The following is a 120,311-nucleotide window of genomic DNA, read 5'->3' as shown; positions in this document are numbered from 1 at the left end:
ACCCTACCCCAGACAGTTTCTTCCTCCGCCACGTTACGTCGACATCTCCTTGGAGCATCTGCGGGAACTGTCTACATCTGCCTCAGTGGCAGGAACATAGATACAATCCCTCATCCTGCTCCGAGTCTGTGTTCCCGCACGGACCTTCCACCTCCGGGCAGCGGATGGAATTGGGGCTTTGGTCACACGGGGGCGGGGGGCGAAGAGGGGGGAAGGGGAAGAGAGGGGGAGTGTGTGTGTGTAGGAAAGAAACCGAGACATCTGTCACCCAATGTGTGTGTGTGTTCTCTGTTGCTGAGGGAGAGAGGGAGGTGGTGGGGAGGGGGTAGCAGGAGCAATGGAAATGGGGGGCACAGAAAGGGGGAGGGCGAGGGAAGGGAGGGGGAGGGTGAAGGGAGGGAGGGAAGAAGGGGTGAGGAAGAGGGGAGGGAGAAGGGAGGGTGAGGGAAGGGAAGGAGGTGGGAGGGGGAGGGAAAGGAAGGAGAGGGGAGGACAAGGGAAGGGAGGGAGAGGGCAAGGAAAGGAGGGTGAGGGAAGGAGAGGGGGAGGGAAGGAGGGGTGAGGAAGAGGGGAGGGTGAGGGAAGGGAAGGAGGTGGGAGGGGGAGGGTAGGGAGGGAGAGGGGGAGGGCGAGGGAAGGGAAGGAGGGGGAAAGGGAAGGGAAGGAGGGGTGAGGAAGAGGGAAGGGGAGGGGGTGGGAAGGGAAGGAGGGGGAGGGGAAAGGGAAGGGAAGGAGGGGTGAGGAAGAGGGAAGGGAGGGAGGGGGAGGGCGAGGGAAGGGAAGGAGGGGAGGGAAGGAGGGAGAGAGGGGAAGGCAAGGGGGAGGGAAGGAGGGAGAGAGGAGAAGGGAAGGAGGGGGGAGGGGGAGGGAAGGAGGGAGAGAGGGGAAGGGAAGGGGGGAGGGGGAGATGTCCTTCTGTAAGGGTGTGTACTGTATCCCCTAGTCTCTGGCCTCGGTTCTGTCCACTTGATTAACTGTTTTCACCACCCTACACCCCATTGCACGTGTGCCCATCGGTGAGTGCCCAGCCCCTGCTGTAGGCCTGCTCCCCCCCCACCCCCACCCACCATCTGTGTCTGATACACAGCAAACCCCAGAGCTCGCCGCACCTCCGCAGCCTCATGTCGTCTGGCGGTTTGGGTGATGCAACGCGCACCAGGGAGAAGTCACTTCTTCGGCTCTGTGTCACTGAGAGGGTGACAGCAGCAAATGCAGAGCAGCTCTTGCACGCACAGTCAACCCTCCGCGGCCGGGACTTGTCGTTGTGGTTCAGAGTTTGACGGCTCCAGGGCCTGTACTCACCGGAGTTTAGAAAAATGAGGGGGAGGGCCAATCTCACTGAAACCGTTCGAATGTTGAAAGACCAAGATAGACTGGATGTGGAGAGGATGTTTCCTATGGTGGGGGAGTCTAGGACCAGAGGACACAGATAGAGTGGATGTGGAGAGGGTGTTTCCTATAGTGGGGGAGTCTAGGACCAGAGGACACAGATAGAGTGGATGTGGAGAGGATGTTTCATATAGTGGGGGAGTCTAGGACCAGAGGGCACAGATAGAATGGATGTGGAGAGGATGTTTCATATAGTGGGGAGTCTAGGAACAGAGGACACAGATAGATGGATGTGGAGAGGATGTTTCCTATAGTGGGGGGAGTCTAGGGACAGAGGGCACAGATAGAGTGGATGTGGAGAGGATGTTTCCTGTGATGTGGGAGTCTAGGACCAGAGGGCACAGATAGAGTGGATGTGGAGAGGATGTTTCCTGTAGTGGGGGAGTCTAGGACCAGAGGACACAGATAGAGTGGGTGTGGAGAGGATGTTTCCTATAATGAGGGAGTCTAGGAACAGAGGACACCAGATAGAGTGGATGTGGAGAAGATGTTTCCTATGGTGGGGGAGTCTAGGAACAGAGGACACAGATAGAGTGGATGTGGAGAGGATGTTTCCTATGGTGGGGGAGTCTAGGACCAGAGGACACAGATAGAGTGGATGTGGAGAGGATGTTTCCTATGGTGGGGGAGTCTAGGACCAGAGGGCACAGACGACACTTAGAAAGGTTCAAAGGTTCATTTTACTATATAAGTAGGTATGCAGAATACAACTCTGAGATCTGCCTTCTTCAGAGAGCCATAAAACCATAGAAGTAGTTGAAAAAAACCACCCCCACACTAAAAGAAAGAAGAACTTGCAAAACCCCAAACCCCCAAAAACCCCTCCCTTGCACAGAAACCAACATCTCAGCCACATGGAGAGACATGGAAACTTACATGGAGAAGGCAGGAGAATGGGGGTTGAAAGGGATAATAAATCAGCCATGATGGAATGGCAGAGCAGACTCGATGGGCTGAATGGCCTCATTCTGCTCCTGTGCATTGTGGAACTCAAGTCACCAAAACAATATGGACAGGAAGGCTGGCTTCCTGTTGTTACTTTTTAGAAGAGAGAGACAGAGATAGAGAGACAGATCAATATGTGTTAAACACAAGAGATTCTGCAGATGCTGCAAATCCAGAACAACACATACAAAATGCTGGAGGAACTCAGCAGGCCAGGCAGTTCAACCAGAGACAACAAACCATGCAAATACGGAAAGAAGAAATAAATAAATAAACAATAAATATCAAGAACATGAGATGAAGAGTCCTTGAAGGTAAGTCTGTAGGTTGTGGGACAAGTGAAGTAGAATGAAGTTATCCCCTCTGGTTCAGGAGCCTGATGGTTGAGGGGTAATAACTGCTCCTGACCCTGGTGGTGCGAGCCCTGAGGCTCCTGTACCTTCTACCTGATGGCAGCAGTGAGAAGAGAGCATGTCGTGGTTGGTGGGGGCCGCTGACGATGGATGCTGCTTTCCCGCGACAACGTTTCATGTAGATGTGCCCAGTGGTGGGGAGGGCTTCACCTGTGATATTGTGAGGAAGAAACAGTCGGCGTTTTGGGCCGAGACCCTTCTACAGTCCTGAGGTGATGTCTCGGCTTGAAACATAGAACCATAGAAAACAGGTGCAGGAGTAGGCCATTCGGCCCTTTGAGCCTGCACCGCCATTCAGTATGATCATGGCTGATCATCCAACTCAGAACCTGCCTTCTCTCCGTACCCCCTGATCCCTTTAGCCACAAGGGCCATATCTAACTCCCTCTTAAATATAGCCAATGAACTGGCCTCAACTGTTTCCTGTGGCAGAGAATTCCACAGATTCACCACTCTCTGTGTGAAGAAGTTTTTCCTAATCTCGGTCCTATACATCTCCATGGACGCTGCCTGACCTGTTGTGCCTTTTTCTAAAAAAAACAAAATAAACATTATTGATGATAAGAAATTATTTACAACAATAAACCATTTAATACATTTTCACTCTTTACATTCATAATCATTGTTCTCCACACCAACACGTCAATAGCTCTGTTACTACCCGGGGTGGTATGCACTACAATAACTGAGGGGCTTCCTCACCCAACATGGCCCCTCACTCTCCAGTAGCGGAAGGACCCTACGCTGTGGTTCTCCTGCGCTGAGCCGCGGTGCCTCCCTCAGCACGGCCTCCTGCGGCCCGGACCGTACCCGTCGTCTGCGTTCCTCTGCGGACACTTCCTTTCCGCTGGCGGACCAACAAGTTTGGGGCGGAACAAAGGGCGTCCTTCACCGAGCTGACGATCTGCCAGCAGCCCCTTGACGCCCGTAGATCAGAAAGCCGCCCGGCACTGCAGCAGCTCAGGATGAGGTTCCTTGGGTGTCGGTATCTCTGAGCCCAAACATATTGATGCGGTGACAAAGAGGGCAAGACAGCGGCCACATTTCATTAGGAGCGTGAGGAGATCTGGAATCACACGGAGCAACCACTCTCCGCTGAACATCGACGACTCCTCCGTAGGGATCGTTAAGAGCCCCAAATTTCTTGGTGTTCACCTGGCGGAGAATCTCACCCGGTCCCTCGACACCAGCTCCATAGCAAAGAAAGCCCAGCAGCGTCTCTACTTTCTGTGAAGGCTGAGAAAAGTCCATCTCCCGCCCCCCATCCTCACCACATTGTACAGAGGTTGTATTGAGAGCATCCTGAGCAGCTGCATCACGGCCTGGTTCGGAAATTGCACCGTCTCGGATCGCAAGACCCTGCAGCGGATAGTGAGGTCAGCTGAGAAGACCATCGGGGTCTCTCTTCCCGCCGTTACAGACATTTACACCACACACTGCATCCACAAAGCAAACAGCATTGTGAAGGACCCCACACACCCCTCATATAAACTCTTCTCCCTCCTGCCATCTGGAAAAAGGCACCAAAGCATTCGGGATCTCACGACCAGACTATGGAACAGTTTCTTCCCCCAAGCCATCAGACTCCTCAATCCCCAGAGCCTGGACTGACACCAACCTACCGCCCTCTACTGTGCCTACTGTCCTGTTTATTATTTATTGTAGTGCCTGCAGTGTTTTGTGCACTTTATGCAGTCCTGGGTAGGTCTGTAGTCTAGCGTAGTTTTTGTGTTTTTTTCTTACATAGTTGAGTGTAGTTTTTGTATTGTTTCACGTAGCACCATGGTCCTGGAAAATGTTGTCTCATTTTTACTATGTTCTGTACCAGCAGTTATGGTTGAAATGACAATAAAGGGTGACTTGAGGACTTGTCACCAAAGACACTGGCAAGTTTCTGCAGATGTATGGCGGGGAGCATTCTGACTGGCTGCATCACCGTCTGGTATCGGGGGGTGGGGGCTACTGCACAGGATCGAAACAAGCTGCAGGGAGTTGTAAACTCAGTCAGCCCCATCATGGGCACCAGCCTCCGTAGTACCCAGGATATCCCCGAGGAGGGATGCCTCAGAAAGGTGGCGTCCATCATTAAGATCATAAGACATAGGAGCAGAATTAGGCCATTCGGCCCATCGAGTCTGCTGCACCATTTCACCATAGCTGGTCCATTTTCCCTCTCAGCCCGAATCTCCCGCCTTCTCCCCATATCCCTTCATGCCCTGACCTATCAAGAACCTATCAACCTCTGCCTTAGATATACCCGATGACTTGGCCTGTGGGGAGAAAATTCCACAGATTCACCCCTCTCTGGCTATAGAGGTCCCCGACACCAGAGAACACAACCTCAAAACAAAGGGGCATCTATCCCCCAGGTCATGCCCTCCCCTCATTGCTACCCTCAGGGAGGAGGTACAGGAGCCTGAAGGCACACACACTCAACGATCCAGGAACAGCTTCAACACTGTAGGTGTCGAATAGACATTGAACCCATGAACACTAACTCATTCACTCACACAACAGGAATTCTGCAGATGCTGGAATTTCAAGCAACACACATCAAAGTTGCTGGTGAACGCAGCAGGCCAGGCAGCATCTCTAGGAAGAGGTACAGTCGACGTTTCGGGCCGGGACCCTTCGTCAGGGCAACACTAACTCACTACTTCGCTTTTATTTTTAGTTTTGGCACTAGTTATTTAACTATTTAATATATATATTTACTGTAATTCAGTTTATTCTCTGTTGCTATGTATTACACGGTACTGCTGCCGCTAACACAGAATATTTCACGACCCGCGCCGGTGAAAGTTGAACCCGGTTCTGAACCGTAACCCAGGCCCCGACCCGCCGAGCTCCGCGAGTATTTCGTGTGCGAGAGAGTGAAAGTGCGGCTCACACTCCGAGTACGAACTCGGAGCTGACGAAGCGCTAGCTGGCAGCTAACCAGTGCGGGCTTCAAAAGCACAGCTGATTAGTTGTGTTTTTGGTGTGTGTGTGTGTGTGTGTGTGTGTGTGTGTTTTAAAAGAGAGAGAGTCAGCGTTGTGAAGCCGTGGGGAGCCCAGGAACCAATTTGCTGCGAGGGAAAACTGCCAGAAACGACACTCCACAGTGCCTGCGGGTTTATTTATAAACTCCCATTCCCCTTCCAGCGTTTCGAGCCACTTGCGCCAGGATGAGGCCGCCCTCACGGCGGAGGAGCAACACCTTATATTCCATCTGGGTAGCCTCCGACCTGATGGTATGAATTTCAATTTTTCCTCCCAGTAAAAAAAAACTCCGTCCCCCTTTCCCCTCTTCTTCTACCCCCCACTCTGACCTCTCACCTCCCCCCCCCCCCCCGCTGCCCCACCTCCTTCCTCACAATGTCTGTGCCGGGCGTGGTATTGAATTAAAGCAAATATCTTCCGACTCTACATGACCCATATCTCCCCTCCCCCCGTTCACAGAATCTGAACACCGAATTAGGCCATTCAGCCCATCCAGAGTCTGCTCCGCCATTCGCTCATGGCCGATTTATTATCCCTCTCAACCCCACTCTCCTGTAACTTTTCACCTGTCAAACTCGGCTTTAAATGCACCCAATGACTCGGCTTCCTGTGCCAATAAGTTCCACAGATTCACCACCCCCTGGCTAAAGAAATTCCTAAATGGACGTCCCTCTAGTCTCTGCTCTCTGGTCCTAGACTCCCCCACCACGGGAAGCACCCTTACCACATCCGCTCAATATTCGATCGGTTTCAATGAGATCCTCTCTCTCATTCTTCTAAACTCCAGGGTGCACAGGCCCAGAGTCACTAAACTCTCCCTCACAGCTTCATCCATTCATCTCTGGAATAATTCTCGCGAACTTCCTCCGGAGCCTCTCCACCGCCTGCAATCTCGCAGGTAAACACATCTGCCCCGGGTGCATTGAGCTACAGGTGCTGAGGGAATGTATTAAGGAACTGGAGCTGCAGCTCGATGACCTCCGACTCATGGGGGAAGACTGAGGAGGAGGTGATAGACAGGAGCTACAGGAAGGTAGTCACCCCTAGGTTGCAGGAGACAGGTAACTGGGTGACTGTCAGGCGAAGGAGGGGATAGGCACAGCGAGTGCTGAGTTCACCTGTGGCCGTTCCCCTCAATAATAATTATACAACTTTAGATACTATTGAGGGGGTCGACCTACTGTGAGGGAAGCCATGGTGACCGGGTCTCTGGCACCGCATCTGGTGCTGTGGCTCAGAAGAGGAGAGGGGTGACAAGGACTGCAGTGTCGATAGCGGATTCTTTAGTCTGAGGAACAGAGACACAGTTCTGTGGGCACCATAGAGACACCCGGATGGCATGTTGCCTCCCTGGTGCCAGGATCAGGGATGTCTCGGATCGGGTCCGTGGCATTTTCAAGGGTGAGGGTGAGCAACCAGAAGTCTTGGTGCATATCTATATCACTCTGGAGGATCATTGTATCATTTCTTAATGACAATAGATGAGGACTGAGTGTCCTCATAGTCTAATACAATACTGACACCAGTGACAGTGTAGACAAGGTGAGCAGATCCTGTAGAGAGATTTAAGGGAGCTAGGTAGAAAGCTGAGAAACAGGACGCCCAGGGTAGTAATCTCGGGTTTGCTGCCCGTGCCACGCGCCAGTGAGTGAGAATAGAATGATTTGGCAGGCGAATGAATGGCTGAGGAGTTTGTGTGGGGGTGGGGGGGCAGGGGTTCAGATTTATGGATCATTGGGATCTCTTCTGGAATGGTTCTGGAAGCCTGGAAGATTGCGAATGTTACTCCATTCTGCAAGAAAGGAAATCACAAGCCAATTAGGTCTGACCTTAGTGATGGGAAGATGTTGGAATCGATTGTTAAGGATGTGGTTTCGGGGTACCTGGAGGCACATGATAAAATAGGCTGTAGTCAGCATGGTTTCCTCAAGGGAAAATCTTGCCTGACAGATCTGAATTCTTTGAAGAAATAGCAAGCAGGATAGACAAGAGAGAATTGGTTGATGTGTACTTGGATTTTCAGAAGGCCTTTGACAAGGTGCCACACATGCACACGAGGCTGCTTAACAAGCTACGAGCCCGTGGTATTACAGGAAAGATTCTAGCATTGATAAAGCAGTGGCAGGAGGCAAAGAGTGGGAATAAAGGGAGCCTTTTCCAGTTGGCTGCCGGTGACTAGTGGTGTTAGGCCGATTCTTTTTACGTTATATATCAATGATTTGGATGATGGAATTGATGGCTTGGTTGCAAAGTTTACAGATATGAAGATAGGTGGAGGGGCTGGTAGTTTTAAGGAAACAGAGCGGTTACAGAAGGACTTAAGACAGATTAGAAGAATGGGCACTTTAGCAGAGGAAATGAAACCGTTGACTATTTTCCAAATGGAGAGAAAATACAAGCCTCAGCACTGTCTTCATCTGTGGCTGCACTACCACGTGATTAGGACTGCTATATGTTCTTGTAGGTACTGTGTTTCGCATCTTGGTCCCGAAGGAACGCTGTTATTGTTTGGCTGGTGTTATTGTATCTGGTTTAATGATAATTGAACTCTGCTGATCTGTGTAGTCCACAGACTCACTAACCCATACACCTACAAAGTAAATTATTAAAGCACGTATACCTCACCATATACTACCCCGAGATTTACAGGCAAATAAAGAAACACAACAGAACTTTATTTATTTATCGAGATGCAGCATGGAATAGGTCTTTCTGTCTCTTGAACATGCACTGCCCGGCAATCCCCCAATCTAACCCAAGCCTAATCACAGGACAATTTAGTGACCAATTCACCTACTGACCAGTACGTCTTTGCACTGTGGGAGGAAACCCACACAGTCACGGGGAGAACGTACAAACTTCTTACAGGCAGCGGCGGGAATTGAACCCGGGTCGATCATACTGTAAAGCGTTACTACTATGCTACCGTGCTATACATATATAAAAACTATACATGAAGACTAACAACCAGCACCCAAAAGGCAAATTTTGAAAGTAATTAAGGAAGTGCATAAATCATACTGAGAACACGAGTTGTAGAGTCCTTAAAAGGGAATCCATGGGTTGTGGAATCAGTCCAGTGTTGGGATGAGTGAAGTTATCCCCTCTGGTTCAGGAGCCTGATGGTTGAGGGGTAATAACCATTCCAGAACCTGCTGGTGTGGGACCCAAGGCTTCTGTACCTCCTTCCCGATGGTAGATATAGACACTTTATTGAATCCCAAAGGAAATTTCAGTGTCACAGCAGCATTACAAGCACATAAATATTAGAAGAGAAGTGGAAAGAATCAAAAAATAAGTTACCACAGTCTAACAGGCGGGAGTCATCAATTCCCTGGCTACAGGTTGACTCATTACAGAGCAGAACGACCTCATATAGTGCTCTTTGGAGAAGTGCGGTTGTCTCGGTCTATTACTGAAAGTGCTCCTCCGTTCAGCCGAGGTGGCATGCAGAGGGTGAGAAACATTGTCCAGAATTGTCGGGATTTTCCCCGGGTCCTTTATTCTACCACAGCCCCCAGTGTGTCCATTGACTCCTATAACAGAGCCAGCCTTTCTGATCAGTTTACTGAGCTTGTTGGCATCACCCATGTTGATGCCATTGCCCAGCACACCACCGCATAGAAGATTGTACTGGCAACAACAGACTTGTAGAACATGTGAAGGAGAGGCCTGCATACTGCAAAGGATCTCAGTCTCCTCAGGAAGTAGAGGTGACTCTGGTCCTTCTTGTACACAGCCTCTGTGTTGGTGCTCCAGTCGTCTGTCACCCCCAGGTACTTGTAAGTCCTCACCATCAATGATAACAGAGTGGCCTGCCTGTTTGGTAGGAGTGTTTGCTGATAGATTGGATCTGCAGCGTATTTGATTTTCATTTCAAAGTACACTTATTATCAAAGTATGTAAACATTATTCACCTTGTTAATTTGTCTCCTTTCACACAGCCACAAAACGAATCTTGATTAAGGGTCTTGGCCCGAGACGCCCACTGTTTACTCTTTTCCATAGACGCTGCCTGGCCTGCTGAGTTCCTCCAGCATTTTGTGTGTGTTGCTCTGGATTTCCAGTGTCTGCAGATTTTCGCTTGTTTGCCATAAGGCACCTGTCACTTTATCCCCTCGAACAGCACGGCGCTACGCTGGGTCCAAGTGTTGGAGGAACTTACCCACTCTGTAGGAGCTTTCCCTGACATCTCAGGCACTGGACATTCTCCGTAACCACAACACTACATTCTGCATTGGTTCCCCTTCAGTACCACTGCGATGTACTTACGTATAGAATGACGCGGATGGGCATGTGGATAAAAGCTTTCCGCTGTATCTCGGTACACGAACCAGTTACCGGTCTCTGGTTAATGTCCAGTTTGAAGGAAGCCCTGTGCGTCTCTCGCTCGCCACCTCCCTCACCCCCATCACCGTCGCTCAGCGCGCATCTAACGCGGCTACACTGGCAGCCCTCTGGCACACGTTGCTCTTTCACTGCCGCTGCTGTCTCTACCTCAACGCTGGGTTCTCATACACACACGCCTCACTCAAAATAAAACCCACCGTCCCTCAGCATGTACCTACCTCTCCCTCGCCTGGACTAGTACCCATCCTGAATATGTTCCTCCCTCACCCACGTTGCCAGCCCTCAGCACGTATCTAACGTCCTAACCCCACATGCTCTCCCTCGCCTACGCCACCACCCCTCCTTCGCCGACACTGGCATCTCTATCTCAGCTACACGGGAATCCACCTTCCACCCATTCCTCCTTCAGCCACATCGCCATCCCTCAGTATGGACGTACCTTGCCAACACTGGTGCCCATCCCACATACAGCTCTGCCTGGATTACACCAACGTCCCAATTCCACACGTTCTCCCTCGCCTGCACAGCCCCCCCCCTCCCTTTGCATGTCACTTATCACCCTCAGCGGGTCTTTTCCTCGCCTACACCGCTGTCCCTCAGTCCCTCACCCACACCGCCGACCCTCACTTGGCACGAGAACAGAACTCAGACCACCGTGCAGCGCACGGGCAATGCTGGCAGGGACGGATCTCGTGCCAACGCTCTCCCCCGGGGCCTCGAGGACAGAAGACAAGCAGACACTGAATTGTTAGAAAACAAAAAGAACGGTCACAACTTTAATACAAGTGGGGCAGGGAACGGCAGAGGGGGCGAATGAACGTGGCAGCCGGGCCCCCGACTAGAATTTGAACTCTTTGTACTTCTTCGTTCCGCGACTGCTGTCGGCTGGCTGAGCTTTCCTCTTCTTTTGCTGCGGAACAGACAGGCACAGGTTAGGGGGATCTGCCTTAGACGCAGGACACAGCCACGGCTACGAAAGGGTGTGCTGGTGTTGGACAGGGGTCCTGAGGATGGTTATGAGAATGAAAGGGTTAATGTTAGGAGGAGGGCTTGAAGGCTCTGGGCCTGAACTTGCTGGGGGGAGGGAGGGGTATTTCATTGAAATCTGTCGAATATTGAAAGAGGGGACGTGGAAAGTATGCTTCTAATGGTGGGGGAGTCTAGGACCAGAGGGCAGTCACAGAATAGAGGGACGTCCCTTTAGAACAGAGACGAGGAGGAATTTCTTTAGCCAGAGGGTGGTGAAGCAGTGAAATTCATTGCCATGGAGGGCCAAGTTATTTGAAGCGGAGGTTGATAGGTTGATTTGTGAGGGCAAAGGTTACGGGGAGAAGGCCGGAGACTCGGCGTTGAGAGGGAAAGTCACGATGGAACGGCGGGGCGGACTTGGTGGGTGAACGGCCCAATTCTGTTCCCACGTCACAGCGGTAGAAGTCACCGGTGAGGCCGCACGGTGCACGGTTCCGGCCGCCCTGTTAGGGGAGAGACGCGCGACACGTCAGCGTTTGACACTTGGGCCACAACGGGAGCAGGTCTGAAGGCAGAGTGACAGGGGTCGGGGGGAGGGAGGCGTGGGAGAGACGGCAGCGTCCGCTCTAGAAGGGCTGCAGGTCCCCCGTACAGAGGCCGCTCGGACTGCACAGCGGCAGAGGAGTGTTGGCTGTCATGCGGAGGAGGAGGTGGTGGGGAATCCAGGCTGTAGGAGCCAGGGCCCCCCGAAGGGAGAAAGGCACCACTTCCGATCGGACACGTCAGCCCGATCTGTCCCAGAAAAACCTCTCCACCCCACTCCCTCTTGCCAAGTCTCTCACCGGGTGGGGGCTGCTGACAGAGACCCCCTCCCTCTATAGAGGCTGGCATTCCTTCCCCCTCCCCCCCCCCCCCACCACCCCGAGCGATTTGCAAATTCCGTAAGGGTGGATTCCTGGTCAACGCGGGTGCACCTGTTTTATCAACACTGCCTGTCAGACAGGAACAGGCCAAGGCCATTCAGTCCATCAGATTTGCTCCCCGTGGAACATCTGTGATGAATAGTCACATCACGGTCCGACACGGCAATCCAAACTTGCAGGAACGCGCGAAGCTGCAGAGTTATGGACTCAGCCCCGGGCACATCCCTCCCCTGCCATCAGGGGTATCAGGAGGGATGTTGCCTCCTCTAGATCAAAAAATCCCCACCACCTGAACCACGCCGTCTTCTCGCGGCTCCCATCGAGCAGGAGGCACGGGAGCCTGAAGCCCCACACCACCGGGTTCACCGACAGCTACTTCCCTTCAGCCATCCGGTTCTCGAACCGGCCGGCACAACCCTAATCACTGCCTCAGGATAGCAACACTGTGACTGCTTTGTAATCGGATGGACATCTTTTGGCTCTGATTGTGCTCTTTCTCGTAAAAATTGCGTGTAATTCATGCTTTTCTCATGAAAGCTGCTTACCTGATGCTAGGTGCCTGTGATGCTGCTGCAAGCTTTCCACAACACTATTCCCCCACCCGCTCCCCTAACCCCTTACAAATCAAGAATCTATCACCCTCGGCCTTAAACGACTTGACCTCCACACTCACCTATGGCAAAGCGTTCCACAGATTCACCGCCATCTGGCTAAAGAAATTCCTCCTCATCTTCACTCTAAATGGACGCCCCTTTATTCTGAGGCTGTACCCTCTGGACCGAGGAGACATTCTCTCCACGTCCATTCTGTCTCGGCCTGGGAGGCTTCAATGAGATCCCTCTCTCGTCCTTCTAAACTCCAGCAAGCACAGGCCCAGAGACTTCTACCGTCATCGAGAATGTTCTCCTCACTGGACCAGGGTTTCACAAGCTTCTTTATGCCACGGACCAATATCATTAAGCCAGGGCTCTGTGGACCCCAGTTTGGGAACCCCTTCACTGGGACACAAGAAGATACGAGGTATCTGAATTAGGTTTAATATAATTGGTGTATGTAGTGATTTTTTTTATTAAAAAAGGTAGGTAGGTTAATTATCCTTCTGTTCTTGCTACACAACCCAGAGCAATGTTCTGTCTTGCTAATACATTCCACCCCCTCCCGGTGGCGTTTGACATTTTTCTTTGGCATCTAACTTCTCTACTTTGTTAAAAGTATTCACTGACTTGGCCTCTGGGCCACGGAATTCCACAGGTCTGCCTGTCTCTGACAAACTGCTACAGATGTCCAGTGGAGAGTGTATTCACTGGCTGCATCACGGCCTGGTATGGAAACGCCAAAGCCTTTGAATGAAAAATCCTTCACAAGGTAGTGGATTTGGCCAGTACATCACGGGTAAAGCCCTCCTAACCACTGAGCACGTCTACATGAAACGCTGCTGTAGGAAAGCAGCATCCATCATCAGAGATCCCCACTACCCATGCTCTCTTCTCGCTGCTGCCGTCAGGTAGAAGGTACAGGAGCCTCAGGACTCGCACCACCGGGTTCAGGAACAGTTACTACCCCTCAACCATCAGACTCTTGAACAAAAGGGAATTAACTTCATTCATCCATTGAGATGTTCCCACAGCCAATGATCTCACTTTAAGGACTCTTTATCTCATGTTCTCGTTATTTATTGCTATTTATTTATATTTGCATTTGCACAGTTTGTTGTCTTCTGCACTCTGGTTGATCTTTCATTGATCCTGTTATAGTTACTATTCTATAAATTTGCTGAGTATGCTCACAGGAAAATGAATCTTACTCCTTAGGACTGTATGTGATGACATACATGGACTCTGATAATAAAATTTACTTTGGACTCTATTTTTTTTCCCCTCATCTCAGTTCTAAATGTATAACCCCTCAAGGTCAAATTGAAGTCACTGTCACGTGCACCAGTCCGTGTGAGAACAGGTGCAGTGGAAAACTTACTTGTAGCAGCGTCACAGGCTCAGGAGCTTCAGATAAGCAGCGTTCACAAGAAAGCCAAATTAAACATAAAATTGTACACTTCTTTATTAAGGAAGAAAGAACACAATTAGAACAAAAGAATAAAATAAATAAATAAAGGCATCTATTAGTCTTGCGAGACCACGGATCTGCGCCTGGAAAGTCTTCACTCTCCAGGGCGCAGGCCTGGGCAAGGTTGTATGGAAGACCGGCAGTTGCCCATGCTGCAAGTCTCCCCTCTCCACAACACCGATGTTGTCCAAGGGAAGGGCATTAGGACCCATACAGCTTGGCACCAGTGTCGTCGCAGAGCAATGTGTGGTTAAGTGCCTTGCTCAAGGACACAACACGTTCCCTGGCTGGGGCTCGAACTCACAACCTTCAGGTCGCTAGTCTAATGCCTTAACCACTTGGCCACGTGCGCCCTTTTTAGTGTCACCCCAGTGTTGCTATTACTGAGATAGTGATTAGGGTTCTGCCAGTTGGTCCAAGAATGGAATTGAAGGGAAGTAGATGTTCCCGAGCCTGGTGGTGTGGGACTTCAGGCTTCTGCACCTCCTGCCCGATGAGGGCCGTGAGATGGCGTGGCCCAGGCGGTGGGAATCCACAGGGAGGGATCTGCCCGCCAAGCGTCCCGACACCCCGCCGCCCCCTACGCCTCTGCGCATTCCAATTGCCGTACCAGACCAGGAGGCCAACGGTCAGGAAACCCTCAACGGCACACCCCCAGTCCAGTGACAAGCCAAGCCTCCCGAGAAAGAAAGAACATGCTGAAGTGCCTTCCTTGCGATTACATCCACGTGCTGGGCCCGAGACAGACGAGTCATACTCATCGGACACTACAGCACAAGAAAGAGGCCCTTTGGCCCCATCAAGGTTGTGCCAAACTACTCCGCCTAGTCCCATCATCCACACCTTGACCACAGCTACACACCCCGCCCATCCAAATGCTTATCCAAACTTCTCTCAGATGTCGCAATCGAACCTGCATCCACCTCTTCCACTGGCAGCTCGATCCACGCTCTGAGCGAAGATTTTCCCCTCAATTTCCTCTTAAATTTACTGTAAACCTCTGGCCTGAGTGGAAAAAGCCTGCTTGCATTTACCCTATCTACACCCCTCATAATTCTGTACACCTCTATCAAATCTCCCCTCATTCTCCTGTGCTCCAGGGAATAAACTCCTATCCTATTCAACCTTTCCCTATAACTCAGGTCCTCAAGACTCGGCAGCATCCTTGTAAATTTTCTCTGCACTCTTTCAATCTTATTTACATCTTTCCTGTAGGTAGGTGACCAAAACTGCACACAGTACTCCAAACTAGACATCACTAAGGTCTTGTACAGCTTCAACTGTACTCAATAATTTGATTTATAAAGGCCAAATGTGCCAAAAGCTTTGTTTACAACCCTATCTACCTGTGACGCCACTTTCAACAAATTACGGACCTGCATTCCCAGATCCCTTTGTTCTGCCACACTCCTCAGTACCTTCTGTGCAAGACCAACCCTGGTTGGTCCTACCAAAGTGCAAAACCTCACACTTGTCTACATTAAATTCCATCTGCCATTTTTCAGCCTGTTTTGCAAGCTAGTCTAGATCCCACTAACTTTAATAGCCTTCCTTGCTGTCCACTATGCCCTCAAACTTTGGGTCATCTGCAAACTTACTGATCCAGTTAACCACATTATCGCCCAGCTCGTTGAAACAGATGACAAACAGCAATAGACCCAGCACCAATCTCTATGGCTGTCTACTAGTCACAGGCCCCCAGTCAGAGAGGCAACCAGCTACTACCACTCCCTTGGTTTCTCCCACAAAGCCAATGTCTAATCCAATTCACTACCTCATTCTGAACGCCAAGAGAGTGAGCACTCTTATCCAGCCTCACATGCAGGACTTCGTCAAAGTCCTCGCTAAAGTCACTGTAGATGTCTACTGTCTTGCCTTCATCAACTTTCTTGGTAACCTTCTCAAAAAAACTAAGATTGGCTAAACATGACCTACCATGCATGAAGCCATGAATAAACTTTGGTATGTGTAAGTATACTCAGTGGCCACTTTATTAGGCACGCCTACTCGTTAATGCAAAATCACGTGGCAGCAACTCAATGCATACAAGACACTGTCAAGTTCAGTTGTTGCTTAGACCAAACATCAGACTGGGAAGAAATGTGATCCAAGTGACCTTGACTGTGGAATGATTATTGGTGCCAGATGGGGTGGTTCGAGTATCTCAGCTGATCTCCTGGGATTTTCATGCACAACAGTCTCTAGAGTTTACAGAGAATGGTGCGAGAAACAAAACAGCCAGCGACTGGCAGTTCTGCGGGTGAGAACGGCTGGTTAACGAGAGAGGTCAGAGGAGAATGGCCAGACTGGTTCAAGCTGACAGGAAGGTGACACCACACGTTACAACAGTGGCGTACGGAAGAGCATCTCTGAACACACAACATGTTGAACCGTGAAGTGAACAGGATACAGCAGCTGTAGACCTTAAACATTAGGTACCCCCTAATAACGTAAAAGGGAGTGTGACGGGCTTACCTTCTGCTTGGCTGCATGCTCGGCCACCATGTCGCTGAAGTCCTCCTTCTCGACCTGTGCCTGCTGCTCCCTGACCCGCTCCTCGTACTTCTGGGTCATGGCCATGGGGTCGAGCTCCAACTCCTCTGGAGCCAGGGCAACCTCGATGCCCTGGGTCTCCGGGGCAGGTCCTTTCCGACTCATCACCTGGAGAGGGGAAACAGATGCACACACAGTGAGCAGCGCAGTGAGAGGCTGGGATGGGCCAGAGTGGAACGGGGGAGGACGGAGGGGAAGATTATTGGAAGATTATTGGCAGTAGTGTGGAGAAACAGTGGGATTCTGGGACTTTGACAATGTCCACATCCACATCCACGTCCACCCTCAAAGTTGCCAAGCAAGTTGATGGGGCAGTTAAGAAGGCGTACGATGAGTTGGCCTTCTTTACTGGGGGACTGAGTTCAAGAGCAACTCCGTATAAAACTCTGGTTCGATCACACGCCTTCAGTTCTGGTCACATCATTTTAGAACAGACGTGGAAGCTTTAGAGTGCACAAAGGAGGTTCTTCAGCCAGAGGGTGGTGAATCTGTGGAATTTATTGCTACAGGCAGCTGAGGCAGAGGTTGATAGATTCTTGATTAGCCAGGGTATGAAGGGATACGGGGAGAAGACAGGAGACTGGGGCTGAAAGAGAAATTGGATGAGTTGTGATGAAATGGCAGAGCAGACTCGATGGGCCAAATGGCCTAATCCTATAGTTTATGGCCTTACTTACCAGGATGCTGCCTGGATTAGAGGGCATGTCTCACGAGGAAAGGTTGAGCGAGCTGGCACTCTTCTCTTTGGAGCAAAGGAGGACAGAGGCGCATAAGATGATAAGACGCAGAGAGACTTTCCCCAGGGCGGATGTAGCTCATGTTACGCCCTCGTTAAGATTTTTACTGCTATGCTGTAGGTATTTCATTTTAGTAGTTCTGTAAGATCAGTCTGTTCTGCTTTCAGCCTGTTTGGGTTTGAGCTAAAGGGGCTACGTTGTTCAACTTAGGGATGTCGTGTCAGCCGATCAGGATGGTGGAATTGGGAGATGGTTCGAGGGAACTCTGGGCATGGACACTGGTGTGTGGGGGGGTGGGGGCTGGAGCTGGGAGAAGACAGAAGGGAAGATGGCTGAGAATGGCATCCCTGTTGTGCAGATAAATGGCTTCTAGAAGGACGGACCAATACCCCCTCAGGAAAGCTCCTTTGTTCGTTGGATTCTGAGCGACCTTCAGGTGGTGCGTGCTTTAATGCAGACCGAGGGTTCAGCATGCAAGTTACAGACAACTTCACAATGAGCTCCAACTTGCGTGCACATTTGATTGTTTAATTATAATGGGCCCTTTTCTCCCCGTCTTTTCTTGAACAACTCTTTGGTTGAGTTAACGTTCATAAATATACTGTCTTTATAATTGTATGCAGTGTGTGATCTGTTATTTGTTACCGACAGGCAATTGCGGGGGGGGGAAGAGAAGTAAATCACATATCGTTCACACAAACTGGGAGTTGGGTGGGCGAGACATACCAACCTCACAGGTTTGGTGGGGGCCCAAGAAAGGCAGGTTCCTCACCACCGAGTCCAGCGGCTGTAGCGAGGCACCAACAAGCCGCACTTCCAGAGACGCCCAGTAAAAAAAAAAGGGGGCTCTCTTCTCTTAAGGTAATTGCAGGGAAGTATATGGGAGATGCCAGAGGGAGGGGTTTTATACAGAGCGGTGGGTGTGCGGGGAACACCGCCAGAGGTGGTGGTAACGGACTTTAAGAGACTCTGAGAGGTAGGCACGTGGATGACAGAAAAATGGAGGGCTATGTTCAGGGGATCATAGGTTGGGAAGCCATGGGTTAGACTGATCTTGGAGTAGGTAAAAAGATCAGTACAGCATCGTGGGCTAAAGGGCCTGTACTGTTCTACGTTCTCTATTCCAAACCAGGGCGAGAGAATACTGCTCCACAAAGTGTGGCCACACGCAGCGTCTCAAAGGACACGGCTGGTGTTTGCCCTGTGTGTGACCTACTAAAGAGAACAAAAATAGCGTGCGGCCAAGCCAGAACAAAAGGTGCAGCGAACGCACGCTGGCCTCAGATGAAACACACACAGGGCAAGATGAACAAACGCTTGGAAGGCAAGATCAGAGACGTCTTAATGGCAAAAGTTACTGAAGGGGGAGGGAGGGCAGGAAAGGCGTACAGCAGGTAGAAGCAACCACAACAGAGCCAATCTCTTGCAGAATCATAGCGCTTTTAAGACAGAAAAATAAAAGTTGCCATGAAATATCCCTGGCAGTGAAGAATGAGTACCCCAAATAATCATATTGGGAACACGAGAAGAGGGGATGAGGGAAATATTAGAATCAGGTTTAACATCAGTGACATAAGTTGCAAAATTTATTGTTTTGCAGTTCATTGAAATACATTTTAAAAGTTACAGTAAGAAATATCTTAAAAATAAGCCCAAAAAGAGCAAAATACTGAGGTAGTGTTCATGGAGCAAACCAGGGCTTCTCTTCAGAGTGAAGGAGGATGAGAGGTGCACAAAAGCACAAGAGACACACAGTCATAGAGAAGTACAGCACAGAAACAGGCCATTCAGCCCATCTACTCTGTGCTCAGCCATTCCATTTAAGCTGCCTACTCCCATCAACCTGCACTGGGACCACAGTCCTCCACATTCCTCCCGTCCATGTACCTGTCCAAACCCCTCTTTGGTGTTGAAATCGAGCTCGCATCCAACACTTGTGCCGGCAGCTCCCTCTACACTCTCACCACCCTCCGAGATAAGAAGTTTCCCCTCATGTTCCCCTTAAACTTTTCACCTTCCACCCTCAAACCGCGACCCCTGTGTGTAGACCAACCCACCTTCCAGTGGAAGACGCCTGTTTGCATTTACCCTATAGTTCTGTAAACCTCTATCAAATCTCCTCTCAATCTCTATGTTACAAGGAATAAAGTTCCAACCCATTCAATCTTTTCTTATAACTCAGGTCCTCCAGACCTGGCAACAGCCTTGTAGTCATAGTCATACTCATACTTCACTGATCCCAGGGGAAATTGGTTTTCTTTGCAATTACACCATAAGTAATAAATAGTAATAAAACCATAAATAAATAGTAATATGTAAATTATGCCAGGAAATAAGTCCAGGACCAGCCTATTGGCTCAGGGTGTCTGACCCTCCAAGGGAGGAGTTGTAGTTTGATGGCCACAGGCAGGAATGACTTCCTATGACGCTCTGTGTTGCATCTCGGTGGAATGAGTCTCTGGCTGAATGGACTCCTGTGTCCAACCAGTACATTATGTAGTGGATGGGAGACATTGTCCAAGATGGCATGCAACTTGGACAGCATCCTCTTTTCAGACACCACCGTCAGAGAGTCCAGTTCCATCCCCACAACATCACTGGCCTTACGGATGAGTTTGTTGATTCTGTTGGTGTCTGCTACCCTCAGCCTGCTGCCCCAGCGCACAACAGCAAACATGATCGCACTGGCCACCACAGACTGTAAAAATGTAAATTTTCTCTGTAATCTTTCAACCTCGTTTCCATAGTGAATGGATACACATTTTTTCCCCAGGGTAAAGTTTGGGGGGGGGGGGAGGTGCTGGAATGTCAGAGGTAGTCGTGTTTAAAACAAACAACGGAGGGTGCGTGAAACACGACGCTAAAGGGTGGTGGTAGAGACAGATACATTGAGAACGTTTACCAGGCTCTTAGATCGGCACACGGATGACAGAAAAATGGAGTTATGCGGAATGAAGGCATTGAGGTAGTGTTGCTGCAGGGATCTTAGGAAGGCGTTCGACAAGGTTATGAATTGGCAGCCTGCTCTGGAAAGTAAAGCAGGGCAGGTGGGAGGACTTGCACGGTCTCCCTTCGATTGCGTGATTCCTCTGGATGCTCCTGTTCCCTCTCACAACCCAACGACGTGAGTTAGATGCCCGCTGTGATTGGTCCCCTCCTCCTGTGTGGGTGATGGGCTAAAGGATGCTGATAGGACTATGACGAATGGAAACGGATTAGGCGAGATGTGTAAGTGGGCAGCAGGTAGCGGTGGGTCGACACCTCTCCCCTCCCCGCCACGGAAACTCACCGCCGACATGTCGTAGATGTGCGTGGACCCCATCATCGCCCCACCGATTGTTGCCGTCCGCTTCTCCGGCACCGGAATGTACAGCTGAGGGGTCTCGCCGCTGTGGGGTGGGGGAAGCAGGCACACAGTCAGACGTGGAGAGGCTGGTCACCCTTACTGCAGATCCCCCCCCCCCCCACCATGACCCCGTCCCGTCCTCCTCCTGACAGCCTCAACTCCTCACGCCCCCCCCAGACTCCAATGTTTCTGGCCTGGAGTTACCAAACTCCCAGCTCCACCCCATCAACTATTACCCTGAAGCACACCCCCTTGCTGTCAGCTCCAGGAGACACAGCAGCAGAATTAGGCCATCCAGGCAATTTGATGCCCTCACTAATCAGGAACCCATCAACCTCTGCTTGAAATGTACCCAATGACTTGGCCTCCACGGCCGAGTGCAGCGATAAATTCCACAGATTCACCACCCCCGGCTACAGAAATTCCTCACCTCTGTCCTTGTATTCGGCGGGTGAACCCTCTGGTCCTAGACACCCCACTATAGCAAAGTGCTCTCCATGCCCACTCTATCTAGGCCTTTCGACGTTTGGCAGGTTTCAATGAGATCCCTCCCATCACCTCAGATTCATGACCACTCTCTCCCCCCACCCCCACACTCGCGCTCTCGCCCACCGGAGAGTGAGCGCAGGCTGAGGGTACACCAGGCACGGTGCAGGGACCCCGGACACCGCCGTTCCTCACCCATCCATGGCTTCCTCGATCTTCTTCTTCCGCAGCTCAATGAGTTCCGGGGTCTCCATTCCTGCCGGGACAGACGAGAAGCCCCCTGGTGTGATCAGACCACTGCCGAGACAAAAAGGGAGAGGGGGCACATGATCAGTCAGGGTTAGTGCTTTCCCCACAGCTTCGGGCACTCGAACCTCTCAGACCTGGCCGATGCCCATCGAACAGAGCAGCGGCACAGTAGGTAGAGCTCTGGGGACCCGGGTTCGATCCCAGTTTCCGGCTCCGTGGGTCTGGCGGAGACAGAGACCTCGTGCTTTCTTCCATATCAATCACCTCCCCAACCGACCCCCAATGTGTGGGCGAGGGACTGATTCTGCTGGGGTTAGTGTAAACCGGTGGTCAGTCAGCTGAAGGTCCCGTTCCTGAGGGCAGGACGCCAGACCCCACCCACCCCTCCCGGGAGGCACCAGACCCCTCCCCCCCACCCCCCCACCCCATCTGCACTTGGAGACCGACGACAGCAACTTGTACCTGTGGGGCACCATTTGCAAACGGCAGACGCATATTAGTCCGGCTCACTTAGTGTAGTGGGAACAACTTGCAAGTACCAAGTACCAAGGAGGCGGAGGTGTTCGGGGGAGGGAGTGGGGCAAAATATTCCGGAGTTTAGCCACCCCCCCACCCAAAAAGAAAGAATGAGCATCAGAATAAGATCAGGCCCATCAAATCTACTCCGCCACTCAATAAGATTGTGATTAACCTGGCCGTGCACTCGGCCACACCCGCCTGCCCAGCACACTATTGATCGTGGTTTAATTCCCATCTGAAAGGAGCCTGTTCATTCCCTCCGCAGCTGCGCAGATTTCCTCCGGGCGCTCCGGTTTCCTCCCACATCCCAGAGACGTACCGGTTAGGGCTAGTGAGCTGTGGGCGGCACGGCAGCGTAGCGGTCAGCCCAACCCTTTACGATACAGGCGACCCGGGTTCAATTCCCGCCGCTGCCCGTGAGGATTTTGTACGTTCTCCCTGGTGACCGCCCGGGTTTCCTCTGGGAGCTCCGCTTTCCTCCCACAGTCCAAAGACCGGCTGGTAGGGTAACTGGTCACTGATCAGGCCAGCGCTAAATCATGGGATGGCTGGGTGGCGTGGCTCAGAGGGCCGGAAGGGGCTATTCTGCGCTGTATCTCACCCAAAGTGTGGGCACATGGCCAAGTGGTTAAGGCATTGGACTAGCGACCTGAAGGTCGTGAGTTCGAGCCCCAGCCGAGGGAACATGTTGTGTCCCTGAGCAAGGCACTTAATCACACATTGCTCTGCGATGACACCGGTGCCAAGCTGTATGGGTCCTAATGCCCTTCCCTTGGACAACATCGGTGTCGTAGAGAGGGGAGACTTGCAGCATGGGCAACTGCTGGTCTTCCATACAACCTTGCCCAGGCCTGCGCCCTGGAGAGTCAAGACTTTTCAGGCGCAGATCCATGGTCTCGCAAGATTAACGGATGCCTTTATCTCACCAAAATAAATAGGTTGGCGTCAGTGTGGTGACTCTTGCGGGCTGCCCCCAGCACATCCTCGGACTGTGTTGGCCACTGACTTAAGTGGTGCATTTCACTGCGTGTTTTCATGTCCGTGTGACAAATAAAGCTAATCTTTTGAACTCCGCAACCATTAAAACCAAAAATCTATCTGTGCAAAATTTCAGCTGGCAGCCAAAGGCATGACTGAGGGGACCGGACCGAGAGAACTCAGACTTGGAATCGAAGTTTAAGTAACGATATCCAGACAGCTGGATGGACGGTGTTTCCACTTGGCAGTGGCCGCACACGCTGTTAATATCCTGCTCCAAACCATGCTAAGATACAAGGAAATTGATTACACCTTAATTGAAAGCACAAATCTCCAGGTAGCGGTCGATCGCATCACAAAATCATGAATCAGGGAATGCTTTGGGAAGCCAGCGGCCATGTCACTGAAATATTCATGAAGAGATCTTTGCGAGATAGAAGCACTCTGCTGTTAAGTAACATTTTTATCCAGGAGCTGCCTGGGGCTCAAGGTCCCAAGAGGTCGAACACATCGAAAAGCAAGTTGCAGCTACCAGGTTTCAGGCCGGGGGTAGGCTTCTTCACGTAGAGGGCGGTGTGTATTGGGGATGGGCTGCCAGGGAGCAGAGCTGAGGCTGGCGCGTTAGCCACCACGGATGTGAGTAGGAGAGGTTAAGGCAGCGATGGGACAGACGTAGGCAGGAGAGAACCAGCTCACTGGGCTGCACAGTTAGGGCCAAAGAGCCTGCATCCACACTGTATAAAATCAACGTGTGCTCTGAAGCATCCCCCGCGGCAATGCAAGGCCCCAAGAGCACACAGAAGAATTAAGAGCATAAGACGTAGGAGCAGAATCAGGCCATTCAGCCCATCGAGTCTGCTCCACCCTTCAATCACGCCTGATCCCTCTCACCACCCTCCGGCTGAAGAAAACTCTCCCGCATCTCTGTTCTGAACGGATGTCCTTTCATGCTGATGCTGTACTCTCTGGTCCCAGATAAGACATATGCACGGTCGAGGCGGGCACGGCAGTTGGCACTCTGTCGATAAAGTGATTACTAGAGGCTCAGATAAAGACCATTGTGATGGAAGATGGCTGTGACCAGAAAAATAGGGCAGGATAACAGCATTCAGCCCAGAATATTTGGCTGACTTATTATCCTGCTCACCCCCGTTTGTACTGCACTGCAACCTCACCAGTACAGTGTCAGACCTGTCCCCACCGGTACCGTACCCCGGTGTCACACAGTGACAGACCCGTCCCCACCTGGGAAAGTGACAATATTTTCCCCCTCTTTCCCAGGCTGCAAAAGCTAGGACGTACATACTCTGTTAGTGTGACACTATTACGGCTCAGGGGCAGAGTTCAAGAGTTCAGAGTTCAATTCTGGCGCTGCCTGCAAGAAGTGTGTTTTTGTTCTTGGCACGAGCGTGTGGGGGTTCATTGGTCATTGTAAATCGTCCCGTGATTAGGCTCGGGCTATATAGGTATGTCGCTGGTGCACGCGGCTTGCTGGGCCGGATGCGCCTGCTCCGCGCTAAATCTCTAAATAAAAAAAAATTAAATTAAAAAAATCGAAGATGCAGTGGGTCAAGAAGGGTTGAAGATCCAACAGGTACTGGGGAAATATTTTCTGTTGCGGGTGGGGGGGGAGAGGGATGTCAGTACTACTGCTGGCACAAAAGCGGGGGGGGGTGGATGCTTTGCTCTTGCTTAATACAACGGGAGGGGGGCCTTTGAGGGTTCTTGCGTTTTTATCATTCAGCCTCTGGGGTTTGTCTCATGGATGTCTGAGAGGAGTAAGAATTTCAGGTACACAATCCCAGCATCAGAACCTGACATGGATCCCTTCAATGGAGCTATCCTGATGAAGCTGTGGACAACAGTAAGCTGACTGCGAGAATAAGGCCAGAGCCTTCCGGTAGACTGTGGCGCAAATCGACTGGGCCACCTGCACCGCGCCAGGCCCCTTCCTGCGTGGGCTTTCGAGGGCGCACATTTTCGCAGAGTATCGCTCCTGTACCGCAAGCTGCCGGCGTGCGCCACGGCTAATGCCACTCAGTAGAAACGGTTAATCCCACCGCTCAGCCACCATCCTTCCCTCCCTGTGCGTTTGCAACCACTTCCTCTTCGGCCGCTGGGACGTTTAATTGCAAAGATCACCTTTCGCTGGTTGGCAGAGGCATCCCCACAGTGTTAGTGCAAGCTCAGCACAAGGAAAGTGATTTGATTAATAATGGAAGATATCTGGACCTTTGAGGAGATCGAACTCGAAAGCAGAGTACAAGGTTAATGGAAGGATATTCAGCAGCATGGGGGAGCAGAGCGACCTTAGGTTCCACTTCCCACAGCGTTGAAACGTAAAGTTGATAGAACAATTAAGGAGGTTTAACATTTTTTTAAAGAAATCTGTCACGTACGAACTGAAGCACACAGCGAAACGTGACGTTTGCATCAAGTCAAATCAAATCAGTGAGGATTGTGCTGGGCAGTCTGCAAGTGGCGCCAACACAGCAGGCCCAGGGCTAACCAACCTGTGCGTCTTTGGAATGTGGGAGGAAATCAGAGCACATGGAGGATACCCGCACATTACGCTAACTGCTTGGCCAACATCCTGCCCCTACGTGGGGCAAAAAGTTCAGTGATTAAATTAGCCAATAGGATTTGCCTGATTAACTTTTTTTTGGGAGAGAACGCAGGAGAGGAACGGGGTCCCATTCTCCAGAGGGTGCGGGATCGGAGGAGGAGAAAGGAAACTGAGATGAACACGGTGAAATGCTCACAGAACCCAATTGGAGGGACACGGGTTCTTGTAGACAATGGAGAGCGTACGGATAACTTAGTTAGCTAGTTAGCGCACGGCATTGAAGAAAGTTCAATGGATCTGGGCCGTACCCTCCAAATATCCCGACCTGCTTCTCGGTTTTTTTGCGCTACCTTGCTTTCCCTTTTCTATTTATGGTTTATAATTTAAATTTTTACTCTTTACTATCGATTTGTACTCCAGGGAGCACAAAACACAGAATCAAACATTGCCGCGATGATTATATGCTCCAGTGTCAATTGTTTGGTGATAATAAAGTATAAAGCCCTTTCCTTGAACGTTGCGCGAAAATTCCTCCCCCCCGCCTCAGCTCTTCAGCGTAAAACCATTTCAGCACCATGAGTAAACAAAGTGAAGCAAACTGGATTGATTACGCAACAATGAGCGCCAACGATCATGTGCACAAAGATATACACACGTACACATAAATAAAAACAAATAACAGGGCCCTTTATTTTGTATTGTATCGTATTATTGTGTTCATTATTGTTTAAAATATCTTGTCAATACAATTTCAAGTTTATACTGGTGTAAGTTATCGTTTCCTGGTGAATGATAAATTGGCATCATTTGCATTCCTTCATTTCCCTTAGAAGGAACATTCAGACTTTTACGTTTATGCTTACCTGAATCATATCTACCCTAGACATGTTTAGAAAAGGCGTTATTCCCCCGCACTGTCGAGTCATGTTGCTGTTCGGTTGCAGTCACAGTGACTCATCACAAGCCTATGGCGTGAGGGCTGCACTGGGTATGTGGCTACTAACCAGAAGGGTAGGGCAAATCAAAATATGGATTGCTAAATTACTCTGTTACCCAGGTACTGTGAAAAACTTGTTTCACGTGCCATCCATACAGTTTCATCACATCAGTACGTGGAGGGAGGGCAAGGGAAAAGTAGCAACAGAACGGAGAATAGTGTTACAGTCACGGAGAAAGTGCAGCACGGGCCAACAATAAGATGCAAGGGCACCACAAGTTAGAATGGGAGGTCAAGACTCCCATCTTATCGTACTGGTGAGCCAGTCAAGTGGGTGGCAGAGTATAGATACGCGTCTACCGAAGGAGGTGCAAGGTGCCCCCTTGGGCAAGGTGTAGCACCTGCTTAGCTGCCCCCCCCCCCCCCCACAGGATCAGGGTCACATGAAGCATGGGAGGTGGTGGTGGACGGTCGTATGAGCACTGGTGCACATCACAAGTCCTGGTTATGCGGCCGCTGACTCCAGGGTAGGACTTCCTCTGAAGAGTGTTGATAATGGCCAGGGGTCACCCCTCCTGTAAGGACACGGCCCAGAAGAAGCCAACGGCAAATCACTTGTGAGGTAAAATTTGCCAAGAGCAATCATGGTCACGTGACCAAGACTGCCCAGGTCAATACAACATGGCACGTCATGATGATGTCATAAGACATGGCATGTCATGATGATGTCATAAGACATGGCACGTCATGATGATGTCATAAGACATGGCACATCATGCTGATGCACCATTCGAGTCTTAAGACAAGGGTGTAGAAGCCACCCTTGAGCCTGGTGGGACACGCTTTCGGGTTTCTGTGTCACCCAGCTGACGGGAGAGGGGACAAGAGAATGTCTGGGGTGTGTGTGGGTCTTTGAGGTACAAAGTACGTGAAGGGCAGCTTGGTTTCTGTGGCAGAGTGAGCCATGTCCACAACTCTCGGCAGTTTCACGCAGTCTCGGGTAGAGCAGTTGCCTGCCAAGTGCTTCCACTTGAGTAACATCACGGTCAGCGAGGGGGAAATTGCACGCTCTCTGGCTGGAACCAGACTCGAATGGAAGCAAATGAGGGAGGCCCCAGCCTGCCGGAGGGAAAGAGGTTTCAAAAGAGTCACGGGCAAAGACACCCCTTCCCGACCCACACTGCCAACCCCCTCCCCGCTCCCCGGCTGGGTACCTGTCCGCCGGTGTGATGAATCCAGTGTCGTCTGGTTTATCTTCATCGCTTTCGTCCTCCTCCTCCTCGTCCTCTGAGGATTCCTCATCAGAAGGCTCCAGCTCGCCCCAGGGTGTCCGATCCAGGACCTCCTCCTCTGTCTTTGCCTGGAGAGGGAAGGAGAGTGAAACCCTCTTACCCTGTGGTCATTATACAGCGAGGGCGGGGAAGAAGAGGACCCTCAGCCCCTCCAGCATTCCTCTGATCAATCAGATGCCAGAATGTTGAGCAGCACAAGGGGATCTCAGCAGGTCAGGCAGCATCTGTGGGGGAGGAATCAGACCAAGACCCTTCATCCAGACTGAGGAACAAGAGCTGCCATCCAGATGAAAGTTCTCAGCCCAAAATGTCTGTTCATTTCCCTCCACAGACGTTGCTCAAACCCCTCCTCGAGCGTGCCCTCTTCTTGTCACTACCATTGCCAGCCTAACCCTGCCGTGGAATCAGTTCAGAGTAGTGGTGCGTGAAGTTATCCATGCTGGTTCAGGAGCCTGGTGGTTGAAGGGTAATAACTGTTCCTGAACATAGTGCTGTGAGGCCCGAGGCTCCCGTACCTCCTTTCCGATGGTACAAAGTTCAGAGTAAATTTATTGTCAAAGTATGTATACGGCACCACATTCAACCCCGAGATCCATTTTCTTGGGGGCATTCACAGTAAATACAAACACAACAGGAGGAGGAAACAAATGACCAGAGTGCAGAAGACAACAAACTGTGCAAATACAAGAAGAAGAAAGAAAGAAAAAAATCAATCAAGAACATGAGACGAAGAGCCCTTGAAAGCGAATCCACAGGGTTGTGGGAACAGTTCAGGGATGGGGCGAGTGAAGTTGAGGGAAGTTATCCCCTCTGGTTCTGGCGGTGTGGGATCCGAGGCTCCTGTAGCTCTTTCCTGATGGTAGTAGTGAGAAGAGGGCACGGGCTGGGTGGTTGTATGTCACAGACACAATGCTCCCCACCGTCAACCGGATCTATAGAAGGCAATATTTTTTGAAGGTTTTCAGAGCTCCCGACAGGCAGGAGGTGCACAAGCCTGAAAACCCCACACCGGCAGCTTCGAACACTTCAACTTTTCGGTTCCTGAACCAGCCAGCACATTGTGTAGAGGCTCTGCAACCACTTCGCACTGAAATGGACCTCACCTCACCTGGCAGCTTGCATTCCTTCCCCTCCCGGACCAAAACCGACTGTTCATCCCTCTCCACAGACGCCTCCCGACCTGCCCAGTTCCTCCCGGGGGAGGGGTGTGTGTGTCTCCCTCCCTCCCTCCCTCCAGCGTCTGCCAAATCCTGTGTGTTTTTGGGTCGAACTTGATACTTGTCGTGTGAACGCTGTTTATCTGACGCTCTGCACCTGTGATGCCTGTGCATACGACAGTAGAGTTGACCTTGACAACGTACTCTCGCTTTTGAAAGAGCTTTGCAGGTTTATTCTGAGGTGTTCGACCACATTCCTATCCAGACTTGCTCCCGCAGCCACTTGTCCTTCCTCAGTCAGCCTCTCCCTCTGGCGCCCTCCTCCGTTTCCAGTTAGGATCTCGGGTTCATACCTCTCCCTTGACATCTGATGGCCCAATGTTTTCAGCCACGTGTCAGTACCTTCTGGCACTTCCTTCTGCCCCCACACAGCTCCAGCCCTCTCTTTCTGAGACCACTGTCAGTACGGATGTCAATCATCCAGTTCAGCTCCCTTGACGTCCCGAAGCCCAGCCTCGGGTCTGTCTGGAAAATTCCGGTCAACTTTATGTAGGGGGTCAGGGTTTCAGATTTCCCCTTTACTGTCTGGAGAAATCCCCGAGATTAGAGATGAAAGAGATGAGCTTTATATGTCTCGCGTACATCGAAACGTACAGCGAAACGCAGGGTTTGTGTCAGGGGCCAGCACAGCCCGAGTGCACTGGGGGCAGTCCGCCAGTGTCGGCACCAGCACGGCACGCCCACAAGTTAATACCCTATCCCGGTGGGAGGGAACCCACACGGGTCACAGGAAGAAGAGACAAGCGTCCTACAGACCCTGATCGGTGATGCCGGTGTGGTGAAGTATCACGCTGTTACACGACTCCGCCGGCCCAACTGCCCGTGAACAGTGCACCTTCAGCTCAACCCCCTTGCTCTCGCCTCTCCTGCAACCACTCCCGTCCAAGAAGAGTGGAAATGACCTCCCCTCGATCCACGCTGCGAACAGACACTTCCACCACAAGACACAGGAGCAGAATGAGGCCATTGGGCCCCTCGAGTCTGCTCCGCCATTTCATCATGGCTGATCCAATTTCCCTCTCAGCCCCCCGATCTCCCTGTACCCCTCCATGCCACGAATCGATCAACCTCTGCCTTAAATACACGGAAAGACTTGGCCTCCACAGCTGCCTGTGGCAAAGAATTCCACAGATTCACCACCCTCTGGCTAAAGAAATTCCCCATCATCTCCATTCTAAAAGGACGCCCCTCTATTCTGAGGCTGTTCCCTCTGGTCTTCAGACTCCCCCACCACAGGGAAGATCCTCTGCACGTCCACTCTATCGAGGCCTTTCAACCTTCGACAGGGGTGACCTCGTTGAAACCTCATTCTTCTGAATTCCAGTGGTTAGAGGCTCAGAGTCATCAAACCCTCTTCATATGACAAGCCTCTCAACTCTGGAATCATTTTCATGAACCTTTGAACTCTCTCCAACGTCAGCACATACTTTCTAAGAAAAGGGGCCAAGAAAAGGGGCCTCACCAGAGCTTCATAAAGCCTCAACGTTACATCCTTGCTTGGAGGAGACTCTGAGCAATGTAGTTTAACCCTACAAGCAGAAAGCCAGATTTCCTTGAAGTCAGGAACCTACGAAGCAGATGTCAATTATAATTTCCCACTCTCTCCCAGAATAAAATCATAGAAATCTGCTGGGGAAATGCTGGAGTTGTTGCCGCACTAGTCAGTGTGTGTGCCTGCCACTTACAGTAGTGTTCTGGCCGGCTCTGCAGCCTGGCCTGAGGCAGAGCGTGAAGTGATTAGGGAGGTGGAAAGCTGGCTTTACATACCTGAAATTCCAGGGAATTTGTTCCAAACACATCCCCGTACAGCGGTTTTCCAGTCTCGTCGACAGGCGGCTTCCCCCAGCCTCCAGCGTGGTATCCAAAGGAGCAGCTCTGCCAAGGGACAACAACACGTTATTGGACAGAAGCAGCCGCAAGTGAACCAATGTGGGACCTCATTCACAGCCACGCAGACTCACACGCATCGGAAGATCCTTGCCCCCTCCAGTAAATGAAACAGACCTATACTCGCCTCACCCATTCAAATACAAACGACCACTGACTTGGTACAGCAATTGAAAGTCAAGTAGCAAGTTAGCAATGGACTCAGCCCAACACATCACAGGCACATCCCTCCCCACCATCAGCAGTATTGTTGGAAACAGGATATTTTAGATAATACTTTTTAATAAGATTTTTACTTTTTAACAAATTCATGTACTTTTCACACTCACAGGCAGAAAGCGGTATAGCAGCTAAACTAACGGTTTATCACCTTTCTTATTTTTCATTGGCTAAGTATTAGCAAATTACTCACATGACATATTTGTTTTAATTATAGCCTACTAACCAGTTTAATCCCATCTAAAGAATTTCCTTATCTATAAAATTGATGGGATTTTTCAGGAGGAGCAACTTTGCATCTTCATTCCTTTTGCCTTCACATCCATTCACCTCTCAACATCGTTTTTCAGCTTTTTTATGTGTTTGCTTGTACTTTCAAACTGAACTCTTATAATTAAGACGACTCGTCATTCCGGAATACCAGAAGAACCCCAAGGATCAGAAAATAAATAGAGATCCAACAGTATCTGTATTGTGTTGAGCACGTGGCCAAGTGGTTAAGGCGCTCGTCTAGTGATCTGAAGGTCGCTAGTTCGAGCCTCAGCTGTAGCAGCATGTTTGTGTCCTTGAGCAAGGCACTTAACCACACATTGCTCTAGTGTCTGTGTGAGGAGTGGCACCCCACACAGACCTCCAACCTGCGCCTTGTAAGGCATGAAAATGCCCGACGCAGGCCTCTCATGGTCTGAGTCGACGTTCCCTCCCCCAACAGTATCTACAGGAGGCCTTGCCTCCAGGAGGTAATACCCAAAGATCCCCACCATCTGGCCCAAGGTATCTTCTCACAGTTCTCATCGGGCAGGAGGTACAGAAGCCTGAAGTCCCACACCACCTGGTTCAGGAACAGCTACTTCCCTTCAACCATTTGGTTCTTGTACCGACCCTAGTCACTTCCTCAGTATAAGCAGCACTGCGACCAATCTGCACTACATATACACACAAAATGCTGGAGGAACTCAGCAGGCCAGGCAGTATCTACAGAAAAAAGAGGACAGTCGACATTTCGGGCCGAAACCCTTGGGCAGGATTTCCACAGATGCTGCCTGGCCTGCTGAGTTCCTCCAGCATTACGTGCGTTGAGCGGATTTCCAGCACCTGCAGGTTTTCTCTTGTTTGTGACCACACCACAATAGGATGTTTTTGTTCTAATCGTGTTCCTTCCTGTTTAAAAAAAGAGACAATTCATGCAACGCACACAAAATGCTGGAGGAACTCAGCAAGTTAGGCAGCATCTATGGAGGGGAATAAACAACCAAAAGTTTTGAACCAAAATGTCGACTCATTTCTGTATCTGACTGGAGTTCCTCCAGCATTTTGTATGCTGTTCAAGTCTTCCAGCATCGGCAGAATATCATGCATATTATTAGTTTTTGTTGTGAATGTTGCTTATCTGGTGCTGTGTTACTGCTGTAAGACTTTCAGTGCACCTGTCCATACATGGATCTGTGTGTATGACAGTAAACCCCACGTAAGACTTTCAAATTGAATTCCAGCAGCCACATTCTCCATCTCATCTTGCCAACTCCTACCAGCCTCCACGTGTCCCAGAGGAGACGGCGAGTACAGGCAGGCCCAGATAACAGGTCACCGTATGCTCAAATCTACTCAATAATCCCATCTCTACCCAAGCTCATCCACAATTCCACAAAGGAGGGATCTCCTGGAGGCCCCCCCCGACTGCAATTCAACTTCCCATTCTGACATGGTGGTCCACAGCTTCCTCGACAATCGCGACGAGGCCACACTCAGGTTGGAGGAGCAACACCTCATATTCCATCTGGTAGCTTCCAACCTGATGACACGAATGTCGATTTCTCTAACTTTCTGTAATTTCTCCCCCTTTCTTGCTTTTCCCACTCCCCATTCTGGTTCCTCCCTCACCCCTTTTGTCTTCACCTCCCTCTGGTTCCCCCCTTCCCTTTCTCCCTGGTCTACTCTCCTCTCCTATCAGATTCCTCCTTTTTCAGCCCTTTACCCCTTCCACCTGTCACCTCGCAGCTTCTTATTTCATCCCATCTCACCACCAGCTTCCCCTCGCCCGGTCTCTCCCATCACCCACCATCTTGTCCTCCTACCACTCCTCCCACCATCTCATTCAGGCTCTGCTCCTTCCTTTCCGATCCCAAGGGGCCCTCGGCCCAAAACGTTGTCTGCTTATTCCACTCCCGAGCAGGGACATCCAACCTGGAGTCCACAGACCCATGCTTAATGGCACTGGGTCATGGCATAAAAAAGGTTGGTTTGCAATTGACACCGCCTGACCCTCTATGAGTTCCTCCGGTGTCCTGTGCGTTGAAGGTCCAACATATCCCCACGAACCCAACATGTCAGGTCCCGTGTAGTCTGCCAGCTACCCTGGGGAGTCTTCATTTCCTTACGCCCGTGAGCACCCTGCGCACCACCACCCCTTGCCCATCCACTCGAGCTTCCCGTGATCCCGTGACTTACCTCCGGGATCGGCGAGTTCAGGCCAGGAATCTTGAGGTTGGGGTACGAGGGCGGCGGGCCATAGCGCTGCATGGCGATCAACCACGGCGGAGGGACCTTGTGTGAGTTCTGGGGTAAAGTGAACCAGAGAGTTAGAACGATTCATGGACAGTCAGCACCTTCCCCCCCCCCCCCACCCCCCACACCGACAATGGCTATAGCGGACATCCCACCTGTCCTGGAAGTTCTGGGAGTCTCCCGCATATTAATAGTGGCTTCCTGATGCCCGCAAGTTATATACAATGTCCCGGAAATCATTTTTTTTGAGAGGGCGAGAGAGAGCGAACGCGCGCCATGGCAGAGTGTTCCAAAAAAAGAAAATATAAAACGTACGTCACCCCAGACTACACTAAAGTGTACCCCTGCCTAATAGGGGTCAAAAATAATGACAGTGTTGCTCGCTGCAGTGTTTGCAACAGTGACTTTTCTGTTGCCCATGGAGGGTTAAGACTGTAAAAGACATGTTGAGGTGAGTTTAACAGGTGTCATTCATTCATTAGCATAACTAACGTTATTTAAACTAGCTGGCCAGCTGCTAAGGAGCTACTCTATTGCAGACATCCCACCTCTCCCGGAAGTTCCGGGAGTCTCCCACAAATTGACAGTGCTACCTCCCTGAAATGAGATTTTGCAGGGTGGGATGTCTGCTATAGTGGGGGATATCAGAGGTAGGTTTTTTTTTAAAAATATAGAGTGGTGGGAGTGTAGAATGCCCTGCCAGGGGTGGCGATAGACACATTAGGCTCATTTAAGAGACTCTTAGATAGGCATAGGGAAGGACTAGGTTGATCTTGGAGTAGGTTAACCACAATATTGTGGGCTGAAGGGCTTACACTGTACTATGCTCTATTAAATGCTTATTACACCACACTTGCAGTGTTGTGTTCGGTTCTGGTTGCCTCATCATAGGAAGGATGTGGAAGCTTTAGAGAGGGTGCAGAGGTTTACCAGGACGCTGCCTGGACTGGGGAGCATGCCTTATGAGGATAGGCTGAGCGAGCTGGGGCTTTTCTCTCTGGAGTGAAGAACGAGAGGCGACTTGATGGAAGGCTGTCGATCGGCGGAATGGGAATCAAAGCACAGGGGCAAGATGGGATGGCGTGGGACGGGATGCTGGAGAGCAGAGATGTGATTACGGAGGGCAGGTAGGGGCCCAGTGACGTGGGAGGGAAGGGTTAGATTGATCTCGGAGAAGGCTAAAAGGTCGGTACAACCTCGTGGGCCGAAGGGCTTGCGCTGTACAGTTCTCTTTTATGATTCAACTGCCGCTGCTTGTTATTGTATCAGAATCAGGTTTAATATCACTGGCACGCATCGTGAAATATGCAAATACATATGCAATACATAATAAAACAACTACAAATTGCAATAAGTGCGTTTGTGTAGAGAGACAGCAAAAAAGAAAAAAAGTAGTGAGGTAGTGTACGTGGATTAATTGTCCATTCAGAAATCTGCTGCCGGAGGGGAGGAAGTTGTTCTGAATCGTCGAGTGTGCGCCTTCAGGGTCCTGTGCCTCCTCCCTGATGGTAGCAGTAAGAGGGAATGTCCTGGGTGACGGGGGTCCCTAACAATCGGTGCCACCTTTCTGAGTTAACGCCTTTTGAAGATGACCTGGATGCTGGGGAGGCCAGTGCCCATGATGGAGCTGACTGAGTTTGCAACTTTTTCCAATCCTGAATCATTCTCCAAACCAGACAATGATGCAATCGGTACATCTGCAGAAATTTGTGGGCGTCTCTGGTGACGTACAAATCTCCTCAAACTCCTAATGAAATACAGACTCTGTCGTGCCTTCTTTGTAATTCCATCAATATGTCGGACCCACGACAGACCTTCAGAGACGTGGACACCCAGGAACTGGGACTTCAGCGCAACGAAAAGTCCCGTAAAGAGACTGGCTGCGTATGACAGTGACAGGAGAAAATACTGTGGCAGACTGCCGTGCGTCAGAGTGGGCAGCGTGCAGAGATGCTGTCTCGCGGCTCCAGCGATCCAGGTTCGATTCCGGCCTTCGGGCGCCGTGCGTCAGACTTGCGCGCTCTGCCCGGGTTTCCTCCGGGTGCTTCACTTCCTTCCCCACGTCCCAAAGTCGCGAGGTGTTGCTGGGTGAACTGCCCAGAGCACGCCGGTGATAAAAGACCAAAGACTCTTGCGAATTCCCAAATCTGTCCCGTGGAGCGCATTCCGACTGGTTGCATCACCGTCTGGTACGGAGGGGCCGCCGCACCGGATCAGAAAAAGCCTCAATAATTGTGGACTCCAACACGGGCGGCAAGCCTCCCCACCATCATCTCAAACGGTGGTGTCTCAAGAAAGCAGCGCCCATCATTCAGGACCCTCGCCGTGGGGGACGCGCCCTCTTCATCACTACCGTCGGGGAGGTACAGGAGCTTGGAGGCCCTACGTTTAATCGCTTAACATCATCCGCCCTTCCGCCATCACATCTCACGGACAGTTTGTGGCACTACCTCGTGGTTCGCCCTTCAAACCGTTTTGTAACTTCGTTACGTTTAGCGGTAACAGGCCCAACGAGCTCGCACTGGACGGACCGTGTGACCAATTAACCTACCAACCGGTACGCCTTTGGAATGTGGGAGGAAACCAGACCACCTGGAGGAAACGCACGCGATCACGGGGAGAACGTACAAACTCCTCACGGACCAGATTGCTGGCACTGTAATGGCGTTGTGCCGACCGCCACGCGACCATAACTTATAGTAATTTAAACGCCTTGCACTGCCGCAACACGGCAAGTTTCACATGTCAGCGGCAGCAAAGCCGATTCTGATTTAGGATCTGGACGGCGGACACTTCTGGAGCCAGCCCTCTGATCTCCCGGGTTCGCACTGCAGACACCCTGAACGATGAAACAGCCCACCCCAAAAAGCTAGGCAGCGAGGGAATCTACGTACAGCTCCCACCGGCATTCCGAGGGCCAGGCGCAGTTCGTCCGACAGGTCTCCGGGCTTCTTCTCCTTCAGCCGGGTCTCGAACTCTTTACCCTGTTGGGACGAGCAGAGAAGACGCATTCAACACACCAGAGGTTGGACAAACACCCTCAACGGCTTAATACATCCAAGTAAAATGAGATCAACGCAAAAAGAAAAATGGAGTGTTATAGGGGAGGGGAGGGTTAGGCTGAGCTTTGAGGTGGTTAAAAGTTTGGCACAATATCCATACTGTGCTCTACGTTCTACATACGGGAGGCGCAGATAAGTTCAGGGGAAGGACTGAGATCAGGATGGATACAGATGGAGGCGGAGATGCTAAAGATGGAGTACTGGGAGATCAGAGGAGATGCAATGCCAGGGAAGGCGCCTGCAACAACCTTGCCGCTGATTCCGCCGGACCCCGCCTACACTACCCTCAAAGGAGATCCACAAGCCCGTCCAACACAGGGCAGGGATGGAGCCGAGGCACGCTGGGCGCCGTGGCCGACCCACCTCGTAATACAGGTCTCCGTGGATGGTGAGCTTGGGCTTGGTCTGCCACTTGAAGAAGGCGTCGTGCAGCTTCTGGTAGTCGATGTCGATCTTGCCCATCTTCGGCCGCACCTTCTCCCTCATCTTGGTCTTCATGGTCTTCTGCTCCTCCTGTGGGCAGGCAGCAAAACCCAGTTAAGAAACAAGACACTCCGCACCCCACCAAAAACGCTGAGGTCTGCAGTGGGCACCCTCACCCAGTGAAAATCTCAGCACCCACCACGTACAAACTACACCCAGGTCCCACCCTGCTAAACGATGTGGGCTGTATTGGAAGATGATGTTTGCCCAGTCATTGGAAGCATCAGTGCGGATTGAATACACAAGATCCTCAGATTCAGGTTTATTTATCGTGTGCCCAGAAACAGCTACAGGTGTGCTGTTGAAAGTATCAAGAGGCCACAGAGCAGCCAACCCCATAAGACCAGAATTGGGCCACTTGGCCCATCGAGTCTGCTCTGCCATTCCATCATGGCTGATTTATCATCCCTCTCAACCCCATTCGCCTCGCCCCGAAGCCTTCGACTCAGTGCAACACATCACTGGCACCTCCCTGCCCACCGTCGGTAGAATCTACAGGAGGCACCGTCTTAAGACGACAACGTCCGTCAAAGATTCCTGCCCCCCCACCACCACCCAAGCTGTGCCACGATCTTGCAGCTCCCTTCAGGCACAGAATCCTGAAGTCCCACACCACCAGGTTCAGGAACAGCTACTTCCCTTCAACCATTCGGTTCTTGAACCAACCTAACCAGTACCCTGGTACAGAAACACGGCGATCGTCTTGCACTAAAATTGACTTATTTTTGTTCTAATCGTGTCCTTTCTTGTGCAATTTACGTTTTTCTTGTGAACATTGTGGACCTGACGCTCTGCGACACTGCTGCAGGTGAGCTCGTTGACTTGTGCAAATCTTCAGACTTGAGAGAGAAGGCACAAGCAAGCACCAAGTGTGCCGGGTGGTGGGAAAAAAAGACGTTTGCATGCTGGCCTTCGTCAGAGAATGGGCTAAGTGGGTTGTACAAGTTGTTGGTGAGGTGAGGCCGCACTTGGAATACTATTTACAGTTTTGGGCACCCTGTCATAGAAAAAAATAGTTAAACTGGAAAGAGGGCACAGAAGATTTACACGACAGCGCCTCTATTTCCTTAGGAGTCTGCGGAGATTCGCATGACATCTAAAACTTCGATCAACTTCTATAGATGTGTAGTGGAGAGTGTATTGACTGGCCACATCATGGCCTGGTATGGGAACACCAATGCCTTTGAATGGAAAATCCTACAATAAGGTAGTGGATTTGGCCCAGTACATCATGGGTAAAGCCCTCCCAACCATAGAGCACGTCTATATGAAACGCTCTCGTAGGAAAGTAGCATCCATCATCCAAGCACTGCTCTTTCCTCGCTGGTTCCAATCAGGTAGAAGGTACAAGAGCTTCAGGACTCGCACCACCAGGTTCAAGAACAGTTACTACCCCTCAACCATGAGGCTCTTGAACAAAAGGGGAGAACCACACTCACTTGCCCATCCTTTGAGACGTTCACACAACCAATGATCTCACTTTAAGGGCTCCTTATCTCCTGTTCTCGTTACTTATTGCCATTTATTGCATTTGCACAGTTTGTTGTCTTCTGCACTCTGGTTGATCTTTCACTGATCCTGTCATAGTCACTATTCTATAGATTTGCTGAGTATGCCCACAGGAACATGAATCTCAGGGTTGTATATGGTGACATATTTGAACTTTTTTTGAAATAAGAGACAGAGGTGCGGACAGACACTTTACCTTCTCTTGCAAAGCTTCCCTCATCTCCTGGATGCCAGTGCGCCGGATGAATTCGGGCAGCTCGAACGGGGGCTTCTCGATGCCCCGCTTGCCCTGCAGGTACTTTCGCTTGAAGCACCAGTGCCGGGGCACGGGCACCGAGTTGCGGGTCGCCTTCAGGTGGACCAGCAGCTTCGGGTCATGCGCCGTCACATCGTGCATCTCCACCACGTCCGGTCTGGCCACCAGCTGCAGGGCAAACGGCCGGGTTAAACAAGCGGGAAGATTAGCTTTTACTTGTCACACGTACAGCGCATCAACGACCAACACGGTCCAAGAATGTGCTGGGGGCAGCTCGCAAGTGTTGCCACACTTCCAGCTCCAACATAGCACATCCACAACTTATTAAACCTAACCCATATGCCTTTGGAATGTGAGACCCCTGATCAGGACTGGAAAGGAATTGAAGCTGGAAGGTGATAGGTGAGGGGGAAGGAGGAATCGGAGAGGAGAAGACAGTTGCTTCTCCCTCCCCCTTTCCTTTCCAGTCCAGTCCCGACGAAGGGTCTCAGCCCGAAACGACAGCTCTTTATTCCTCTCTGTAGATGCTGCCTGACCTGCCGAACTTCTGCAGCGTTTTGTGCCTGTTGCTCCAGACTCCCAGCAGCTGCAGAACCTCGCATTTACGACCTGTCAGTCACTGCGTTGTTTTTTTTGTTCAGCCTCTCGAGCTCGTTATGTATCAAATAAGGCCCACTGAATTAACCAGGCCTGCTTGTATCATCAAATTGGCCCAAAGACAAATGACGCAGCTGGGAAGATTTTACTCTCCCCGCTACTCTGATTGTTTGAGACCACAAAACATGGAAAGAATTAGGCCATTCAGCCACTGGGCCCACTCCACCATCTGGTTATTTACTGAGAGAAACAGTGCGAACAGGCCCTTCTATTCACGCCACAGAACCCCCACCCCCCACCAAACCCTGATTTAACTCCAGCCTAACCACAGGACAGTGTACAATGAGCAATTAACCTATTAACCACTAAGTCTTTGGACTGTGGGAGGAAACCAGAGCACCCGGAGGAAACTCACACAGTCACAGAGAGGGCGTACAGACTCCTTAGAGATGTCAGAATTGAACTCTGAACTCCGATGCTCCCTAGCTGTAGCAGCGTTGGGCTAACCCCTACACTGCTGTGGGGCTGTTCAAATGCATAGTGTTGAGGTTGGGTAGTGGTGTCAGTCAGCCTTAGGGCAGGCTGAGACAGAGAGCGAGAGAGCAAGCAATCCCACCCACTGGAGTAGATTGAGGCTATTCAGCCCATCGAGCCTGCTCTGCCATTCCATCATGGCTGATAGCACAATTATCAAAGCGGATGGCAGTTCAGATGTATAGCATTGACGCTGGGCAGCAGGATCACCCAGCCAAGAGAGGACAGAGCGCGAGCGAGAGGTGGCAAATCGCAGAGACCCCATCCACCCACTCAACACGGATCCACGCCCCTCTCGCACACACTCCAGGAAATGCCGCGTACCTGCTTTAGCTCAGCCACGCTCAAACGATTCAGCCGTCTCAGCTTCTTCTTCGACAGCTTGGGGAGCTCGTCTTTCTTCACCTAACGGACAGAAGGGGCAGAGTCAGTTCACTGTTCCCGCTTCAACGAGTCTGAGGACCGAGACGTGGAATTTATCGCTACAGACAGCTGTGAAGCTCAAGTCTATCGACTATGGAGAGGCCGAGATGGATGGAGGAAGATGAGTTCTGTGGGAGGGTGAATTTCTCACTCTCTCTCACACACACACACACACACACACACACACAACTTACCACATCATCGTCGCTGTCCCCCTCTTCCTCCTCGTCGCTGCTTCCTTTCTGCTCTGTCTCGAAGCCCTTTTTCTTCATCACCACTGTCGACTCCTGCTTATCAGTTCGGTCCGGTTCCTTATCTTTGTCTTTCTTCACATCGTCAGTCAGCTGGAAGAGGGGGAAAATGAAGGTCACAAGGCATTACATCACAGCTGCACATGCCACTGGCAAAGAGTACGTGCATAGTTTTGGTCACCCTCTTATAGAAAAGATATGATTTTGGATTACGGTGTAGAATTATTTTTTCTTATAGATTCCCTAGTTTTCTTTAAATATATAACAACCCATTTGGATGTAACTGTTTAGATGTTCTACTAATTGCATGACAGCTTCATTTTCTGGCAGATTCTAAGTTTTTCTGCAGGTTGATAGGAATGTGCTTTACCTCGAGCCTCGGTACGAGACCCTCCAAGAGGACCACAGTCTTGTCGTAGGGTTTGGAGGCTTGCGGGCCTCAGTGACCCGGAGAGCTACGTTGGCTGGAGTCAGGGCTTTGTGCTTTGACTCTTGGTCAGGTCACCCATGCCAGACAGGGTCAAAGGGTAGAGGTCAGACTAAGAGGGGTCCACCAGTCATCCAGGTTCGGGGGTAACAACCCTGACTGGTCAAACAAGTCTGTTACGGATACAGCAATGAAGAATCCTTCTTCATCTGGGTGTAATGGTATCTTAAGAGTCTCCACCTGGGACTTGCATGACTGACAGCAGTGAAACAGAGAGAAAGCTACTGACACGATGAAGGAAGCCCTGAACACCGACAGAGAACAACCACATTGCTGCCCTCAACACCAGCAGTGTAGCAGGGAGTAAGTACAAAACGACCACCACTTCTTTTCCCTTGCCTTGCTTTATTTGTTTCTTGTTCTTTATTCTTGTAGCACTGAATAAAAGAGCCATAACTACCAAGTTTCTTTTGCCCCATTCGTGATGTCTGAATAGCCCCTGGACCATTATCACTGGATCCAGCCGTGATTAAACAGGAAAGAGGGGAGAGAAGATTTATAAGATGTTGCCAGGACTAGAAGCCATAAGTTATAGCGAGAGGTTGGCTAGACGGGTTATGGAGTGTAAAAGTATGAGGCGTGATCTTGTCGAAGTGTTTAAAATTACGAGGGGTGGATGGTAAAAGTCACTTCCCTGCGGTAGGAGAGTCCAGAACAGTGAGCACAGGGCGAGGGTGAGCAGGGAACACTTTAAAATCTTTGCAACTCAAGTTCTCAGTGTTAGTTGTTCTTGCTCAATCGACACATCAGCTGTTTGTCAAGTCATTATGTACAGTCAGTGCAAAAGACTCAGAAATGTATACATCCACATTTGCACAGTAACACTTAACACTCCTGAGCTAATGCAAAGCCAGGTGCTCTGATTTCTGTTTCGCAACCACCTTCCTATTTTAACCAAAAGCAAAAGTTTTAGGCACCTGAGCGCTACAGATGTGCCCAAGACTTTTGCTCAGTACTATATAGTCATAGTAAAGTACAGAAACAGGCCCTTCAGCCCATCTAGTCCGTGCCAAGCAATGAAACTGTCTATTCCAATATAGTACTTTTTCCTGTATATACAGTATCTGTAAGAAAACGAATCTCAATATATAGTATTCGTATTTTGAGAATAAATTTACTTTTAAATTTGAACTTTGAAGTGCACTGTAACAAAAAAGATCATTTCGGAAAGGACAGGACGTTTTCATTCCATCTGGGACAGGACACGTGCAGAGACTTTCAATATCGCAATCACACATCACCTGCGCCAATGGAGCATCACCAAAGGATTAGTCCATGCTTCCCGATGGAGGGTAATGGGCCGGAACGTGGACTCTTTATTCCCTTACATAGACGCTGCCTGACCCGCCGAGTTCCTCCAGTGAATGCCGTGCGTTTCATTCTTAAGCCCCTAGTGCAGGGCCCCCCCCACCCCACCTGGGATCTACTGACCCCTTGGTTAATGGTAGGGGTCCATTGCATTAAAAAAAGGACGGGATCCCCTGCCCTGCTCCAGTGGGATTTGAACTGACCCGTGAAGGTACTGCTGACTGAGTGACAGTGAAGTCCAGGTGGGTTCAGGAACATGTAACACGCTGTAATGTTTCATGCTAGTGCAATGGTTTCTCTGCAGCAGCAGTGGCTGGGTTATGACTAGAGATAACTAGAGATAATGGCCAGTGAGGGAAGACATTTCCTTTCTTGTGGGCCCGAGCAAAGGTTTCGCGGGCCTTTGCTCGGCGGAAGGTGGAGAGAGAAGATGCCAGAAGGGGGAATCCGTAGTCTGCAGGACAGAGTGGACGTGGACTGGGGTCGGGAGTCGACGGCCGAGGGGAAAATCGATGGGAGAACGAACAGACAGGAAAAACGTGAGCTCCAACGTTGCACATTAGACTGTTTCACAAGAATGGGCCCTTTTTTCTTTCTTGTTTCTTTACTAACCTATAGTCAAATTAAGAATTATAAAGCTCAATCGTTTAATCGCATATTGTGTACCGTTTGTTGTTTCGGTGTACTGATTTGTAACAGGGGAACAAATCATGCAGCATCCACCCAAACAAGATTGGCCAGGCTGGAGACTGTCTTCCCCTAGATTACGCTGCTAGCTGAACCTGGGGGTTACAAGCACATACATCAAGAGTAAATGCACTTTGAGCAGAGCCCCATGTGCAGCTCGTAGAGAAACACGGCTGAAGGACGAGCAGGACTAGAACCTCAATGCTCGACTGCTCAAGGGTTCCTGGATGTCCGCGTCTCTGAGGACCAATCTGGGCCAAAACATACCGGTGCAATTACAAGGGAGCCACGACAGCGGCTAGGTTTCACTAGGAGCTTGAGGAGGTTCAGTATCAAAGACACTCGCCAATTTATACAGGTAGACCGCGGAGAGCATTCTAACAGCCTGCGTCACCCATCCGGTATGGGGGGGCCATGACATAGGATCGGAAAAAGCTGCAGAAAGTTGCACGAGCCTCCCCAGCATCAGGAACACCTTCAAAAGGCATTGCCTCAAAAAAAAAAGAAGCAAGTGATTAAGGACCCCTGACACCCAGAATGCTGGGGCCTGAAGACATACACCCAATGTTTTAGGAACGGCTCCTTCCCCTCTGTCATCAGTTTTCTGAATGGGCAATGAACCCATAAACACTATCCCACTATTTACATTTTATACATCTCACTGAATCTTTACGTGCTTGCTATCTTGTGTGTGTTGTGTATGCTTTGTGCTGTGTGTGACTGTTAGTATTGTGTTTTGTATCTTGGCCCTAGAGGAACACTGTCTCGTTTGGCCGTATTAATGGGTATTCATATGCGGTTGAATGACAATTACATTTGAACTGAATTGATTATGTTACGAGGAGGATCACTGGACTAAACACTAACATAAACATTCAGGCAGTGACGATTTCCAATGAGAAAATACAGCTCTCACCCCCTGACATTTATGGCATTTCCATCAGTGAATGCCCCACTCTCAATATCCTGGAGAATTACCAGCGATCAGAGACCCAACTGGAATAACCATATAAAGATTGGCTTTGTTTGTAATGTCCACATCGAAACTTCGTGAAATGTGTCGTTTGCGTCACCGGCCACCAACCGGAGGATGAGCCGGAGACAGCCCGCTGTGTCGCCATGCTTCCGGCATGGACTCAGAGGTGGATGCGTGGAATGCGCTGTCCAGTACGATGGTAGCGGCATGCCCACAACCCAGTAACAGCAGGTCAGAGGCGGGGAATCCTACGGTGAGCAACTCACCTCCTAATCCCCAAAGCCTGTCCACCATCCACAAGGCTCAAGTCCACGGTCCACTCCACCTCGTCCACCTATCCCCCTTCCCAGCTTCTTCCTTCATCCACCCTCCCTCACCTACCCACCTTCCCCCTCACCTATCACCTGCCATGTGGCACGGCTCCGCCTCACCCTCCCACCACCTTATTCTGGCTTCTTCTCCCTTCCTTTGCGGTCCTGATGAAGGGTCTCGGCCCGAACGTCGACCGTTTATTCCCCTCCACGGACGCTGCCTGACCTGCTGAGTCCTTCCAGCATTTTGCGCATGTCGCACAGAAACCTGCCCTTGGCCAATTAAGTCTGCTCCGCCATCTCATCATGGCTGATCTACCTTCCCACTCAACCTCATCAACCCGCCTTCTCCCTGTAACTTTCGATGCCCCTTATCAACCTCCACTTTAAATATTCTCAGTCGCCATGAGGTCACACTCAGGTTGGAGGAACAACACCTTACATTCCGTCCAGGTAGCCTCCAACCTGATGGCATGAACATCGATTTCTCAAACTTCCAGTAATGGCGACCCCCTTCCCCCAAATCTCCTTCCCCATTCCCTTTTACCCTCATCTCCTTGCCCACCCACCGCCTCCGACAGGCACTCCTCCACCCTGCCCCTTCTTCCATGGCCTTCTGTACCCTCCCATCAGATTCCTCCTTCTCCAGCCCCGTATCTCTCTCATCTTTCATCAACTTCACAGCTCTTTAATTCATATCCCCCCCCAGCCCCGTTTCACCTGTCGCCTTGTTTCGCTCCCCCCTCCCCCACCTTTTAAACCTACTCAACTATTTCTCCTCCAGTCCTGCCGAAGGGTCTCGGCCCGAAACGTCGACTGTACTTTCTTTCCCCCGCAGATGCTGCCTGGCCTGCTGAGTTCCTCCAGCATTGTGTGTGTGTGTGTGTGTGTGTGTGTGTGTGTGTGTGTGTGTTGTTTGAAGCTCCCCAATGACCTGGCCTGCACAGCTGTTTGTGGCAACGAATTCACTACCCTCTGGCTAAAGAAACTCCTCATCTTTGTTCGAAAAGGATGCCTGTCCATTGAGGATGTGCCCCTCTGATACTAGACTCCCCCCCCCCCCCCCCACTATAAGAAACGTCCTTTCACATCCTGGGCCTTTCAATATTTGACAGGTTTCAATGAGAACTACCCCCTGCCCACCATTCTTCTAAACTCCAGCAAGTATAGACTCAACAGCTAGCAAACCCTCCTCATGGTAACTTGCCATTCCCAGTTTCTTTGCATACACTTTTGGCTGCCCCACTCTAGGAAGGCTGTTGAGGCTTTGGGGGAGGGTGTAGAAGAGGCTTAACCAGGATGCTGCCTGGTTTAGAGGGCGTGTGCTACCACGAGAGGCTGGATAAACTTGGGTTCTTTTTTCTGGAGCGGCAGAAGCGGAGGGGAGATCTGATAAGAGGTTTGATATTATGAGAGGCACAGATAAGAGTGGACAGGGAGTACCTGTTGCACTGGCTTGGAATGTCTAATACCAGAGGGTATGCACTGAAGGTGAGAGGGGGTAGGTTCAAGGGGGATGTGAGGGGTAAGCTTTTTTCTCTCAGAGAGTGGTGGGTGCCTGTAATGCACTAGTACGGTGGTAGCGGCTTTTAAGAAACATTTGGATAGGCATGCAGATGTGAGGAAGATGGAGGGACATGGCGTAGGAAGGAGGGATTAGTATTTGGGCGTTTTCGATTTGCCCTTTAGCTGGTTCGACACAACACTGCAGACTCTCACTAACGCTGGCACATCCCTTCTTAGGCAAGGAGCCCAAAGCCACTCACAATACTCCAAATGTGGTCAGTCCAATGCTCATAAGCCCTCGGTATTACCCCATCCTTGCTTTTATATTCCAGTCCACTTGAAACAAAGGCTCCGGTTGCCCAAAAAAAAAAAAAAAAAAATATACGCCAAGCCTTCAAAAACGGAAGCAGGAAATTGTGAAAAGTCTCAACTGTAATTTGTCAGTCCTCCCCATGCTCAGAACTCCCTGCCGGAGAACGAGATTGCTAACATTGCCCCACAGTTTAACCAGAAAGAGAAGGATACACAAAGTAATTGCAGGCTAATTAACTGAAGTTCAGTGATGAGAAAATCACTGGAATCTGCTCTAAGGGGCAGTGTAAACTTTCACTCAAAAAAAGCAAAGATCAATCAAGGATAGCAGGCTTGGGTTTGTAAGGTTAAGGGGCGGCACGAGAGTAGAGCAGTTAGCAGAACACTTTAAAGCGTCTGTGACCCGGGTTCAATTCTCACCACTGTCTGTACGTTCAAAGTATATTTATAATCAAAATATCCATACTTTATACAACCTTCAGATTCGTCTCCTTACAGGCAGCCACGAAACAAAGGAACCCAAAAAGACCCCATTAAAAAAAAACACCAAACACCCAATGGGCAGAGGGAGAGGAAAAAAAACCACACAAACAATAAAAGCAAGGAAGCAGCATTCAGAATGAAAGAATGGACACGAAGCCCAGAACAGCCAGCGCAGGCTACAACCTCAGTTCAGTGCGGAGCCGAGTAAACGTCACAGATCCCTCAGACACGGGGCCCAGAGCAGTCCACAGTTCAGTGCAGAGCCAAGTAAACGTCACAGATCCCTCAGACACGGGGCCCAGAGCAGGCTACAGCCTCAGTTCAGTGTAGAGCCAAGTAAACGCCGTGGCGTCCTCAGACACGGAGCCCCGGAGCAGGCTGTAGCCTCTTTGCGGAGCCGAGGGAAACATCGTGGAGCAGAACAGGGCTGCCCCTCGCTGCTTGTCTTGACACCCTGCCTTTTCAATCCATCTAGCCAGGCATTTAAATCGTCCAAACATTCTCCTCGAGGCAACGTGGGTCTGCTCCGGGAGCTCCGGTTTCCTTCCAAACGCGGACAGGTTAAAGTTCGGAGGTTGAAGGCATGCCACGCTGGCGGCGGAGGTGCCCCCAGCACAGCCCCAGGTTGCGTTGATCATTGACGCAAAGGACCATTTCACTGCGTGTCTTGATGTACATGCGACAAACAGAGATAATCTCCTTTCATCATTATGTTTGGACGAGTCCATTACTTACCCTGAAGGTCTCAAATATCCTCTTGAAATAGATGAAGTTGGCGTCGAAGACTTCAGGCTCCTCGGTCACGTACTCCACCTCCACCTCCGTGTCAGTGTCCACAACCTCTGCTTTCTCTGGCTTCTTCTGCACGCCATTCTCCACGCTGCGTCCTGCCTTCTTCTTCTTCTTCCTGTTCCTGCGTTTCCGATTTTTCTGGGGAAAAAAAAACAAAATCTGTATTCGCCGCCCCCAAAATTGAATGTTCAACCTCGGAAAGATGTAGCGGATAGAGTAAGCACACTGGATCGCAAAGTAACACACAGACAAAATATTAGAGGAACTCAGATCAGGCAGCACCTAAGGAGAAGAATGAACAGTCGGAGTTGAAGGGTCTCGGCCTGAAACGCTGACTGTTTATTCCTTTCCGTAAATGCTGCCTGACCTGCTGAGTTCCTCCAGCATTTTCCCTGTGTCTGTCTGGATTTCCAGCATCTGCAGAATCTCCTGTTTATACTTACACTCATCTTAAGACCTCACTTCAGAGATGAAGCCAGGCAGATTTTTTTTCAGTGTGAGGATGTGACGGGTGGTGATATAAATGTGGATATTTTTAGTTGTTGTTAAAAGCTGCGTCTCTGTCTGGCTCCCCGACCGCGATAGCTAATCAAAGGTTTTAGATGATGCGTGTACCAAACTGTGTGGCCAGCTGTAACCTGGGGTCCCTGTGTAATTCTAGCAACGTCTCCAGGGCTTTTTTTCCCCCCTGCAGCTGTTCAATCCACTCAAAACTAGTGAGCATTTTGAACAGGGCCACCATGAGCCTAAACCCCACATTCCTCTTCCGGCCTTCGGAAGATTTGAAATTCTTCACCCTCCTGAAGGTATAACTGGGAGCATCACCGTCATTAAGGACCCCCATCACCCAAGGGCACGCCTTCTTCTCATTGTTACCATCAAGGAAAGGGCACAGGAGCCTGAAAGCACACACTCAACGTTTCAGGCACAGATTTATCCCCACTGCAATCAGATTTACGAGTGGCCAACCAACCCATGTACACTGCCTCGCTATTCTTTTTTTTGCTCTTTTTGCATTACTTAAATTATGTCTTATTGTAATTTATAGTGCTTTCTTAAAATCATATATTGCAATGTACTGCTGCCACAAAATAACATATTTCATGACATATGCCAGTGATGCTTAATCCGATTCCCTTGCGATTTGAAGGGATGCAGGCTTGGGTTTAGATCCCGAAGTAGTTCGCTGGCTGTTAAGTACCATCAGAAATCCGGTTACTTTTGCAGTAGGGGACACAAGGCACCCTCAGTGCACAGGGAGATTCCACCAGCTATCTCATTAACGCATGTTGATGGTGCGGCACTCTCTTGGAATTAAACGCGACCCCTGGGACGGTTGCTTGTCAGGTCTCTGGAGGGATGCCAGCCCACACCCCCTTGCAGCTCTCTGGCGCTGGCTCGGTGCTGCCCTCTAGTGTTCGCTCCGCACCGCCCTCTGGTGTTCGCTCCACACCGCCCTCTGGTGTTCGCTCGGTGGAAGAACAAGCTGGACCAGTTCAACTTGCCATGTCACACCATTCATGCCACTCAGGGACTTGGGCTATATATTTTATTTTCTTCGTGACTTTTTTCTATGCTTGTCTGAAATTATAACCGTATGTGCGCTATGTCCTGTTGGTAATGTGCCCTGGCCCCCGAGGAACACTGTTTCTTTTGGCTATGATCACGCAAGGTTGAATGGTAATTAAATTTGAAGATAAAGGATTGGGTATTGGCGGAGCGCTGGATGGGAAGAGGAGCAGGAAATTCCCATGGGTGAAAAGTGCTTGTGACACAGTGCAATCTATGGATCGGCGAAAAGGGCAGCGGTGAGCAGGGAACTAGCTCGGCATCCTAGAGCCGTGACAGACCTCTTTTTTCGATAGCGACGATGCAAGCTCCTCATCTTCCGTTTCGGCCGGGGTTAGGGTGGCTCCGACGGCTGTCTCCACCTCTTCTGTAAAGACACAAGCAGCAACACTAGACCACAGGTCATAGAAGAATTGGCCATTTAGCCCATTGAATATGGCCTGCCATTCCATCATGGGCAAATTATTAACCCTCTCAACCCCATTCTCCTGTCTTCTCCCCATAACCTTTGACACACTTACTAACCAAGTTTCAATATACCTAATGATTTGGCCCCCACTGTTGTCTGTGGCAATTAACTCCACAAATTCACCATGCTCTGACTGAAGAAATTCCTCTTCATCTGGATTCTAAATGAACGTCCCTCTCTTCTGAGGCTGGGCCCACTTCTGGTATTCCCACCATAGGAAACATCCTTTCCACGTACACTCTCTATGCCTTTCAATATTCCACAGATTTCAATGGGCTTCCCACCACATTCTTCTAAACTCCAGGCTTAGAGCCAGCAATTAGCTTGCTTAAGAACGAAACAGAGCTATCAAAGACCAAAGAATTGATTGCGGACTTCAGGAAAGGGTAAGACGAGGGAACACAAACCAACCCTCATCGAGGAATCAGAAGTGGAGAAGGTGAGCAATTTCAAGTTCCTGGGTGTCAACAAGTCTGGGGATCTATCCTGGGCCCAACATACCGACGCAGCTACAAAGGCTGTATTTCATTCGGAGTTCGAGGAGATTTGTCTGTCACCAAGGACACTCACAAATTTCTACAGATGTCCTGCAGGGAGCATTCTAAGTGGCTGTATCACCAATCGGAATGGCTGGGGGGGTGGGGGAGTGGGGGGTGGCCACGGGCAGGAGAAAGACACCGCACAGGATCGATACAAGCTGCAGGAAGTTGTAAGCTTAACTCAGCCACATCATGGGCACATCTTCAAGAAGCGACGCCTCATAAAGGCACCACCTGTCACTGAGGACCCCCACCAGCAAGGACATGCCTCGTTCTCATTTCTACCATCAGGGAGGAGGCACAGGAGCCTGAAGACACACACATCCAACTATTCAGGAACAGCGTTTCCCCATCTGCCATCAAATTTCTGAATGGACAATGAACCCATGAACACTACCTCACTATTTCTTTTCTCCACTTATTTAACATTTTAATTTGTATACTTCTTACAGTTTTTAAATACATATTGCATTGTACTACTCCCTCATGACGACAAATTTTACGACAGATGCTAGTGATATTAAACCTGAATCTGGACACTTCTCATGTGTTAACCCTTTTGTTCCGGGGATCATTCGCGTGAGCCTCCTCCGCACCCTCTCTTATGCCAGCACATTCTCACTTAGATGAGGAGCCACGAACAACAACCTCGCCCTCCAGCAAGACCCACGAATCAGCTGAGGACTTCAGGAGGAGGAATTTGGGAGGACACACAACAGTCCTCATCCTGGGTGTCAATGTCTCAGAGGATCGACTGCATCCAACATATTGATGCAATCACGATTGAGGCATGCCAACCACTATACTTCTTCAGGAGTTTCGGGAGATCGGGTCCATCAAAGACGCTCGCAAATTTCTACAGATGTACAGTGGAGAGCATTCCTTTCTTCAGCCCTTTACCTCTTCCATCCATCATCTCCCAGCTTCATTCCCTCTCCCCCACCCACCCACCTTCCCCCTCACCTGGTCTCACCCATCACCTCCCAGTGTCTCACTTCAACCCCCACCTCTCCCCCACCCACTCACCTGGTCTCACCTATCACCTCCCAGTGTCTCACTTCATTCCCCCTCACCTGGTCTCACCCATCACCTCCCAGTGTCTCACTTCATCCCCCCTCTCCCCCACCTACCCACCTTCCCCCTCACCTGGTCTCGCCCATCACCTCCCAGTGTCTCACTTCATCCCCCCTCTCCCCCACCCACCCACCTTCCCCCTCACCTGGTCTCACCTATCACCTCCCAGTGTCTCACTTCACCCCCCCCCTCCCCCACCCACCCACCTTCCCCCTCACCTGGTCTCATCTATCACCTGTCAGCTTGTACTTCTCCCCCCCCCTTTTTATTCTAGCTTCTGCTCCCTTCCTTTCTAATCCTGATGAAAGATCTCAGCCTCAAAGGCCAACTATTTATTCCCTCATAGACGAGTGTGAGCACGTTGCTCTGGATTTCCAGTGCCGCAGAATCTCACGTTGATGACAATAAACTTGACTTTCAAAGGAGCTCCCCTCTCCATCTCATCTCACCAACTTCCACATGTCCGATAGCGAGCACAGGCAGGCCCAGCTAACGGATCCTACGCGGATCAGCCCCAACCCGTGCTCAGATCTGCCCAGCGTGCGGACTGCAGGGAAGCAGACTCGGGTTCGGCTCACCCAATGCCTCAGAGTTTGCTGTCAGCTCCACCTGGCGCTGCTCCTTCAGCTGAAGAATCTTCTCCAGGACCTGGGGAATCTTTGGTCCAGGGCCCGTGTCGTCGCCCTGCAAGTGAGTAAGATATAGGAGCGGAATTAGGCCATTTGCCCCATCAGAGTTTGCCCCGCCATTTCATCGCGGCTGATCCATTTTCCTTCTCAGCCCCAATCTCCTGCCTTCTCCCCGAATCCTTTCATGCCCTGACCTATCAAGAATCTATCAGCTCCTGGCTTAAGTATACCCAGTGACTTGGCCTCCAGATTCACCACTCACTAGCTGAAGAAATTCCTCCTCATCTCCATTCTGAAAGGACGATCCTCTACTCTGAGGCTGTGAAGGAACCTTCAGTTACCCAATTCCACAGAGTCCACCTCCTCACATAATAACCAGTGTGTGCAATTAGACAATTACACCTACAGGGTAAGCAGCACGGTAGTGCAGCACGAATCTACTGCAGGGCCCGCGACATCCTCTGTGTCCTCGTGGGTCTCCGACAAGAAACGCTTGGTGGAGGATATTACCTTTCATGGAGGTTCTACCAGTTATTAAATACAAGAGCTCGCATACTTTTTCGCAGACACGAAAAGTACAATCGTTTGTGTGTCATTAGTTTAGGCAGATCGAGTTTGTCAAAGGATGAAGATCAGACTGTATTTTATGAATAATTAATGCAGAAAGCCAGGTTGATTGCAAAGGGTTTCTCACACTTTTTCTTGCAACTGTAGGGTTAGGGTTAGTGGATTGTGGCACCGGACACTCGTGGGCTGCCCCCAGCGCATCCTCACATTGCGTTGGTTGTTGACGCAGAATGACGCATTTCTCTGCACTTGTGACAAATAAAGCTAATCTCGCCCATCTTCCGTCAGAGCCGAGCAGTGTCAAAAATCAGTGATATTTTAAGTTGCAGGGGTGTGGGATGGGCTGAGAACAAGAGGGGAGATCAGAGTCAGCGATAGGGGTTCCAATCCCCGCGGCTGTTTCTGGGGAGCTTGCACCTTCTCCCTGTGACCATGTGGGTTTCCTCTGGGTGCTCAGGTTTCCTACTACATCCCAAAGCCACACAGGCAGGTTAGCGGGTTAATTTATTTACTGAGCTACAGCGCAGAATTGGCCCTTCGAGCCACGCCTCCCAGTGAACCCGGTTTAATTCTAGCCTAGTCACGGGGCAATTTACACTGACCAGCTAACCTACCAACCTCACACGGTCACAAGGAGAACGTACAAACTCCTCGTGGGCAGCATGGCCTCGTCGGGTTGGAAGGGCTTGTTACCATGTTGTATCTCCAAAATAAAATGCGTTACATTGATAAACCTAATAGATCACCCCTGTTGCTGGCCAGCAAGGAGCTTCCTCCCTTTGGCCTGGAGGCCATTCTGGCCAGCCAACACCAACTACTAACCCTATAACAGTCCATGTTATCTTTAAAATTTACCCCGCATTCTCATTAACTCTACACCCACCCCGCAAACCACAACACACTAGGGGGCAAGTTACCTATCAATCCACACGGCTTCGAGATAGGGAAGAAACAGTACCATAAGTCACAGGGGCAGAATTGGACCAGGGTCTGCTCCGCCATGCCTCATTTAACCCCATTTTCCTGCCTTCTCCCCTAACCTTCAGCACCCTTACTAACCAAGGGGGCCGAGCGTGGATGCTGCATCCTAGCTGTCTACGCGATACCCAGGGCCGCACGATGTGGACAGCAAGCTGGCCACCCCCCTCCACGCAGCTGCTGAACCCAAGGGAACGGCAGAGACCGATAGAGTTTGGCACCAGACGCGGTGCAGGTATTGACAGCCAACGTCGAACTCAATGTAGGGCCGGCTTTGGGGACTCCAGCTTTGGATTCACTGCTGAAGCCTTCCCCTTGAGTGGGTTTAACCGCAAGGCAGTGGGTGGGGGGTTTGAGAACAGAACCTTCCTGCTCCTAGATGAGCTGCCAACCACGGCTGATGAGTCCCATTGGCCGAAAACTAATCAAGACCTTATCAAGAAATGCACCAAGCAACAGGTACAACATGTAAGCTACACAGACAGCACCAAGGGTTCAGGATCGAACCCAGGTTGTGGCGCTGTGAGGCAGAGGCTCCGGATGCCTCCCTGGACTCTTACACTTGGTCCACTCAACAGCTCAACTGCGACATCGAGGGAAAGATCTGGCTCAAATGGAGGGAAACAGTTTCTGCTGGTGGGGGAGTTTGGGACTGAGGGCAGGGTTGACATATTAGAAACGGCGTTCCAGAAATGAATAGTTAAGAAGAAACAGGAAGAGATGTGGAACGTAAAAGGGATTTGATTTTAGCAAACCATTTGAATCAAGAGGCAGGGGTTAAGGCGAATGAGCCCGGTCGCAGGGCAAGATGGTGATGCAGGCACGGAGCAGTGCGGAGTCCGCACGCTCTGCGCGGCAGCTGTCTGCGAGGTGTTCGGAAGCTCTCCCTGTGACCGCACAGGCTTCCTCCCACAGTCCAAAGGTGTGCGGGTTAGGGTTAGCTAGTGAGCTGTGGGCATGCTAGGTTGGCACCCCAAGTGTGGTGACACTTGTGGGCTGCTCCCAGCACATCATTGGACTGTGTAGGTCGTCGATGCAAACATTTCATTGAGTTTTGCTATTTCAATGGACTGTACCTGGGGCAAGTAAAACTAATCCATTAAATCCCTTTTCTCCCTATGACTTCGTGGGTTTCTAAGGGAGCTCCACCTTCCTCTCACATCCCCAAGATGAGTGGGTACGTTAATTATGTAGGCATCCGTTAGCCTCGTGAGACCATGGATTTGCGCCTTGGAAGGTTTCCAGGGCACAGTCCTGGGCAAGGATGCATGGAAGACCGGCAGTTGCCCATGTTACAAGTATAGACAGGTATATGGAGAAATTTAAGGTGGGGGGCTCATATGGGAGGCAGGGTTTGAGGGTCAGCACAACATTGTGGGCCGAAGGGCCTGTACTGTGCTGTACTATTCTATGTTCTATCCCCACTCCACGCCACCGATGTTGTCCAAGGGAAGGGCACTAGGGCCGATACAGCTTGGCACCGGTGTCGTCGCAGAGCAATGTGTGGTTAAGTGCCTTGCTCAAGGACACAACACGTTGCCTCAGCCGAGGCTCGAACTCATGACCTTCAGATCACTAGACCGACGCCTTAACCACTTGGCCACGCGCCAACACAATGGGTACATTAACAGTTGCTGTAAACAACTTCACGGTATGAAACAAGACATAGGAAAAGAATTAGGCCATTCAGCCCAACGTGTCTGCTCTGCCATTAGATCATGGCTGACTCATTTTCCCTTTCAACCCTAATCTTCTGCCTTCTCACAATTTTTGACACTCTTACTAATGACATCCACTTTAAACATAACCATTGGCCTGGCTTCCACAGCCACCTGGAGCAATAAATGCCAGAGATTCATTAGGAGGGGTGTCGAGGCTTTGGAGAGGGTGCAGAAGAGGTTTACCAGGCTGCTGCCTGGTTTAGAGGGTGTGTGCTATCACGAGAGGCTGGGTAAGCTTGGGTTATTTTCTCTGGAGCGCTGGAGGCTGAGGGGAGATCTGATAGAGGTTTATAAGATTATTAGAGATAGACAGCGTCCAATTCCTACGGTCTAACACCAGAGGGCATGCATTGAAGGCGAGAGGGGGTAGGTTCAAAGGGGGATGTGAGGGGCAAGTTTATTTTACTCTTGAGTGGTGGATGTCTGGTGTGGTGGTGGAGGCAAATACATTAGAGGCTTTTAAGAGATGTTTGGATAGGCACGTGGATGCGAGGAAGATGGAGGCATATGGATGAGCTTTTTTTTGGGGGGGGGGGTGAGTTTGATTTACTTTTCAGCTGGTTTGGCACAACACTGTGGGCAAAGGGGCCTGTTCCTGTCTTTACTCTTCTGTATTCTGTTTGTTCTGTGATTCACCACACTGCGTGTCGAGCACTTGCCACCAACCTGCGGTCCACTGACGCTTTGCTAATGGTATTGGTCCATGGCACAAAAAAAGGGTCGGGAGCCCCCGGTCTAGCAAAATTCTTCCTCGCCTCTGTTCTAAAGTGACATCCTTGTATTCTGAGGCTGTGTCCTCTTTTCCTAGACTCCCCCATCATAGGAAACATCCTCTCCACATCCACTCTATCTGTGTCCTCTGGTCCTAGACTCCCCCATCATAGGAAACATCCTCTCCACATCCACTCTATCTGTGTCCTCTGGTCCGAGACTCCCCCACTATAGGAAACATCCTCTCCACATCCAGTCTATCTGTGTCCTCTGGTCCTAGACTCCCCCACTATAGGAAACATCCTCTCCACATCCACTCTATCTGTGTCCTCTGGTCCTAGACTCCCCCACTATAGGAAACATCCTCTCCACATCCACTCTATCTGTGTCCTCTGGTCCTAGACTCCCCCACTATAGGAAACATCCTCTCCACATCCACTCTATCTGTGTCCTCTGGTACTAGACTCCCCCACTATAGGAAACATCCTCTCCACATCCACTCTCTGTGTCCCCTCTGGTCCTAGACTCCCCCACTGTAGGAAACATCCTCTCCACATCCACTCTATCTGTGTCCTCCGGTCCTAGACTCCCCCACTACGGGAAACATCCTCTCCAGATCCACTCTCTGTGTCCCCTCTGGTCCTAGACTCCCCCACTATAGGAAACATCCTCTCCACATCCACTCTATCTGTGCCCTCTGGTCCTAGACTCCCCCACTATAGGAAACATCCTCTCCACATCCACTCTATCTGTGTCCTCTGGTCCTAGACTCCCCCACTACAGGAAACGTCCTCTTCGTGTCCATTATTTGAAGTCCCGTCGAGATGTTAAGCAGCATAGAGAGAGTGGACAGGAGGTTTGATGGGCATGTATGTGGAGCAAGAGGGGAATTCTGCAGAGATCCCGGAGGGCACAACCCTCTCCTCCATTTCCAATAACGTCAGACATGAAAGGTGATTGGCCACAGACTAGACCAAAAGTAAAGGGGAAAGAACTAAAGGGGAGCTGAGAGAGAAGTTTCTCCCATCATACAGAAGGTGGTCGGTATGTCCAACGAGCTCCCAGAAGGAGTTATAGCGGTGGGTACATACAACATTTAGAAGACATTTGGGCCGGGTCATGGATTCAAGGTTGTTTAATGTCATTTCCAGTACACAAGTGTAAAGGAGAACAAAATAACTGTTACTCCAGATCCGATGCAGCACAGAAAAAAAAAAAACAAACCCCAAGAGCGCTTGTACATAAGGTGACTGACAGGAAATGGAAAGTAGTGGTGGCTGGGGTGTGTGGAGGGGTGGGTTAATGGGTGGAGGTGTTGATCAGCCTCACTGCTTGTGGAAATGAACTGTTCTTGAGTCTGGTGGTCCTGGTGTGTATGCTATGTACAGCCTCCTCCCTGATGGGTGCAGGGCAAACAGTCCATGAACAGGGTGGGTGGGCTCCTTCATGACGTTACTAGCCCTTTTCCAGCACCCGTCTCTATTTTTGTCCCTGATGGCGAGGAGGCTGGTGCCAGGGATGGGTTGGGCAGTTTTGACTACCCAGTGCATCTCCGAATGGGACAGCCAAAGTCATACAACATGGAAACAAGCCTTTGGGCCATCTCATCCACGCTGACTGTGTTGCCCAGCAAGCTAGTCCCATCTGCCCATATCTGGGCAATTGCCATCTACACCTCTCCTATCCACATATTGATCCAGACGGCTTTAAAGTGCCTAGAAGCTTGTTCCCAAGGTTCACCATGCTCTGCATGAAGCTGCCCCTGATGACCCTTTTAAGTCTCTAGCCTCTGGGAAAGCCAGTGAATGTAATGTACCTGGACTTTCAGAAAGCCTTTGATAAGGTCCCACACAGGAGGTTAGTGTGCAAAATCAGAGCAAATGGTATTGGGGGTAGGGTACTGACATGGATAGAAAATTGGTTGGCAGACAGGAAACAAAGAGTAGGGATTAATGGGTCCTTTTCAGAATGGCAGGCAGTGACTAGTGGGGTACCGCAAGGCTCAGTGCTGGGACCGCAGCTATTTACAATATACATTAATGATTTAGATGAAGGGATTAAAAGTAACATTAGCAAATTTCAGATGACACAAAGCTAGGTGGCAGTGTGAAATGTGAGGAGGATGTTATGAGAATGCAGGGTGACTTGGACAGGCTGGGTGAGTGGGCAGATGCACGGCAGATGCAGTTTAATGTGGATAAATATGAGGTTATCCACTTTGGTGGCAAGAACAGGAAGGCAGATTACTATCTGAATGGTGTCAAGTTAGGGAAACGAGAAGTACAAGAAGATCTAGGTGTCCTTGTACATCAGTCACTGAAAGTAAGCATACAAGTACAGCAGGCTGTGAAGAAAGCTAATGGCATGCTGGCCTTCATAACAAGGGGAATTGAGTATAAGAGCAAAGAGGTCCTTCTGCAGCTGTACAGGGCCCTGGTCAGACCACACCTGGAGTACTGTGTACAGTTTTGGTCTCCAAATTTGAGGAAGGACATTATAGCTATTGAGGGAGTGCAGCGTAGGTGCACGAGGTTAATTCCCAGGATGGTGGGACTGTCATATGTTGAAAGATTGGAGCGACTGGGCTTGTATACACTGGAATTTAGAAGGATGAGAGGGGATCTGATTGAAATATATAAGATTATTAAGGGATTGGACACGCTGGAGGCAGGAAACATGTTCTCGATGTTGGGGGGAGTCCAGAACCAGAGGCCACAGTTTAAGAATAAGGGGTAGACAATTTAGAACAGAGTTGAGGAAAAACTTTTTCACACAGAAGGCTGTGGTTCCGTGGAATGCTCTGCCTCAGAAGGCAGTGGAGGCCAATTCTCTGGATTCTTTCAAGAAAGAGTTAGGTAGAGCTCTTAAAGATAGCAGAGTGAAGGGATATGGGGAGAAGGCAGGAACAGGGTACTGATTGTGGATGATCAGCCATGATCACAGTGAATGGTGGTGCTGGCTCAAAGGGCTGAATGGCCTACTCCTGCACCTATTGTCTCTCAAAGTGTCTAATCAATCTTAGTGTTTTCTTTTGAGGGAGTTACCAGGAAAGTGGATGAAGGCAAGGCAGTGGATGGACTTCAGCAAGGCATTTGACAAGGTCCCAAATGGGAGGCTGGTCAAGAAGGTTCAGTCATCTGACATTTAGGATGAGGTAGTAAATTAGATTAGACATTGTCTTTGTGGGAGAAGACAGAGTGGTAGTAGAAGATTGTTGCCTCTCTGACTGGAGGCCTGTGCCACAGTGATCGGTGCTGGGTCCGTTATTGCTTGGCATCTATTTCAATGATCTGGATGATAACGTGGTTAGCTGGATCAGCCAATATGCAGATGACACCAAGATTGGGGGTGCAGTGGACAGCGAGTAAAACTATCAGAGCTTGCAGCAGGATCTGGACCAGCTGGAAAAAATTTGCTGGAAAAAAAAATGGCAGATGGAATTTAAAGCAGACAAGTGCAAGGTTTTGCACTTTGGTAGGACCAACGAACGGTACAGTGAACGGCAGGGACCGAGAAGTGTGGCAGAACAAAGGGATCTGGGAATATAGGTTCATAATTTGTTGAAAGTGGCGTCACAGGTAGATAGGGTTGTAAAGGAAGCTTTTGGCGCATTGGCCTTCAGAAATCAAAGTATGGGCACAGAGATGGGATGTTATGTTGAAGTTGTATTGGTGAGGCCAATTTGGAGTACCGTGTGCGGTTTACAAGAAAGACGTAAATAAGATCGAAAGAGTGCAGAGAAAATTTACAAGGACGTTGCCAGGTCTGGAGGACCTGAGTTACAAGGAAAGGTTGAATAGGTAAGGATCTTATTCCTTGAGAGGAGATTTGATAGTGGTATATAACATTATGAAGGTGACAGACAGGGTTAATGCAAGCTGGCTATTTCCATTCAGGTTCGGTGAGACTACAATTAGAAGTCATAGGTTTAAGTTGAAAGGGGAATATTTTAAGGGGAAATTTCTACAGAGGGAGGTGCGAATGTGGAATGAGCTGCCAGCAGAACTGGTGGATGCAGGTTCAACTGTAACATTGGAGAGAGTTCGGACCAGTACCTGAACGGGAGGGGAGCGGAGGGATATGGTCTGGAAGGAGGTGCTTTTTCCACTGAGGTTGGATAGGACTACAAACAGAGCTCATGGGGGTAAGGGTGAAAGGTGAGAAGTTGAAGGGGAACATGAGGGGAAACTTCTTCACTCAGAGGGTGGTGAGAGCATGGAACGAGCTGCCAGCACAAGTGGTGGATGTGAGCTCGATTTCAATGTTGAAGAGAAGTTTGGACAGGTACATGGATAGGAGGGGTATGGAGGGGTGTGGTCCTGGCGCAGGTTGATGGGAATAGGCAGTTTAAATGATTTGGCACTGACTAGATGGGACGAAGGGATGTTTCTGTGCTGTAATTTTCGACGACTCTATTCGAGATTAGCTTTATGTACTTCGAAATGTAGCGAAATGCGTCATTCTGCGTCAACAGCCAACACAGTACGAGGATGCGCTGGGGGCAGCCCGCAAGTGTCCGGCGCCAACCTAGCACGTCCACAACTCGCAAACCCTAACCTAATCGTGGGAGGAAACCGGAGCACCCGGAAGGAACCCACCAGGACACGGAGAGAACGTACAGGCAGCAGCGGGAATTGAACCCCGATCTCTAATCGCCGGTACCGTAAAGCAGCTGTTGTAACCGCTACGCTTCCGTGCCGCCCCAGTAAAGGGGCCGGCACTTGAGGGACTAACAACTGCCGTTCACTCCTCTGAAGCCAGCGCTTGTGGTTTTCAGATTTTACAGCCGCGTCTATTCATATTTCAGCGGGGAACGCGTCCGCCCGGCCCGGTGCAGTGACGTTACCTCTCTGTTCTCTTCTCCTGGTGGCGGGGGTGGTCCTCGGAGCCGGGCACCCAGCGCTGTCCCGGCTAATGTGGTGGCAGGCCCCGGCGTTACCGAACGCACGGCAACGGAGAGCGGCAAGGGGACGGGCGGTCCATTGCCTGATGCAGGATAAATGTCAAAGAGAGGCGGGAAGAAAAGAAAGAGCTATATCATACAGTGGCTAATAACAGCTTACATTCTTAGTATGCCTTGAACATAACTAAATGCCGCTGAGGCCTGGAAAAAGAGCAAATCATACAAGGACGGACAGACACACACACACACACACAAACAAACAATGCCAGTGGAACTCAGCAGGTCAGGCAGCATCTGTGGAAATGAATAGATGGTCGATGTTTCGGGCCCGAGACTCATCTTCAGGACCGAGGAGGAAGGGGGAAGATGCCAGAATAAACAAAAAGGTGGAGGGAGGGGAAAAGAGGCTGGATGAAAGGTGAGAGGTGAAGCCAGGTGGGTGGGAAAGGTCAAGGGCTGGAGAGGAAGGAATCTGATAGGAGGGGAGAGTGGACCATGGGAGAAAGTGAAGCAGGTAACCTAGGGGGAAATGATGGGCAGGTGAGGAAGAGGTTAAAGGTCAGAGTGGGGAACCGGGAGGTGGGGGAAGAAAGAGTTCTTTTTTTTTAAACTGGGAGAAATTAATATTCATGTCATCAGGTTGGAGGTTACTCAGACAGAATGCAAGGTGTTGCTATTCCACCGAGGATGTCCTCATCTTGGGACAAGAGTCCATGGAGCGACGTGTTGGAACGGGAATGGTAATCATAATTAAAGCATTTGGCCAGTGGGAAGTCCGGCTTGGGGCAGATGCTGAGATGGTGCTCGACAAAGCCCCCCTCCAATTTACGACGGGTCTCACCAACGTAGAGGCTGCTGCATCGGGAGCACCACCGGACACAATAGAGGGCCCCGGCAGATTGGCAGGTGAAGTGCTGCCTCACCTGGACGGACTGCCTGGGGCCCGGAACGGAGGTGAGTGGGCAGGGTGCAACACTGGGGCTGTTTGCAGGGACAAGTGCCGGGAGGGAGACGAATGGACAAGAGAATCACAGGGGGGAATCGACCCCTGCAGAAAACCCAGGGGGAGGGAAGGGTAGTAAAGAAATCTTTGGTGGTAGGTTGTGTTGGTGCATGGCCAAGTGGTTAAGGCGCTCGTCTAGTGATCTGAAGGTCGCTAGTTTGAGCCTCGGCCGAGGTTACCGCAAAGTATAAAGAATAAGGCTGCAGCTTTATAGAGTGCCTTACAAGCGAGACAAGGAATGTCAAGGTTTCGCTCTAGCCACCCATCTACAGGAAAGAGGGCAGAGAAAAGTGCGCACGTGTCCATCCCCCGGTGACGGTCAGTGTGTGCGCCCATCCGTCCCCTGGTAAGGGTCTCTGTGTGCGTGTGACTGTCCCCCAGTTTGGGGGTGTGGTGGTGTATGCGTGTGTGTAAAATTAATTGCTTTGCAGCAGTCTGTCATAAGAAAGGAAGCAAGTTCATGGGTTTGGTAAGAGACAGAATAAGAACATTAACCATTTATTTACAGACAAACAATGAAATATTCAATCTAAGTCACCCTAAATAACAGGAACTACGCCACTAAATGTTCAGTAACACTTCAAACTCAACAGGTACTCCATTAAGTCTCCCCAGGTTACACAACTACAAAATTAAACATTCGACAGATACTTAGCCAAGAGTGCATGTGGGCCTTTCTGTATCTGTAGCATGCGTTCAAATCAAATTTAATTATCACTCACTCATACATGGATACAGCCTCTGGGACAAAAGATGCAACACATACACAGCCACATTCAAAACAGAAAGTAAAACAAAACTCACACAAAAACAGCCTGCCAGTCTTTCTCACCTACCCTGAGGCACCCAGGACCATATACCACACATGTACACGTGTCCCACCAACTGATGGTACAGTTCACTCCAATTCAGCCTGTCATTCCCCTGATCGAACACTGGAGGGCAGCACCAATGGGAGAGGCCAGCTCCCAATCGAGCACAAATGCAATGCTATAATGCCTCCGGCACCTCCTCATCTGGACCACAGCAGCAGGCAAGCCTGCGGCTGAAGGCCTAGTTCTTGCTGCAACCGAGGCCGCTCATCTCTCCGCCAAGCAAGGGAAACGGACCTTCAGCGCCTTACACTATCAATGTCGACAGGGTCTTGCAACCTTCAGCACTGCTCACCTCAGTGAACCCCTGGAGACAAAGGAAAGCCCGCCAGTCTCTCTCTCACCTGCCCTGAGGCGCCCAGGACCGGACACCAGTGCCACAGCACACAAGGCAAGTGATAGAAAAGACCTGCTGCATCCCATCGATAGGATAGTCAACGTCAGGCACGGCAGAAGCAGCTTCTGACCAACAAAGTAAGCTAACCCTTCATATTGCCCAGTCAAAGACAGCAAAATTATTAAATTAGCATAAGCTACAAAAATAATTAGCACAAAGAAAAATAGGGCAATGATGAATAAGGAATAATGGCTCATGGCCTTTGAAAGCTGAGTGGTTGCAAACATCGCTAATAATCCTAGTCGTTTAGGGTGACGGGATGGGAATGCATCTCCACCAAAGGAGCTCCTTCCCTCCGCTAGCCTACCGGTCACCCTTGGGCAAGGTGTAGTCCCCCAGCCATGGGAGCAGCTGGTGGATGGTCGTACGAGAAGCCGGTGCACATCCCAAGTCCTGGTAAAGCGACCACTGACGCCAGGCAGACAACCTCTGATGAGCATTGATAACGGCTGGTGGGGGTCACCCATCTTGTGAAGACACTGCCCAGAAGGCGGCGATGGCTAACCACTTCTGCAGAAGTAATTTGACGAGAACAATCGTGGTCACGGAAAGACCATGGTCGCCCATGCCATACGACACAGGGCATAATGAATTATGACAGAGAGATGGAGAGCTCCATATACACTCTCAACCACCTTCTTGCCCCTTGTGTAGCAAATCCTGCAAGAGACTCATCAACCAGCCCAAAGCCGTGGAATGGAAGACAAGTCATCCCTGGCCCCAGGGAAGTGCCTGAGGAAGACAAGAAGCTGATGTATTTAAGGGATGGGGTGGGGTTTTAAAATTGGAGAGTGGGTGGGTTTTACACTCCATGAAGCACAGAGTCAGAGGATGGCTGGAAACTCCCTGCATCATGCACCATGGACAAGATGGAGGGAGGGGCTGGGTTATGATTACAGAGGGATCTAAAGAATTAAAAGGCACGATGAGCTCTTGGCCTGGAGGAGGCAGAAGGGAGAACATGGAGCGTCTGGAAGCTGCACTGGGAATCAGCGAAAGGACCGACCCAGCCCGCGCACCGTGCTCTGACCAAAGCACACCCGCATGCCAAGTGCCTGATTATTATAGTGCCTATAAAAATTATCCAGCCCCGCCTGGAAGTTTACATCTTTTATTGTTTTATGACAGTGATTCACCGCAGATCTAATTTGACTTTTTTTTTCCACACTGATCAACAGAAAATGGCTCTTTCGTGTCAAAGTGAAAACAGATGTTGACAAGGATCTTATTAACGTAAATAGTCTCAATATCTTGAGACATGATCGGGGTGGTGGGAGACAAACTATAGGGATTGAGTGAGGAGTGAATGTCTGGTCCTGGGCACCACAGGGCTGGAGAGAGAGAGAGACTGGCGGGCTTTCCTTTGTCTCCGGGGGCTCAATGAGGTTGTGAGGAGTGCTGAAGATCGCAAGACCCTGTCGGACTTTGATAGTGTAAGGTGCCGCAGGTCCGTTTCCCTTGCTTGGATGCGAGACAGGTGGCGTGGGAGCTGAGCAGCCTCGGTTGTAGCAAGAACTAGGCCTCAAGCCGCGGGCTTGCCTGCTGCTGCGGTCCAGGTGAGGAGGCGCCAGAGACATTGTGGCGTGGCATCTGTGCTCGGACGGGGGCTGACCTCTGCCATTGGTGCTGCCCTCCAGTGTTCAGTGACTTTCTTCCCCTCCTACGGGGCGGAAGGGAGGGGGGTGAGGGACTTTCCACCCCATACCTGTCTCAGGGGCACAACCTTCGATCTATGACTCTGAGTGGTCACCTCTGCCATCTTCCAGGCTGTTTAACCCCAGTCGGCAACGTCAACCCTGAGGCCAACTCAGGTATCTAACAGTGGCGTGAATCATGTCACAAAGACAGACAGAACAGTGGTGGGGGGGGTGGGCGGGCGGGAGAGAGCATCCGACGCATACAGACCAGGGGTGTAGGGGACTGAAGAGACAGGTCAGACGCACATAGACCAGCGGGGGAGGGACGGGTCAGACACACAGACTGCAAAGCCTTGGGCCGGCAGTGTGGCGAACTGGCCGGTTACCTCGAGGTCCCAGCGTCGGCCGAGGCACGACCTCCAGGGGCCGAGGTCCCTGGTTCCCCTGCTGCATCTGGACCATCTCCTGCTGCTTCCGCTCGTGCTCCAGCATCGCTGCCGCCTGACGGGAGGGAGATAAGAGAGAGAGAGGAGACGGGTCAGTGGTTAGGAGACACGTGGCCCAGCCGCCTGCACAAGCACTCAAGCATGCAACTGAACCGCCATCGCCTCCCCCCTTAACCCCCCCACCCCAATTTACAGGCATCGTTCAGGGGCACCTCGTACCTCCACACAACTTGTGACCCTTGCAGGGAGAACTACGGACACGGAAACAAACTCCAACACTCAGACCTGTGTGTGAACTTGCGCACGGACACACACGTCTCATCGGCAGTCTTCCAGACACAAACACACACCCTCTCTCTCTCTCAAGCTTCCTTGAGGCATCTCCCTGCTACCCAAACCAGGCTGGAGGGGCCGCGGGTTACGCCGAGCTCGCAGGCCGCCCCAGACGGATCGTTTTACCCGCTTCTGTTGCTGAAGCAGCTCCTGATCCTTCACCTGATCGTCAAATATCCGCTCGCCGCCCTGGAAGGAGGAGCAGGTCACGAGGTCAAATGTGGCCTCCTTGACGCCATGTGCTGCTGCGTTTTACCCGGAGCGGCGCCCTCGTCTGCCGTGAGGTTAGTCACAGAGTGCGGACAGGTCGTACAGCCCCTGGGAAAAGCGGAACTCAGGAAAACTTTATTCCCGAGCTACCAGGATAGAGATCAGGAATACCACCAGGTTTGTCGCCACAGCCCCGCGCACCCTCCCCCCCCCCCATGAAAACCAACATTAGCTCAAGGATAGCTAAACCCACTAGCGGGACCACCTCTCTTCGTGGGGGCACTTACTGCGCCATCTGAAGGACCACCAGGCACGAGGAACAAACACCAGGAAAGGTGGACACACAAGACAAAGCTTCCCGGAAGAGGGAAGAGCTGGACACAGGGCAGATACAGCGGCAGTGGACAGTTACAGAGCCAGCATGCCAGCAATGAATGGGTGGTTCCTACAGCAGAGAGATGCCCCTTGCTGGGAAGATCCTGGTGGACGTGACTGTTTAACTCTTGGATTAGAATGTTTAACCGTGACACTCTATGCAGTTTCACAATTTATCTGTTTGTATTTTAAGTGGTTATATGCAAGGAGCTGCACCCCACCATCAAGCACCACTGCCTCGTACGCTTCCTTGTGGTCACCGTATGCATACGTAGTTGTTCAGTGCGTCACCTCGTTCTACCTCAATGCACCGCGTAACGATCTGATCTGCACGAACAGTGCGCAAGACAAGATTTTCTCTGTATCTCGGTCCGTGTGACAATAATCAACCAATTCAAGTCAAGTTGTTATACACATGTAACTGCTTAGTGTGCCCCCTAGTGGTCACAGTCTGTATATGCAGATCAGTGTCCTCTAGTGGTCACAGTGTGTATATGCAGTTGTTCAATATGTCCCCCTAGTGGTCACAGTGTGTAAATGCAGTTCAGTGTGTCCCCCTAGTGCCTATACTAGTATAACTCAGATCTTCTCTTGCTACTGTGTTATTTGTATAACTACTTTCCCATTGGTTAACCCTTTTCTGCAAACTTGAAATCAATTTTCCACATCTATGGGGATAAAATATCTAACCTTGAGGCACCATGCCACCTTAGCTCTATGTCTCTCTCTCTCCCCACTTGGTAGACCTCTATCACCATTCGTTTGAATTTCTAGTTCCTCGAACAATGCTTAATAAAGCGACCGGGAAGCAGAAGATCGTGTGTGCCTCTGTAAGCACCTTGGGTTACAACAGAATCCATCAGTCCCACACGGCCGTCACTCGAGGTCGATGTCCCGCTGCCAAATCACATTCTGAAACACCCCCCAACCCCCAGTACGCATCCCGGGCCCGGTTACCTGCTTGGCCCGCTCCTCCTGCTGGATCAGGATGGCGGCCTGCTGCTGCGCCAGCTTCAGCCGCTCCTCCTCGGAGAGGGCAGATGGGTCCACCGGAGACATGTGGATGCGGGGGCCCATCCCCGGCGGCACCACCCCCATGGGGAAGCCCATCTGCAGGCCCTGAGGGGGATGGGGTATGCGGGACATCCCCATCGATCGCGGGGGCATCTGCATCCCGGCCATCTGCGGAAGACAAGAAGGTGCCCGAGTCAGAAGCATTCAGCTCCGGTCGCTGTGTTAGAGGAAGGATGTGGAAGCTTCCGAGAGGGTACAGAGGAGATTTACGAAAATTCAGCCTGAATTAGAAGGCATGCCTTTGTGAGGATAGGTAGAGTGAGCCAAGGCTTTTATCTTTAAAGTCATGGAGCAGTACCACACAGAAACAGGCCCTTTGGCCCATCGAGTTCATGCCAAACCATTTAGACTGCCTACCCCCATCGACCTGACTCAGATCACAGCCCTACCATCCATGTATCTACCCAAACTTCGCTTAAACATTGAAGCAGAGTTCACAAGCACCACTTGTGCTTGCAGCTCGTTCCACACTCTCACAACACTCCGAGTGACGAGCTTTCCCCTCTCACTCCCCTTGAACTTTTCACCTTTCACCCTTAACCCAGGGGTCCCCAACCTTTTTTGCACTGCGGACCGGTTTAATATTGACAATATTCTTGTGGACCGGCCAACTGGGGGGGGGGGGGTTCAAGTAGGGTTGCCAACTTTCTCACTCCCAAATAAGGAACAAAAGTAGCAGTCAAATACGGGACACTTGTGTTTACCCCGAGAAAGACTACCATGACCATGAAGCCTTGTGCGGGCACCTGCGTGCGCATGCGTGACGTGTGCATACATGACATGCGCATGCGTGTACGTGTCGATTTTTTCCCCCTACAAATCGGTTTTGGCTTAATCTTCCCGAATCTGTTAAGTGAAACTACTTTCTACTTTATATAGGCTGTGTATCTATCACATCATTCCTGCTTTTACTATATCTTAGTGTTATTTTAGATTTTATGTGTTATTTGGTATGATTTGGTAGGTTATTTCAAGCTCAAGGAAAGGTGCAGCTGACTCATATCGTTTCCTCGCGGCCCAGTAGCACATGCTTTGCGGCCCGGTGGTTGGGGACCACTGACCTTAACCCATGAAATGTTGTTATTTTGCGCAATTTTGATTGGGGCAGACTGGCTTCACGCCCTGCAGCCAACGAACAACACAGAACCATAGAACCATAGAAACTACAGCACAGAAACCGGCCCTTCTTGGCTGTGCCGAACTATTTTCTGCCTTGTCCCACTGACCTGCACACGGACCATATCCCTCCATACACCTCCCATCCATGTATCCATCCAATTTATTCTTAAATGTTAAAAAAGAACCCGCATTTACCACCTCGTCTGGCAGCTCATTCCATACTCCCACCACTCTCTGTGTGAAGAAGCCCCCCCTAATGTTCCCTTTAAACTTTTCCCCCCTCACCCTTAACCCATGTCCTCTGGTTTTTTTTCTCCCCTTGCCTCAGTGGAAAAAAGCCTGCTTGCATTCACTCTAACTATACCCATCATAATTTTATATACCTCTATCAAATCTCCCCTCATTCTTCTACGCTCCAGGGAATAAAATCCTAACCTATTCAACCTTTCTCTGTAACTGAGTTTCTCAAGTCCCGGCAACATCCTTGTAAACCTTCTCTGCACTCTTTCAACCTTATTTATATCCTTCCTGTAATTTGGTGACCAAAACTGAACACAATACTCCAGATTTGGCCTCACCAATGCCTTATACAACCTCATCATAACATTCCAGCTCTTATACTCAATACTTCGATTAATAAAGGCCAATGTACCAAAAGCTCTCTTTACGACCCTATCTACCTGTGACGACACTTCTAGGGAATTTTGTATCTGTATTCCCAGATCCCTCTGTTCCACTGCACTCCTCAGTGCTTTACCATTAACCCTGTATGTTCTACCTTGGTTTGTCCTTCCAACATGCAATACCTCACACTTGTCAGTATTAAACTCCATCTGCCATTTTTCAGCCATTTTTCCAGCTGGTCCAAGTCCCTCTGCAGGCTCTGAAAACCTTCCTCACTGTCTACTACACCTCCAATCTTTGTATCATCAGCAAACTTGCTGATCCAATTTACCACATTATCATCCAGATCATTGATATAGATGACAAATAACAATGGACCCAGCACTGATCCCTGTGGCACACCACTAGTAACAGACCTCCACTCAGAGAAGCAATTCTCTACCACCACTCTCTGGCTTCTTCCATCGAGCCAATGTCTAATCCAATTTACCACCTCTCCATATATACCTAGCGACTGAATTTTCCTAACTAACCTCCCATGCGGGACCTTGTCAAAGGCCTTACTGAAGTCCATATAGACAATATCCACTGCCTTCCCTTCATCCACTTTCCTGGTAACCTCCTCGAAAAACTCCAAAAGATTGGTCAAACATGACCTACCACACACAAAGCCATGTTGACTCCCTAATAAGTCCCTGTCTATCCAAATGCTTGTAGATTCTATCTCTTAGTACTCCCTCCAATAACTTATCTACTACTGACGTTAAACTCACCGGCCTATAATTTCCCGGATTACTTTTCGATCCTTTTTTAAACAATGGAACAACATGAGCCATTCTCCAATCCTCCGGCACTTCACCCGAAGACAGCAACATTTTAAATATTTCTGCCAGGGCCCCCACAATTTCAACACTAGTCTCCTTCAAGGTCCGAGGGAACACTCTGTCAGGTCCCGGGGATTTATCCACTTTAATTTTCCTCAAGACAGCAAGCACCTCCTCCTTTTCAATCTGTACAGTTTCCATGGTCTCACTACTTGATTCCCTCAATTCCATAGATTTCATGCCAGCTTCCTTAGTAAATACAGACGCAAAAAACCTATTTAAGATCTCCCCCATTTCCTTTGGTTCTGCACATAGCCAACCACTCTGATCTTCAAGAGGACCAATTTTATCCCTTACAATCCTTTTGCTCTTAATATACTTGTAAAAGATCTTTGGATTATCCTTCACTTTGACTGCCAAGGCAACTTCATGTCTACTTTTAGCCCTCCTGATTTCTTTCTTAAGTATTTTCTTGCACTTCTTATACTCCTTAAGCACCTGATTTACCCCCTGTTTCCTATACATTTCATACAACTCCTTCTTCTTCTTTATCAGAGTTGCAATCTCCCTTGAGAACCAAGGGTCCTTATTCCTATTCAATTTGCCTTTAATCCTGACAGGAACATACAAACTCTGCACTCTCAAAATTTCCCCTTTGAAGGCTTCCCACCTACCAATCACATCTTTGCCAGAGAACAACCTGTCCCAATCCACGCTTTTTAGATCCTTTCTCACTTCTTCAAATTTGGCCTTCTTCCAGTTCAGAACCTCAACCCTAGGACCAGATCTATCCTTGTCCATGATCAAATTGAAACTAATGGTGTTATGATCACTGGAACCAAAGTGCTCCCCTAAACAGACTTCTGTCACTTGCCCTAATATTGCATCTAGTTGTGCTGGATTGAACGGAGCATTTCTGGACTATTTTGATGACTTTGTGGTTTGATGTTTTACACTGCGTTTTTCGTGCTTTCTTGCCCTTTGCGCAATTTTTATTTTTCTGCGTGCTGGGGGTTTGATGTTTCTCTTTAAACGGGTCCCATGGTTTTCTGCGTTTCTGGGCTGTCTGTGGGGACAATGGATCTCAGGGTTGCATCTCTGACCTCAACAGTTTTGAGATCTACCGTCACAACCTGATGCATCGCAGCTCGGTGCGGCAATGGCACAGCAGAAGGAATTGCGGAGTTGTGGAGGTAGACCAGCCTCGCCTCCGTCGACTCCTGTACTTTTCACTATCTTGAGAAGGCAGCCAACAGAATCAGGAAGCCATCTCACCCTCGAGATTCTCTCTTCTCCCCTCCTCCGTCAGACAGAAGATACAAAGGCTTACAAACACACACTCCACTAGGCTCAAGAACAGTTTCCATCCCACTGTTAAGAGACTCCTGAACGGCCTCCTGTACAAAAAAGGAGGACTCGGTCTATGCTATCGTGCCTTTGTACCTCATCATCTACCTGCACCGCACTCTGTAACCGTAACACTTTATTCTGCATTCTGCTTTTCCCTTTACATCAACTGTCCCCAATCTGGGGTCCTCGGGTTAATAGAAACATAGAAAATAGGTGCAAGAGTAGGCCATTTGGCCCTTCGAGCCTGCACCACCATTCAGTATGATCATGGCTGATCATCCAACTCAGAACCCTGTAACAGCCTTCTCTCCATACCCCCGATCCCTTTAGCCACAAGGGCCATATCTAACCCCCTCTTAAATATAGCCAATGAACTGGCCTCAACTGTTCCCTGTGGCAGAGAATTCCACAGATTCACCACTCTCTGTGTGAAGAAGTTTTCCCTCATCTCGGTCCTAAAAGGCTTCCCCTCTATCCTCAAACTGTGACCCCTCATTCTGGACTTCCCCAACATCAGGAACAATCTTCCTGCATCTGGCCTGTCCAATCCCTTTAGAATTTTATACGTTTCAATAAGATCCCCCCCTCAATCTTCTAAATTCCAGAGAGTATAAGCCTAATTGATCCGGTCCTTCATCATATGAAAGTCCTGCCTTCCCAGGAATCAATCTGGTGAACCTTCTTTGTACTCTCTCTATGGCAAGAATGTCTTTCCTCAGATTAGGGGACCAAAACTGCACACAATACTCCAGGTGTGGTCTCACCAAGACCTTGTACAACTGCAGTAGTACCTCTCTGCTCCTGTATTTGAATCCTCTTGCTATGAATGCCTGCATACCATTCGCCTTTTTCACCCCTGCTGTACCCAGGTCTCGTTGCACCTCCCCTTTTCCTAATCGGCCACCATTCAGATAATAATCTGTCTTCCTGTTCTTGCCACCAAAATGGATAACCTCACATTTATCCACATTAAATTGCATCTGCCATGAAGGAGTCCAGGCCATAAAAGAGGTCGAGAACCTCTGCTTTAGAGACTACAGGTCTGATAGTTTATAAGATTATGAGAGGCAGAGAGCATCTTCTCCCCAGGGTAGAAATGTCTACTATCACAGGGCATGTATTGAAGGTGAGAGGGGGGTAGGTTCAAAGGGGGATGTGAGGGGCAAGTTTTTTTTATTCAGAGAGTGGTGGATGCCTGGTATGGTGGTAGAGGCAAATACATTAGAGGCTTTTAAGTGATACTTAGATTGGCAAATGGATGTGAGGAAGATGGATGACTATGGACATGGCGTAGGTGGGGGGGGGGAGAGAATTAGTTTTTGAAGGTTTTTGATTTGGTTCAGCATAACACTGCAGGCCAAGTGGGCCTGTTCCTGTGCTGTACTATATGTTCTCTACGAAGGACAAAGTGGTAAAAGCTTTCTTTACAACTCCATCTACCTGTGACGCCACCTTCAATGAGTTACGGACCCGTATTCCCAGATCGCTTTGTTCTACTGCACTCCTCAGTGCCCTACCGCTCACCGTGTCAGACCTACCCAAGTGCAACACCTCGCACTGGCCCGCGCGGAGATCGGCCTCACCTGTCACACGTACATCGAAACGTGCAGCAAACGGCGCCGCAGCTTGCACCAGGCCGAATCCGCGAGGGTCGTGCTGGGCAGCCCACCGGCATCGCTGCGCTTCCGGCGCCGACCTGGCGTGCCAACAACTCGCTTACCCTAACCCGCACGGCTCTGGGACGCGGGGGGGGGAAACCGGAACACCCGGATGATACCCGCGCAGAAACTTCTTGCAGACAGCGGCGGGAATTGCACCCTGATCTGAGATCGCCGGTGCTGTGAAGTGTGTTAACTGCTACTGAGCGAGACTCCAGTAGCCAGGATACAGGGGGTGGGGAAAAGAGTGTCCTGTTGGAGTAGCATAAACTCGCCACTGCTGTAATAAGGAAGCTGAACACCTCTCTTTTTAGGGAACTCTCTGGTAACCCGGGCTCTGCTTTGCCCCGGAGGCCAGTTTCTCTCCCCGACAGCTTCACGACAGCAGGCACTTTCCCCCTCTGCTCCGCCAGTTCAGCTCACCTGCCCAGGCATCGACGACATGGGGTGCCCCTTGTCCAGCTCATCCTTACGCACAGGACGGTTCAGGATGGTTCCGGTCTGCAACACAGAATCAGAAGCAGGTTTAATACAACCAGCAGGTGCAGTTAAATTTGCTAACTTTGCAGCAACAGTGCAATATATAATAATAGAGGAAAAAAGCTGGACTATTGTAAGTATATATAATAAAGGCATCCATTAGTCTTGCGAGACCACGGAGCTGCGCCTGGAAAGTCTTCACTCTCCAGGGCGCAGGCCTGGGCAAGGTTGTGAGGAAGACCGGCAGTTGCCCATGCTGCAAGTTTCCCCTCTCCACGCCACCGATGTCGTCCAAGGGAAGGGCATTAGGACCCATACAGCTTGGCACCGGTGTCGTCGCAGAGCAATGTGTGGTTAAGTGCCTCGCTCAAGGACACAACACGCTGCCTTGGCTGGGGTTCGAACTCACGACCTTCAGGTCACTAGTCCAATGCCTTAACCACTTGGCCACGTGCCCACTACGTAAATATATAAAGTAGTTAAATAAGTGAGAAAACAGAAATAAAAAAGTAGTCAGGTCATGTTCGTGGGTTCAATGTCCATTCAGAAATTGGATGGCAGAGGAGAAGAAGCTGTTCCTGAATCGTTGAGTGTGTGTCTTCAGGCTTTTGTACCTCTTCCCTGATGGTAGCAATGAGAAGGGGGATTCCCTGAGTGATGGGGGTCTTCAATTTTTAAGGCACGCTCCGTGACGATGACCTGGATCCCATGGAGAGTAGGGTCCACGATGGAGCTGACAGAGTTTACAACTCTCTGTAGCTTTTTCCAATCCTGCGCCACCCCCACCCCGCCCAATACCAGGCAGTGATGCAGTTAAAGGTGCTCACCGCCTGCCAGAGACCAAGGGAATCCAACTGACCTCAACCGTGACGGGGCAGAGGGCCAACACCTCCCTCAAACCAAACTCGGCCATCAAGGAAACAAGTGACTGGAGCAACAGCAACCACAAGTGGTGGGTTGTGCAATATAAATAGGGGAGGTCCTTATCATAAGACCACAGGAGCAGAATTAGGCCGTTTGGCCCATCGAGTCTGCTCCGCCATTTCATCATGGCTGATCCAATTTCCCTCCAGCTCCAATCTCCTGCCTTCTCCCCGTATCCCTTCATGCCCTGACTAATGAAGCTCTGCCTTAAATATACCCAATGACTTGCCTGTGGGGGAAAAAATTCCACAAATTTTCTGGCTAAGGAAATTCCTCTTCATCTTCAAAATGCTCTGGCTAAGGAAATTCCTCTTCATCTCCGTTCTAAATGGATATCCCTCTATTCTGAGGCTGTGCCCTGTGATCTTACACTCCCCCACCAAAGGAAACACCCTCGCCACACCCACTCTATCAAGGCCTTTCACCATCCGGTAAGTTTCAATGAAGTCACCCCATTCTTCTGAATTCCACTGAATACAGACCGAGAGCCATCAAACGCTCCTCATATGATAAGCCTTTCAATCCCAGAATCATTCTCGCAAACCTCCTTTGAACCCTCTGCATGCCAGCACATCCTGGATGAATGGTCTTGTCCCCAAACGCCGACTGCTTATCCCTCTCCATAGATGCTGCCCGACCTGCTGAGTTCCTCCAGCGTTCTGTGTGTGTTACTACCCTCTTCATGTGATGTGGTAGACCAGTACAGGCCCTTTACCCACGATGTTGTGCTGACCTTGTAACCTATTCCGAGATCAATTTAACCCCCCCCCCACCCGCATCTTTCATCCATATGCCTCTCTAAGAATCTCTCAAATACCCCTAATGTATCTGCCTCCAGATCCACCCCTGGCAGCGTGCTCTACGCGCCCACCATTCTGTGTACAAGAAATATGCCTGACGTTCCCCTATGCTTTCCCCCAACCCCCTTAAAATTATGCCCCCTCGTATTAGCCACTTCCTCCCGGGGGGGGGGGGGGGGAAGAGAGAAAAAGTCTCTGGCTGTCCACTCGATCCATGTCTCTTATTTTGTACACCTCTAACAGGTCACTGCCGATCCCCTCTCTGAGCTCGCTGAACCTCTCCTCACAAGACGTACTCTCTAATCCAGGCAGCACCCTGGCAAACCTCCTCTGCATCCCTCGCTGAAAGCTTCCGCATCCTTCCTAAAGGGCGACTAGGACTGGACAGAATATTCAAAGGCATAAAACGCTGGAGGAACTCAGCAGGTCAGGCAGAGTCTACGGAGGGGCCTCAAAGCCGACGTTTCTGGACGAGACTGGATGCCTCTCCACAGATGCTGCCTGACCTGCTGAGTTCCCCCGGCATTTTGTGCGTGTTCCTCTGGATTTCCAGCACCTACAGAATCTCTCTTGTGCTTATGATATTCCAAGTGTGGTCTAACCAGGGTTTGGGAGATACGTAACATAACTTTGCAGCTCTGGAACACCATCTCCCAACTAATGAAGGCCAACACCCCATAAAGCTTCTTAACCACCTATCAACTTGTGTGGTAACTTTTCAAGAGATTGACATGGACTCGGATATCCCTGTTCCTCCACACTGCTATGAATCATCCCATTTGCCCCATATTCTGCCTTCAAGTTTGACCTTCCAAAACTTTATACTTTCCCCCATCGAACACCATCTGCCACTTCTCAGCCCAGCTTGGCCCTGTTCCACACCATCTATGACAGAGCACTAGAGGGCCCTGGTCTCCCGAACGCTGTCATGCACCCAAGATCGGGAGGCGCAAGTACAACTGCCCACGCCACGAGCACACGGGCGAGTCGGAAGCCAGTGGCAGCCACCGAGAAGGCATCAGCGGGTGTGGACGCACTCACTTGTAAACTGTACTTCTTCAAGCGCTCGATGAGCTCCTCCCGTACACCTTCCAAAACAAAGACACAGGATGTTAGAGCAGAGAAACTGCGACTGGCAGAAGCCCCTTCCCACTGCGATTTCAGCACTCAAGTTACAATGCTCCATTCTGTAGTACTTTTCGGAAAGACAGCAGTAACAGGGGACCCCCTCCCCAGGGTTGGGAAATTCACCCTTACAGAATTCACAAATCATCATCCAATCAACCAACATGTATATTTCTCTCCTGGAGCCTCAGGTCCATCATAGATTTATGGGAAGGACGTGGAAGCTTGAGATTGGAGATTCACCAGGTTGCTGCCTGGATCAGAGAGCACGTCTTATGAGGAGAGGTTGAGCGAGCTGGGGCTTGTTTTCTTTGGAGCGGAGGAGGACGTGAGATAGTGTACAAGACGACAAGAGGCATAGGTAAAAGTGGACATCCAGAATCTTTATCCCCAGGGTGGCAATGCCTAATACAAGAGGACATATTGGACTATATCCACCACCACCTGCTGCTGGGCATTGGTGTCTCCACAGCAGGCCATGATGCAACCAGTTAGGATACTCTCCAATGTGCACCAAGAAGCTTTTAGTAACATTCCAAAACTAGGCAAATTTCCAGGAAAGTAGATGTGCTGTTGTAGGGGGAAGCTTAGGGGAAATATCTTTTTCCCTTTTCAATACTTTTATTATTAATTTCTACATAAAGAATGCAGAGCACAAGTATATACTATAAGATAAAATAATACCAAAACAGTCGAATCACACTTGCAATCTCATTACTCCATATTCATGTAAATTAAATCACAATATTGAAATATGATAATTTTATTATTATACAGAAAAAAAATTTAAACCCACTACCAAGATCAAAGCTGCTTGGTAAAGAAAGAAAGGAGGGAAAAAAAATCTTTATCATATAGTGAAATATGTTATTAGCCAACATCTGTACTTTAACAAATCAAAGATTTTGAAAATAGCTCAAAAATGGTCCCCAGGGGAAGATCAGAAGACCTTTTTTGGCAAGTGGAAGGTGTTGCCAGGGGTGGTGGTAGAGGCAGATACATTAGGGACATTTCACAGACTCTTAGATAGTTCAAAGTAAACTTACTACCAAAGCACACATCACCATACACAGCCCCAAGTGTCATTTTCGTCAAGATCCCAGATTGTTCCCAGATCCCAGAATGCCATTTCCAGTACACAAGTGTAAAGGAGAATTAAAAAATTGTTACCCTGGATCCGATGCAGCAGAACCTCCCCCCCCCCCCACCCCACCCCCAGCAAGGTAAAGAACACAGTAATAAAAGAAAACAATAAATATAAATTCATAAGATAGCTTATAGACATAGATTGATTGCATGCCTGTAAAGTTACGCTAGGCACAGGAATGTCTGTATGCAAGGCAGGAGTAAACAACCTGGGGTCCACAGACCGCTCGGTTAATTGCAGGGGTCCACGGCATAAAATAGAGTGGGAAGCCCTGACAAAAGGGGACTTGGACAAGAAATGGTAAAACAGTGGTAGAGGGGTGTATTAGTGCAGGGAGGTGTTGATCAGCCTTACTACTTGGGAAAAGTAACTTTTTTTTAAAAATGAGTCTGGTGGTCCTGGTGTGGACGCTACGTAGCCTCCTCCCTGATAGGCACATGGATGAAAGAACAGTGGAGGGTTATGTGGCAGGGGAGAATCAGATTGATCTTAGAGGAGGTTAAAGTGACAGCGCAGAGCTGTGAAGCAAAGAGTGCAACCACATCACGGGCCGAAGGGCCTGTACCGGACTGTTCTATGTTCTACATTGGGCAGCCTCTCCTGCTCTCTCCCTCTGGGACAGGGCCTCCCAGCAATTTTTATGCCATGGACCCCTACCATTAATCAAAGGGTCCGTGGACCCCAAATTGGAAACTCTGTTCTAGGATCGCAAATTATCCACACATCAGATTTAGCCCAGTACGTCACGGGCAAAGTCCTCCCGGCCATTGAGCGCATCTACATGAAACGCTGTCGTAGGAAAACAGCATCCATCATCAGAGATCCCCACCATCCAGGCCAGGCTCTCTTCTCACTGCTGCTGTCAGGTAGAAGGTACAACAGCCTCAGGACTCGCACCACCAGGTTCAAGAGCAGTTGCTACCCCTCAACCATCAGGCTCTTGAACAGAAGGGGAGAACTACATTCACTTGCCACTCCATTGAGATGTTCCCACAACCAGTGATCTCACTCTTTATCTTGTTATCTCAGGTTCTCTTTACTTATTGACAGTGGTCCCCAACCACCGGGCCGCAAAGCATGTGCTACTGGGCCGCGAGGAAACGATATGAGTCAGCTGCACCTTTCCTTGTTCCCCGTCACTCACTGTTGAACTTGAACATAGGGTTGCCAACTGTCCCGTATTAGCCTGGACATCCCGGATATTGGGCTAAATTGGTTTGTCCCATACGGGACCGCCCTTGTCCCGTATTTCCGCCGCTAAGGTAGAGCGTTCCTGTGAAACCTTTCGTGCCGAAATGGCGTGAAGCGAAGAAGCAATTACCATTAATTTATATGGGAAAGATTTCTGAGCGTTCCCAGACCCAGAAAAAAACCTACCAAATCATACCAAATAACACAAAACCTAAAATACCACTAACATATAGTAAAAGCAGGAATGATACGATAAATACATAGCCTATATAAAGTAGAAATAATGTATGTACAGTATAGTCGGGAAGATTAAGCCGAAACCGATTTGTGGAAAAAAAAATCAGTACATACACGCATGCCCACGTCACATACGTGCATGCGCACACAGGTGCCCACCCAAGGCTTCATGGTCATGGTAGTCTTTCTCGGGGTAAACCCAAGCATGTTGTATTTGACTTGCTACTTTTGTCCCTTATCTGGGAGTGAGAAAGTTGGCAACCCTAACTGTAAAAGACATGTTGAGGTGAGTTTAACCCTACTTGAACACACCCCCGCCCCCCAGTCAGCCGGTCCGCAAGAATATTGTCAATATTAAACCGGTCTGCGGTGCAAAAAAGGTTGGGGACCCCTGTTTATTGCTATTTATTTATTGCATTGACACAGTTTGTCATCTTCTGCACTCTGGTTGATCTTTCATTGATCCCGTCATAGTTTCTACTCTATAGATTTGCTGAGGATGCCCACAGGAAAATTAATCTCAGGGTTGTATGTGCACACGCACTCTGATAATAAAAGTTACTTTGAACATTCTAGGTTTGCAACCTGCAGGATTGAAGACAAACCAAGGTTGGAAATCTGATCTGAAACAATCTCTGAACACTGCCAAACAGAGCTGGTTATCACTACAGCAGGCAGAAGCCGGAGGTCCATGAGCCAGTCCTCATTAGGGGGTCGTTAGGCGGACAGGGGCAGTAGCTTGGTGCTAACATATCAGAGGCTGTGTCCTGGGACCCCATGTCCACGCCAGGGTGACGCTATAGCAGAGCTGTGTTCTGCCCACACTCTCGTACGGGTCAGAACACTGGCGCACGACAGAGAACGGCCTTGCCAGGATGTCGTCATTCCACACCACCAGCCTCCGGCAGACCCTCCGTATTTTCTGGCCAAGGAAGTTCTCCGACCACGTCCTGTTCCTTCAGCCTCACCGAGGGGGCATGGCCACAATCACAATGAGGAAATGCTGGCGATGGACTGGCCCAGTGATGAGAAGTGAGGCCGGCTCCATCGTCAAGACAGGGCTTCACCGGACCCCTGGAGGGCGGAGGAAACACGGGAGACCAAAGGACACCATGCCATTGAGGCAGAAATGAGGGCCCTGACCCACACCTGGGCACTACAGAGAAGATGGCCGAGGACAGACAGAGATGGAGAAACACACATAAAAATTGCTGGTGAACGCAGCAGGCCAGGTAGCATCTCTAGGAAGAGGTACAGTCGACGTTTCGGGCCAAGACCCTTCGTCAGGACTAACTGAAAGAAGAGTTAGTAAGAGATTTGAAAGTGGGAGGGGGAGGGGGAGATCCGAAATGATGGGAGAAGACAGGAGGGGGAGGGATGGAGCCAAGAGCTGGACAGGTGATTGGCAAAAGGGATACCAGGCTGGAGAAGGGAGAAGATCATGGGATGGGAGGCCTAGGGAGAAAGAAAGGGGGAGGGGGACAGCCCAGAGGCTGGGCAAGGAGAGTAGTGAGAGGGACAGAGGGAGGAAAAAAGAGAAAAAAAGGGAAAGAAAAAAATGGATGCGGTACGAGGGGGAGGTGGGGCATTAGTGGAAGTTAGAGAAGTCGATGTTCATGCCATCAGATTGGAGGCTACCCAGACGGAATACAAGGTGTTGTTCCTCCGACCTGAGTGATGCAGGATCTTCATTGTTGACCCAAGCACCAGAATCAGCAGGAAACAAGTTGTCCTGGTACCAGCAACTTCATTTCCCATCACTAGTAAGCCATGAGGAGATGGTGGTGAACAGTCTGGCATGGACCAGATGGGGCAAAGGATCTTCCCTGTGCTCTACAATTCTACCCGATCCCTCCGCCTTTTTTTCTGGTGGAGTACTTCAGATATCAAAGATCACTGAAGACCCTCTTTCAGAACTCCTTCCTCTCACCTTAAACCTGCCAAATACCTCTACCGCCGGGGGAGGGAGAAGAATAATCTCGGCCGTCTGCCCTACCAGGACGCCACGTAGCGGCAGCGGTTAGCTACGACGACTTCAGGCGTTCGAAGTTTCGAGCTTAATTCGGTGTCCTCTGGACGGAGTTTGTACGTTCTCCCCGTGACCGCGTGGGTTCCCTCCCACAGTCCAAAGACGTGCCGATTAGAAGGTCAATTGGTCACTGTGAATTGTCCGGTGATTAGGTGGGTCGCCGGGCAGTGCGGCTCGCAGGGCCGGAAGGGACTTTTCTCCGCTGTATCTTCAAATACTCATTGACCCAAAATGTTAGATTTTTTAGATTAGATTATGAGGACACACAGTCCTCCTTTACTGTCATTTAGTAATGCATGCATTAAGAAATGATACAATGTTCCTCCAGAATGATATCACAGAAACACAAGACAAAACAAGACTGAAAAACTGACAAAAACCAATTATAACATATAGTTACAACAGTGCAAAGCAATACTGTAATTTGACAAAGAACAGACCATGGGCATGGGAAAAAGAAAAAGTCTCAAAGTCGCTTGAAAGTCCCATCATCTCACGCAGACGGCAGAAGGAAGAAAAACTCTCCCTGCCATGAGCTTCCAGTGCCGCAAACTTGCCGATGCAGCGCCCTGGAAGCGCCCGACCACAGCCGACTCGGAGTCCGTCCGAAAACTTCGAGCCTCCGACACCGAGCACCATCTCTGCCGAGCGCTTCGACCCCAGCAACAGGCAATGCTGGAGGAACTCAGCAGGCCAGGCAACAAGAGTACAGTCGACATTTCAAGCCGAGACCCTTCGGCAGGACTGAGAAAGAAAAAGATGAGGAGTCCTGCCGGAAGGTCTTGGCCCGAATCGTTGACTGTACTCCCCCCACTCCCCATTGATGCTCCCTGACCTGCGGAGTCCCTCCAGCATTGTGTGTGTGTGTGTGTGTGTGTGTGTGTGTGTGTGTGTGTGTGTGTGTGTGTGTGTGTGTGTGTGTGTGTGTGTGTGTGTGTGTGTGTGTGTGTGTGTGTTGCTCGGATTTCCAGCATCTGCAGATTTTCTGTTGCTCCTGCCTGACCTAGTTATTGTTCTAAGCATCTCCTGGCTTTGTATTACCACCCATCACCGTGGTGCTGAAGACCAGCTAAATGCAAGCTGGGATTGTATGGGGTGTCCAGGGAGGGGTAGCAGCTCTGGTGAAGGGGCTTGTCGTGTCCATTCTGGGGCAGCTCGCTCACCTTTGGTCCCCACCGGACACTCAGCTCTCCCCTGTGGCTCCAAGTAGCCATTTGCATGGGATAGCAACCCACACCCCGGTACTCCGCTTCCACAGGCAAAGTAGCCAGCGGGGCCTCGTAGCCCGGGGGCACGCCTGTCGTAGCACGCGAAACCAGCTCCGTGCGGACGAGATCAACGGTGACATCCAACGGCCAGGAGTTGAATTGAATTTGTTTCAATCTTACATCCGTCCCACGACGTGGGGGAGTAAAAATTTTTGCATAATGACTGTGTCGCAATGTAGACTTGTGAATTTAAAAGTCTAATGGCTTGTAGAAAGAAACTGTCTCATAGCCTGTTGGTTCTTGCTTTAATGCTGTGGTAGCGTTTGCCAGATGGAAGCAGCTGAAACAGTTCATGGCTGGGGTGGCTGACGTCCCCGACAATCTCCCAGGCCTTCTTCACGTGCCAGCCGCTGTAGATGTCCTCAGTGAAGAGAAGCTCACATCCACAGATGCGCTGGGCTGTCCGTACCACTCTCTGCAGTGCCCGGCGATCAAGGTTGGTGTAGCTCCCGTACCATGTTTTACAAGGACAGTGAAGGGCACACACGGTCCGGAAGATGCCTCGGCCATCCGCAGTCTGTGACGACCTTTCGCACCTCCAGATCCTGGCCTCCAAGGTCGAGGGAGAGGAACTGCCCTGGTGCAGCAGATCTTCCCCGCGCAGGTCTGCTGCCATCATCGGATACGATGGGACAACCACCAAATCGGAGCCCGCACCGCTCTTCAAATCGCAAAAGGGATACCCCCTTCAGGAGGGCGATACAGTGCAGAACAGGCCTTCGAGCCACTCCGCCATCAGCAACCCCGATTAACCCGAACCTAATTGTGGGACAATTCGCAGCGACCAATTAACCTGCCCGGTACGTCTTCGGACTGTGGGAGGAAGCCGGAGAAAACCCACACACAGAGACTCCACTGAGTTACTGCCACCTTCCTGTCAGCTTGAGCCAGTCTTGCCATTCTGACCTCTCTCATTAACAAAGCGTTTTCACCCACAGAACTGCCACTCACTGGATTTGTTTTGTTTTTGTTTTTCACGCCATTCTCTGTAAACCCTAGAGACTGCTGTGCATGAAAATCCCAGGAGATCAGCAGTTTCTGAGATACTCGAACCACCCCATCTGGCACCAACAATCACTCCACGGTCAGAGTCACGTTTCTTCCCCCATTCTGATGTTCGGTCTGAACAACAACTGAACCTCTTGACCGTGTCGGCGTGCTTTGATGCTTCTGAGTTGCTGCCACGTGATTGGCTGATTTAGATATTTGCATTAACGAGCAGGTCTACCAAATAAGGTGGCCCACCTAGTGTACAATATATCTAAAAGTATATCTTTATCGGCTTTCAAAGGCTAGTCCTCGGTTTGTCTGTCCTTTTGTTTTCACTTTAAAAGCCAAAGTAAATTTATTATCAAAGAGATTCATTTTTGAAATACAGGAAAACATTGAAATACAATAGAATTTATGAAAAATATTCATAAAGTCTGATAAAGTAAAGGCATCCGTTAGTCTTGCGAGACCACGGATCTGCGCCTGGAAAGTCTTCACTCTCCAGGGCGCAGGCCTGGGCAAGGTTGTATGGAAGACCAGCAGTTGCCCATGCTGCAAGTCTCCCCTCTCCACGACACCGATGTTGTCCAAGGGAAGGGCATTAGGACCCATACAGCTTGGCACCGGTGTCGTCGCAGAGCAATGTGTGATTAAGTGCCTTGCTTAAGGACACAACACGTTCCCTCGGCTGGGGCTCGAACTCACAACCTTCAGATCACTAGTCCAATGCCTTAACCACTTGGCCACGTGCCCACTCCTTGCAAAATGGTGCCAGGAATTGAACTCTGAACTGCGCAATGCCCCGGGAAGCTGCAACGGCGTCACAGAAACCACTGCGGCCCCCAATCTTACCGGGGCAGGAAGAGGGATGCAGGGTGCAAGTTCACAGCGGCCCCACTGAAGATGCTCACTAGTTTTGTGCGGGTTGAACAGCCTCCGCGCTGCAGCAAAAAGACCTGGAGACGTTGCTGGAATTACACAGGGACCCCAGGTTACAGATGGCCACACAGTTTGGTACACACATCATCTAAAACCTTTGATTAGCTTTCGCGGTCGGGGAGCCAGACAAAGACGCAGCTTTTAACAACAACTAAAAATACCCACATACGTATGGCCACTCGTCACATCCTCAGGCTGTGAAAAATCTGCCCCGTTTCAGCTTGGTCTTGACACAAGTGCACAGGAGATCCAGCAGACGCAGGAAATCCAGAGCAACACACACACTAAACGTCAGAGGAACTCAGCAGGTCAGGCAGCATGTATGGAGAGGGATAAACAGCCGACGTTTCGGGCTGAGACCCTGGGACGGAAGAGGGACGAAACCACAGTAAGAAGATGGGATGGAGTACAAGCTGGGAGGTGATAGGTGAGGGGGAAAGTGAGTGCGTGGGGGAGGGCCAATAAAGTAAGAAGCTGGGAGGTGATTGGTGGAAGAGGTAAAGGGTTGAAGAAGAAGGATTCTGATAGGAAAGGACAGTGGACAGAGAAGGAGGGTCACCAGAAGGAGGCAAGAAGAAGAGAGGGAGGGAGAGGGTAATCAAAAATGGGTGGGGGTGGGCTACCTAGACAGAACGAGATGTTGCTTCTCAAACCGGAGTTTGACCTCATTGTGGCAGCAGAGACGACCAAGACAAGGCACACCAGAATGAGAATGGGTGGCCACTGGGAGATGCTGCTTCAGTGGCGAGCGGGGCGACAGTGCAGAAATAGAAGCTTTGGCCAATAAACTGAACCGTCACACGGCCAAATACAAAAGCCATTCGGCCCATCAAGCCCACTCCTGGTGCTCAGCAAGTTCAAAACTGATCGGCGACGCAAACCCTGAGGCGGCAGGGACCGCAGATGCAGGAAGCAAGAGAAACGAACCTGAAAGAAGTCAGCACACCGAGCAGCATCTGCAGGAGAGGGAAGGAATTTTCAGCATTACGGGTTTGGGACCACCCTTAAAACATCCAGCGTGGCCTGCTGAGTGCTTGCACGTTCTCGATGTTCATTCTACCATTCATTGGCGCTGGCAGGCGGGATGTGGATTTCCCTGAAGTAAACAGAACATTCTGGAACATACACATCACAGTTCACTCACGGAGCAGTGAGCTAAACACTGGCCTGTCTCTTGCCTCCAGCCCTGACATCCCGACATTTTAATCTGGCCCAGCGCTCAAATCGGACAAACCGCCCGAAGTTTGGACGACTTAAGCGCCTGGTCAGATTGAAAATCTGGTTTGGGCGTCGGGGCCGGAGTTCAGCTCGCTGTTCTGTGAGATTTACTTCTGCGCTGAACTGAGACCGTGGCCTGCAACTAACGGGCTCCTAGCTCGGCTATGACCGACTACTCACTTTGCACATCCCAGCCCCAAAACAATCCCCAGCCACCAAGAAAAGTGCCAGAGCTAGACTTAAACACCCTCCAAAGAATGAAGTCCTAGCTTGGAACATAGCCCTCTGCAACACAGTACAGGCCCTTCTGCCCACAATGTTGTACTGACCTTTTAATCTAACCCTTCGTTCCTACATGGATCTCCATTTTTCTTTCATTCATGTACCAAGCCAAGAGTCTCTTAAATGTCCCTAATATATCTGTTTCTACACGTGTGGGCAGGTGGCCCAAGTGGTTAAGGCGTTCGACTAGCGATCTGAAGGTCGTGAGTTTGAGCCCCAACCGAGGGAACATATTGTGTCCTTGAGCAAGGCACTTAATCACACATTGCTCTGCGACGACACTGGTGCCAAGCTGTATGGGTCCTAATGCCCTTCCCTTGGACAACATCGGTGTCGTGGAGAGGGGAGACTTGCAGCATGGGCAACTGCCGGTCTTCCATACAACCTTGCCCAGGCCTGCGCCCTGAAGAGTGAAGACTTTCCAGGCGCAGATCCATGGTCTCGCAAGACTAACGGATGCCTTTAATCTGTTTCTACCACCACCCCTGGCAGGGCATTCCACCACCCTCTGTATAAAAAACCCGCCTCTGGCATTCCCCACCCCCCAATAATTTCCTCCAATCACCTCCGTAGCAGTTAGTGCAATTGAAGCTCAGGACATCAGAGTTTGGGGTTCAATCCCGATGCCACCTGGTGTCCGTCCTCCCCGTGGGATGCGGAGGCGTCCTCCCACAGTCAGAGGACATGCAAGTTAGTAGGTTATTGCAGAGCGTCCTGTGATTAGGCTAGGGTTAAATCAACGGGGCAATTCAAAGGGCTGGGAGGGCCCAACCCGCTCTACGTAAATAAAAACTCCTCGAACTACAATCCGTACATCCTTGGATGGAACGACTAGCAAATTTCAATCTGTGTACAGCCAGCCCTCTGTATCCGCAGGGGTTTGGTTCCGGGATGCCCCCGGGGATACCAAATTCCACGAATGCTCAAGTCCCGTATATAAAATGGCATAGTATTTGCACATAACCTGCACATCCTCTCCTATACTTTAAATCATCTCTAGATAACATAATACCTAATACAACGTAAAAGCTATGTAAATAGTTGTTATACTGTATTGTTCAGGGAATAATGACAAGAAAAAAAGTTTGTTCATGTTCAGTACAGATGCAACCATCGTAGCTCCTCTGGGAACACTGATGCTGCCTTGGCATCAGCCGATACCGATTCTCCCGTGATCTTTAAGTTCTTGAGGCTGTAGTGCTTTACATAGCTAGCCAGCCATCCCTTACTAACCTTAAACTCCTTCCTCTCACTCACAACACAAGTAGCGAACGAACGAGATGCGAGGTGAGCAATGCTCAAACAACGAGTAATACTTTTAATCATCTCCAGGTTGCAGTACTCTATGCTCCCTCTTCGCCTTTGAGGAATTGCTTCGACCATTTAATTGCTTTTTAGGAGCAATTTTTCACAGGAACGAAGGGTGCACACAACACAAGTAGCAACCGAACGAGACGCCAGGCGAACAATGTTCAAACGACGAGTGTTGGAGAGAGAACTTCCGGGTTTTTTTTCCCCCCGATCGCAATCCGCGGATGCGGAATGCACGGACAGTCATAGTCATACTTTATTGATCCCGGAGGAAATTGGTTTTCGTTACAGTTGCACCAAAAATAATATAGCAATAAAACCATAAATAATTAAATAGTAATATGTAAATTATGTCAGGAAATAAGTCCAGGACCAGCCTATTGGCTCAGGATGTCTGACCCTCCCAGGGAGGAGTTGTAAAGTTTGATGGCCACAGACAGGAATGACTTCCTATGACGCTCTGTGCTGCATCTCGGTGGAATGAGTCTCTGGCTGAATGTACTCCTGTGCCCAACCAGTACATTATGTAGTGGATGGGAGACATTGTCCAAGATGGCATGCAACTTGGACAGCATCCTCTTTTCAGACACCACCGTCAGAGAGTCCAGTTCCATCCCCACAACATCACTGGCCTTACGAATGAGTTTGTTGATTCTGTTGGTGTCTGCTACCCTCAGCCTGCTGCCCCAGCACACAACAGCAAACATGATAGCACTGGCCACCACAGACTCGTAGAACATCCTCAGCATCGTCCGGCAGATGTTAAAGGACCTCAGTCTCCTCAGGAAATAGAGACGGCTCTGACCCTTCTTGTAGATAGCCTTGTGGATTTGGAGGGCCGAATGTATTAAAAACATCCAGAGAAAGACTCTTGCTTGCCCAGAGTCATTGAGATCTCCGGCCAACACAAACAACTTCAAATCACCAAAAACTACATTCTTCAGTGCGCGCACTGATGGGAGTGAAACCGTCTGCTCAAACCCAGGCTCGCAAGTCAAGTGTTTTTGTTGTTTAACTTCAGACCAGGGTGTAAAGCACAGGAGTACATACAATAACCGAGGGAAGTAAGAATTAAATCCCCAAATGAATTACACATAGATATCAAGTATTTTCCAAGAGGACCACAATCTTGTTGTAGGGTTTGCATACTTGCGTGCCTCAATGACCCAGAGAGCTATGCCGGCTAGAGTCAGGGCTTTAAGCTTTGGCTCTTGGTAGGGTCACCCTTGCCAAACAGGTCAAAGGGTAGAGGTCAGACTGGGTCCACCGGTCCTCCAGGTTCAGGGGTTCAGCTCAGGGCCGACAACCCTGACTGGTCAAACAAAACTGTTACAAAAACAGCAATGAAGGATCCTCCTACATCTGCGGGCGACGGTATTCCTGGGCGGGAGGAGAACCAGAACGAGGAACGGAAGGAGAGGCAGGTGGAGAAATTGTCGGAAATAGGAGAAATCGACATTAATGCTGTCAGGTTGGAAGCTACCCAGGCGGAATACGAAGTGCTGCTCCTGCAATCAGTGGGGCCTCAAATGTAGCAGCAGAGGCGGCCAGGGACCTCAGTGAAGAGATGGAATCAGCGGTTTGACTGAAGGATGAGGACTGATCCTGCAGAATCCCAATCTCATTCTTCAAGCTGAAGAACACACAGCCAGCTCGCACCGCAACTGACCAAATCAGTCGGGCAAAAGAACTTTATGCCTCACTTTCTGAATAGTTTAATCCATTTAATGAGACCGCAGAAGAATACTTTGATCCTGAAGGGTTAGATTCAAGCTCATAAAGCCAGTGAAAAATCAGCACCCCACACCCCTATCAGTGACCCCCACTCCAGCCCCTCTGAAATGGGCAATCCTCTCCCCAACTCTCTCTCTCCTTCCCCCCCACAGGGGAAGGGCTCAATTCCCCCCCCCCAACTCCAGTGAGGGCTGTGCTCTCTTGCTCGCCCGTCTGATAGGACAAAAGGGTAGACCTCACCCACCCACCCTCATCTCCTGCCTGACAGGGGCAATGCTCGCTCTCCCCACCTGCCATTCAGGTGGTCTGACAGGGTCAGTGCATCTCCCCACCTCTTGCAGCACCCTACCCCTCCAAAATGGGCAGTATCCAGAGACCTCACGATCTCTTTTATCCTCCCAAAGCAATAATGTCCCCCTTCTACTCCCCAATTATCACCAACATGTTACGAAGTGACACGGAGGCAAAAATGGCTCACTCACTCCTTACAAAATTAATTTGTTTCTACAGATGTTTAAAACAGCTTACAATAACAGGGCAGTTCATTTTTAAACAGGCGCGCATGCCTTTCGTCTTATTGCACGCTTGGGGTTTAATGATTTCACCGGTTAGGCTTATTAGTTGTATGGATTTATTTTAGTAAGTCGTGTTTACTTATCGTCTTTCAAATGCGATGAGTAGACTTCTGGGCCGAAAGAAGGACCTGGGGGTAACGCTGCCTATCCTGTCTCTTCTCCCCACCCCTCAGCCTACAGGCAACTGGCCGCCAGGAACGCGAGCTCCAGGCTCCGGATGCCCCTAGGCCGCAGTATAAGCCTCGGTTACGGTTACGACTTCTCCGGGGAGCCGGCGGTCTGGTACCTTGTGCGGGGAAGCCGATCTCGCTGAGCTTGGCCTGGAGTTCTTGGATGCTCCACGTCCCCAGTTCGGGCACATCCACCCCGGGCGGCGCATCCGCCATCTCGCTTTCGCCACTCTCACCGTGGCAAATGTCGCCGCTGATTCAATCAAACCTGTTTATCGCAGAATACCAGCCCCCACGCCTCACCTATTCGCCATAATTGACCAATGAATGATCACGTCCCTAGTGCTCTCAGCTTTGATTGGTGTATACTCCATCAATCAACGACGTGACCTCAGTATGATCAGGTTTGGTTGTTCCCGGCTCCGCGAGTTGTCAAGCACCAAACGCGGCAAAGACTGCAATTCCCAGAATGCAATGCAGAGTATGCGAAAATTAAAATTCTTCGAACAGACTGATTTCATGATATAATCAAGAATTAAAAGGTTTTTGTAGTAATTAAAAACTCTACTGCTTTTCTTTCTAAGATATGTTTATTCCTTGAGGTTTAACCTTTAACCTACAATGGCGATGCCCGTGCTGGTAATCAGAGTGCCGGAGTGCTGAATGCCTGGCTCGGTGTCTCTGAAACTCCGGAGTTGTTCTAGCTGTAAGTAATTTATTTTAATTTTCCTGCGCTTTTAGTCAGCTTGCCCCCCCCTCCCCAGTGCGGTTTAGAAGAATTTCCTCCCTTTCTTCCCCTCACACCGAGTTTCAGGTCAAATTACTCTTCTGTGGTCTTTTTTTTGTCCAACTCCCTCGTTAGGTTTTCGATATTTTGGTCAGTAATCGGGTGCGCTGGGTGTTACTTGCCATTCAAACTTTCCGAACCCGGAACAGTACAGCACAGGAACAGGCCCTTCGGCCCATCAAGTACATGCCAACCAAGATGCCCCACTGTAGCTAGGCCCCTTTGCCAGCGTTTGACCCCTAACCTACTAAACCTGCAGATGTGAGTGCTTCTGGACGGTAGTCATTTAAAGCAGCTCACATTATTCTTCTTAGACACCGGTGTACAGTAGTTGTTGCCTTTCTGAAGCAAGTGGGAAATTCCGCCCGTAGTAGTGAGAGGTTGAAAATGCCCTTGAACACTCCCACCAACTGGTTGGCGCAAGTTTCCAGAGCCTTCATCCTCATTAAGAGGAATAGATAGAATGGACAGCCAGGGCCTCTTCCCCAGGGCACCACTGCTCAATAGAAGAGGACATGTCTTTAAGGTAAGGGGTGGGAAGCTCAAGGGGGATATTAGAGGAAGGTTTTTTACTCAGAGAGTGTTTGGTGCGTGGAATGCACTGCCTGAGTCAGTGGTGGAGGCAGATACATTAGTGAAATTTAAGAGACTACTAAACAGGTATATGGAAGAATTTAAGGTGGGGGGGTATATGGGAGGCAGGGTTTGAGGGTCGGCACAACATTGTGGGCTGAAGGGCCTGTAATGTGCTGTACTATTCTATGTTCTATTAACCAACATCAGCTTGTCTGATCTCTCCCTGTAGATCAGTCCCTCAAATCTTGGCAACGCCCTTGTCACCCATTTCTGTGCTTTTTCCAATTTAATTACATCTTTTTTTTTATAGCTAATTAAACTAATTCCTTCTGCCAGCACATGGTCTAGATCATTCCATTCTCTGAATATTCATACACCTACCTGAGAATGGTTTAAACTATTGTATCTGCCACGTCCACCATCCCTGGCAGCCTGTCTTCACTGGTAAGAAAAAAAAAAATTGCTCCATATATCTCCTTTGAAATCATCTCCCCCGTTCCTTGGGTGCCCAGACTGCATATTCAAAATTATGCGCCCTTCTTGAGTTCAAAATAAATTTTATTATCAGGGTATATATATGTCACCTTATACAACCCTGAGATTCATTTTCCTGTGGGCCTGCTCAGCAAATCTATAGAATTGTAACTGTAACAGAATCAATGAAAGATCAACCAGAGTGCAGAAAACAACAAACTGTGCCAATGCAAATATAAATAAATAGCAATAAATAACAAAAACATGAGATAAAGAGTCCTTAAAGTGAGATACAAGCAACACACATCAAAGTTGCTGGTGAACGCAGCAGGCCAGGCAGCATCCTGACGAAGGGTCTCGGCCTGAAACATCGACTGCACCTCTTCCTAGACATGCTGCCTGCCCTGCTGCGTTCACCAGCAACTTTGATGTGTGTTGCTTGAAACTCCAGCATCTGCAGAATTCCGGTTGTTTGCCCTTAAAGTGAGATCATTGGTTGTGGGCACATCTCAATGGATGGGGCAAGTGAGGGTAGTTATCCCCTTTCGTTCAAAAGTCTGATGGTTGAGGGTTATTGACTATTCTTGAACTTGGTGGTCCAAGTCCTGAGGCTCTTGTACCTGCTAACTGATGGCAGCAGTGAGGAAAGAGTATGGCCTGGGTGGTGGGGATCTCTGATGATGGATGCTGCTTTCCTACGATAACATTTCATGTAGAGGTACTCAGTGGTTGGGAGGGCTTTACCCATGATAGAGTGGGCTGAATCCACTGCCTTTTGTAGGATGCAGCCAGTCAATATGCTCTCCACTGCACATCTATAGAAGTTTGTCAAAGTTTTTGATGTCATGATGTCTCCACGGTCTCCTGAAGAAGCTTACACATACCTCTACAAGGTCACCCCTCAGTCTCATATGTTCCAAGGAATAATGTCCGAGCTTCACACACAAAATGCCGGAGGAACTCAGCAGCTCAGGCAGCATCTATGGAAATGAATCGATGTTTCTGGCCAAGATCCTTCATCGGGAATGGAAAGAAAGGGGAAGGTGGATAGATAGGAGGGGATAGGTGAATCTAGGTGGGTGGAAAAGATTGCACCAATGAACAACAATTCCCTGGACAACATCTTCCAGGTAGCCAATCGCTTCAATTATTTCACTTTCTCTACACCTTCTGCTTGTTCTCCCTGTCTTGGTTGCATTTCGGAGACCGTTGGAACCTGTGACCTGCGGTTTGGAGTCTGATCGAGTGATCTAGCACTCTACTGTGTCCGGAGAGGGCTGAGAGCACAAACACGAGCTGCCTCCTGGGAAAAGGTCATGAATGACTCCATTTCAAAGCCTCAAGGAAGATTGAGGCATCAAGGCGAGTGTGGAGGGGGGTCAGCGGTCGCTCTCCGTGGACGCACGGGTTTTTCTGTATGTCCTGGCTATCTGGCGAAGAGGAATATCAGAGTTGTGTTGTACATGCTTACTTTGACAATAAAATGAGCCTTTTAGTATAAAGGGCCAGAGAGGAAAGAATCTGATAGAGGAGAGTGGACAATAGGAGAATGGGAAGGAGGAGGGGATCTGAGGGAAGTGACAGGCGGGTCCTATCACCTACCTTGTCCAATCAAACCCTATAACTCACTACTTCAAGTCCTGGCACCACTGTTATAAATCTCCAGACTATGTGGATCCTGGATCGGTCTCTACAGCCACCGACAGAAATACCTTCAGAGAACATCACACTCGACTCGAGTGATTGTACTACCAAACGACACTAATTCTTTTTACCTCCACGTGGTCCAATCCCTCCACCTTCACTCTCACTGCAGGCAGCCCATTTCAGGTCCTCGTCACTCTCTCCCCCCCCCCAAAAAAATTGCCCCGCACATCTTTTGAAATTTACCCCCCCCCCAATTCCCCATTTACCCCGGAGCCCGGAGTGCATGTTCCTTTCTAATTCGCCCGCAGGTCCCTCCACAGACGAAGGATGTCCAAGCTCTCTCGGGCAACGAAAGCCGTAAGGAAGGTGGATTCTGGAGGGCTAATCCGAGCCATCGTCTGCTCTGGCCAGGCTGCCCCGGGACCACCGCTCGGCCCTATACTCGGCCAGGTAAGCTCCCTCCCGTCCGACGAGTAGAATGGTCTGCCCCTTTGTCTTTAAGTCAGAATCAGAGGCAGATTTAATATCACCGGCCTATGTCGTGCAAATTTTTTTTAGATTATGAGAACACTCAGCCCTCTTTTATTGTCATTTAGAAATGCATACATGCATTAAGAAATGATACAATGTTTCTCCGGAGTGATATCACAGAAAACAGGACAGACCAAAGACTAACACTGACAGTACCACATAATTATAACATATAGTTACAGCAGTGCAAAACAATACCATAATTTGATAAAGAACAGACCATGGGCACAGTAAAAAAAAGTCTCAAAGCCCCAAGTCGATCGACTCCCGAGTCCCCGATAGCAGGCGGCAAAAGGGAGAAACTCCCTGCCATAAACCTCCAGGCACCGTCAACTTGCCGATGCCTTGGAAGCAGCCGACCACAGCCGACACTGAGTCCGTCCATCCGAAAACTTTGAGCTTCTGACCAGCCTCCCGAGCGCCTTCAACCTCTCCCCGGCTGCCAAAACACGCAAAGCCAAGGATTTCGGGGCCTTCAGCTCCGGAGATTCCGGTTACCACGCAGTAGCAGCGAAGCGGGCATTTCAGAGGTTTTCCAGATGTTCCTCCGTGCTCTCACATCTGTCTCCATCAAATCAGAATTGTGCACGGTCCCCTACTTGACAGATAACAGATATTCATCACCGGAGAGGCCGCGCGCGCTGCCATCGCGCCACCATCTTCTCCCCCCTCCCCAATTTGTTAACTTTGCAAAGCTATACATAATATAGAGGGAAAAAAACTGAATTACGGTACAAGTCTCGCTTTGGCTAGTGGTTTAATATAGGGAGTGATAGCCCCCGGCCCAGCCAAACTTAAGAAATCTCGTTTGGGTGGATACTGCGCGATGTGTCCCCTGTTACAAATCAGTACCCGAAATAACAAACAGTACGCAACGATTAAGCTTTATAATTCTTACTTTGACTATAGGGTTAGTAGAGAAATAAAAAGTAAAGAAAGTGGGCCCATTCTCGTGAAACGGTCTATTGTGTAATGTTGGAGCTCACTGATAAGCCATTCGTCCACTGTCGACCTCCTCCGATCGTCACTGACCTTCAGACGCTCGATCCGAGTCTGGCGGTCTGCCAACTCGCTCCATTCGCGTCTCCTCTCCTCATCTCTCCCCGTGCGTGTGTTTTGGATTTCCAGCATCTGCAGCTTTTCTCAGGCTCCTGTATCTCCTCCCTGATGGTAGCAATGAGAAGAGGGCGTGTCCTGGGTGATGGGGGTCCTTAATGAGGGACGCCGCCTTCCTGAGGCGTCGCTCCTTGGAGATGTCCTGGATACTAATGATGCTCCCCCGCTCCCATTGTCTCATCTTTTCCCATTCTCCTTCCGTCTTTTGTCCAGAGCACAGAAGGTTGAAGCTGGATTGGTTGAATTATAAGATCCTCTGGGTCGTGACAGGTTGGATGTGGAGAGAATATTTTCTCTTGTGGAGACAGGCACGTGGAGGTGGTGCTTGGTTTAGAAGTATAATCCCCGTCCTTGAGTCTGCTTATCTGGGCTTTGAAGCCCCAGTATCATCTTCTGGAAGGTAGATAAGATACAGGAGCCAGAATACCCACACTCGACATTTTAGGAACAGCTTCTTCCACTCTGCCATTGGTTTTCTAAATGGGCCAAGAACCCTGCCTCACTATTGGTCTTTTATTTATTATTGGGTGGTGGGATAGAGGCCTCCAAGAGGACCACAGCCTTGTCGTAGGGTTTGGAGGCTTGCGTGTCTCAGTGACCCGGAGATCTGTGTTGGCTGGGGTCATGGCTTTATGCTTTGGCTCTTGGTAAGGGTCACGCATGCCCAACAGGGTCAAAGGGTAGAGGTCAGACTAAGAGCGGTCCACCCGTCCTCCAGGTTCGGGGGTTCAGCTCGGGGCCAACAACCCGGACTGGTCAAACAAAATTGTGACGGAAACAGCACTGAAGAATCCTTCTACATCTGAGTGCGGCGGTATTCCTGAGTCTCCACCCGGGACTTGCGTGACTGACAGGAGTGAAAACCGGGCTACTGGCGCGTTGAAGGAAGCTGTGAACAACACCAGAGACGGAGGACCTTTGTCGCTGCCCTCACCGCCAGCGGCGTCACGCGCAAAAGAAGAAGAAGGTGGAGCAGAGCTACATCTCAACCAGAGGAGGTGTAAGGCACTCCTTATGTCCACCAGCCCAGGGGTCCCCAACCTTTTTTGCACCGCGGACCGGATTAATATTGACAATATTCTTGCGGACCGGCCGATCCCGGGGGTGGGGGGCAGAGGTGTGTTCAAGTAGGGTTAAACTCACCTCAACATGTCTTTTACAGTTAGGGTTGCCAACTTTCCCACTCCCAAATAAGGGACAAAAGTAGCAGTCTAATCCCAGGACACTTTACCCCAGGAAACACTACCGTGACCATGAAGCCTTGTGCGGGCACCTGTGTGCACATGTCTGATGTGCACATGCGCCTATGTGCCGATTTTTCCCCCCACAAATCGGTTTTGGCTTAATCTTCCCGACTATACTGTACATACATTATTTCTACTTTATATAGGCTGTGTATTTATCATATCATTCCTGCTTTTACTATATGTTAGTGTTAGTTATTTTCGGTTTTATGTGTTATTTGGTATGATTTGTTAGGGTGTTTTTTTGGGTCTGGGAACGCTCAAAAATTTTCCCCATATAATTTAATGGTAGTTTCTTCTTCGCTTCACGCCATTTCGGCTCGAGAGGTTTCATAGGAACGCTCTACCTTAGCAGGGGAAATACGGGACAAGGGCGATCCCGTATGGGACAAACCAATTTAGCCCAATATCCGGGATGTCCCGGCAGATACGGGACAGTTGGCAACCCTATGTTCAAGTTCAACAGTGAGTGACGGGGAACGAGGAAAGGTGCAGCTGAGTCGTATCGTTTCCTCGCGGCCCGGTAGCACACGCTTTGCGGCCCGGTGGTTGGGGACCACCGTACTAGTCTGCAGGTCACCCTTGGGCAAGATGTAGCACCTGCTCAGCCCCTCGATCAGGGTCACATGAAGCCTTGGGAGCAGGTGGTCGTACGAGCAGCCGGTGCACATCACAAGTCCTGGTTATGCAACCACGGACGCCGGGCAATCTCTGAAGAGCCACCCGTCTTGCAAAGACACCGCCCAGAAGATGACGATGGCAAACCACTCATGTGGAAAATAATTTGCCAAGAACAATCGAGGTCAAAGGCCACGATCATACGACACGGCGCATAATGGTGATGTCATACCACACGGCGCACAATGATGATGGTTTATTGCTGCTGCCGCAAGTCTGCCGGTTTCGAGGTGATTGTCATTGGTGAATGATCTGACTCAGAATTACGGCAGGTCATCACAGGGCGCCGCGGGAGCGTAGCGGTTAGCGTAACGCTATCACAGCTCGGGGCGTGGCGGAGTTCGGAGTTCAATTCCGGCGTCCTCCGTAAAAAAAAAGTTTGTACGTTCCTTCCCCTGTGCGTGTGGGGTTTCCTCCGGGTGCTCTGGTTTCCTCCCACAATCCAAAGACGTACCGGTTAGTAGGTTAATTGGTCACTGTAGGTCGTCCCGTGATTGGGGGCAAGGGTTAAGTCGGTGGGCCCGTTCCGCGCGGTATCTTTAAATAAACAAAAGCAAATAGGGAGGGAGATCCAATCACAAGCAAGTGAGAATCTGCAGAGGCTGGAAATCCAAGGCAACGTGCACAAAACGCTGGAGGGACTCAGCGGGCCAGTCGACGTTTCGGGCTGAAACCTTTCTCCAGTCCTGCCGAAGGGTCTCGGCCCGAAACGGCGACTGTTTACTCTTTCCCACAGATGCTGCCTGGCCTGCTGAGTTCCTCCGGCGTTTTGTGCGCGTGCTGCTTAGATGGGGATCGAGAGCTGAGGTGAACCAGACCACTGACTCCCGTGTTGTCGCCTTTCAGCGAGGCATTCCCATCGGGCAGTTCTGCAAGGAGTTTAACGAGAGGACCAAGGACATCAAAGAGGGGATCCCGTTACCTGTGAGGATCTCCGTCAACGTAAGTAGAACTGAGACGGACAGCTCTAAAGATGATCTTTTCTCGTCAGCCGCCCATCGGACTGCGCCGTTGCCGTCGACGACCAACGCAGCCCGGAGATCGCGCTGGGAGCAGCCCGCAGGTGTTGCCACGCTTCTGGCGCCAGCGTAGTGCGCCCGCGACTCTCTAACCCTAACCCGTACATCTTTGGAATGTGGGAGGAAATCGGAGCACTCGGAGGGAAGCTCGCGCGGTCACGGGGGTTGGAGGGTGGGATTACCGATCGAGCCTCGGTCGCCATTGTTGGCGTGTGTCGCGAGTGCCTGGCGTTTGGCAGCTGTGGCCAAGCGGCCAGTGTGTGTAAAAGCCATCGGCCATACCCCACCCTACCCTGAGCCTCCTGGATTATATCCCAGCCTATGAAACGTCCCAGTGTCCCTCCGGGGAGAGGCGGTGCCTGGGTTAGGCGGGGTTTAAGGCTGCAGCTTGCAACGGTTCAGGCGGCGCGGTTGAGATGGGGAAGGGGGGAGGGGGGTCGGTCACACTGACTCGTCCGGTCCCCCTCACCCTGCCTGTGTTTCCAGTCTGACCGCACCTACGAACTGAAGATCAACAAGCCCACAGTTTCCTACTTCCTGAAGGCAGCGGCGGGTATCGAGAAGGGGGCCAGGAGGACAGGTGAGCGGAAACCGTGTCCAGGAAGACGGGGGTGGGGGGCGGGGTGGTGGAGACCTCCGAGAGGGGCAGAGGCAGCGATGGGGTAACTCTGCCTGAACCCCTGGGTCAGATCCCAGCCTGTAACCCACTCCTGGGGATCTGTTACTCTACATATAAACCACCGAACTTCTGGATCAGATCTGTCTGTAACCCACTCCAGGGAATCTGTTGTTTTATATATAAACCTTCTGAACCCCTGGGTCAATCCCAGCCTGTAACATACACCTAGGAATCTGTTATTTTATATATAAACCCTAACCCTGGATCAGATCCCAGCCTGTAACCCACTCCCGGGAACCTGTTATTCTATATATAAACCACCTGAACCCCTGGATTAGATCCCAGCCTGTAACCCACTCCCGGGGATCTGTTATTTTATATATAAACTCTAACCCCTGGATTAGATCCCAGCCTGTAACCCACTCCCAGGGATCTGGTATTTTATATATAAACCCTAACCTCTGGATTAGATCCCAGCCTGTAACCCACTCCCAGGGATCTGGTATTTTATATATAAACCCTAACCTCTGGATTAGATCCCAACCTATAACACACTCCTGGGGATATGTTGTTTTATATATAAACCCTAACCACTGGATTAGATCCCAGCCTGCAGCCTTCTCCCAGATGTCCGTTACTGACCGTAAATCCAGGGGTCCACGCCGTCCCAGGTTGTCTGACGGCCGGGTGTGTGTGTGTCCACCGCAGGTCACGAGGTGGCGGGCATGGTGACCGTGAAGCACATTTACGAAATCGCCAAGGTGAAGTCTGAGGACGAGAGCTTCCAACTGCAGGACATGTCACTGAGGGACGTGTGCAAAAGTCTGATTGGGACGGCCCAGGCCCTCGGCATCAAGGTGGTCCGAGAGTAAGTTCTCCGCGCTGTTCCCAGCCACGGCGGGAGTGGGGTTGGCGTTAGAGAGACAGACGCCCCCGCGGATCTCAGCATCCACGGTGAGGATGTTCCAGGCCATTAGGACTGTAATGTTGGCCTGAGGTTGGTGGAGCGATTTAATTTGAGAACCTGGGAGGTTCTGCTCTACTGGTACAGCGCGCAGTTCTGGCCTCTTTACTTGAGGAAAGGTATTCTGGCTTTGGAGGTGTTGCAGAGGAGGTTCGCTGGATTAATTTCAGAGATGAGGGGGTCAGCCTATGAGCAGACTAAACTCACTGGAATTCGGAAGAATAGGACTGTAAGACTTTGGAGCAGAATTAGGCCATTCGGCCCATCGAGTCTGTTCCACCATTCCATCATGGCTGATTTATTATTCCCTCTCAACCCCATTCTCCTGTCTTTTCCCTGTAACCTTTGGAACCCTGACTAATCCAGGACCTACAACCTCCGCTTTAAATATACCCAGTGACTCGGCCTCCACAGCCGTCCATGGCAGTGAATTCCACAGATTCACCACCCTCTGGCTAAAGAAATTCCTCCTCGTCTCTGTTCTAAATGGGTGTCCTTCTATTCTGACGTTGTGTCCTTTGGTCCTAGACTCCCCCACCATAGGAAGCATCCTGTCCACATCCACTCCATCTGTGTCCTCTGGTCCTAGACTCCCCCACTATAGGAGACATCCTCTCCACATCCACTCTATCTGTGTCCTCTGGTCCTAGACTCCCCCACTATAGGAAACATCCTCTCCACATCCACTCTATCTGTGTCCTCTGGTCCTAGACCCCCCCACTATAGGAAACATCCTCTCCACATCCACTCTATTGAGGCTTTTCAATATCCGATAGGTTTCAATGAGGTTCCCGCACCTCGTCCTCCTAAACTCCTGCGAGCAGAGGCCCAGAGCCATCAAATGCTCCTCGCACCTTAACCCTTTTGTTCCTGGGATTGTTCTTGTGAATCTCCTCCGGTCGCTCTCCAGTGTCAGCGCATCCTTTCTCAGATAAAGGGCCCCAAGACTGGACGCAAAACCCCAAAGGGTGGCCTGACTGATGCCTCATGAAGCTTCGGCATTGGTACAGCAGAGTGCAGGCCCTTGGGCCCATGGCGTTGTACTGAAGGAAGGAGACCTGTACCCAGACCTCGACCATACTGCACAGTACGTGGCCTTTTGGCCCATGATGTTGTTGCAACCTTTTAACCTACTCTGAGATCAATCCCTCCCTGGCTGTGGGGGCCAAGCCATTGTGTAAATTTAAGGCAGAGAGTGATAGGTTCGAAGTTCACGGGGAGAAGGCAGGAGATTGGGGACTGAGGGGGAAAATGGATCAGCCATGATGAAATAGTAGCACAGACTCGATGGGCCGAATGGCCTAATTCTGCTCCTCTATCTTATGGTCTCCCACATACTGTAACCCTCTATTTTTTTCTCATTTAGCTAAAAGTTATTTTTTAAATAACCCCAAATGTATCTGCTTCTACCACTATCTCTGGCAGTGCAATCCACGCACCCACCTCCCGCTAAGTTTAAACAAAACCCCATCTCTGACATCCGCTTAGACCTTCCTCCCATCACCTCTCCTACTAGCCTTTTTTTTTTCAGATTATGAGGACACTCAGTCCTCATTTACTGTCATTTAGAAATGCATGCATGCATTAAGAAATGATACAATGTTCCTCCAGAGTGATATCACAAAAAAAAACAGGACAAACCAAAGACTAACACTGACAAGACCACATAATTATAACAGCAGTGCAAAGTTATACCATAGTTACAGCAGTGCAAAGCAATACCATAATTTGATAAAGAGCAGACCATGGGCAAGGTAAAAAAAAAAGTCTCAAAGTTCCGATCGACTTCCGAGTCCCCGATAGCTTCCGGCAGAAGGGAGAGACTCTCCCTGCCATAAACCTCCAGGCACTGACAACTGCCGATGCATTGGAAGCACCCGACCACAGCCGACTCTGAGTCCATCCGAAAACTTCGAGCCTCCGACCAGCCCCTCCGATACAGCCTCCCGAGCGCCATCCTCTGCCGAGCGCTTCGACCCCGCCCCGGCCGCCGAAACAAGCAAAGCTGAGGACTCGGGGCCTTCCCCTCCGGAGATTCTGGACCACACAGTAGCAGCGGCAGCGAAGCAGGCATTTCGGAAGTTTCTCCAGACGTTTCTCCGTGCTCTCACACCCGTCTCCATCAAATCAGGATTGTGCACGGCATCCTACTTGACAGATAACAGATATCGTTCACCGGACTGGCGGCCATCTTTTCCTCCATTTCTGCCCTCTATCAATGCTTCCTGTCCATCTCAAATTAAAACTGTAATTCAAATCAATCTCCTCGGGCCCCCAGCCGGGTCCAGGTATTAATTATAACCGACGTTTCGATGACAATCTCCATCAGGGATAAAGCCTAGGCTTGTCCGTTCGTTCAACCAGACGTGGACACAGCTGAACGAAACTGCCTTCATCTCGGGCCAAGGCGCAAAACGTACACAGCACATTCAAAATAGCGAGCAGAAAAAAAGACAGTCACACAGAAAAAGACTTAAATATAGTCCCACAAACTGATGGTACAGTTCCCGGCAATCCAGCCTGTTGTTCCACTGATGGAACACCAGAGGGCAGCACCGACCATTCAATACCTAATTCCTTCTCCCTACGCATTGTCCCTCTCTTTCCAATGCCGACACGTCCATGTGGCTGTCTGAGAACCTCCTAAATGCCTCTGTGTGACAGGATCGTACAGAAACATGCAATCACAAAAGGGATAGGTGAGATAGAGGCGGGAAGGTTGTTTCCACTGGTGTGAGACTAGACCTCGACAGATGGGGAATCGATCTAGGACGGTGATGCAGAGAGACTGCTTTTCTCAGAGAGTGGTGAATGTGTGGAATTCTCTTGGAGGCCGCCACTTTAAATATATTTAATATGCAGTCAGGTTTTTGCTAAGCGGGGGGTTATGGGGAGCTGAGTCCACAGACAGATGGGCCATGGTCTTATTGAATGGTGGATTAGACTCGACGGGACCGGTTTATTTCGAACGGGCTCTTCAAGCCGTGCTGCCCAATTAACCACAGGACAATTTACAATGACTAATTAACCTCATTAACCTACCACCCGGTACTTCTCTGGACTTTGGGAGGAAACTAGAGCACCCGGAAGAAACCTTGGCGGGAGAAGCCTCACCGGGAGAATTCCTTACTGGCAGTGGCGGGAATTGAACCCGGCTTGCCTGCACTGTACAGCCGTGTGCTAACCACTATGCTACCGTGCCGCCTTCTGTCCCTGAGTCTCATGTTCTTACGTCCTACAGATTTGATCCCTACCTCTGGCACTGTGTGTGTGTGTCTATAATACATACATAATATATAATATATATTAATGATCTGGATGATGGGGTGGTAAATTGGATGAGTAAGTATGCAGATGATACTGAGATAGGTGGAGTTGTGGATAACGAAGTAGGTTTTCAAAACTTGCAGAGAGATTTAGGACAGTTAGAAGAGTGGACTGAAAGATGGCAGATGGAGTTTAATGCTGAAAAATGTGAGGTGCTACATTTTGGTAGAACGAATCAACATAGGACATACATGGTAAGTGGTTGGGCACTAAAGAACGCTTCAGAACAGAGGGATCTAGGAATAATGGTGCATAGTTCCCTGAAGGTGGAATCTCATGTGGATAGGGCGGCGAAGAAAGCTTTTGGTTTGCTGGCCTTTATAAATCAGAACATTGAGTATCGGAGTTGGGGTGTAATGTTGAATTTGTACAAGGCATTGGTAAGGCCAAATCTAGAGTATTGTGTACAGTTCTGGTCACCGAATTATAGGAAAGATGTCAACAAAATTGAGAGAGTACAGAGAAGGTTTACTAAAACGTTAAAACGTTGCCTGGGTTTCATCTCCTAAGTTACAGAGAAAGGTTGAACAAGTTGGGCCTTTATTCTTTGGAGCGTAGAAGGTTGAGAGGGGACTTGATAGAGGTGTTTAAAATTATGAGGGTGATAGATAGAGTTGACGTGGATAGGCTCTTTCCATTGAGAATGGGGGAGATTCAAACAAGAGGGCATGGGTTGAGAGTTAGAGGACAAAAGTTTAGGGGTAACATGAGGGGGAACTTCTTTACTCAGAGAGTGGTAGCTGTGTGGAACGAGCTTCCAGCAGAAGTTGTTGAGGCAGGTTCGATGTTGTCGTTTAAGGTTAAATTGGATAGATATATGGACGGGAAAGGAATGGAGGGTTATGGGCTGAGTGCAGGTTGGTGTGACTAGGATAGGGTAAGAGTTTGGCACGGACTAGAAGGGCCGAGATGGCCTGTTTCTGTGCTGTAATTGTTATATTGTTTGTGTGTGTGTGTGTGTGTGTGTCTGCCTGTGTCTGTGTCTGTCTGTCTCTATACGGAGTTTGCAGGCTTTCCCCATGACTGAGAGGGTTTCCCCCACGTGCTCAGGTTTCCTCCCACATCCTGACGAAGTGCAGGGTTGGTTGTTAACTGGCTGCTGTAAAATGGCCTGTAGTGTGCATGGGCGAGGCACTTTGGAGTCCTAGGGCACAGCAGCACGGGAACAGGGCCCCTTCGCCCCGTCTCCTCCTTGCTGAGCTCCAATCTCGACCCGCGCCCAGACCCGCCACGTGGCTGCGCGCTGGCGGGAGTGGACCCAGGTCCGGAGGGACGGCGGACTCTGTCCCGGTGAGCGCCGGCTACGGGCCCGACGGAAGGGCAGACTCCCCACCAAGGGGAGGAAACGGGGTTAGGCATGGGAATACCCACAGAGCCCCAGGGACACGACTCAGCAACACCAGGGGAGGCAATTGATTCTCCCCCGAGCACCCAGTAGGACGCCGCTTACAGAGCATAACGAGAGTCCCCTTTAAATAACCGTAGAATCTCGGAAGAATGAGCTGCTCACAATGAACTTGACAAGATTAATCCGGAAGCACCGGGTCTTAATGGCTCCAATAATTAGTAAATACATGTGTTCGAAAAACCCTGAAGACCAACACTCTAGATTAGATTATGAGCACACGTAATCCTCTCTTATCGTCATTTAGTAATGCATGCATTAAGAAATGATACAATGTTTCTCCAGAATGATATCACAGAAACACATGACAAACTGACTGAAAAACTAACAAAAACTACATAATTATAACATATAGTTACAACAGTGCAAAGCAATACCGTAATTTGATAAGAACAGACCATGGGCACAGTAAAATAAAAAGTCTCAAAGTCTCTCGAAAGTCCCATCATCTCACGCAGACGGTGAACCTCCAGCGCCGCTAACTTGCCGATGCAGCATCCTGGAAGCACCCGACCACAGTCCGACTCCGAGTCTGTCCGAGAACTCTGAGCCTCCGATCAGCTCTCCAACACCGAGCACCATCCCTGCCGAGCGCTTCGACCCCGGCCCCGGCCGCCGAGCAACAGGCAAAGCCGAGGATTTGGGGCCTTCCCCTCCGGAGATTCTCGATCGCACAGTAGCAGCGGCAGCGAACCGGGCATTTCAGAAGTTTCTCCAGGTGTTCCTCCGTGCTTCTCATGGCTGTCCCCATCAAATCAGAATTGTGCACAGCCCCCTAGTTAACACATACGATATCATTCGGAACGGCCGCCCACGCTGCATCGCGCCGCCATCTTCTCCTCCCTCCTCCAAAAGGCCCGCAGGACCGTCACGCCCCGTACCCCTCCCATCCATGTACCTATCAAAACCTCTCTGAAATATTACAGTTGAACCCTCATCCGCCACTTCCACTTGTAGCTTGTTCCACACCCTCTGAGTAAAGAACTTCCCCCTCAGGTTCCTCTTAAATATTTCACCTTTCACCCTTAACCTCTGACCTCGAGTTGTAGTCTCACCGAACCTCAGTGGGGGAGGAAAAAAAGCCTGCTTGTATTTACCCCTCATAATTCTATGAACCTCTATCGAATCTCCCTCATTCTCCTGCACTCTGGGGAGTAAATCCGTTTTTAAAAAAAAAGTCAATACACAATAGGTGCAGGAGTAGGCCATTCGGCCCTTCGAGCCAGAACCAGCATTCACTGTGATCATGGCTGATCATCCACAATCACTCTCCAGTTCCTGCCTTATCCCCATAACCTTTGATTCCGCTATCTTAAAGAGCTCTATCCATCTCTTTCTTGAAAGCATCCAGAGACTTGGCCTCCACAGCCTTCTGGGGCAGAGCATTCCATATATCCACCACTCTCTGGGTGAAAAAGTTTTTCCTCAACTCCGTTCTAAATGGCCTACCCCTGATTCTTAAACTGTGGCCTCTGGTTCTGGACTCACCCATCAGCGGGAACATGCTTCCTGCCTCCAGCGTGTCCAATCCCTTAATAATCTTATATGTTTCAATCAGATCCACTCTCATCCTTCTAAATTCCAGAGTATACAAGCCCAGTCACTCCAATCTTTCAACATATGACAGTCCCGCCATCCCAGAAATTAACCTTGTGAACCTACGCTGCACTCCCTCAATAGCAAGAATGTCCTTCCTCAAATTTGGAGACCAAAACTGCACACAGTACTCCAGGTGTGGTCTCACCAGGGCCCTGTACAGCTGCAGAAGGACCTCTTTGCTCTTATACTCAATTCCCCTTGTTATGAAGGCCAGCATGCCATTAGCTTTCTTCACTGCCTGCTGTACTTGCATGCTTACTTTCAGTGACTGATGTACAAGAACACCTAGATCTCGTTGTGCTTCCCCTTTTCCTAACTTGACTCCATTTAGATAATAATCTGCCTTCCCGTTCTTCTCAAGGCTGAGTTGTAGGCAATCTGCTGGAGGAACTGAATGGGTTGAGCAGGTCTGCGTGTGGGGAAGGGTGAGGGATTGGGAATCATCAACATGGACTCTTGGTGATTCCAAAGTTCCCTTAAAGTTGTCATGCAAGTTGATAGGGTGGCTCATTGGTCAGGGATTTGAGTTGAAGAGCTGTGAGGTAATGTCACATCTCTATAAAACCCTGGTTAGGTCACACTTGGGAGTACTGTATTCATTTCTGGTCGCCTCACTATAGGAAGGATGTGGAAGCTTTAGAGAGGGTGCAGACGAGATTCACCAGGATGCTGCCTGGATTAGGGAGCAGGTCTTATGAGGATGGGTTGAGCGAGATCGGGGCGAAGGAGAACAGCAGGTGCCAACGTAAACATAGCAAGCTCACAACCTACTAACCCTAACCTGTATGTTTTTGGATTGTGGGGGGGAAACTGGAGCACCTCGGGGTGGGGGGGGGGAAGGAAAGCACACACTCATGGGGAGAACAGACAAACTCCTCACAGACAGCGACAGGAATCGAATCCCGATTGCTGACGGCCAGCGCGGCCGAGCGTTGCGCGAACTGTACCACCCCACAGGGTCTTTATGGACGTTTATAACCTCCTTGAGGGCCGAAGTTTAGGTAGACGGTCACAGCCCTTTCCCCCCACGGTAGGGGAGACCAAAAGTAGAGGGTGGGGGGAGGAAGGAGACCTGAGGGAACAGCTTTCCCCTAGGAGGTTGGCGGTTTTATGCTGCAGGAAGTAGTAGAAATGATAAACTTGTAAACGTGTGGATGGGAAGCTTTCAGAAGGACGTGGGCTGAATACGGGTCGGGGTCAGCACAGACGAGTTGGGCCGAAGGGCCTGTTTCTGCACCAAGTCACCCTGCAGCCCTGGGTTCGGTGGGGCGGACAGTGATGGCGGTAGGGGGTGGTGGTGTGGTGCGGTTGTTAAGCTCCCTCGCTCGACCTCATTTAACTCGTCCCCTCGACCCGCAGCCTCTCAGCTGAGGAGTACGCCAGCTTTCGGGAGCAGAGGGAGGAGCAGCTGAAGGCAGAAGCCTCCTCCCTCGAGGCGGCCGCCGCCAAGAAGAAGTAGCAGCCGGTGGTTCCGACGTGGCGGGAGGCTTGAGGAGAACAAATCCTGACTCCAGCGTTGGGCACGCTGAAGTTCAAGGATTGCGTCGTTCCTCCGGACCGAGGCGGACAACACAGTACAGATAACTCACGCGCACAGCGCATAAAGTCGTTTTACCGCAAATAAATTAACTGATGATAAGGAGCGTTTGTGACTCAAGTTAAGAAGTGAACAGTCTAACACTACTGGTGCCTCATCCGCGATGAGACCTGGATGGTGGCGGGCAGCTCAGTAATTTTATGGCCGGGAGAAGAAGCTGTTTCCTATCCTACCGAGGAAGCCCTCCCCTTCCTACCCGAAACCTCTTCTACTTGTTGACCCCTCCGCCCCCCCAGGGCAATGAGGCTTCAAATATTTCTGATGTGTTGCATCACTGTGGGATTAAGGATTTGCTGAGACTTTGGACACTCAGACGTAGTCCCCCTCTCTCCCCCCTCCCCCTCCCCCTCCCCTCTCTCCCCTCCCCTCTCTCCCCTCCCCTCTCCCCCCTCCCCTCTCCCCCCTCTCCCCCTCTCCCCTCCCCCTCTCCCCCCTCTCTCCCTCCTCCTCTCCCCCTCCCTCTCCCCCTCCCCCTCCCCCTCCCCTCTCCCCTCTCCCCTCTCCCCTCTCCCCTCTCCCCTCTCCCCTCTCCCCTCTCCCCTCTCCCCTCTCCCCCCTCCCCCCTCCCCCCTCCCCTCTCCCCTCTCCCCTCTCCCCTCTCCCCTCTCCCCTCTCCCCTCTCCCCCCTCCCCCCTCCCCTCTCCCCTCTCCCCTCTCCCCTCTCCCCTCTCCCCCCTCCCCTCTCCCCCCTCCCCCCTCCCCCTCTCCCCTCTCCCCTCTCCCCTCTCCCCTCTCCCCTCTCCCCTCTCCCCTCTCCCCCCCTCCCCCCCTCCCCCCCTCCCCCCCTCCCCCCCTCCCCCCCTCCCCCCCTCCCCCCTCTCCCCCCCTCCCCTCTCCCCTCTCCCCTCTCCCCTCTCCCCTCTCCCCCTCTCCCCCTCTCCCCCTCTCCCCCTCTCCCCCTCTCCCCCTCTCCCCCTCTCCCCCTCTCCCCCTCTCCCCCTCTCCCCCTCTCCCCCTCTCCCCCTCTCCCCCTCTCCCCCTCTCCCCCTCTCCCCCTCTCCCCTCTCCCCTCTCCCCTCTCCCCTCTCCCCCTCTCCCCCTCTCCCCCTCTCTCCCCCTCTCCCCCTCCTCCTCTCCCCCTCCCCCTCCCCCTCCCTCTCCCCCTCCCTCTCCCCCCTCCCACTCTCCCCCTCCCCTCTCTCTCTCTCCCCCTCCCCCTCCCCTGTCTGTGCTGTCGGCTGGTTCATCTGCATGTGATAATATTTTCATTTGTTCACTACGTTCCATGTCGTACGACGTGGGGATCGTGGTGTCCTGACCGTGATTGTTCTTGGGCGATCATGGTCTTTGCACGATTGTTCTTGGCAAATTGTTCTACAGAAGTGGTTTGCCATCGTCTTCTTCTGGGCCAGTGTGTCTTTACCAGATGGGTGACCCCCCCCAGCTATTGTCAACACTCTTCAGAGATGGTCTGCCTGGCATCGGAGGTCACATAGCCAGCCCTTGTGATGTGCACGACCATCCACCACCTGCTCCCACGGCTTCACGTGACCCTGATCGGGGGTCAAAGTTCAAGGGTGACCCGCAGGCTAGCGGAGGGAAGGAGCCCCTCGCACCTCCTTTGGTAGAGACCCCCACCCAGTGATAACGCTCGTAACGTGTAATAAGTTCCCCGCAACCGCTTGGATTTCCTCCGGGTGCTCTGGGTGCCTCCTACGTCCCAAAGGCGTATGGGTTAGTGGGTTAATTGGACACGGGTGACACGGACCTGTTACCGTGCTGTCAGTACTTTCTCCCAATAATCAGAATCAGAATCCTTTATTATCGCCAAGTATGTGACACATACAGGGAATTTGATGCCGGTTTCCCTGAGCTCTCACTGTACAGAATCAAAAAGCAAACAAAACAATGGTGCAAATAATCATGAACTATATACAATGAGGTGCTGTACACCAGTGTATGTACAGGTGAACTTGGTTTATAATAGACTAAAATTCAAGTGTTCATAAGACTGATGGCATACGGAAAGAAACTGTTCTTGTACCTATTTGTCCTGGCATGCAGTGATATAAAGCGCCTACCAGAAGGAAGGAGTTGGAACAGGTGATGTCCAGGGTGTGATGGGTCTACAATGATACTGCTTGCTCGCTTCCTGACTCCAGATGCACATAAGTCCTGGATCGAGGGCAGCTTCACGCCAATAATCCTTTCCGCAGCCCTGACGGTTCTTTGGAGTCTATTCTTGTCTTGTTTGGTAGCTGATCCAAACCAGACAGTGATGGAGGAACTGAGAACAGACTGGATTATTCCTGGATAGAATTGAGCCAGCTGCTCCTGAGGCAGGTTGTACTTCCTGAGTTGCTGGGAAATCGGCTCGGGGCTTGGCCAGTCTCTCTGCCAGATCGTCCCCCAGTCCTGTCTCCAGCCGTCACCCCCCCCCCCAGAGATCAATTGTGCTGTTGTTTCCGCGGGAGGGGCAGTATGAGAAGGAACACAGTGCCACATGAGGCGAGGGAGGGAATCTATCATCAGGGACCCCCACCCCTCAACCCATGCTCTCTTCTCACTGCTGCCATCAGGAAGGAGGTACGGGAGCCTCAGGGCCCACACCACCAGGTCCAGGAACAGTTACTACCCCTCAACCATCAGGCTCCTGAACCAGAGGGGGTAACTTCACTCACCTCAACACCGAGCTGTTCCCACCACCTCTGGGCTCACTTTCAAGGACTCTTCATCCCATGTTCTGGATATTTTTTTTTGCACAGTGGTTGCCCATCCTGTCGGGGCCAGTTTTTCATTGACTGTTAAGTTTCCTGCATTCACGATGAACGCCTGCAAGAAAACGAATCTCGGGGTTGTATATGGTGACGTGAATGCACTTTGCTAATAAATTTACTTACAAGTTTGAAGAAGCCGTTCCTGAATCGTAGAGGGTGTGCCTTCAGGCTCCTGTACCTCCTTAATGATGGACGCCGCCTTTTGTAGGCACCGCCTGTTTTAAAATCCCCAGTTTAACCCCAATGTACAGTGACCAGTTACCCTACCAGCGGGTACGGCGTTGAACTGTGGCGGGAAACCCACATGGGTCACCTGGAGAAACAGCGACGGGAATTGAAGCTGGTGGGGTCTGGTGCCCATGGTGAGCTACAACCTATTAACTCCGAGGAGAGAGCGGACTAGCCTCAGCTCGTTGACAGGAAAACAAACCTCCGGGTGCATCAGTGAGGAATGTTTGCAAATCGGGAGCAGCCTGGTCAGGGTTTCGAGTGGAGTTGGTAGGTTTTGACGGGTGCTGTAATACTGCGCCTCACCAGCAGAGGGCAGTGCCGACACACTCACAGGTGAGCTTCATTCATAGGAAGAGGTGCAGTCGACGTTTCAGGCCGAGACCCTTCGTTGTGACTCTTCCTTCAGTTAGTCCTGACGAAGGGTCTCGGCCTGAAACGTCGACTGCACCTCTTCCTAGAGATGCTGCCTGGCCTGCTGCGTTCACCAGCAACTTTGATGTGTGTTGCTTGAATTTCCAGCATCTGCAGAATTCCTGTTTGAGCTTCATTCATAAGGTGTACATCAGAATAAGGTTTAACATCACCGGCGTATGCCATGAAATTTGTTGTCTCTTTGGCAGCAGTACAATGCTAAACATGCTAATAGAGAAAGAAGCATTAATTACAGTTAGATAGTTAAATTTAAGTAGTGCAAAAATAGCCAAAAAAAGTAGTGAGGTAGTGTTCATGGATTCAATGTCCATTCAGAAATCAGACGGCAGAGGGGAAGAAGCTGTTCCTGAATAGTTGAGTGAGTGTCTTCAGGCTCCTGTACCTCCTCCCTGATGGTAGCAATGAGAAGAGGGCATGTCCTGGGTGATGGGGGTCCTTAATGATGGACGCTGCCTTTCTGAGGCATCACTCCTTGGAGATGTCCTGGATACTACGGAGACTAGTGCCCGTGATGGAGCTGACTGAGTTTACAACTCACTGCAGCTCATTTCAATCCTGTTCAGTAGCCCCCACCCCAGATCAGACAGTGACGCAGCCAGTCAAAATGCTCTCCACAGTACATCTGTAGAAATTTGCGAGAGTCTTTGATGACATACCAAATCTCCTCAAACTCCTCATGAACTATAGTCACTCGCTTGTATAATTTATGATCAGAATCAAAATCTATTGTCATTAAACGTATAATACCAGAGGTGAGAGGGGGTAGGTTCAAAGGGGATGTGAGGGGTAATTTTTTTTTACACGGGGAGTGGTGGATGTCTGGTGTGGTGGTAGAGGCAAACACATTAGAGGCTTTTAAGAGTCATTTGGATAGGCACATGGATATGAGGCCACTGTGTGTGCATCCATCGTCTTCCGCTGCTGTAGCTCATCCACTTCAAGGTTCAACGTGCTTGGTGATCTGAGATGCCCTTTCTGCTCAGCACTTGAACCAGTCTGACCCTTCCCCTCTGACCTCTCTCATTAACAAGGCGTTTTCACCCGCAGAACTGCCGCCCACTGTGTTTTTTTTTGTTTCTCGCACCATGCTCTGTAAACTCTAGAGACTTGTGCGTGAAAATCCCCAGGAGATCAGCAGTTTCTGAGATACTCGAACCACCCCATCTGGCACCGACAATCATTCCTTGCTCAAAGTCACTGTTATTCCCCATTCTGATGTTTAGTCTGAACAACAACCGAACCTCTCGTCCTTTCTTCCATGGCCTTCTATCTTCTCCTGTTAGATTCCTGCTTCTCCAGCCCCAAATATCTTTCACCAATCTACTTCCCATCTCTCTACTTCACCCCTCCTCCTCCCAGTTTCACCGATCGACTGTTTGCTCATCTCCATAGGTACTCCCTGGCCTGCTGAGTTCCTCCAGCATTTTGTGTGTGTGTTGCTCTGGATTTCTGGCATCTGCAGATTTTCTCTTGTTTGTAACTGAACCTCTAGACCATGTCCATGTGCTTTTATGCATTGTGTTGCTGCCACGTGATTGGCTGATTAGACCAAGTGTACCTAATAATCTGGCCTCTCAATGTACATTGTGTAATTTGTAGTTTTGTGGCAGCAGTACAGTGCAAAACCTTTTTTAAAAAAGTCCTACTGAAGGGTCTTGGCCTCGACTGTTTATTCATTTCCACAGATGCTGCCTGACTTGCTCAGTTCCTCCAGCATTTGGAGAACATGCTTCCTATAGTGGGGGAGGAGAGGGCACAGATAGACTAGATGTGGAGAGGATGTTTCCTGTAGTAGGAGAGTCAAGGACCAGAGGACACAGATAGAGTGGATGTGGAGAGGATGTTTCCTATAGTGGGGGAGCCTAGGACCCGAGGACACAGATAGAGTGGATGTGGAGAGGATGTTTCCTATAGTGGGGGAGTCTAGGACCAGAGGACACAGATAGAGTGGATGTGGAGAGGATGTTTCCTATAGTGGGGGAGTCTAGGACCAGAGGACACAGATAGAGTGGATGTGGAGAGGATGTTTCCTGTAGTGGGGGAGTCTAAGACCAGAGGACACAGATAGAGTGGACGTGGAGATGATGTTTCCTATAGTGGGGGAGTCTGGGACCAGAGGACACGGATAGAATGGATGTGGAGAGGATGTTTCCTGTAGTGGGGGAGTCTAGGACCAGAGGATACAGATAGAGTGGATGTGGAGAGGATGTTTCCTGTAGTGGGGGAGTCTAGGACCAGAGGACACAGATAGAGTGGATGTGGAGAGGATGTTTCCTGTAGTGGGGGAGTCTAAGACCAGAGGACACAGATAGAGTGGACGTGGAGATGATGTTTCCTATAGTGGGGGAGTCTGGGACCAGAGGACACAGATAGAGTGGACGTGGAGAGGATGTTTCCTATAGTGGGGGAGTCTGGGACAGATAGAGTGGATGTGGAGAGGATGTGTCCTATAGTGAGGGAGTCTAGGACCAGAGGACACAGATAGAGTGGATGTGGAGAGGATGTTTCCTGTAGTGGGGAAGTCTAGGACCAGAGGACACAGATTGAGTGGACGTGGAGAGGATGTTTCCTGTAGTGGGGGAGTCTAGGACCAGAGGACACAGATAGAGTGGACGTGGAGAGGATGTTTCCTGTAGTGGGGGAGTCTAAGACCAGAGGACACAGATAGAGTGGACGTGGAGAGGATGTTTCCTATAGTGGGGGAGTCTGGGACCAGAGGACACAGATAGAATGGATGTGGAGAGGATGTTTCCTGTAGTGGGGGAGTCTAGGACCAGAGGACACAGACAGAGTGGATGGGGAGAGGATATTTCCTATAGTGGGGGAGTCTAGGACCAGAGGACACAGATAGAGTGGATGTGGAGAGGATGTGTCCTATAGTGAGGGAGTCTAGGACCAGAGGACACAGATAGAGTGGATGTGGAGAGGATGTTTCCTGTAGTGGGGAAGTCTAGGACCAGAGGACACAGATTGAGTGGATGTGGAGAGGATGTTTCCTGTAGTGGGGGAGTCTAGGACCAGAGGACACAGCCTCAGAATAGAAGGACATCCCTTTAGAGCAGAGATGAGGAAGAATTCCTTTAGCCAGAGGTTACTGAATCTGTGGAATTCATTGCCAGAGGCTGTTGTGGAGGCCAGGTCATTGGGTGTACTCAAGGCAGCTGTTGATATGTTCTTGACTAGTCAGGATGTGAAGGGTTACGGGGAGAAGGCAGGAGACTGAGGCTGAGAGGGAGATGCATCAGCCATGATGAAATGGTGGAGCAGACTCAATGGGCCAATGCTCCAATGTCTTATGGTCTTATTTAAGGTAACTTACGGTAACCTTGGAGTCTTGCACAGTACCGCTGCCACAAAACAGCACATTTCACTACAAGTGATAATAAACCTGATTCTGATCGTTCACGAGTTTGCCAACGGGCAGGAAGTGCAGGAGCCCGAAGGCCCACTCCTCAATTAATTTCAGTCCTCAGTAAGGGCCTCACCTTTGTCCCCCTTCTTCCACACCTCAGCGAGTTCGGCACCCGCCACGAAGCTGAGTTCTGTCGCCTCCGTCTCCAAGCCCGACCCGCACCGATGACCCCTTCTCTCGTCTCCAACCCTCGGCCTCTTCTTGGACCCCCGCTCTGGATCTTTTCATCTCTAATTACCAACGAGACATCAACCGTCTTGACTTCAGCACCCGCCTCCCCATCCCCCTGGAACGCACGGCCCTCCCCGCTCTCCGCACCTGTCCCAACCTCACTGTCAAACCCACAGACAGAGTGGGTGCTGTTGTATTGTGGTCTCTACTTTGCTGAGGACAGGCGGCAACTCCCAGACACCCCCTCATACCTGCCCCTTGAAGAGATCCCCACTCTGGCCGTCAGAAATCTGTCTCCGACACCACCACTGAACTCATCAGTTCCAGAGAGCTCCCATCCACTGCCAGCAAACTCATAGTCATAGTCATACTTTATTGATCCCCGGGGAAATTGGTTTTCGTTACAGTTGCACCATAAATAATAAATAGTAATAAAACCATAAATAGTTAAATAGTAATATGTAAATTATGCCAGTGAATTATGAAATAAGTCCAGGACCAGCCTACTGGCTCAGGGTGTCTGACCCTCCAAGGGAGGAGTTGTAAAGTTTGATGGCCACAGGCAGGAATGACTTCCTATGACGCTCTGTGTTGCATCTCGGTGGGGTGAGTCTCTGGCTGAACGTACTCCTGTGCCCAACCAGTACATTATATAGTGGATGGGAGACATTGTCCAAGATGGCATGCAACTTGGACAGCATCCTCTTTTCAGACACCACCATCAGAGAGTCTAGTTCCATCCCCACAACATCACTGGCCTTACGAATGAGTTTGTTGATTCTGTTGGTGTCTGCCACCCTCAGCCTGCTGCCCCAGCGCACCACAGCAAACATGATCGCACTGGCCACCACAGACTCATAGAACATCCTCAGCATTGTCCGGCAGATGTTAAAGGACCTCAGTCTCCTCAGGAAATAGAGACGGCTCTGACCCTTCTTGTAGACAGCCTCAGTGTTCTTTGACCAGTCCAGTTTATTGTCAATTTGTATCCCCAGGTATTTGTAATCCTCCACCATGTCCACACTGACCCCCTGGATGGAAACAGGGGTCACTGGTACCTTAGCTCTCCTCAGGTCTACCACCAGCTCCTTAGTCGTTTTCACATTAAGCTGCAGATAATTCTGCTCATAGTTCCCTTACCCCACACTGTTCACTTCCACCTCCCACCCAAGATCCACAAACCTGGCCTATGGTCTCTGCCTGCTCCTGCCCCACTGAACTCGTGTCCTGGTACCTTCCTTTCTTTTTAAATCTTTTTATTGAATTAGTAAACAAAGAGTAAAACATATAGCAACCAATGCATTGTTAGGATATAAATATAAAAGTAATACTAATACAAAAAAAATACAAACAATGTATGTTAATTATAGTATAACAAGGTAATATAATTGTATACAAAATTTTCATATATACCAATAGAAGGAGAAAAATACCCAGAAAAAAACCTACCATGCAACTAACCTAACAAAGCAAAGCAATGGGCTAACTAGGTATATACTAGACTTTGAACAATTAAACAATTGCATCCTCAAACCCGACCTCCGCTAATGACAGATAAAATCCACGAAGGGAATTAACCAATTTCCCCCGGGATCAATAAATATGACTATGAGGAATGTATATATGGTCAGAGAGAAAAAAATAGTTACATTAAATGAAAATATTGAATAAATGATTTCCAGGTCTGTTCAAATTTAACTGAGGTATCATAAAGATTACTTCTGATTTTTTTCCAAATTTAGATACAGTATCATTTGAGAGAACCAAAAAAAACGTAGTTGGGGCATTAATCTCCTTCCAATGTTGTAGAGTACATCTTTTCGCCATTAAAGTAAGAAACGCAATCATTGATTCCATTCTATCCCCTTTGGTTCAGTCCCTTGCTGTCTACATCCGTGACACCTCTCATGCCCTTGATCTCCTCACTCACTTTCAATACCCTGGCCCTGACCGCCTCATCTTCACCACGGTTGTCCAGACCTTATACACTTTTATCCCCCATCAAGAAGGCCTCAAAAGCTCTCCGTTTCTATCTCATTAAAAGAACCAACCAGTTCCCCTCCACCACCACCCTCCTCTGTCTGGAGAACTGGTCCTCACCCTCAACCACTTCTCTATTGGCTCCTCCCACTCTCTCCAGGCTCGAGGGGTAGCCATGGGCACCTGCGTGTTCCAAGCCTTCCCTGGTAATGCTCCCCAGCTCTTCCTGCGCTACGTCGGCGACTGCATTGGTGCTGAGCTCATCACTTTCGTCAACTTCCACCCTGCCCTTAAGTTCACTTGGCCCATCTACGACATCTCTCTCTCCTTTCTCGATCTCTCTGTCTCCATCTTTGGAGGCAAACTGTCAACTGACATCTTTTATAAACCTACTGATTCTCGTGGTTATCTCGACCATGCCTCTTCCCTCCCTATCATTGGAGCTCCACAGGGGACTGTCTTGTCTCCCTTTCTCTTCACCATTTACACCTCGGACTTCAACTACTGCACAGAGTCTTGTCATCTTCAGAAGTTTTCTGATGACTCTGCCATAGTTGGATGCATCAGCAAGGGAGATGAGGCTGAGTACAGGGCTACGGTAGGAAACTTTGTCACATGGTGTGAGCAGAATTATCTGCAGCTTAATGTGAAAAAGACTAAGGAGCTGGTGGTAGACCTGAGGAGAGCTAAGGTAACGGTGACCCCGTTTCCATCCAGGGGGTCAGTGTGGACATGGTGGAGGATTACAAATACCTGGGGATATGAATTGACAAAAAACTGGACTGGTCAAGGAACACTGAGGCTGTCTACAAGAAGGGTCAGAGCCGTCTCTATTTCCTGAGGAGACTGAGGTCCTTTAACATCTGCCGGACGATACTGAGGATGTTCTACGAGTCTGTGGTGGCCAGTGCTATTATGTTTGCTGTTGTGTGCTGGGGCAGCAGGCTGAGGGTAGCAGACACCAACAGAATCAACAAACTCATTCGTAAGGCCAGTGATGTTGTGGGGATGGAACTGGACTCTCTGACGGTGGTGTCTGAAAAGAGGATGCTGTCCAAGTTGCATGCCATCTTGGTCAATGTCTCCCATCCACTACATAATGTACTGGGTGGGCACAGGAGTACATTCAGCCAGAGACTCATTTCACCGAGATGCAGCACTGAGCGTCATAGGAAGTCATTCCTGCCTGTGGCCATCAAACTTTACAACTCCTCCCTTGGAGGGTCAGATACTCTGAGCCAATAGGCTGGTCCTGGACTTATTTCATAATTTACTGGCATAATTTACATATTACTATTTAACTATTTATGGTTTTATTACTATTTATTATTTATGGAGCAACTGTAATGAAAACCAATTTCTCCCGGGATTATAAAGTATGACTATGACTATGACTATCTCCTGTAAAAATGCTACTCTCTTTCCTAAATTCCCTTGTCTCCTCTGCAACTGTTCCCAGGATGAGGCTTTCCTTTCCAGGACATCAGGGATGTCCTCCTTCTTCAAAGGACGGAGTTTCCCTTCCTCCACTATCGATGCTGCCCTCAACCACGTCCCCTCCATTTCCTGAAAGTTCACGCTCACCCCATCCTCCCAATGCCTTAATGGGGGTAGAGTTCCTCTTGTCCTCACCTACCACCTCATGAGCCTCCACATCCAGCACATCATCCTCTGCAACTCCCACCATCTCCAAAGGAACCCAACAGTTGACCCGTCTTTACCTCTCCCCCAACTTTACTCAGGGGTTGCTCCCTACGTGACTCCCTCGTCCACTCATCCCTCCCCGCCAATCTCCCTCCCGGCACTCATCCCTGCACGCAGCCGAAGTTCTACACCTGTCCATTCACCTCCTTCCTCTCCTCCACGCAGGGTGCCCCCGAACAGTCCGTCCAGGTGAGGCGTTGCTGGGGGTCGTCTGCTGTGTCCGGTGCTTCTGCTTCCCGCTGGCCCAACGTTTTAATTCTGATTCCCATCCCCATTCCGAAAGGTCGGTCCACGGCCTCCTCTTGAGCCAGGATGAGGCCACCCCCGGGGTGGAGGAGCCACACGTTATATTCCGTCTGGGTAGCCTCCAACCTGATGGCATGAATATAAATTTCTCCTTCCCGTTTAAAAAAAAAAATTCCCTCCGCATCCTCTCTCCTTCTAATCCGCACTCTGGTCTCTTACCTCTTTCCACCTGCAACCACCTCTCCCTGGGTTCTGTCCTCCTGCCCTCTCTCCGATAGTCCTCTCTCCTCTCAGATTCCTTCCCCTCCAACCCTTGACCTTTCCCACCCACCTGGCTTCACCTATCACCTTCCAGCTATCATCCTTCACCTCCCCCCGTCCTTTTTATTCTGGCGTCTTCCCCTGTCCTTCTCAGTTCTGATGAAGGGTCTTGGCCAGAAACATCAACAGTTTATTCATTTCCATAGATGCTGCCTGACCCGCCGAGTTCCTCCAGCATTTTGTGTGTGTTGCCTCGGTTTTCCAGCACCTGCAGAATTTCTCATTTTTCCAATTATTTAATCTATTTGTTTATTTGCTTATTTTTGCTCAGTTTGTCTTCTTTTGCACATTGTATCGTGTTTCTTCATATTTACTGTGAATGCCCTCAAGAAAGTAAATGTCAGGGTTGTGTATGGTGACACGTCTGTACTTTGATAATAAATTTACTTTGAACTTTGAACTTTGAGTCTCGGCATGTAGTTTCAAAGGTTCATTTAATATCAGTATACGACCTGAAATTCTTACTCTTCACAGACACCCACAAAACAAGAAACCCAATAGAATGGATGATAGAAACATCAAAGCCTGGAAGCCTCCCCACCCTTTGCACAAGCTTTTCACTGGTTCTATCATATATCTTTGCCCTATTGAAAAATGCCCACAAGAAAATTGATCTCGGGGTAGTATATGGTGACATACAGGAATTTAGGTTCTAAACTTGTATTAAACTTTGAACTTTGAACAACCATTCCATCAGGTTCTGGAACTGACCTGAAAAACCCCCAACACTACCTTGGAATGTCTTTTTATCTCTTTCAGTCTTGTGCTAATTCATTGTTAATTTTGTAATTTGCTTTATATGCAGAAAAGTCATACAATCTATGTAAATCTAAGTTTATATAAGCTTACATTCTATCTTTGTTGCATACTGTACTGCTGCTGCAAGGATTAATTTTCATGGCTGCTGTACTCTGTCTATGTATGCCTATTGTTGTGGATTTGGTATTTGAGTAATATTTGAGAAATATTGTAAATATATTGTTCGTTAAGATAAGATATAGGAGCAGAATTAGGCCATTTGGCCCATCAAGTCTACTCCGCCATTTCATCATGGCTGATCCATTTCCCCTCTCAGCCCCAGTCTCCTGCCTTCTCCCCGTATCCCTTCATGCCCTGACCAATCAAGAATCTATCAACCTCTGCCTTAAATATGCATAAAGACTTGGTCTCCACAGCCGCCTGTGGCAACGAATTCCACAGATTCACCACTCTCCGGCTAAAGAAATTCCCTCTTATCTCCATTCTAAAAGGACGCCCCTCTATGTTGAGGCTGTGGCCTCTGGTCTTAGACTCCCCCCTGTAGGAAGCATCCTCTCCACATCCACTCTATCGACGCCTTTCAGCATTTGATGGGTTTCAATGAGGTTACCCCTCATTCTTCTGAATTCCAGTTAGTACAGGCCCAGAGCCATCAAACACTATTCATATGACAAGCCCTTCATTCCTGGAATCATTTTCATGAACCTCCTTTGAACCCTCTCCAATTTCAGCACATCTTTTCTAAGATAAGGGGCCCAAAACTGCTCAGAATACTCCAAGTGAGGCCTCACCAGTGATATATAAAGTTTCAACATTACATCCTTGCTTTTATATTCTAGTCCTCTTGAAATGAATGCTAACATCACATTTGCCTTCCTCGATAACCCAACTCAACCTGCAAATTAATCTTCGGAGGATCCAGCACAATGACTCCCAAATCCCTTTGTGCCTCAGTTTTTAATATTTTCTCTCCATTTAGAAAATAGTCAACCCTTTCATTTCATCTACCGGAGTGCATGACCGTACACTTCCCGACACTGTGTTCCATCTTCCACTTCTTTGCCCATCCTGCTAATTTGTCTAAGACCTTCTGTAGCCTCTCTACTTCCTAGATCGTTCTTGTTCATTTAGGTAATTGATTACAGGTTATATGTAAAGATACATCATGATGCTCCCACGTGATACTTGGCTTACAGTAAACATGAAGTTAGACTCACATTTTAGACTCCTATGCCTTCCTTCCAATTAGTTTTTTTTTGGAGTTATAAGCCTCGAAGAGGACCACAACCTCATCGTAGGGTTTGGAGGCTTGCGTGCCTCAATGAGAGCTGTGTTGGCTGGAGTCAGGGCTTTGTGCTTTGGCTCTTGGCAGGGTCGCCCATGCCAATCAGGTCAAAGGGTAGAGGTCAGACCGACAGTGGTCCACCAGGTTCAGGGCTAACAACCCTGAATGGTCGAACAGAACTGTTACAGAAACAGCGACGAAGAAACCTTCTCCATCTGAGTGCGATGGTATTCCTGAGTCTCCACCCGGGACTTGCGTTACTGACAGGGGTGAAAACCGAGAGGAAGCTACTGACACGATGAAGGAAGCCCCGAACACCGCCATCGCTGCCTGAAACGCCAGCGGCGTAACGGGGAGTATGTACATTTGGAGTTACGAAACATAACAGTGGCAATGAGGGTGGGAAATTTACAGTACAGAGTAAACATTTTAGGCACATATACATAGCTAGAGTGGCTGAGACTT

At 50.1% G+C, this 120,311-nt stretch overlaps 2 protein-coding genes across 3 annotated transcripts; one reads left to right on the top strand and one right to left on the bottom strand.

The window, feature by feature from the left end:
* Positions 1 to 10,824: 10,824 nt before the first annotated feature.
* On the bottom strand, positions 10,825 to 89,268 carry sf3b2 (splicing factor 3b, subunit 2). Its single transcript, XM_072245934.1, has 21 exons — positions 89,122 to 89,268; positions 75,831 to 75,877; positions 73,009 to 73,086; positions 66,894 to 67,118; positions 64,959 to 65,073; positions 60,607 to 60,746; positions 51,733 to 51,838; positions 49,354 to 49,439; positions 47,447 to 47,641; positions 40,585 to 40,734; positions 40,292 to 40,372; positions 38,777 to 39,004; positions 36,952 to 37,101; positions 36,421 to 36,510; positions 33,470 to 33,577; positions 30,683 to 30,790; positions 27,621 to 27,766; positions 21,353 to 21,454; positions 20,615 to 20,714; positions 16,511 to 16,696; positions 10,825 to 10,989 (listed from the first exon to the last, which is right to left on the bottom strand). The coding sequence occupies exons 1-21, from the start codon at positions 89,219 to 89,221 to the stop codon at positions 10,918 to 10,920; spliced, it is 2,613 nt and encodes an 870-aa protein (XP_072102035.1). The 5' UTR covers positions 89,222 to 89,268; the 3' UTR covers positions 10,825 to 10,917.
* A 360-nt stretch (positions 89,269 to 89,628) lies between these two features.
* On the top strand, positions 89,629 to 106,647 carry mrpl11 (mitochondrial ribosomal protein L11). Of its 2 annotated transcripts, XM_072245604.1 has the most exons (6): positions 89,629 to 89,711; positions 92,798 to 92,939; positions 96,905 to 97,000; positions 97,564 to 97,657; positions 98,405 to 98,564; positions 106,351 to 106,646. In XM_072245604.1, exons 2-6 carry the CDS (start codon positions 92,817 to 92,819, stop codon positions 106,448 to 106,450), a joined length of 573 nt encoding a protein of 190 aa, XP_072101705.1. In that variant the 5' UTR covers positions 89,629 to 89,711; positions 92,798 to 92,816; the 3' UTR covers positions 106,451 to 106,646. The 2 variants fall into 2 exon arrangements, with proteins under 2 accessions (XP_072101705.1, XP_072101706.1); XM_072245605.1 differs by lacking the exon at positions 96,905 to 97,000 and having other exon boundaries at positions 106,351 to 106,647.
* The last annotated feature ends 13,664 nt before the right edge of the window (positions 106,648 to 120,311 follow it).

Source organism: Mobula birostris, chromosome 28 (genome assembly GCF_030028105.1).
Source record: "Mobula birostris isolate sMobBir1 chromosome 28, sMobBir1.hap1, whole genome shotgun sequence".
NCBI classification, from domain to species: Eukaryota; Metazoa; Chordata; class Chondrichthyes; order Myliobatiformes; family Myliobatidae; genus Mobula; species Mobula birostris.
This window is presented reverse-complemented; position numbering and strand designations above follow the sequence as displayed.

Bases quoted from the DNA above. Each gene is read 5' to 3' on its own strand.
- sf3b2 (XM_072245934.1), bottom strand. From the start codon at position 89,221: ATGGCGGATGCGCCGCCCGGGGTGGATGTGCCCGAACTGGGGACGTGG. The intron at 33,578-36,420 runs GTACGTAGATTC...ACTTTACCCCAG, and splicing joins TCGGAATGCCGGTGGGAGCT to AACTCACACAAGGTCCCTCC. The intron at 27,767-30,682 runs GTATGTAAAGCC...TTCCCTCTCCAG, and splicing joins CAAATTCCCTGGAATTTCAG to GCAAAGACAGAGGAGGAGGT.
- mrpl11 (XM_072245604.1), top strand. From the start codon at position 92,817: ATGTCCAAGCTCTCTCGGGCAACGAAAGCCGTAAGGAAGGTGGATTCT. The intron at 92,940-96,904 runs GTAAGCTCCCTC...GTCGCCTTTCAG, and splicing joins TCGGCCCTATACTCGGCCAG to CGAGGCATTCCCATCGGGCA. The intron at 98,565-106,350 runs GTAAGTTCTCCG...CTCGACCCGCAG, and splicing joins GGCATCAAGGTGGTCCGAGA to CCTCTCAGCTGAGGAGTACG.